The sequence below is a fragment of the Myotis lucifugus genome, unplaced genomic scaffold, assembly GCF_000147115.1.
Source record: "Myotis lucifugus unplaced genomic scaffold, Myoluc2.0 scaffold_17, whole genome shotgun sequence".
NCBI lineage: Eukaryota > Metazoa > Chordata > Mammalia > Chiroptera > Vespertilionidae > Myotis > Myotis lucifugus.
In genome coordinates this window covers 3721011-3865189 of record NW_005871065.1, presented here as the reverse complement: position 1 = coordinate 3865189, position 144179 = coordinate 3721011, and the positions used below count along the sequence as shown (strand labels likewise).

The 144179-nt window shown below is 34.8% G+C and overlaps 1 pseudogene; it reads right to left on the bottom strand.

Annotated features, from left to right (window-relative positions):
• Window positions 1–46142: 46142 nt before the first annotated feature.
• LOC102438582 lies at window positions 46143–47035 on the bottom strand (annotated as a pseudogene).
• Window positions 47036–144179: the final 97144 nt, after the last annotated feature.

Genomic DNA, 144179 nt, shown 5'->3' with positions numbered 1-144179 from the left:
AAAGATTCTGATAATCTTTTCCACCCTGTACCTCATACATAAGTTATATAGTTAAACTTCACTTGGTTAATGACCCTCCCCTGAATATACTTTGCCAAATATTCTCTGGAAGTTTTTGTGTAAATATAAATTCCTTAATATTCATGGAGTGATTCTCCAAATAAGAAAATAAAGGAAAAATAAACAAGTAACTGTTGGGTTAGAACAGTTTTAATGCAAAATGTTTCTAAAGTGGTTTCTACAAGGAGTGTGATTTTATGAATGAAACAACATAAGAACAGGGGTTTGATATATAAAACATAATCAATTTTTTAAAATAGTAGAAATGGATGCTTGCAATGACAAATAAATTTCACAAAAAGATAGTGAGTATATACATGTCTTCCTGGTTTCAGTAAGTTGTAACTATCTACAAAGTAAAATTTGGTTCCATTTAAAAAGATTGAATATTTTGCAATCAAAGCTATTCCTTGGATTTCACTAAACATTCTGGTTGTCTTTGGCGTCTTTCACTTTGTGAATGAAGAACTTTGTTCTCGCTGGTCTGGGAATAGTTTTTACTGGTGATGTTTTCCTTTGGCTGGGAAACAGATTAAGGGCCTCTCTTCCTGGCAGATCCTTCTTTCTATTGGATGTAACTGTTGAACTTACTTAAAAGAATACTTTTATTTATGCTGGCTGGTCAAATTCATCTCGTAGATGCCTATAAATTTGAAAATTAGAGGAAACAAAAAAACCAAACAAACACAAAACAGTTTCTAAATGTACACCTGCAAATGGGTTATCTTAAATATACCCTGGAGAAAATAAGAACAAAAAATAATAATGATATTTTAACAGTGAGACCGCACACAGGAGGGATTTATAACTACAAGAGCTCTGTTTTATCAAAGAAATATGTGTGTACGTTTATTTTTAGTCATCAGCTTTCCTGGTTTTTCACTTTGAATTGCTTTCATCCTCAGAAGAAACAAAGCCATGTGGTTTACCATAACTGTTTGCTGATTTTCCTTGAATGCACGCAATACCTTTTAACTAGAGCTGTTTGAAATAATTATGAGAAAAAGGGAAGCATAGTTTCTTCTAACTGTGAAGTGTTTTATATTTGCCTGTTGGGAAGAACAGGGTTTTGTGGGGTTTTTTTTGCTCCTGGAAAATAAGTTTTTAAACACTATAAATTTTTTTATTGTAGTGGATATTTCCTGTTGTTCTGCTGGCAGCCAGCACGTTGGAGACGGCGATATTTTGTAATGCTGACGAGCTGCAAAAGTTTGCCAAAGAAAAATGCAGTGGACCAAAATGGAACATCTTTGAGCAAGCATTTTCTGGGCTTTTCTTAGACTCTGTAACTGAAAAGACAGGTAAAGCTCTGTATAATACATGAAAGGGAAAATGCATCCCTTTCTTACATTACTTTTAAAGCAGAATGATACAAATCTTTGAAAACTGAATTCAAGTGTGATCGAGGAAGCTTGAAAGCTGTCTTTTCCAGCTTTATTTCCCATCTGCGCATTGGTTTGGAAGCAGCAGTGTTTACTTTGTCTCTGTATCAAAAATGATTGATCAAATATGCATACAATCAATCACCACTAATTGGAAGCAAATTCAAAAGCACAGTTTCAGGGTGTTCAATCCGCTTTCCACAGGAATGATAACAATATTATCTGAAGTGTGTAGTCTTTGACTTCTGTGAGGAAAGGCCAGAAAAAAAGCATTGTTGCTATTTTTCCTCCATAAATGACATAATGAAAAATTATTGGCAATACAGTAGTTTCCTTTGGTCTTTAAAAGAACATAATTCATGGCCAGATAATCTGACCTAGGGTCGTGGCTTCTATATTTTTCTTTATGTGACAGAAACTTGTGTTTATTTTAATTTTTTTTATTTTTTTTCTATTACAGGATTTCTGTTCAAAGTGACTTCATATTCTTGTTCAGAAAACTTTTCGATGATATGATTGTTGAGTAACATAAAATGGATATTTATTAATTAGCCACATCTGATATTATGATTTTTGTATAAGCTTATGATAATCAAATTAAATTTCTTTCCTTTACAATATTCAATTTCTCCTAAGGATTACTCACTTAACCTCAGACCTCAAAAGTATTTTTTTTTTTTGGCATCAATCATTCCCTCCCTTAAGTAGAAAAAAATTAGCAGTAAAATGTCACACTTCTAAAAAACAAATCTCATCCTTACATGAACCAAGTGATGTTTTACTTCCTGAATTTGTGCCCTTTCAATAGGAAATTGTGTTAGGGCAGGAACTCTGTCTTTTCTAATAGCTCAAATAAAGCCAAGTACCTGTCATCACTCCACAAATAAATAAATGATAATAATGGTGAAAAAATGAAATATTGAAACCAAACTTTTTCACTAGTTCACTCTTCATTTCTCTAATATGTGGTATAATTTTCATTAGACTATTTATAACGAAAATTGCAGTCTTCATATGGGAGGAATTGCTTTTCTGTTTTGCTTGTCCATTGCCCCCATTCATCATGCCTTCAGCCCAGTGCCAAAAGGAGCTTTCATAATTCTGGCTATAAACGGCTGACTGAGAATATTAAACCCTGCTCCACCCAATATATCACTAAAGAAAGGGCTATACTTGCCCTATCTTATTACATTTTTAGTTTGTGGGGAATTAAGGCAGTTATAAACATTAGTTGAAAATGTTGGCAAGCAAATAGGAGAATGAGAAAAGGCAAAGGAGATTGGAAGAATAAAAAAAGTAGATATACTCTAGATTTTGGCATAACTACCAGGTACATGGGAAAGCTAGTGAATTTTCTAGTTTAATAAACTGGTATTCACTTGAGAGCCTGAATTATTCACATTAGTTCTCTTTGTTGCATATAGACCCCAAGATAATTAACTCCATCTTTTGTTAAGTATTTGCAGCCTCTGGATTGATTGCCTTTTAGTGTTTGTGTTTTAAATAGATATCATATGATTCGGGTTGAATTCCCTTCTTCAAAAATTTAGGGGAATTAATTACAAGACTCCAATTCAATTGCAATCATAATAACTTTTGCCATTGAAAGCACTGTTGATCTACTGAGTTGCACAGTCTGTGTTAGGGAGCTGATGAATACGGTGTGAGGAAATTCTAGAGTTATCAGCTTACCTAATGACTTCGGGAAATACTGCATTTCTTGTGCTCCTCTACTCATAAATATCCATTCCCTAACCAATCTCCAGACCAAGATGGCTTTGAATATATCCACATAATTGCAAGTCGTAAAGTTAGTCTCCAAAGCCACTTTTCTGTAATATATGTTTTAAAATCTCCCTCTGCCTCCATGATTGTATACCTTCTCCGAAGAGGGAAGAAGGATTGTTATGTGTAACTGTACTTTCTGATGCACAGACCTGCATGCAATCCCAGTGCCCATGTTTGTGACCCTGTCTCTTTTCAATATCTGCTTGACTTAAGGTGGTTGTCTCTTAGAAAATCAGAAGACTAGGCTGACAACTTTCAAGCTTTAAATAACAGAGCATCTGTAACCCTAATAGCAAAACCAAGATATATATATATATTGTGCAGCTGTCACATTTCTATTCATGCAGAGGAAATTGATCTGAGAAAATCAGGCAGAAAGAAGAGATGAAAGATGGGGAGAAGAGAGTTTTAGAAGTTTTAGTTAGCCACAACACCTAACTAGACAGTAAGAAGTTATTTGAAATTGCCTTGATCTACCAATAATATTTCCCTCACACCTGAGCTACTTTACATTGGGGTTTAGTTATTTGTATTACAATCTTGACTAATGCAACTTCCTTGACTCTTAGTGACAAAGGTGTATCTTCCAGTCACCTTAAAATATTAATGCTTGCTTCTCAAAGTCTGTTAGATTCCCCTTTCAAAAGAAGAATGTACCTTGCTAGAATTTATCTACAGAGGTATTTCATATTTTATATATGTGGAAAAAATAGTAATCAATATTTTGCTTATGCGCAATCAATATTTCACCTCATGGCAATTCACCTTAGCTCTTGGTCAGCAGAAATGCTTTATTACTTAAAAGTGAGGCCTGCTAGTATGCTATCTGCTGCTCCATAACATCTAAAGAGATTTCTTAATATCCTGTAAATAAAATGATGGCAATAATATGTTTATATTTAATTATGAACAAACAATTAAAAGTGAATAAAATGGATCAATAACTGATTTTTCTAAATGGTTTAAAGGTGCTAAATGGAATGATATAGTAGGTTATGGGGAGACCAAATTCAAATAATAATAATATGTTCAGTGAGGAGGTGGTTCAGTGAGATTTGAAGAGTGAAAAGGAACTACCTATGTGAGGAGATATACTAATATGTTTTAATATGTTTATATTAAAAATACTGAGAAATAGCAAAGAAAATATCAAGCTTAGTGGAAAGCTCTGACTTTATATGCCAGTTCTATTCCTAGCACATTTATGCTTTGAGAAAGTCACTTAATCCCTCTGGTATTGAACTAACCCCTTTGTAAGAAAGGAACAGATATATGACTTATATGGGTAATATATATGATGTACATAATGTAAACTATGTATTATATATTATTCCACTTGTAAGAATTATTTGTAGAAAGAGTACCACTTTTATTAAAGAGCTACATGATAAGATTATTTCAGGTTCAAGTGCAAGAGTTTGTCTTTTGCATGAGTTATCTTGCATGAAGGCTTCAGTTTTGCATATAGAAATCACTTATCATATTGACTCTGTTGATTAAATTTCTAAGACTTGATTCAGAATTTTAAATATTGCACTCATTATTTAAACAAGGAAATTTAATTATCCAAGGAGATGAACACCACTAAATATTATTTTAAGTGTAAAATCTATTTAAGAAAGGATTTTTGGAAAATTAGTAAGCATTTAAAAAAGGTATAGACATGTATAATAGACTATACTATACTACAATGTACTATGGTATAATTCTAAACATAGAAAATTATTTAAACACAAGAGCACGATTGACAGTCCTAATATAAACATTGTTTAAAGTGTCTTTAGCACCTGAGTTTTCTCCTTTTATCTTCCCACCTTAGAGCATTTCCTACCACTATTGGGTGCTGCTTTTTCTCTTGTTAGGAAGGAAATCATTGAGCTAAATTTGCTTCACACCAACATGTTACTTACACTGTTTTTTTCTTTCCCAGGACTATTTCTTTTCTAAAAGGAAGACTTTGGGAATGGCATAATATTTTTCACAAAGGCTAAAATACAAGGTAGCATTTCAAGTGTTAGCCATAAACAAAGGGAGGAATATTTTCGCTGTAGGGCCCATCATCTGTTTCCCTCTAAATTGCACATTAGAGGCAAGCACACATCCCCCCTTTTCAAAGATACCTATCAACACAAAAATATGCAAATTTATCAAATAAAAATGGGCTGGGGTTCTTTCTCCTCTGCTTTCTTCTCCATGTTGGACAGCAATTCCCTGTTGTTCGCTCCTGTTTCTACACATCTTGCAAGAGAGGCGCTGACTCTCCCTGTATCGGATTGTCTTTTCAAGGATGTTTATATAGCAAACTGTTTAGGAAGACAGAGACAGTTTCTCATCTGGGGCAAAGGTCAGATGGGCTTACATCTTTAGAAGACATGGAGTCTTCCTCTAGAGCAAAGGGGCAGTGTACTTACTAGCCGTTAGAAATGACTCAGATTCCCTAAGCTCAGATTTCCTTCCCTGCGATGTCAATCACTGCATGTTATGTGTCATCTGGCTTTCTTTATAATGCCCTTGAGGAACCCGAGCTCAGGGAACCAGGACAAAAATGTTAATAATCTGGCTATTGCTATCGCTGTGAGTAATAACCATCCTCCTCTGACCAATCAGAATCAATGTATTTGACTAGCAACTGTGACCTGCTAAGTTATTAGCTTGGAAGAAGGCAAAATCTCAGATGCTTCAACATTGTTGATACCTAAATGCTTCTGTGTACTAATGAAGATTATTCTTTTTCCTTTCTTTTTCTCTAAAGATTCATTCTTTACATAACACATAATCTACATCAAGTTTCCAAATATGCTTCCTATTCGTATTGTATTAGTCTGTGAAGGCGACCATAACAAAATACCACAGACTGGGTGGCTTCAACAACAACAAAAATTTTTGGTTATGGAGTCTGGAAGTTCAAGAGCACAGCATTGGCAGGTATGGTTGTCCCTGCGGCCTCTCTCCTTCACTTACAGATGGCCACCTTCCCACATGGCTTTTTTTCTGTGCAGGTACATCCTTGGTATCTCTTCACGGATTAGGGCCCCACCCATATGACCTTCGTCAACCATAATTACCTCTTTAAATGCCTTATTTTCAAATACAGTCACTTTGGGTGTTAGGACTTAAACATGTGGATTTTTGGAAGACACAGTTCAGTTCATAACACCGTTTCCATGTGTTTTTAAGACATTCTCCACGAGTTGCTCTGATTTTTGCATGTCTTTCAAGCAAAGGCACTGATCACCTTTTTAAAAGAAATATATATATATATTGATTTCATAGAGGAAGGGAGAGGGAGAGAAAGATAGAAACATCAATGATGAGAGAGAATCATTGACCGGCTGCCTCCTGTACGCCCCACACCGGGGATCAAGCCAGAAACCCTAGCATGTTCCCTGACAGGGAATTGAACTGTGACCTCCTGGTTCTTAGGTAAATGCTCAACCACTGAGCCATGCTGGCCACGTGGCACTAACCACCTTAATGTTCCATATTATCTTTTAACAGATGTTTATATAGCCAACATCTTGGTTATAGCAGGTTTTTTATAGTCCCAAATCACAAACACTCTGTTGCCCCACTGGGGCAAAGATAGGGAACATGTCTATAACCATTATAATAAAATATTTGGGTTTCCTTACAACCCTCCCCTCTTATGTAACCCACCTCAATCTCTGATATTTTGCCATTCTCGTGACACCCTGTGTGAACAGGGGTTTTGGGAACCAGCACAAGAACATGATAACAATTTGAGTACTATTATTATTGTAAGTGATAATCTGTCTTTTGTCCCACACTCAGGAATCTCAGATCTTTTGCCAGCATCCTTAAAACTGTGGCAGGCTGATTTGTTAGCATGTAACAGGATAAAACCTCACACCCTTCACAGTTTGGATGACATCTTTTGTTTCCTTGATTTCTTAGAATATTTTATTTCCATTCAATGGAAGGGTGGAGGAAAAATCCTTCAATTCTCTGACTGACAAATTCATATGATCTCTACCTTACAAATAAAGCATCTAAACAAAACTTTGGATTTCCCAGGCAGATTCAGGCACTTTTTCATATAAAAGATAACTGACATTTAGTTTATCTCTTCACATAGGTCATTCCTTCTCACTCTTCAAATCTCAGCTCAAGAGCCACCTCCTCACTGAACATATTATTTGAATTTGGTTTCCCCATTACCTACTACATCATTCCATTTAGTACCTTTAAGCCATTTTATTCGCTTGTAATTGTTTGTTCATAATTAAAGTAAAAAAATAGGTTTAAGAAGGGAGAAGATCATGTGAATAAAAAATCATAGTAAAAATAATTGAAATAGGCCAAAGAAAAATTCAAATAGAATTGGATCATAAAAATGAAAATTTTCAGGTGGAAATTGTGAAAAGTAAAATGATAGAAATAAAAATTCATTATAGGGAGTCAAAATCAAGTTTGAATTGGCAAAAGAAAGAATCCATGAATTTGAGTATAGATCAATAGAGATTATGCAATATGAAATATAGGAAGAACAAAGTGAATGAAGAAATATAAACAGAGCCCTAATCAGTTTGGCTCAGTGGATAGAGCGTTGGCCTGCGGACTGAAAGGTCCCAAGTTCGATTCCGGTCAAGGGCATGTACCTTGGTTGCGGGCACATCCCCAGTAGGAGGTGTGCAGGAGGCAGCTGATCAATGTTTCTCTCCCATCACTGTTTCTAACTCTCTATCCCTCTCCCTTCCTCTCTGTAAAAAATCAATAAAATATAAAAAAAGAAAAAAGAAATATAAACAGAGCCCAAAAGACCTGTGTGTAAATCCTTAAGCATGTAAGCATACACATGAGGGTATCAAAAGAAGAGAGAAAAAAATAAACAGAAAATATACCTGATGTAATTATTGCCAAAATATTCTCAAATTTAATAATATATGCATCCAAGAAGACTATCAAACACCAAGTAGAATAAACACAAAAATATCCCCACCTAGACACATCATCGTAAAAGTATGAGTGACAAAGACACAGATTTCTAAAGATTAGTCTTCTCTTCCTTACTTCTAGTGAGTATGTGAATAACGAAGCTCATGTTTACCATATTTGCAAATGCTCTTAAGTGGTGAAAGCTGGTCATAGTGCTCGCAATAGATCTGCAACTTCTCAGACATAGGTCGATATGGTGATAATTGTGATTTTTCTCCTCAGGGATGACAGTTCACCTTTCTCTTCTCCAGTGCTTTATAGGCTTTGTTCTTTTCTCCATTTGCAGATTTCCTTTCTAGACACATCCTTACTCCTACTTTATCTGTCCCCACATAACACTTACATCGTTTATAAATAGTTTCGTTCTTCCTTTGAGGTCAAGAGCTATGTGGACTATATCTGACTCTGGCTTACCTAGACTATGGAAACTTCCTTCTTTTTATTATTATTTTATTATTTTTTCCCTAAATATACTTTTATTGATTTCAGAGAGAGGAAGGGAGAGGGAGAGAGAGATAGAAACATCAATGATGAGAGAGAAACATCATTGATTGGCTGCCTCCTGCATGCCCCCTACTGGGGATTGACCCTATCAGGGCAACTGGAGCATATGCCCTGACTGGGAATTGAATTGCGACCTCCTGGTTCATGGGTTGATGCTAAACCAACCACTGAGCAGCACTGGCTGGGCTTATTTTATTACCATTTAATCTTTACGGTTGAAAGTATTACATATGTCCCCCTCCCCCCCCATTGACCCCTTCATCAAAATGTATTGCAATACAGTTTCTAAATAACTAGAATATTATTGCCCAACATATTTAATTCTATATACTTGAGAAGAGACCTTTATATTGGAGAATGAAAAACAATATGTTTTACTGGGCAATATTTTTGCAACATATTTGACTCATGTTTGTATTGAGAAAAGTGTCTCATTAGAATTTTATCCTGAACATGTCTTGGGATTTTCATTAAAGGGAAGTCAATGAAGGTGGAAAAAATGATACATGGGAAATAGAGTAAAAATCAAATCTGTTCATTGGTGTAAATATTTTAAAATATTGCTGGAAATCTTTTAAAAATATTTTTATATGATAGAGACTCAGTATCTGACTCTTCTCTTGTAATGTATTATCCAATAAAATGCATTTCATTATTAATTAAAATGTTACTTAGTACAAATGCAAAGAGTGCTATCATCTTTTAGTCAATAAATGCACCTTATATTTGGGCATAATTTTCTTCCTATTCTCTCAAGCACCAGATGATTTAATAAATGTTACTTTATAAAATTTTAATCTTTCCATAGTCATGTGACATATTTTTTATGGCTGGCTGTACTCACATTTAAATTAGAAAATAAAAAGCATTTGGTTTTGCTTCTTTTTCTTCTCACAAGAGGTGAAAGCACATTTAAAATATGTCTTTTACTCTCAAAATGTTCTTGCTTTTAGCCGCCATATATCCCATGTGAATTGAACTATTTTTAAACTACTTCTCTTTGAAAACATGAATTTTATTCTCAGTCCATAATTGAGAGTAGTATTTAATCAAGATCACTGATGGACTGATAGCTTTCTGGAAAATGTATTAAGTTTCAGACAGGACAGAAGTGTACAAACAAAGCCTATTTATTAGTTTTATTTTTAAAAAATGTATCTTTATTGTTGAAAGTATTACAGATGTCCCCTTTCTTGCCCCCCACTGACCTCCTCCACCCCCCTCAGGCCTACAGCACTATTGTCTGTGTCCACAGATTACTCATATCTATATATATAAAAGTGTAATATGCAAATCGACCGGACAGCAGAATGACCGGTCGGCTATGATGCGCACTGACCACTGGGGGAAGATGCTCAATGCAGGAGCTCCCCGCCCCCACCCCGGGCCAACCTCTCAGGGTCCCTCCCCTGGGCCAGCAGGCTCTGATCGCCCGATGGGGAACTGGGAACCAGGGGTGGGTGGCAGTGGATGCGGGTGGTGCCGGGGCCCCGATCGCCCCGCCGGTTGCTCCACCACACACAGAGGGTGACTGGCGATGATGGCAGTGGGGGGGGGGGCAGCTGCCGGGGAAGATGGGCCCTGATGGCTGGCCAGACCTAGGGACCCTACCCATGCATGAATTTCGTGTGCCGGGCCTCTATTATGCATATAAGTTCATTGGTTAATCTTTCTCCTCTCATACCACTGAGATTTGTGTTTGTTCCATGCTTCTCTGTCTCTATTTTTTTCATCAGTTTATTTTGTTCATTAGATTCCACATATAAGTGAGATCATGGGACTTGTCTTTCTCTGAATGGCTTATTTTGCTTAGCATAATACTCTCCAGGAGCCTATTTAATCTATGAAGACAGGGTTAAGCATTTTGAACTATTATTTATCACTTTCCTAAACTTGAAGTTGTATGTGTGCCAAGGGTTTCAGTGAATACTATAGGTGAACTCAAATACATTTCATTACTGTATACAACAGTAAGCTTTCTGCTAATTATATATTTACTATGATCTTGCAGTATAGGGCAGAAGTTATTGGGTTGACTTCAGGGAAGAATGTTCTGTTTCATAAGTAGCTCTATTAGACATACCAGTATATTGGAGTTTTGGCTAAGAAAAACATTCTATTTTCCTATAGTTCTTAATGACTTAGGAATATATTTCTGTTTTCCTATCACCCTATTGTTCAAAAGGTGACTTAAATTTCTATGAAAATAATTACATCTACATAATCACTATAGCTTTTTTGAGAGCAGATATCATTAACAATATCAGTTAACTTACCTCATGTAGAGACTTCTGCCAACTTTTACCTGACATGTTAATGAATGATTGAATAATAGTTGGTTATTATATATAAAAAGAAAATATTTTATATTTTATTGATATGCTTATATTGGCAAAGACTGTTCTGCTAGACAAAATTATGGTAGAGTTGAGAATCAAGCTTATTTCATTAGACCAGTCAAAGTAAAAAAAAAAGTAATATTAATAAAAAGAATGGCTAAACTAATTGCTTTTGAAAAACATAACTCACCCCGCACCTCACTCCACTTTGGGCAACTTTCCTCACTGGAAAAATATTCAATCTTTCTGACATTGTTCTATATGTTAACAATTTCTATAATGCCCTCAGTCAGGGACTCAGGGATTTTCATCTTATTTTTTAAATGTAGGCAGCATTTTTAAAAATATTGGTAACCACTTGTATGAATTTGACATGCAGAGGCAGCTTCTTTGCTGTGAAAAGAAACATTTAGTGTGTTTCAATAATTAAACACTCTTCACTAAAACTGATCTCTATCCTCACCATCTGCCCTCATCACTTGAAATAATGAATAGCATCATTAACTCTTTATTGCAAAAATTGTGGGTAAGTACAAGAGGGATTCTTATTTTCATTTTATAAGTGAGGAGGTCAAGCCTCAATAAGCTGATATCAACCTGACATGAGAAGACTTGAGAATTGATTTCAGTTTTCCTCTTTATTTATGTAATATATATATATATATATATATATTACATTGTTTATATATATTATATTGTTTATTTATATATATAATCATATATTTATGTATATGATTCTATCAGCCCTTCCAAGAAATATCAATACTCAAAAATTTTCCATGATTACAAAAGATGCTATATATTCGCATATATATTTTCCTTTTAAAGTCAATATGCACTATTTGCTGATAATGTGAAAAGTACACTTTGCCCCATTACCTTCAATATAGCTGTTTTTCTTTCCTTGGAAGTGATGTTGCACTTTGGCTTCTGGAAAAGGGTATAATTGTATTATAATTGCTGTGTTAATTTTGCCTTTCATAAGTTATGCTGCTTCTGCTCCCATTACGGTCGGAACTAAAAGCAGTCCTATATGGTGTGCAAACTTGGTGTATAAAGAAATCATGGCAGATAGAGCTTCCTAGAAGAATGTTTGTCTCCTTGCTTAGCTAGTTGAATGTGAAAGGGTTTAATATATTTAAAAAGTAGTAGAAACTCATCAGTTATGGGAAATCACACCAGGACATATACTCCCTAAAGGTAAAAAATTATCTCTTTGACCCCTGGAGGAAAAAAAAACCTGGCATATTTAAGAACTTTTATGTCAGAGAACTTTGTAGAAGATTCAAGAAAGAATACATAATTTTCTATGTGAAAGAAAAATCATCATAGACAGAAAACACCATTTTAGACTAAAAATACACTGGAAAAGCTATCATTTAACACATTGGAAATTGATTTGAGTATGTGAACTACCTTGTAGAATAAGCAATTGTTTGCAGTAACATGTAAGTAGTATTACTTCACCTTCTCAGAAAACATTTGATATTTATACCATGTCAAGAATGCATTCATTATTCTTTTACCTCACTAAACAACACATTTTTCACAAAATAGTATTAGATAAAAGTTAGTGTCTGTTCTCTAAAAGTCATGGATTGAAGTGAATTACATAAGAGACATTTAGTAATTGCAAAGCAACCCTGTGACATGGGTACAAAGTTATTGTGGCCATTTTATAGGTAAAGAACCGAGGCAGAGTAATGTTGATTTGCCTAGTGTGGGGCTGGAATTCAAACCCAGGCATTTTGAGTTTCCACTATTACCTGTGATGCGCTACTACTTTACAGAGAAACAATACCAACATCATCTACCGTGTTTTGAAACTACAAGCTCAGCAAGAAATGGACTCCTACTCAAAAAGGCTAATTGAGGAGAATTTAATGAAGATAGTTACAGAGATATAGGCAGAGTTAAAGAACCTGAAAGTGACATTGAGACAACTGGGAATGAAACAAAAGCAGGAAGCAAAGGTAGGAAATTATAAGAGCTATGGCCTTTTCCTAGAGGGACTCAGCATCTTGCAAAAATGCAGTAATAAGGCAGGAAGGAGTTAGGATAGAAACACACTGACCTGTCTCTTCTAATCAGCCATTTCCTGCCAGTGCACCCCCTCTGAGCACAGCTGAAAGCCAGCGGTCAAGGGGGCGAGGATGACTTAGCCCACAGGTTCAGGCCATAGCCAGGCTGAGAAGGGCAGAGAAAGTATCTGGAGGTGGGGCCATGCAGTGGCAAACTGAGAATCAGCAACACAGGAAACAAAATCAGTACAAATTTGCCTCCCGTATAATCAGAGGGGCTCATAAATTAATCATTATTCACAAGTAATTATGTATTTTATCTTTTTTAAAAATATATTTTTATTGATTTCAGAGAGGAAGAGAGAGGGAGAGATAGAAACATCAATGATGAGAGAGAATCATTGATTGGCTGCTTCTTGCACGCCCCCAACTGGGGATTGAGCCCGCAACCCTGGGCATGTGCCCTTAACCGGAATCGAACCTGGGACCCTTTGGTCCACAGGCCGACGCTCCGTCCACTGAGCCAAACCAACTAGGGCTATTTGATCTTATTATATTGCAGGTTGTTTCAGCAACTTCCTTATTTTGATTTCTCATAGTGAATTAGTCATAAAAATCATTATAAAATTAATATATCCCTATTAATGTAAGTGGAATGTAAGTCATGAAAGATTAAAACTAGCTCATTAAACAGTTATTTGAATATAAACTGTTATAGTATTTTAGTAAGTAATCAATCACACTATGATAATCCTAATATTAATTTTAAAGGAGCAAAAGCTGTGTTAATTTAGAAAACATGTTTAGTTACCTTTAATTTACCATTTATATTTAAAAAAAATGATTTTAGCATTAAAATTTCTTTAATAAATTACTTATTAATTTAAAAACACAAATGAAAAGCCAATACTCTTACAATATATATTTGAATAATATGGCTACCAAATTTCATGAGTCAAGAACAATGTATTGTTCTTTGATTCACACTGGTGATTATGATGGCTTTAATGGTTAGGAACCATAACCTTGAAATCATCATAACTGGCAATGCTTGGTGCATGTAATGCTTCTGAAGAAATGATACATCAATCATTAACTCACTATAATGTCCAGAAAAATGACCTCTAGAGTGAAACAAATCATTGCTACCTTTAATGTAGTTTTAAAAATACAGTAGGGTTTCCTAAGGATTTCATTTTCAGCACTGAAAATATTACCCACAATTGCACATTGTGAAATTTAAAAAAATGGAAAAAATGTTTTTTCTTCTAATGGTGATATTAGAAGATATTTTCTTTTAATGGTGATATTTATTTTTTGTAAAACCATTATAAAATACTAGAGGCCTGGTGCATGAGATTCGTGCACTGGGGGCTGGGGGCGTTCCTCAGCCCAGCCTGTGCCTTCTTGCAGTCCGGGACCCCCCAGGGGATGTCCACCTGACAGCTTAGGCCCGATCACTCCGGCAGTCAGACATCCCTCTCGCAGTCCAAGACTCTCACAGTACAAGACCCCTCGCTCCTTTTGGCCCACCAGCAGCGGAGGCGGGAGAGGCTCCCACCACCATTGCTGCACTCTCTAGCCATGAGCCCGGTTCTGGCTGAGCAGCGCTTCCCCTGTGGGAGTGCACTGACCACCAGGGGACAGCTCCTGCATTGAGTGTCTGCCCCCTGGTGGCCAGCACGCGTCATAGTGACCAGTCGTTCTGCCATTCAGTTGATGCGTATATTAGCCTTTTATTATATAGGATGTAATTTATATCAGGGAAGACAGCTAACATTTTATTAATAATCACCATAACATTGTATGCTTTTTAGCCATTAATTTCTATATATTTTGATAACCAGTATACATGCATTATCTCATATATTCTTATAATAACTCTGAGTTAGTACTATTATTATCCACAGTTTTCAAATAATGGAGCTAAAAGCTCAGAGTGGTTTATTAACTTACCCAAGATCTAATATTCACGAGAATTAGAGCAGAGAATGATCTCAATAACTATATTATCTCTACCTTATCTTTACCTTTTGTTTTTAGTTTATACTAGCATATAAGCTCCCTAAAAGGGTAAGAAATTGAGTGTGTAGCTAGATCCTTAGTGCCTGTGACATAATAGACGTTGAAATGTTTGTTAAAGAAATGCATTTGAACTCAGGTCTACCTAATTCTGGACATTATACTCTCAATATCCACAACAGGCTGCCTAATAATAAAAATGGATTTAAAAAGACATAATTGGAATATTTCACATATTTTACTTATTTTTTACATAGTTGGTATACAATATTATATTGGTTTCAGCTATACATCATAGTGATTTGATATTTATATACCTTATAATGTGAATACCACACTAAGTCTAGTAATCATCTGTCGCTATGCAAAGTTATTATTGACAATACTAGAGACCCAATGCATAAAATTCATGCAAGAGTAGGCCTTCCTTCCCCCAGCTGCCAGTACCAGCTTCCCTCTGGCACCCAGGACCCGGGCATTTGTTAAAAAAATAGAAATCAGAATCAGACTTCAGATTTCAGGCTCCTCATTTGCCAATCCTGTGATCTTGGATAACTATTAAAACTTTCTAAACCTCAACATAAATGTGATAGAAGCATATGTATCAAGGTTGCCAGCCAACATTATACAATTGTTATTTGTAGAACAATCAAGCTAACGACAGCAAAATACACATTTTTTTTCTAAAGGTACACAAGATAGCCCATATTTGAGTAATAAAAAGTCTCAATAAATTTAAAAGATTCAGGTAAAACTTTTTCTTTGGTGATAATGTACTTAAATTAGAAATCAATAACAGGAAAATAGCTAGATTATTCCCAAGTGTTTTCAAAACAAAGGAACACTTGTCTCAACAAGCATGGGTAAAAGAGGAAACTAAAAGGGAAAATAGAAAGTATTTTGAGTACAATGGAATGAAAGAAAACATGACACACAACATTTGTATCACTCAACTAAAGAAGTACTGAAAAGAAAACTCATAGCACTAGACAGCCCAAGTTGACTAGGACACCTCCCTTTCTTGCTTTCACATTGAATTAATGAGGGAAACATAATAAAAATAAATACTGTACATTTATAAAATAAATACAAAAATCTGGTTCATTTGGGGAAGATTATCTCAGCAAGAAATGTATGAGTTTCAACACTGTGACATATATAGCTGCATTTTCTTAATATGCATGGTTTGTCCAAGGTATTATTGTAATGCTCATATCAAAATTAAGATTTATTACAAAAATAGAAATGCAAAGTTTGAGAAACCTGAGAGAATATTTCTTACCCCTCAGGAAAGCTTGTTAGTACATTCAGAACATTCAAGATAATTGGTATTTCTAGAAAAAGAGATTCTCCAATAAGTTTATACTTTGTGTCTCTGAGTCCAAAAATTATTGATTTTTTTCCAACCTAAATCTTTCCTTCTACAAATTAAGCCCAGTGGGTGCTCTTTTTCAATCTGCTTTAAAGTTATTGAGCTTACATAAAGGTTTAACATATTTAATAATAATATATCAATATTACCTTGGTTTTTAATATACTAAAAAATTAGGTTAAACTCAGAAATACAGGCATTTGCTTTTTATAATGACAGAAAATAGTCAAATAAAAATAAATAAAATAATTTTATATTAGTTACTCTGAACCTAAGGGGAATATTTATAACAAAGCAGAAAAAAACATATAAGAGATAAATAAATCCTCCAGAATTTACCTGTTGTTTAGTAAAGCTGAGGTTATCAAACCTATCACATCAGGAAAAATACCACCTTGATAGTCTTAGCGGTGCATTAGAAGAGGGATATTGGTAGGATATTTATAGTATTGAGAGGTCTGACATCAAATGGTTTACGGCATATCACTAAATATAAGAATCTCATCTGAATTAGCCAAAATTTGTGACCTAAGCATTTAGTATTGGTGAGAATCTTTAAGCAAATTTTTATTAGTAAGCACTTGTTTGAAAAGCAAGCTTTTTGCCCAGATTATTAATCTACTGCCATGAAAATGAATAGTCTGCTCAGAGGACTAAATATTTGCCCAACGAAATTGTTTTATAAAAGTCAATACTTAAGTTATTAATTTCCCGGCTTACCACTCTGGGCAAGAATGATCTACAGCAAATATTTAAATGTTAACAGCTGGCCTCAGTTGTCAGTCTTCAGAATTAAGACGGATAGCGGTGATCTCATTCTCAAGTGGTTGTCACAAATAATTAATCAGGTGAAGGGACCCAGATCCCCAATGGGAAGAACTTCCATTGGGAATCCAGCTTCTTTCATTTCTACTGAATACGGAAGCTTCTTACTTAAGTCGCTAGACATCTTTTCTATTGTCCTAAGACTATATAAGACATATGGATAAAACTAGCATATGCAACTTGTTTATATTGTAGCAGTTTAAATGAGGTACAATTGCTATATTTGAAGTGTAAGACCCCAATTGGTTTTTAGCAATGCACTTTAAATAGAAATCAACATTTTACAAGGAAGCATCATGGTTTCGAATGCTTGGGTTTGCTCAGTAACTACCTAGACAAAAGTAATACAATTTATACCCATTGGTCACCTTTTTAAGGTGGTTTGAGTAGCAGAAAAATCACCTACATTGTGTTGTAGCATCTTCTCTGCTATAATACAAATTATTGTAGAACTATTATTCTTCCTTTGAGTAGGCAGGGCAAGTTCCGGCCCTGTGCATAGCCTGTGGCCCACCCTTCTTGTGGAGGTAAGAAGCTAAAGTTCTTGCTTCCATTTGGGCTGGAGCTCTACCATCTCTTTCCTCCACATGGTCAGAGATGAACAGGCAGCACTAAAGCTTTTCTGTACACATTTTCTTTATTATGTGACACTGGGTTCGCTGTGCAAAGCCAAATTATTGATAGGTTAAAATAAAACCTGCTTGAGGTTCCATTCTTGGAAATCAAAAATTTGTTTTTAAAATCATACATGCTACCAACTCTCTGTTGGAAGTCTAGTGTGGTATTTAGCCCAGAAGTCTGCTGGAACTGTATTCTAACAGCCCAATTCTATTTCAGGTCAGTGACAAATAACACACTGACTTTGTCCTATAATTTTTTTTTTGCATAACTTCTAACCACATTCTGACAACATCCAGCTATTTGTGACTTTTTCTTTTAGGCTGTTAAATATTTTATAAGGGGATGTACATGGACATTTATATCACAGATGAACAAATGTGCAACTTAGATCCACATCCAGTGCATCTGTTCTCCATAGCTCCCTCTCACCTCTCCATCACTACTAATTATCTACCTCCTCTTCATTCCTCACTCCTGGTTTTCCCTAGCCTTGGATCAGTGGAGGGATTTAGCTCTTTTCCAAGCTTATATACCACACTAGAGGCCCAATGCATGAAATTCGTGCAAGGGGCTCGGCTTCATCTAGAAAGTCATCCGGAAGGTTGTCCAGGCAGTCATTCCACTGTTCAGCCATCCAGTCTAATTATCATGTTATGCTTTTCTTATTATAGATTTATGTTGCTCCTCAGAAACACCACCCTGACATCCACAGAGGTTAAGACTTATGATGGTTCATGGAGAAAGTTTATTGCCCATTTCTTGTCACTTAGGCACAATAAAAATCCCTTTGAATTCCATCCCCATCAGAGTATGGTCTGGACAATGAAAGGGAAGCCATAGTGAGCTTCCCCAATGGTTTAGCCTTTTATTCTTCTGGCTTTAAAAAACAGGCAGGTGAAGGCAAGCCAAGGAGGAGGGGATGGGGATGGAAGGAGACTTTGCAGCAATGGGCACATGATGCAGTGTGCAGATGTTGTTTTATTGAGTTGTGCACCTGAAACCTGTATGGTTTTGAGAATCAATGTCACTCCAATAAATTCAATTTAAAGGAAAACACACAAGAAGTGAACTCAAAATACAGGTAGGTGCTCAGAGGGACATTACTGTTTTTCTCAAGAAGGAAACTAAGCTGTTTTACTTATGGTGGAAAATAAGCAAATAAAGTCCCCCTTAAACAATTACAGATCTGTGTTTCTAATATTTGTGAAATATACATTTTTTTTATAATACCTTCTGTTTGTCAGGCTAGATCCTAATAATTAAATGACCCTTTATGAACAGATTGGCATATAAATATGGATGTAGATGCTGAAGACAGATTGTTTTCTGAAAAATTCATCAGAGCCTGTGAAGCTGAATGAAGAGAATTTTTTAAAAGTCCATGGTAGATATAGAAGGAGGCGGCCAAAAATCTGGAAAACAGTTTTGCTATAAACTCTTTCTATCACCTCTTTTCTAACATATACAGTAAAATATACATGACTTACAATCCTTTTGATCCACTGAAACATCTGGGCGCACTAAGTGTCTAGCTCTGTGCCAATCTTGGCTTGGGGAACACAGAGTTATCCCTGTGAATAAGTAGTGTAGGCCATTTGTAGGCTACATATGCTGCTGTTCTTATATATCTACTCTCTCAGCCTCAACTGAGCCCTGCACTTTTCTCTGTGAAAATCTTTTATCTAAGGCTATAAACATAGCCAAATATGATTTCTTAGTCTATTTCCTCTCTTGTATATTATTCATATTTATGATTCCACCAATCTCACTAGAAAAATGTGTGGTATATAATTAACATCAATTTAGCCCAAGTAATAAAATGCCAGCAATATAAAAGTTTCAAATTTTATAGGATAAGAAAATTTTGATCACTGCAAACTTCCTGTCATTACCAGATTATAGATCCCCTCAGAACTAATTAAAATTAATCTCTCCTATCATGTTCACATAGAGAATTTAATATCTAAAAATAACATCACGATCTGCCTTTGCACATTTTCTTTTGCTCCTCTGTTCCAGCCATGGTGGCTTCCTCAGGAGTGTCTTTCCAGAAGAGATTTCTTCATCGTCAGAGGCAGTCTGCGGTATTCTTCCTAGACCCATTCCTTAAGCAGTTCCTAACTGGGATGGCTCTATGTCCTGTGTCTTTATTTTAAAAATTTCAGAAGACAAATAACATACAAAATAATATAAAGAACTTACTTTTACCAAATTCGGAAAACATAACCAAGTTCTCAAACCAAACCTGTTTGCTGCATAATCATGTCATCCATTGTCTTCTATAACAGTATTTCACTATCAAAAGAGGTGCTTTCAAAGTTGAATGTATAAATTATATTCTGGGCACAAATTGCTGTTAAAGAGACTGTAGTCAAGATTCTTAGAGAGAAATGAAGAAAAGAGAATAAAAACATTTAAAAAACTAAGACATAATGAGAAATAATGAGAGAGAGAGAGAGAGAGAGAGAGAGAGAGAGAGAGAAAGAGAGACAAAAAGAAATGTTCCAGCTTGAGTTGACCATGTGTATATTTAAAGCTCATTAGAGAGAAATTCCCTCTCAAGAGGGTAATTATCTCCCTGAGATTGCCATACCTTAGGCAACAAAAAACCCACACACAATTTAACTCTTCTTAGGAGCTAATATAAAACGATCTCACCTTGTGGTATTTCTGCTAATTATAAACTTGCAACTAGTACATAAATAAGTTCAGGAGATCTAATGCACGGCAGTGATTAAAGTCAACAATGTTATATTTATATATTTCCAAATTGCTAAGAGACTAGATCTTCACTGCTCTCCCCACAAAAAAATAATTACATGAGGAGATAGAGGTGTTAGACTAAAGCTACAGTGGTAATCATTTTGCAATGCATGAATGTATCAAATTGATACATTATACACTTTAAACTTGCAGAATGACATATGATAATGATGTGAAAAATTCAGAAATAGCAGAAGTAAAACCACTGGATCACTAAAACAGTAATTAGTCAGAGTTTATTGTGCACATAAAAACAGTCTGCAAACTGGGACCTCTCAAACCGACAGCAGGAATGAGGCTCAGAGGTATATTGTTGTAAAATAGTTTATGCAGTGAGAAAGCAGAGGCTGTTTATTCTTTATAGTGATTGGAAAAAGTATCAGAGCTTCCCTAGTGATAGAGGATTGTTTAGAAGTGGTTACCTCATGTCAATTTGGGGAACTGTTTTGTTTATGACTTTCAGAGCAGCCCATGTTAAGTTTTGCTTGCTTTGCAGTACAAGCTAGATTAAGTTTTGCTTGTATGGCTTAATTGGTTTTGTCTGCTCAGGGAATTTTCAAGTCTGGTCACCATTTTGTATTTGATTTAAACAATTCTATCACAATTAAAAAAAAAAAGAGGTGCTTCTCCAAGCCTTGGACTTTTTCTGGAGGCCTACTTCTATATATATAATTGATTTTAGAGAGAGGAAAGGGAGAGGGGGAGAGAGAGAAAGATCGATGAGAGAGAAACATAGATCGATTGACTTCTGATTTTTCTTTCTTATCGTTTTTGTCCTTACCAAGAACATCACATCATTTAAAAATCAATTATTTTACAATTTACAATATGCTTCTTCCAAAGTCAAACCATTTCACCCACTGGCTATGATTTTCCTCTGCCTTTGAGCCAACGTGATGCCTAGGGTTTTAGAGTTACCAGCATACTGGGGATCGAGCCCAAAACCAGGGCATGTGCACTGACTGGGAATTGAACCCTGACCTCCAGGTTCATAGGTCCATGCTCAACCACTGAGCCAAACTGGCTGGGGAAGTCTTATTTTTTAACTGCCTGACCTGTTAAAATGATACTGAGTAGTTGATTCCATTTATTCAAGAAATAAACTGATAAATTATTTTAAAAAAACTGGCACTAAAGAAAGCTGAATGCAACCCCAAAGCAAAGTTAAAAACCATCAGTTGAATTTACTAATATTATGTATTTTAGCCAAGTTGCAGGGAAATTGCAGACAGAGATTTAATTGTCTAAGTATTGTGTCTAAGGAGGATTTAGTGTAAAAAATATGGGCCTTCTGAGTAAAGTAATATGTTTCTACTAGAAGCCTGGTGCACGAAATTCGTGCACTCGGGTGGGGGGGGGGGTCCCTCAGCCCAGCCTGCACCCTTTTACAGTATGGGAGCCCTCAGGGGATTTCCAACTGACAGCTTAGGCCTGCTCCTGCCACCACCACTGCAACTTGCCAGCCATGAGCCCTGCTTCTGGCTGAGCAGTGCTCCCCTTATGGGAGCGCACTGACCACCAGGGGGCAGCTCCTGTGTTGAGCATCTGCCCCCTGGTAGTCAGTGCGTGTCATAGCGACTGGTCATTCCACCATCGGGCCAAAACCGGCTCTCCAACATCCCCCAAGGGATCCTGGATTGTGAGAGGGTGCAGGCCAGGCCAAGGGACCCCACCGGTGCACGATCAGGCCTGGAGAGGGCCATGGGAGGTTGGCCAGCTGGAGAGGGACCACGGGAGGGCTCCAGGGCATGTCTGGCCTGTCTTGCTCAGTCCCGATCAGCCGGACCCCAGCAGCAAGCTAACCTACCAGTCAGAGTGTCTGCCCCCTGGTGGTCAGTGCACGTCATAGCGATTGGTTGACTGGTCGACTGTCTGCCCCCTGGTGGTCAGTGCATGTCATAGCAAGCGGTTGAGTGGCCTTAGCACATCATTAGCATATTATGCTTTGATTGATTGAACAGCCAACCAGATGACCAGATACTTAGCATATTAGGCTTTTTATTATATAGGATGTGAAATCTAAGGACAATAGGCCACCAAGTGGAAAGAAAACACTTAGGAGAATAACAAACAAGCATGTCCATGGGCTCTTGTTCTAGGATGAAATCTTGGCTCAGAATCTGGTTCTAGAGAAGAATATTCAAAATAAGCATAGTAACTCTTAGTTCTGGTGCTTTTTGGTATTTGCCTATATTATGCAGTTGTACATTCTGATGTTTGAGGTGGATGCTACCTCCTCTTTTGAGGACCATCTACTTCTGAAGTGTTTCTAAAAAATTCTCAGCTTAGCTTTCAGAGTGTGTGATGGTTCATTTTATATGTCAACTTAACTGGGCTAAGGGATGCCCAGATAGCTGGTAAAGCATTATTTATGGTTATTTCTGTGAGGATGTCTCTGGAAGTGATTAGCATTTGAGCTCAAACTCTTGAGGGCTTAACTAGAGCACAAAGGGGGAGTTTACTTTCTTTGCTTCGGCTGAGACATGTGTTCCTGCTCATGGACATCAGAGGCCTTCAGACTCAGACTGTATTATATCAGTGGCTCTCCTGGTTCTCCGGTTTGCAGATGGTAGATCATTGGGCTTTTTGGTCTCCTTAACCATGTTTGCCAATGCCTATGATTAAACTTTATATCTATATATCTATATCTATATCTATATCTATATCTATATCTATATCTATATCTATATCTATCCTATTGGTTCCATCTGTGAAGAACACTGACACACAGAGTGCAACAGCATTTTAATAATTAGAGTATTAACTGTATCTCTTAGAAAGATGTGGATCCAAGGATTAACCATTTGAGGATTTATTGATGTGCTGGCTATGTAATACTAACTTAAAATAGTTTTAATTAAATTTGGAAGGCTGTAGTTTCTTGATAACTCTTCTAGAACACCAGAATTTACCTCTCTAGATTTTACAACATAAAATTGTTGGTTAGGAGGATAGTGAGGAAACACTGTTTATAGTTTGTACTTTGCATGGTAAGATTAGTTTCATTTAATAAGTCTCTTGCAATATTTGTCATATTTATTTGCAACAGGGCAGTAGAGAAGAAAGTGATATAGGTAGATGTATGGTTCTGCCTGTAACTATCTCAATAAGGGGAAAGTTGTTGAACACCCACAGCAGTGAATTCCATCCTACAGCCAAAGTAACAAAAGCTCAAGTGTACTAGAGAACTTCTCTAACTTTAGTATTCTGTTTGTTTTGTTTTGTTTTTTCACCTTTTCCAAAGATTGGAGGTGATATGGTAGTGAAGTTTCAGAGTAAGTGGTAATGTTTTCAAAGCTACTTTATGAAAGTATCAGCAATCTGTGTGTCCTCATCTCTGGGGGGAGAAGGGGTGGAATTCTCAAGGTTGAAATATTTCTCTTCCTGTGACCTTCAGTGCTATAACTCTTTAGCAAGGAAAAGCTTTAGTCCCTTCTGTGAATAAGTAAATAATGAATAGCTCATTTTCAAAACCCATTTTGAAGATGGAAATAGAGTATTAAATCAATTTGGGGATGATGAAGGATCAAGAAACTTATCCATGTCCAATATTATAACTTTTACCAGGACTATACTGGTGACAAGTGAAATATTCACTAGAAACAACCCCAGCAGTATAGTTTCCCTACCAAATATTAAGTACGTGCAAATTTTTCCTTGTGTAACAAATAATTGCATACAACTTTATATTATTAAGGTCCCATTTTAGATCATCTCTTTGTATAATTTTCAATAAGATTTTCCCCAACATTTATCATTTAGGGTACTTTTCTCTGCCTCTTTGTCATTTACTTTGTATGGCTTATACTATTATAGTGAAATGCTCAGAAAACATTAAGAGTTTTTAACCTCTTTAACTTTTTAAATTGGAGTGCCTGTGGAGGTCAAGGACACTTAACTTTTGGAAGCATTCAAAAATCACGGACATGCCATTATACATAGTAGCTTATTTAATTTGTGCTAATTAGCAATCTCTGGTAAGTGCAATGAGTATTATCATCCAGGTTGATTTTGTTATTGCAAAGGATATTATCTAGTAAGGCAAGTTATCTATAAAGGTGGCTCCAGCATGTTCTCTGTTTCTGTTTTAACATGTAAATCATTAATAAACAATAATAAACTTGGGATTTCCACAGGGTCTTTAAAAGTCTGATTGTGTCAGGCAATTCTATAACAGAGGCTAGGCAGTAATGAGTTTCTCCTTTTTTTTTTTTTTAGTAATAAAAGGACAACAGCAGATTTTAAAGTTTCATAATGTTATATGAAACTGCATTTGGAAAAAAGTAATAGCATTATATAAGTGGTAAGCCAAGTATATTTCTGTATACTCATTTTGTAACAAGTTTGCACAGTGTTAAAGAGATCATAGAAGTTAAGGAGAACTAAAAACATAATTAAAATGCAGCTATCATTTCCCTAATATACAGGGGGTAGAACTGACCTTAGGTGAAGAGAAAGTCTGTAATTATGTATATGACATTTATTTAGTCAAAATATCAACGGCTGTCCCTATTTCTCATGTTTAAATAGGTACCAGGGTTCATATTAGTAAGTGGGAGTGGTTACTGAAAAGGTCATTTCAAATCACATTTAACTTCAAAGAAAGGGATTTGCTTACCAAGGACTTGGCTAAATCATATAGCAGGGTAATAGTTTCAGAAAATTTAGATAATCACTTATCCAGTTTTAATTTTTTTCTTAGTGACTGTGGCATTTTTGAATGGTGTATAGTCCGCCAGAAGTGAAGGATTAATCTCATTGGGATAAATAAAGTCTTACGCAATACTCTTTGCTTTGGCAAATAAACTTTTCTTTGGAAATTAAAAACAAAACAAAACAAAAAAACTGGGCCAAGTCAGCAAATAGAATTAGTTTTAGAGCTCACCTCGCCTTTAGAATATTGCAAAAAGTAATTGAATTCAATATATTGGAAACAACAAGCATTATAAGGGAGTTTGAGGTTTCTAAGACCTATTTAAGTACTTGTGATAATTAGGAGGGTGTCTAAGTAAAATTCTGAGGTAAACTGTTGTCCAAGTGTGGAGTTGATTTCCCTGGGAAAGGTACAGGGTTATTGACAACCATTATCTGTAAGGACACTAAGGAGAGCAGAACACAAATCAATGACTGTAAAAGATACAGCCATAGCAGAACTGAAGATAAAATAGTACTTATGTTTAGAACTATGGGAAGCAGGGAAATATTTTATTTGTGGCCTTGAAGTTATGCATACATCTCCATCCTTGTCCATTGGTTTTCTTGACTGGTAGGATTAGCTTGTTACAAGAACTGGGGAGTACCTTCTCCATTAGCTTTAGTTTTACTTCTAGTTTCAGAGCATAATGGATATCTCTGTAGGGTGGATTAATCAGAACCTTGATGAGAATTCCACAAATTCTACACATATAAGTAGAAATTAGTAACAATCTAGTACCTGCTGAAGATCTTCAATTTTGGGTAGATTTGGACATAAAAGATACTGGTGAGTCAATGTCCAAATCATCTATGATTAGATTATGAATAAGTGGGTCCACAGGAAACTACATAAGGCATTTTATTTGCATAGTGATTTATAACAAACAGCTTTCATTTAAAGAAAGTCCTCATTTATATACTGTGGTAATCAATTTCAATTTAGCAACATAACACTGAATGCAGAATGAGGAAGAGATATGAACATTCAGCTCCCATGATAAAGTGCAAGTTGATTCCAGCACACCCTGTCTGCCATGCTAGTGAGGTCACAAAAGGGGAAGGAACAATCCTTGTTTAAAAGTTGAGGGTGAGAATTATAAATAAAACATCAGGATTGCCAAGATTATAATTATCTGTAACATGGGCAGTTGGGTAAAATTATGTGATGATTCAAGGTTATTTTTTTGATATTTTGTGGCATTTCTCCTTGTGAGTTTAAGAGTAAAATGGAAAGATTGGGCACTTCATTCTCCTTTCATTAAAGACCTTCACTGTTTACCCACTTATTTTTTTCCTTTCATTTTCTTAGCTAATGCAATACAATTATTTTTCCAAGTTATTTCCTCTTAAAATACTTATCGGTGTCATTATTAAGAAGTTTCATCCATTGACAATTTTTACCTGCATTGGGAGCATGTACTGGTTATTTTTGAAAGCCATTAGTTGTTTCTGGGTCTTATTCTGTTTTTGTGTTAATACTTACTCAAAATCTTCAGCAAAGTATTATATGTCCAACAATGGGATCTTCCAATTGTACTCTTTGCTGGTATATCAAATCCACTCATGGTTAAGGTCATTCATACAAAGTGAGGAGTTGGGGTCATATCAGAGACAGGGACCATTACTGAATCTTGCCTAGAGGTGTGGAAGAGTTCTTTCTGAAGTCTACATGGATTTACCATGTCTTTGCTTGCAGAACTGAATTAGGGCCTAATCTAATTTAAAGGAAAGACAAAAAGATTTTGTCAAAACACCATAGCTTTTCTAAACCCTTGATATCCTTATGGGATTTTCTGTTTGAGACTTGTAGGCCATCCTCAGTGTCTTCCCTATCTGTCTTTTGCATCATAAAAAAAAATCCAAGGTTCCTAATAACATGTGAAACAATTGATATAATTTTACAGCCAAGGATGTATGTCCTTCGGATTATTTTAAATTATTTTGTTTATTTCTATCTCCTAAAACTAGACTTTGGAAAGAATAGTGGATCTCAATCTAGACTTAGAAGTAGATTTAAAATCAAGTGACTTTCTCTATTATGAATGGATTTAACTTAAACTTTTCAGGGTTTCAGGATTACCAGAATGACAGGAAAGAAGATCAGAGGAAAGGATAGAAGATCACTTGCACACATTAGTAGAGAAAAGAGGAAAAGCAGGATTAAAAAAGCAGTTAAGTTCAAGTTTTGTTTAGAGAGATTCAAGAGATAATATTTTACTTCTCTAAATTATCCATGGTCCTTTGCAAAGAAAATAAAGTGATTTTGGAGTCTGAGTTTCTTTTTCAGTCATTCTTGACATGTTTGATTGGTTAATGTTTATATTATTCCACTTTGCCCCTTTATTGCTAGAAAATTCTTTTGTGTGTGTGTGTATGTGTGTTTATGTGTGAGAATACACAGTAAAAATTTAATCAATAATTCTACTTGCCTCCAGAACAATATAATAATATCTGAGTGTTACCAATTTTAACTCAACTCAATTTTTATTATCATTACTGGCTGTTATTTTAACCTTTTTAAATCCCAGATATTAAAAATATGCAATCAATGATTTAATTCAGGTGTTTACCAAAATTTTGCATACTTCTTGCTTTTTTTTAAATCTCACACTTTCATTCTAGGTTTACTTTCCTCCTTTTTAAAAACTGCCTCTAAAAGTATTCAGCTGTCTGATAAGGTAGTCAATAGCCATATGTGGCTATTAAAATTTGTGAAAAAAAAATTTAAAAATTCAAAATTCAGTTACTCTGTCACATTAGCCACACTTCAAACACTCAATAGTCATGTGTGGCTGGCTCTTTATTGGACTGTGCAGGTACAGAACATTTTTTTATCACATAGAATCAGGCAACCATGGCCTATACTGTAGATTTATTAGTATTACTTTTGCCTGGTTTTGTTTATTTGGAAATGTACGCAATTTGATCTAATGATTGTTGATAAAGCATAAAGATCCCTCAATGTGGGTGACAAAGCTGAATTCATGAATTTTCTAGGCAAAGGACACCTTCATTAGGATGCAGTTTCCTTAAAAAATGCTCAAGCAGGTCTTCTTATATCCACTCAGGAAGAGCAGATTTGATGATTTCTAACATAGACAGGGAAAAATGCTCATTGGCTCCTACCCAAAATCATGGCTGCTTCAATAATTTCATTATTTCACCCCCCCCCCCCCCAGTTTATAGCTGGTTTATTCTGGTCTTCTAGTCCCTGGTATATTTTCCAAGAGCAAAGTTTCTTTAATCTTATGGTTTTAAGGACTAAGTGTTCTCAGTAATGTTTTGTATTATAAAATATCCTTTTTAATTTCAAAGAATAAGAAACTGTAGTATTATATCCTCGATGCTAATTAGCAGAGAGAGCATTACAGTTTGCCACACCACACTTGAATGGAAGTTCTTCCAGGGCACAGAAATTAGAGTTGACAGTTATTTCCTCTCAACTTTGAAGATATTCTATCTTGGCTTTCTGGCATAACCTCTACCATTTGGAAAGCCTGCTGACAGTTTAATTACAATTGCTTCATAAGTAATCTTCTTTTCTTCTCAGCTGTATTCATTTAGTTGTCTTGGGTGTTTTGCTGACTCATGTATCTAGGCCTGGGTATCTTTTTAGGTATTTTGTTTGGGATTCATTGCCCTGCTCAAATTGAATACATATCTCTTTCAATAATTCTACAAAATTCTTAATAACTCTATCTTCAGATGTTACTGCTAAAGCCTTTCCTCCAGAACTCTGGTGGGATGAATAGTAATTGTATTCTCTCTTCCAGATTCCTTTACCTCTATTTAATAACTCTGCATCTTGCTATTTTTATTCTCTAGGATTCACAGGACTAATGTATTCAGATCTCTCTTTTAAGTATTATTTCTCCTTAATTAATGTCTATAATGTTGCTTAAGCCATCCATTGAATTTCTAATTTCAATATTATACTCTCTATATTTTAGGAATTCATTTATTTATGTGTGTGTTTTTTTATTTTGAAGGTTTTAATAAATAGTATTTTATTTTCTTCTAACTTTTTTGAGTAATTCCTTCACTTCTTAAATGTATTAAACATGCTTACATTATATTCTACATTTGATAATCATAATATCTGAAAATCTTCCCATCATAATTTTCTTGGTGTTTTTTTCCTGTTGTTTTTTTACTAATTGTTTGCAAGAATGTTTTATAATTTGAGGATGTGAGTTTGTGTTTATATAGTTAGTACTTTATTTAGTTTAAGATAGAAACCCAATAAGAAATTTTTGTTTGGACCTTATATCCAATGACATTCTCAAATAGAACCACTTTACAGCAATTTATTAGGTTAGCTTTTCTAAACTATTCTGGTAGTAGGTGTATAAGTCCCAAACCCTGTGAAATTGTCTGCCTTCTGAGTGGATTTTTAAAATTTTAACACAGAATCCATTCTCAACCAAATATGTCAATGTTTTCTTGTCTATTTTGCCACTGTCATTTTTTAAATTCATTCCTTTTCTCACAATAAAAACATTGAGGACATTGATTACGTGCAGCATTCTAACTCTTCATTTTGTTTGGCCTCAGTTCCTTGAATCTTTTCTCTTTGAAATTAAAATGCAAGGCTCAATGATAATGTGATAGTCTAATGCCAATAAATCAGATGAATCTTCAGTTTTATTTGATCCTTTTTAATGCCATGTTATGGATTGACTCCTGTCTCTAATCTCACATGTTGAAGCCCTAACCCTTGCAGTGGTTCTCAACCTTCTGGCCCTTAAAATACAGTTCCTAATGTTGTGACCCTAACCATAAAATTATTTTCGTTGCTACTTCATAACTGTAATGTTGCTACTGTTATGAATCGTAATGTAAACATCTGATATGCAGGATGGTCTTAGGCGACCTCTGTGAAAGGGTCGTTCAACCGCCAAAGGGGTCGCAACCCACAGGTTGAGAACCGCTGCCTTAAAGTGACTATATTTAGAGATAGGGTTTTTAAGGAAAGAATTAGGGTTAAATGGGGTGATAAATGTGAGTCCTAATCCAATAGGACTGGTTTCCTTACTATAAGAAAAAGAAGAGACACTAAAGATATGTGTACAGAGTACAGAATGAGAAGATAGTCTTCTGCAAGTCAAGGAGAGAGACTGCAGTAGAAACCAAACCTGCCAACCTCTTGATCTTGAACTTCCAGCCTTTAGAACTGTAAAAAAATAAACCTCTGTTTGTAAGTCACCCAATCTGTGACTTTTGCTATGACAGCCCCAGAAAACTAATATACCATCTATAGTTTTTTGTGTGTTGTGTTTTTTTAGAGGAGGTAGTCACTGGGGATTTTTACTTATCTTGTATGAATTCAAGCATGTATTTGAAATATTAAGAAAAATTATCAAAAACTTGGAAATAGCCAAAAGAGTTTACTGAGTTTATGCAGTATCTTACTGGTGATATCTCATTTTCTAGGGCTATACAGATCATTTGACATTTTATTTACTATTGATTAGGATATTTTATAACTAAGTGCAGAGGTGAATTTGCGGAAAACATTACTATACAAATTGCTCTCATCTGAGACCAATGTAAATGACAGCTGTCCTATTCAAGATAATCTCAAAGGTTATCCTTTATTGTCCCAAAGAACATTTTCCATTTTGTATCTCATTTGGCAATTTTACTCCACCATTTACATAAAAAAAAGTTTCTACTGGAATAGAAAGTCTCTGCTCACAAATGCCCCTTGGACTAGCTTTTCATTTTACTGGTTCCATCATTAATGAGTTGTTTAATAAATCTTTGACATGCACTAATTTTACATGTGTGTAGAGTATCATGTTTTTAGCTTTTTGAATATTACACTTTCAACATTGTTGGGCCTTTCACTAAGATGCTCATGGGGACTAATCAGCCAGGAGCAATGAGCATGCCGCACAAGTGGAATAAGAATATATCATGTGCTGTTTAATCCCAGGCATGACTATTCCTGGCTCCCTGAGTGATTTCTGAGAGGGACTGATAGTTTCTGATTTTATGGTCTTGTTTGCTTGTGGTTCTTGGGTAAGTTTTATTCTGGTTTTGGTTTGTTTTTGACCTTTTCCCCATTAGTGGCAGAAAAGACTGGAAATTTGGTTTTGTGATCTGACCATTTGGCTATCTCTGTTAGTAGAAATGGGAATCTATTCTATGTTGACTGAGAAAAGAAATAGGGTTTTCTCTATTTTTTTCTAATTTTTTTATATTATGTTCATCTATTTTTTAGCTCAAAGCAATTAAGAAAACATGTCAAGACTATTAAAAAGAATGAAACTTTAATAAACTAATGGTTCTTCCTTTGTTCTGATTATTGTCTGAAAACTCATCTATGTCCTACAAAGTATCAATTGAATTTTCTGGAAAAATAGTGAAAGGAATATGAATAATTGATGCTTCAAATAACAGTTTCAGGTCCAGGCATGTGTGCTGACTTCTCTTAGAAATGTATCAGAGTATACTAAATCCTGACGTCTGCATTTCTTTTTGTCCAGACAGACAACCTCGTAAGCTGATTGCTGACCCAAGACTCAACAAAATAACAATTATTTACAGTTTATAAAACACTGCATAAACTAATTAAAAATCTATATTTGTACTTAATTGTTTTATAAAATTATTATATTGTTGTTATTATTTTAATAGTCTGTATTCTGATAAGTACATGAAGAAGTATTTTATCTTTTTTAAATGTTTAATATACAAATTAGTAGATTGTGCTTTTAGAAACTGAAATTTAGAAATCTAAATATGTATATGACTCTCACTGACCACTCAAAATTCAAAATTCAATATTTTTACTGAAGGCTAGGTAAAAACATTTAATTGGTTCAATGAGAATGTGTCTTCTACTTAAGAGGCTATTATTGGACAGTAAATTGTGTTACCACGGCCATGAGTGTCATATTTGAGAATACCACTTATGTAATCAGGTATGATAACCCCACAATTAAGGATCAAGTGCTGCACTTTATATGTGCTGCAAATGCCAACAAAGCCCTCAGAGGAAGTTGGCACGCTACCTGTTCTAGGAGCAAAGCCCCACAGTAAAAAGTAACTTCCTTGAAGGCCAGGAACCTTGGCAAATTTTTGTGACCTCAACAAGAGGTGATGGTATATTTCTTGGGCTTGGTGCCTAGCCTGAGCCTTGTATAGAAGAGCAAATAATATATCCTCTTGAAAATACAACCCTAGATTTCTTATAAAAACTCCAGGTAGGCATTAATTTTCTGGTCCCATATTAGCTTAATACCAAATGGTTCTTCATTTGCTGACCAATATAAGGAGATTTTTACATGTTAATTAATCCTTCCTGGCCTATGAACCAGGCAAGAATATAATGAGACCATCATTATATGGTAAATAATAATTCTTGAGAATTATTTATGATTATAAGGGTGAGCAGTATTAAGAAAAATAACTAAAACTTGGCATTTGACAAAATGGACAAGTGGGGTATTTTTTCATTATAGTGCTAGGCATTGTGTAGCAGGAGTTATCTATTTTTTTAAGGGTATGTACACGTGTTAGGCATTCTATTTATGATTGATTAAAATATTTTACAACTTTGTAAGGATAGAGGTTAACTTATAGAAAGTTAAAAATAATAAAGATAATTCTTGTCAAATAGCAAGAAAAATAATTTCTGTTCAGTAGACTAGATAACCCCAAGGCCTATAATTTATTGCTATGCAGTATTTTAATTTTTTTATGTAATACTAGCAATGTTTAAAAAAATTCTGTTGGAATATATAAATCATTCTTTCTCAAATGTTCTTTGAATCATTACCATTTTACTATTAGTTAATAAATCATTGATGCGTGTTCATTTTATGTATTTATGAGTTCTATTTTTAACTTTGGAAAATAATGTTTTCACAGAAAGGATTTTGTCCTATCCTATTCAGCATTTTTTGATAATTCTTAAATGTGTGGTTTTTCATGCTATCTAATCTTCCATATTTCCAAGAATAGATGTTTCCTTCTGTCTTTGGATTCTATTAACTTTTCTGTACAGTGTATTGATGGAGTTGAAAGAGACAAGCATTTGCAAACCTCTGATTAATTTTGGAGTTCCTTTAGAAGTACTTTTATTAGAGATTGGCAGGGGGAGAGGAAAGGGATTCTGAGGCCAGTAAGACACTGAAATAGTTTACTTGATTTTCTGAGGTTTTTGACTCAGGATGAAGGGCAAGCGATTTTCTGCGGACTTAGAGAAACAACAGATCTTTGATCAAGGTTAGAGAAAATTCTCTGAACTCCCTTACTCCAGATGTATTCATACAGATGCATGGGCTCCAGAAACTGTGATGATCATTTTATTCCTTCCCAAAATGTGTTCTTCTCTGTTACCATAGGGATGGAGGAAGCTGCTTTTGAGCAGAGCACTTCAAGTTCAGAATTCAGCTGCAATTGTGTTCCCCCCGGGCTCTGACTCAGTAGTTTGCAGCCCCAAATGCACTTCAAAATAAGATGCTTTAAAAAAAAGTATCTAGGCTTCACCTCAGACCCACTACATCAAAATTTTTGGGATATAGCTTCTGGGATTCTTCTTTAAAAAGAAGTTTCACAAGACTATTCTGATTCTTAAATTGTGGAAATTCATTGATTGATGCCAATATATCCTAAACTGTGACTATACAAATCACCTTTGGTGCTTTTTTAAAGATACAAATGTTTATGCCTCAAAGTCAACTTTTTCAAATGTGATAAAAAATATTTTTTGGAAATGCTGATATAACCTGTTCTTTGGGGGAAAAGAACAATTAATTTGTATACAGACTTTGTAATTATTTACAGAGCAGTTTCTTTCAAATGTATCCATTTCCCAAAACCACAAAAATGACAATAAGTATCTCCTGCCAAATGATAATGCACAATCAAAGATCAAAGATAGAGGTTCTTCTTACTATCCACTCTTTTGCATTCTTTTTCAAATTAGAAAAATGCCAATGACCTTATGGATTAAATTACTTTAAATGATTTGCTTATGCCCTTTCTAGTTCCTCTAAAAAAAAAGGTAGCTAGGGCACTGCATTTCTGTATTGATCCAACCTGATATTGAGAGAGCATTTTTTCAGTTGACCATCAAATAAGTGGATCATGATCTCAAATGAGTTGCTGATAACATTAGGAGTTAATTGTCACTGGAGAGGGATGGGGACCTGGGAGCGTCTGCCAGCATGCGTAGATTCTTGACTTCATGCAGGAAAGATTTAACAAAGTGAGTCCAGGTGAATTTGAGAGTACACTTATTTAAGTCGAGGACAATGAAACAAAAAAAGGCTTACCTTACCATAAAAGAGGCAAGATCACAGCAACAGGAGTAAGCCTAGGTGGAGCTTCTTTTTGGCTCACTGAAAAGTTAGGGAAAAGGAGGACCCTTGGGGACAGGTTCAGGGGATTAGCCTGGGATGAGCTGCCACCGCCTGCTGTTCCCCTGGTTGCAAGACTTGTCAAAAACCTTAGAGCTTAGGAGAAAGATAGCAAAGATGCATGCTTGAGGAATGAAGAGGGGGGAGGCAGGAACTTGCTTGAGAGAGAGCACACACTGTGTCTTTTATCTTAGGGTTTGTATCTATTTTCTAAAGGGAGGTTTTTAGGGGAGGTGTCAGGGAAGGACCTCAATAGAATATTCATCAGCTTTCCAGGCATTTCCTTGAATATGCTGATTCATCAAAACGAGCATATAGAGGGGTCAGGTCATTTTCTGAACAGTTTCATCTTCAAAGAATGTGACTGAACAGGGACTGGGACTGAGATGGATCTGTCCCAACACAGTCTGCAATGTATAAACCACTTGCTCCTAAATGTCCTTGGTTAGGGAAGATGAGACATTAGGATTTATTAGATGGCTGTAAATTGCTCACCCTTGTTTAGCTATCTGTCTTATTCCACTTTCCAAGAACTTTTCCTAGCTTCTTACAATTCTGCCTCATAATTATCTCATGATTAGTTCCCTTTACCTTCTCAGATAATATCCCAGTACTGCCCACATTTCCGCGTGTCACTAGAGTATTTGGTCTCTGTTGTAATCTTTTAGTTGAAGACAAATTAATACTGTTGGTCCAGAGGAGAGAGAGCTTCCATTAATTCCAAAGCATGAGACTACTGTGATAAGAAGATGGCAAATATGGGAAAAATATTTACCAAGAAAGTAAAAGCACTATATATTCCCCAAGCAGAGAGTATTAAGGATTTGGGTAGGGAAGAGGTACTTTTGTGAGAACCAAGGAGGAGTGAAAATATCATAAAAAGAAAGTGGAACTGTGTAGAAACTTCATTTATTTAATATGATCTTTTCTTCTGCTATGGAAAACAGTATGGAGGTTCCTCATAACATTAAAAATAGAACAACCACATGAACCAGCAACTCTACTACCATTATCTCAAAGACATATATGTTTATTGCAGTAGTTTCCATGATAGCTAAGGTATGTAAATAAACTAAGTATGTATCAACAAGTGAATGGATAAAGAAAGTGTGTGTGTGTAAAATGGAATATTATTCAGCCTTACAAAAAGGAAATCCTACCATTTGCAACAACTTGAATGAACTTGGAGGTCATTATGCTAAGTGAAATAAGCCAGATAGAGAAAGACAAATACTGCATGGTATTACTTATACATAAATAGAATCTTAAAAATCTTAAAAAAAAAAGTCAAACTCTTAGAAACAGAGACTAAAATAGTGGTTGTAGGAGCTGGAAGTAAGGGAAATGTGGAGAGGTTAGTAAAAGGGTATAAACGTTCAGTCATAAGATGAATAAGGTCTGAGGATCTAAAACACAGCACAGTGACTATGGTTGATATAACTGAAATAAGCAAAGAAAGGTAGTCTTAAGTGCTTACTCAAAAAAAAAAGATAAATATGTGAGGTGAGAGATTTATAGGATATTTAAGTCTAGTATGGGAATTTTTTTACAATGGATATATAGATATCAAATATCAAACAATCACATTTTATACTTTCTATATATTACAATTTTATTTCTCAAAAATACCTCAATAAATATTTTTATTTTTACAAATTTTTGAGATATAATTGCAGATAATAAACCACACTTTTGAAACACACTTCTTTTAAAATCTTTGCTTAATTTATCAAAAATGATGTCTCATTGATTTCATTCACATTTCTCTCATTACAAGTATGACTGATCTTTAAATAAATGTGAATGGGGAAAGAGAAACCAAGATGGCAGCATAGGTAAACCTGAAATGAAATACGTTTGCCCAGCCCAAAGTAGATATTTTTAAAATAGAGAAAATATTTATTAAAAACTGATCTGGTTCCAGGCACTGAAAGAGGTGTACCAATTGCAGTGTTGAATAATGTAGACTGATTTTCAAGTATAAGGCTATGCAGTGAGACCACAACAACAGTGTTACTAAAGCAAGTGCATTGGTGGGGTTCAATGTGTTAAGGCACACACAGGATGATAGCAAATCCAAAATTTGGGGGTCAGTAAGAATCCCAGGGAATGGATTATTATACATGTATATTGAAGAATAATACAAAAGAAGGGGATAATGAGACATATGCCTTAGAAATATAGAAAGTAAAGATCACCCAAAGCTTCAGAGACCATGACAAATATTGTAGATTTTATCCTAATTATAATGCCAGTCCACTAAAGTGTTTTAAAGAGGAGAATTACAGAATGAAATCCAGATTTTCAAAGATTTATTTCTCTGGTGATAATTTAGTGAACATCTTTGAGACATTAGGACTAAAAACAAATATTATTACAGTTGAAAGATTATAGCTTACCCTGTGAAATGAAAGTTGTACTTAAAAATAAAGTAGTTGAACTAGAAAGATAAGTATGACATGGACGGTACAGGAATTAGTGACTGGATGTGAAAGTCAAAAGAGAAACTGTGAAACAAAGTTAAATTTTTTGTCTATACAACTAGGTAGAAAGCATGACATTCATAGAAATTATACCCACATGGTTGGATACATGACCCTGAGGCTCACAAGGAATATCTGGGTAAAAAATATCAAGGGGATCCAACTGTAAACCAACTATAATGCATATGAATCCATCATATTCATTTAATTATACCATCTTGCACTTCCTTTAGAGCAATTTCTGTGTTCTTTGAAGCCCTTTATATCTGGTTTTATTTAACACTAGTGGCCCAGTGCATGAATCCATTCCCATTGAAAGGAAATTAATTAGAAGAAATATTTTAATATTGCTGTTTGCCCTTTCTCTATAATAGCAGTGTCAACTAAATTCGCGATCAACAATGACAAATGGAAACACACCCGTGCACCTGGCACCAGCGAGAGCTTTATATGTATTGTGCATGCACAAGTCAACTTAGCCTTTTATAGATATAGAATAAACTTGCTTAGTTATACCTACTTTCTGATTTAGCTAAACTTTTTCCAGCCAAGTGAAGCACCCCAAATTCTCTTTCTGGTAATTGTCAGCAACACAGCAGTAATATCAACATGAAGCAGATTATTATTGTAGATCATGCAAGGAGAACAAAGGGTAAAATATTTAACAGCAGCAGTGTTTGACTATAGTCTGCGCAGTGAGAAAACCTGAAGTCATTTTTAAGGTCCACCATTTCTTACTTCTTTTCAGTCGGGTCAAGTTTCTAAACTTTCTAAATCTCCATTTTCCGGCTAATAAAAAGAAAATAGGATTCTACTGAGTCTCCTATCTACCTACTCCAGGACTTCTGTGAGGATCAAATGAGACAAGGCACGGAAAAATGCTTCATAAACATTTGGTTAAAGTGTAAAATATTTGCACCTGGCTATAAAGCAAGTCCTGTTCCTGGACTCAAGAAACTCCAAGGAGGCTAGTCACTAGGGAGAGGAAGCCAGGCGTTGCTATGTGATGTCATTACCCGGTGCCTACAGCGACCATTTCTAGGCTGGGCTGGGCTGTGGGCCACATTTTGTGCCAGGCAGCATCAAGCTAGGATTTGGTGGGGTGTTGCTCCGGGGTGGTGGCGGGGCCTGTGTCCCACTTGGGGGAAGCCAAGTGTTGCTTTGTAGGTACCAGGTCCGTGGTGCTGTTTCTCTGTAAATGGCCAATGCACATCACAGCAGCTCCTGCATTGAGCATCTGCCCCGTGGTGGTCAATGCACATCATAGCAACTAGTCAGATGGGCGGAGGGACACATAGCATATTAGTTTTTTATATATATAGATAATTGATGTTGCCCTGAAAAACTATTCTTTGGTATTTTAATTTCAAAATAGTAGACAGACTGCCTTAATAAAATAATTGAATCATTGATTATATATGGCAGCAAAATGCTGCAAAAGCTATACTATTTAATAAAGTCTATTTGATAAAAAATTTAGAAGTTGGGACTTGTCAAATGGAATAGCAAATAAAAATTGCAGTTTAGACAATCTGATTTATACAGTTGTCTTCTAAGTACTTTTAAGTGCAAATACTTTCTAATGCTGATATTTTATTGATTTTACACACTTTGATAAGCAAATATCAAAGAAAATAAAATGTAATGATATGGGGAATTTCCTTACTGTGCTAAAAAGCAATTTGTATATTTTTCCTACTTAAAGATAGACCTAGTGAAATTGGAAATATCAATATACTTTGAGTTAGAGCTCCTGCAGTTATAAAGAAGAGACATTCATTCAAACTAACTCAACTATAGAGAATTTCTTCCATGATATAGCAGGCAATGTGAATATAAGTATTGCATTAATGCTTGTGTCATGAGAACTGAGGTCAGGTATCCTCTAGGAGGAAAAAGAAAAGCCGCCCTATATTCTTGTCTTAAGGGCCTTGTGTTCTCTTATCTCAGCCAATGTCCCACAGTTTTCTCTCTTGTTCTTCCAAATGGCTTCTTCACTTAACAAAAAAAACTCTTTTGTTTGAACTTTCATTTCTTTATTACCAGAGTCTGTATTCCAACTACATTAAAAATACATACTTTTCTAATTTAATTTATTTCTGGTTCATTTTCATGATCATAGGAACCTGCAGACACCTCCTGTGCAGGTCAGTTCTGTTTTACTGTTCTACTGATGACCTTGGTAATAGTGGATAAACACTCTAATGAGGAAGCCAGACAAATGTGATAGGACAGCATAGGTTTTTAATACATTAGAACGAATGGAAGTTTTCTACAAGACCTATTATAAGGAGTACATGTCACAGAAATGAATAATGAGATGTGTTAAATTGAGGTTTGGGCATTAATATAAAAATAGCTCTGTACTTATTCAAAGTGGATAAAGCATTATATAATGAGATAAAGATTACATAATTATAGCACAAAGCACAGTGTAATCAAAACACAGAATGTAGCAGACAACGTATCAGAGACCCAAAGTTTCTGAAGAAGTATTTGTAAGATTAAAGAGAACTTCAATTTTATATTTCACATATGGTATGTGAATCAGGGACATATTTTAATAAATCCTCAGATCAATTGGAAATAAAAATATGAATTAAATATTTAACTATAATTTTCTTGATTGAATAGAAAGTACAATGAAAATATTACTAAGGCCATTTAAAAAAATCATGGTGCTAACAACAAAAAATCCATATCCTGATAATAATCACAAACATACCACTGCTACTGCTTATATTTATGACAGGATAAGATCACATTCTTGAAATAATTCAAACACAGTCAAGGGCAAATGAAAAATAAAGCACATGGTCAAATTGTCTCAGTCAAGCTGACATTTGTAAAAGAAGGTTACTGGAGTATAGAATGTGGACATGGGCTCCTCGGGGAGCCAAGTAGTGCTTGCCCTGTGTCACATACATGCTTCAGTTGTCTGTCTTCCTCACCGTAAAAAAAATCTTGAGACCAAATGCCAAGGTTGAAAGTAAACTAATAAAAACATTTTGCAATAATGAAAGGTCACTTTTATCAATCCTTTGCTTTTGCAAAGGCATGTATCATTTATCTGTTTTGTTTTTGTATCTGCTAGATCTCTGAAATGCTGAGAAAATTACTCAAAAAAAAAAAATCCATACCCAAATCACTCTCCAATCAGAAACATTGGCACATAAAAATGGATAAGGTTAACTTCAGATGTTATTATTATGGAAAGATGTCTGTGTACCGAGATTAAATAGAAGCTCTACATTAATTCCTAGGAGGCGGTGATTCCAGAAAGGGAATGAACTTAAGTATTCAAAATTTAATGCAACCATATTGAATCAGAGATGCAATGTGTCGTTACTGTCACTAGAGGGAAATCTGAGAGGGACTTAGGAGAAAGACAGTTTATTGTTATGGCTGTAGGTTGAATAAAAGATCCTGTGTGAATAAATTTTCTAAACAGCGTGCTTACTTCAGGGAAAAATGAAACATAGGATGTCTGTGAAAAAGCCACATTGTCAAGCTATATTGAAATAATTGTTTCTCAGCAAGGAACAAGATCTGTCAGATGCCCATGTTTAGACTCAAATACTCTAGTGCCATATGTTTCAATAAAATGGCATGAGATTTTTATCAAGTAGGAGAAAAATATCGACTAAAATAAGTGTTTTAAGCAGATATCACATGATAAATAATGATGTTTTTCAAAACCCAATAAAAAACAACAACCAACAAAAACAAAAAACAACAATATAGCTTGAGTGTCCAAGTTCAGACCCAGAGTTAGGGCCCAATGTGGTTCAGGTTGCTAAAAAGTAATCGTTTTCTTCCCATTATTGTTAGAATGAATATGTCAAGAAATTGTTATAATTATGAACACTCTTAATTTCAATGACAAAGTGTTCAGTTTAACAGAAAAGAACATGCAGACTGATAAAGGAAAGTGTAGATTTTTCACCCTATTATGACATTCTCTTTTCTTTACTCAATGCTAACCACTAGTCATCTCATCCAGGTTAAATGTCACTGCCCAGCTCTCTCCCCTTATGTAATGTTAAAAGTATTTGCTACTCATTTTATTTAGAAGTTTTGCAACATTTATTCTTTTTTGCTATTGTTTCTTCCTTTCACATTACGGCACATCACCAAGGGTAAAGAAATAAGTCAGATATAGCTCTGATCATAAATATTTTAATTGGATAATATCTTATATATATTTACAAACAATTATAAAAATCAGAAGTGTATGCATTTCCCTAAGGTAATCCTATTCTAATTTTTTCTCTCTCAATGAAGTGTTACATAAGTTATTCACTTATGAGATTTAGAAATCTAGAAATTAACCCAAAACTCTTCCATCTCCTTCACTCCCATGAACAATATATCACTAGATGTAGTGAATTCTATCTCCCTATCACATATCAAATCCATTTTCTTCTCTTTAGGTCTAAATTACAAGCCTGGTGTAAACCACCTTTATATCTTACCTAGAATAATCTAGTAGCCTCCTACAAGACTACCTGCACTCATTCTTACTGAATTATAATCTCTTTTCCTTGATGCATTCAGAGAGACACTTTCAAATTGCAGATCTATTTGTCTTTCTTCCAAGCTTATAATTCTTTCAGGGAGCTTTTCATTCTTTTGAATTAAACCAAAACTCCTTATCAGGGACTATAAGGATCTATGAGCTGGAGTCCCATGAGCTCAACCTCTTTTGAACACACTCATCTATTTTTTCTTGGTCCTGGTGGTTGTATTGCCTTTTGGTCTCTCACACTTTAAACTCTCCTTCTTATGTGCTTTCCTTCTCTCTTTTTTGGGTAATTATCACCATCATTGGATTCCTCAATCCATCTTTTATGTCCTCCGGAAAGTATTTTTCTGAGCTCTTGACAAAGGCAAATCACTCTTCTATACTCTTATATGTTTTCATCCTTATTCCTCATTACATTTAAAAAGTTACTTTTAGGGTTTTTTTTATTTGTATTCCTTCTTGACTGTAACTGGGGATGTTTTGCCCATTCTATCCACACCATAACTGTTGGGTAAATGAATAAAATCGTGAGTGGACAAATAAATGAATTATCACGTAAAATAGAGTTTAAAGCATTAATTGGAGATTCCATAATCAGCAGAGAAAGATATATAGAAAAAAGCTAGAGAAAATTAAGTCAGAATGAACTAATTGATGAATGACCATGTGTATCAATTACAATGATAGCTTATGTTGAAATAGCAATTAATTGCAAAACCTTAGTGGTTAGAACATTTATATTTTCTCCTATTTGTACTATATATTGATTGTAAGTTGGCTAGGTTCTGTTTCACATGGTTTTCTCTTTAGGAAACAAGCTGACGGAGCAACCGCTGTGTGGGATATTTCTTGTTGCTGTGGTAAATAAAATGAGATGGCGTTGCAAATGAAGCACCAGTTTATAGTTTCCACTCATAAGCGACATGCAATCTTTCCTCCACACTTCACTGACCAAAGCAAGTCACACAGTCAATGGGAAGTGAAATTTTAACATGAACCAAGAAGTAGAAAGAATCAGGAAAATATTTGAGACACAGGAAATACTTCCATGAAAGACGAAATGTTTCTGAGAGAACATAATTTTAGAACTCAAGGATTAGGAAAGGACAAGTTCTGGTCCATTAGGTGGCTACATAAATAAAAATCTTGAAGTTAATAAAGATAAAATAGCAAGTAGGAAAATGCTTTAGTAACTGTACAATACAGATCTTACCCATTGTCATATTGTTATGTATATTAACAAGACAAAACATGGGTATTATAATTATTACTCTAATTATGTTCATTATTGGAGAAGTAAGCAGTATACCATTTGTTAACAAATATTTATTGAGAACCAATATATTTTCTAGTGAGAGTGACAGGCATTGTATGATAAGCAACATGAATAAATTAGTGAAATAGATAGTGATATTATAAAGAAAATAAAGCAGAACTGAAAGTGGAGAGAGTAAAGTAATGTCAGCAGTAGTACTAAATGATAAACCAGGCAGCCAATATTGGACAGGTGACCTGAGAGCAAAGGGTAAGGAGGTAAGGAAGTTAACCATGTGGATATTTGGTGAAAAGTATTCTAGGTAGACAGATCAGCCAGTGCAAATACCCTACAGTTAGAACATACCTTGAATGACAAAGGAAAGCTAGGAGCCAAATGTGATTAAAAAAGAGAGAAAGAGATGAGATGAGAGAGGAAGGGGTTGGAGCAGGTCACACTGGTAGGGCTCTGCAGTCCATATTGTAAGGACTTTACCTTTAACCTAGTGATAATTCCTTGAAAGGTTTTGAGCGCATAGTAAGATGCTCTGACTTTTAACAGGATCACTTTGGCTATTTTGTGGAGAAGCTGGAAAATCATGGGTTATTCCAATAATCCAGACAAGAGAGGATGGTGGCTCAAAATAAGGTGGTAATAGTGAGGGTGCTGATATATAATATAATCGTAGATATACTGAATGTGGAGCTGAGTAGATTTCTCGATGCCTTGGGTGTTGGTTGAGAGACAAAAATGGGAGTCAAAATGATTCCAGGATTTAGGCCTGAGAAATAAGAAAGAAGGAGGTGCTATCAATAAGTTGGAATACTAAGCATGCAAAAGAGGTTCAGAATAGAAGAGAACTTCAATCCAAAATATATTGAGTTTAAGTAGATTGAGCAAATTTTCTTGATATTTAGTTTAGTGTATTGTGTCTTTTAGGACTATAATCTTTGCCATGATAAAAATAATTAAATCACTAATCACCATGGAAATAGCTGGGGTAGATTTCTTCTCACCGGGCTCCATTGTCAACAACAATTTCTCACTCTAATAATGAGAAACACTCATTTCATTTTTCTCTAAAAACTACTGCTGTTATCTTTTTTTTATAACTTCAAATTGATCACCAACTACCATCTCCCTGTATAACAACAATGTTCTCTAATTTAGCATTGTCCAAACAGTACCCATTATCTTTCTTAAAATCTACTCCTTTTGCAGTTTTTCTCAGTGATAGCCCATTTTACTACTCATCCACTTAGAATAATGGGATGGATGTCTAAGCCCATCTTTTACATGCTTGATGTTCATCTCCCATATTTAACTCTTTTTTTTTTTTTGAAATACAGAATTTTATTTAGAAACTGCTTAAAAGTAGAAAAAAAAAAAAAAACCCTGTCAAGAAAGACCAGGTGGAAAATGAGTTCCCGATAAAATGGAATTTTAGGGCAACAAAAGTCTAAAGGCCACAAAAAGAGAAATAGCACCACTGTTATTTGAACAATGGCTAGTTACTTGCATTTTTGGCATTGTTAATCACTGAATCTGGGTTTCTCTCTAAATTTCACACAGAGCATGCACTACACAACAATTTATTATAAAATACCTGCTTTCTACACACATTTTAGGACAAACTACCACCATCAACAAATCAATACAATTACATCAGGGGCTGAACAAGCTCAGTAGTGGGTGACACACATTTTGCAGAATTCTGCCAAACAAACGAACTGAATAGAAGGTAGGCAAAGCAAATGAGGGGTGTTAAGGAATGAAATAGTTTAAATATTAATAATTAATTCAGACATGTACTGTATTTTCTGCAAAAGAAAATTAATATTTAGTAACACGCTAACGAATTTTATCTCCAAAGAGATTAGTGTACTGGCAAAGTATTCTGATAACAGTGGAGGGCTGTGGACAGCAGGTACTAAAAACACCCAGCCTTGCAGATCTCAAGGTAGTGATGGCCTTCACTGATCACTCCCTTTGTCAGAAGTCCAAAAAGAACTTGCAGCATGATCACCTGCCTGCTGAACTTTCACTCTAAGCAGTAGACATTAAGGAGCCAAAGAGGAGTCCCCAGTGGGCAAGGAATGCAAAAAAACATGTTAGATGTAAACTTAAAAGACAGCAAAATGGGACACAAACCCCCATTCAAATCCCAGAGATGTGGGCAAGTCCCCAAAGTAGTTGTTAGATTTTAAAACTGAACACACCTCACTTCCCAAAAACACAATACACAGAAATTTCAGGGGTAACTGGAAAAATCATCAGAGAAATGCTCAATGAATATCAAGCTATTCAACTCAAATATCTCAGGGCTGAAACATACCTCTATTCATTCAGCCAACAATGCCTCTTGCTTCTTAGCAGAGATGCAATTGATTAAGGACACCAAGTGGCTTTAGAGAGCAACTTTTAAAAAAATATATTTTATTGATTTTTTTTTACAGAGAGGAAGGGAGAGGGACAGAGAGTCAGGAACATCGATGAGAGAAAAACATAGATCAGCCGCCTCCTGCACACTCCCCACTGGGGATGTGCCCGCAACCAAGGTACATGCCCCTGACCGGAATCGAACCTGGGACCCTTGAGTCCGAAGGCTGACGCTCTATCCACTGAGCCAAACCGGTCAGGGCAAAGAGAGAGAGCAACTTTTTAAATTTTCCTTCTGGGCCAAGGTTAGGCCTATGAAGATTCAAGCAGCCCTGCAAGGCCTGTGAACAGCAAGTTCTAAAAGTTCCAAGGTCTGGCCCTTCCTTCCCAGACACAAGGGCAACACACAAACTCTCCTATCAGGTTACATTTTATATTTTGAAATATGTAAATGTAATTTAAATACTCTTAAGGCATTCATTTATTAAAACGCTCTCTGCCAAGATTTCACATTAGCTTAAAATTAAAATCAGTCTTTACATTTCACTACTGAGGTATCCACCTCAGCGTATCACATAAAAACACCTCCAGCGATCAGTGTTACCAGCATCCATATGGTCAGCCCCTTTGTTCCCTAAGTGAACCAACTAGATGTTAATACTGCTCTGCTACAAGGTAAAAGCTCCTAACTCAAACTTGTTGAAAAAAGAGTGAAACTCCTGCAAAGTGCACTTTAAGAAGAGGTACTTTTTGCTTATGAAAAGAAACCGGTGAGTCCTCTAAAAATAACAAAAGGGAGTATTTTATAGTCAAGCACATGATTTGGAGTGAAGAATTCGGATGTTGCTCTGCTGGTCCAAGCTGTTAATACTCTTCTTGTTCCTCCTGTGGGCCCCCTTCATCAGGTATCACAAAGCCTTCATGTGTGGCATAGAGAATGTCCACAATCCTCTGCAATACAGGGTTGTTTCCCCCCTCGTTCTCCTGGCAAATCAATTCAATGTCCCTTAGCTTTCCAAAGTCTCCTTCTCCAAGTCTTCGACAGTAAGTTTCAATATGTTGACCTGCTGCATCAGTTCAGCTGCTTCGTCGTCCCCATTGCCCCCACCAGGATTCTTTCGCAGCACACCTGAGCCAGACTTAGGGTTGCAGTAGTCCTGTGTGTCGCCATGGGCCTCTGGAGCTGCACTGCTAGAGCTGTGAGGTTTCTTTGGTTTGTTCATAGCTGGAGCAACAAGGGAGGGAGCCACTGCAGTTTCTTGACCTTGTCTGGCAGCTACAGGATCATAGTCTTTCCATCATAGTTTGCATCAAAAAACTTCTTGAACCACTGAACAAATTCAAAATTGTCCTGAAACTTTCCTTTTACTAATCTGTCCACAGGAATTATTTTGTCAACACTCATCCTCTTAAAACCTGCTTGTAGTATCTTGAAGTTCTGGATGTATTCATGTTCTAGCTTAGCTTGAAATTTCACTTTCTTCAAGGCAATGGAGCCAGGGAACAGCATGTCCATAAACTGACAATAGGCAGCCCCTGAGCACCACTGTTCGACCTTTGTCAGATTCAACTGCAGGGACTCATTGATCCAGGCCAGCGTGTCATGTCGACTTAGGTTCTCACTGGTGACTGACGCTGAATATACGTTCACTGCCATCTTCGGCTTGTGGAGGAACCACGTCCATTGCCGTCCATATTTAACTCTTATACAACATCTTTCAAATAGCTGTAGATTTCATGCCACTGCATCATCTCTACAACCTCCCTCCTCATTCAAATTTTTATCACCTTTTACTAAAGTTCCTGCTAAAACTTACTACAGGATCTGCTATGCTCTAGCCTCTTTCTACCTTGTAGTATTCACATTCCCTCCTGGTGGCAAAATTTTTAAGAAAGTGTCATCATCCACACTGCTGCTGTTTTAATCCAAAGCTACAACTTCGATTCAAAATTAAAACATATAGATGATTTTCTAATATTTTAAAACTTATTTACTGGAATCATGTTAAAACTATGAACCTGCTAAAATTTTTAGATGTGGAATACTCCCATCTGATAAAATCTTAAGGTTAAAAATTTCATGTTTATCATTTCATTGGGTCAAATGTGGATGTTCAAAGTCTGCATGGCAAATAGGGTATTTAAATGTCTTAAAAAATATGTTAGAAATATATTAGGTTGGGTATCATTGGAAATCAACTTTGGAACAAGGATTCATGTGGAAGTTACTTTTGGGGAAGTGATCTCAGAAACATTAGGAAGGGAGTTGGAGGAGTGAGACAGTGAAGTGAAGGCAGCTTGTACTATAGAGCAAGTCTCCTTTGCAAACCTCTGGGACAGTGTAAAACCATTCCTCTGAGTTTTCTTACCCTTGGGGATAGTAAACTAGAGTATTTGTTCATCAATTCTCAGTTCATCATGGGTTAAAGGTTACTCTGAGTGCCTTAACTTGATCATGGTACATGCAGCAACACTGGCAGCCAGAGACACAGGTGTTCCCAGTAAACAGCCATTGGTTTGGAGTGTTGAGTGCTGAGAGAATAGGACCAGGGCACTCATAGCATCTGCAATGGGGGATAAATTAAGATTTTCAAAACTAAGACAGAAGGAATACAGTGAATATTTCTGCATTAAAGTCAGGTAAAGTGATTTTTCTTAAGTAAAACATGGCTATTTTTCTCCACTTGGCTTTGCATGAAACACAAATTCCTTTTCAAACTGTAGACAAGGTAGTCTAAATATTCTTTTTTAATAATGTTTATTTTAGAATTTTGAAAGTAGTAGAAAATGAGATACAACTCTGAAAGCTTTTCAAACCAAAATATCTCTCCAATTCTGGAGGAAAAAAAAATGAATAGCAGATCTAAGCAAAGAACCCAGAGCTCCTGAAGTGTAGCTTTATACTTTTACCAAGAACATTATTTTAAATTTAAAATAAAATTTTATTAATCATAAAAATATTTGCCTTGAGTTGGCTTCAAAATTTCAAAGGTGGAAACTATTTTATCTGGAGAAGTTTGCCTCCCCTATTGGCTTCTCTTTGCTGTCACAGTTTAGACATTTTGATTTTTATTATAGCATTTTACATCTTTTATTAGATGCATAAACCACCTTTATTTGTGAATTTTGAAAGTTCTTAATGAATCTGTAGATTACTCTTTGAGGCATTCAGAAGTAGAATGTTTTTTTTCTCTTGCTTATGTTTGACTTACATTTTAAATTGAAAATCAATATTCTCATGATGGGTTACATCAGTGATATTTATAATGTTTACTTAAAAAAATCAAATGAACAAATGAAAACTCACAGACACAGATCACAGTATGGTGGTTATCAGAGAAAAGGGGGATTAGGGGTGTAGTAGAATAGAAGGTAGAGGGGGTTGAGTATATAGTGGCGAAGGGAGATTTGACTTTGGGTGGTGGACACACAATGCAATATACAGATAATGTATCATAGAATTGAACACTTGAAACCGATATAATTTTATGAACCATTGTCACCTCAAAGTTTAACAAAAATAAGTTTAATTTATTAAGAGACTGTTTAAAAATGTTGCTAAACTCATGATAATATAAAGACCCTTTATTTTTAAAAGCATGATAGAAATATGTATATATATAGTACAATATTAATTTTAAAAAGAATTTAGAAAATATAACTTAAATAATTTATATTTAGATATAGTTTATATACATACATATACTCCTATGTAATATAAGAGTGAAAGGAAATACACCAAAATATTAGCAGCATGAGTATTCAAAATGGTGCAGTCATAGGTATTTCATATTTTATTTCGTATGCTTTTGTCTCTTTCAAAATTCACCAATGAGCTTTCATTATTACTTAAATTATTATAAAAATATTATAAAAGTATACTTTAATAGCACATGCATTGCAGGCTTATACACTGCAAGTGAAAGTGAAAATAGGTGCCACTTTTTGGCAGAATATGTTGTAACGTTTTTCCACACACATAGACTCAACAATTCCACTAATAAAATTTCTCCCTTTACAAAAAAGATTCAATAAACAAAATAATCAGGAAGTGCCCAAAGAATAGACAGTATCTTTTACTCCCCAGGCTTGGAACACTAAGAAAACGAGGAGAAACGGAAACATATAGAGAAAAGCTTTTGTGCATTCCAGTACAAATAGAAAGTGGGCCCAGCTTTCTGGCAGTGACAATTACATAACAAGGTCTCAGACAGGCCCATCCAGGTAGAAGGAGCTACAACAAAATTCAGAGAATTTTGTATTTCAAGCATTGACATCAATCACATTAGGATATAAATATACATTGTTTCTATCAGTGACAGTACAGTGAAAGGTAAGTTGGAGGGGTAAGCTCCAAATACTTTTTGATGCCTTGGCATATGCAAAATTTAGAATTGTCTCAGTAACTTAGTAACTGTGGAGATTATTAAGTAAGAGGTTTAATATTCAATTTAAGCCTTTTTCTGCTTTTTTTCTTTTTTGTATCTGTGTGTTCTATTTATTGGTTTCTGTCAGTTCAGCAAAAAATTGAGTTAGTAAAATAAAAAGAAAAATTAGCATTATCTTTGCTACCGAGGAAACTAAGTTTATGATCTGATGTTGATATCCATTTAACATCTGCGATTTATAGTTTGAACAAATCTAAAAGGTAAGGAATAGTATTACCATTTACAACTGAGGAAAATGAAGACTAGGAAGTAATCTTACCCAGTCATAAAGCTAGTAACACGAACTAGTACTTCAAGTTCAATTTTTTGTTATTGAGGTGAAGGCTAAGCTAGAACACTCTGTTTCTTCCAGTAATCGAATATTATGTATGTATTTAACCATGGGTGCCAGTGGCTGGTATAATGGCTATAATCACATAGGTTTTGTTTGTTTGTTTATTTATTCAGTATTCATTACTCTGTTATACAAAAGATAAATAAACTTCTTTGGCTTTAGTAACCAGGGAGAAAACAATCATGTGACCTATTACAAAACTAAAATTTTAGCTATAAATCGATAGATTATAATTTAATTTTAACAATGTCATAAAAATATATTCATCAAAAAACAACATTAAGAAAATTAACAAAAAGCCAGAAAATGGCTAAAATTATTTTGTGTGCAAATATTTGTGAAAAATTATATTCAAAATGAATGTCTTCTAAAAGTCAATAATAAAATAACAAACTCAATTTTTTTAAAGGAAAAAAAAAACATGATGGAGTAAATAATTTAACATCAAGTTAAAAAAAGCTAGAACACTGAACAAAATATATGAAAGAGCTGCTTTCAGACATTGGAGGGAAAGTAGCACAAAATGAAAACAAAATGAAGCTACAATCACCCTGACTTCTGCCTGGAAGGGATGTCTGGACTCCAGGTGCAGGAGGCGGAACCTAAAAGCTAAGAATGGACTTTCTGACTGAGCACAATGAGGCTGGATTTTCCGGGGCTGAGATGGCTGTAAACTGGAAAAATATGAAGAAGATCCTAATTTTTGAAATAATATTCTATATAATTTTAGGCTACACATTTAGATAAAGAAACGATTTCACCATCAGGATGCTTCAAGTAAAAGTTTTGCCTGAATCAATTTAGTAAGTCTAACCTGACAATCTAGAATGTCAGAATAATATAATTCAGATCAACTTTCTCTTTGAAAACAACTAAAAATGCATAACAATACTTAAGAAAATCTTCTTAAAATATTTGAAAGCTAAAAATAAAGATAAGGCCCACTAGTTTAATTAAATAAAACTAAAAATACATAGATGTAAGTTTTGCCTTGGGAGCTCATTTTGTCCTGGGACATTGCCAGTTCTGAATAAGAGCCAGGGAGTATAGCATTACTTTTGGTAGGTTTGTAGGATACTAGAGAAAAAATTGGAGTCCAGGATACTCTTATAAGTGAAGGATACACATATTTACCCTCAGAGTAAGATATTCAAGAAGTAAACCAACCCTCATGTGAAATGCTGTCTAGCTTCAAGCTATCTTCAGTGGCCCCTTACAATATCTCCTACTCCAAAATTGGATTCAAGAGATTTTGAAGCAAACATCTTGAGAAAAATAACATTATCCTTAGTTTGAATATATTCCTATAAATAATTTTTAAATACAAAGTCCATCACATAATTAAAGATAATCAATCCCATAAGGAGATAAGACAACAGGAATTAAAAACATACAGAAACCACAAACTACAAAAACACATGCACAGAACCTCAGACAGTGGAATTATCAGAGACAGATGGTAAAAACCATGCTTAACATGCTCAAAGAGATAAAATCAAGCTTGAAAAATTTGGTTGAAAACTGGAAAGGATAAATGACTTAGCATATGAGAAAATAAATTTAAAAGTAATGATATTCTCAAACTGAAAATATGGCAATCACATTATTATTTTAAAAGATGTGTTTAACAGCATACCAAACACAGCTAAAGAGCGAATTAGTAAATTAATCAAGTCACAGTACAATTCTACCACAAGGATTCATTGTGTTATTATTTTATAGATAACCTTCTCTCTTTACTCCCCACCCCTTCCATGCCTAACAACTACTAATCTGTTCTCCATGTCTGTAATTTTGTCATTTCAAAAATGCTATATAAGTTGAGTCATACAATATGCAACCTTTTGAGATTTTTTTTACTCAGCATTATTCCCTTGATATCTATCCAAGTTGTTGCTTGCATCAAAATTTTATTTCTTGCCCAGCCGGCATGGCTAAGTAGTTGAGCATCGACCTATGAGCCAAGAGGTCATGGTTCAATTCCCAGTCAGGGCACATGCCCAGATCGAGGGCTTGACCCCCAATGGGGAGCATGCAGGAGGCAGCCAATCAATGATTCTCTCTTATATTGATGTTTCAATCTGAAATCAATAAAAATATATTTTAAAAATATTTTATTTCTTTTTATTGCCTAATAGGATTTCATTGTATGGATGTAGCCCAGTTAGTTTGAAATATACAAATTGAAGGACATTTGGGTGTTATGGCTTGAGGCTATAATGAATAAAGTGGCTCTGAGTATTTGGTTAAAGGTTTTTGTGTGAATGTAAGTTTCTATTTCTCTGGGTTAAATGCCCAAGAATTTGTTATATCCTATGGTAAGTGTATGTAAAAAATAGTCATACTTTTTTCTCCAGTGGCTTTGTACATTTAACATTCTTACCAGCAATGTGAGAATGATTCTGTTACTTCGTATCTTTGCCAGCATTAAGTGTTCAAACAAAACTTTAAGAAAACCCATAACAAAAACAAACCCAAGGGACTGCTCAAAAGAAAATGTCAATGTTAATAAAATACTGAGTTGAAAAGGCACTAGACATTCATAGAAAAATCATCACCAATATTTTACATTTAATCTTTAATTAATCATATTCTGCTGTCCACACCTTTCCCTTTTATCACTAAGCTCATTGAAGAGGACTTAATTGACAATATATCGGTCAGTGTTCTAAATTTTGATCACCTGAATAGGCGTGTAGTGGTATCTCATTGTTTTCAATTGCAATTCCCTAATGACCTATGAGTTGAACATCTTTCAGATCCTTACTTTCCATCTGAATGTCATCTTTGATGAGGTGACTGTTCAGGTCTTATTGCCTATTTTTTAAAGGGGTTGTTTGTTTACCAATTGTTGAGTTTTAAGAATTCTTTGTATATTTTGAGTAACACTTCTTATCATATGTCTTAAGCAAATATTTCATCCCACATGGCTTATTTTAATAGATATTCCTACTGAATTTTTCAAAGTTTTGAACTCCATCCTGTTGAAATTCTCAAATGGAGTTGGTGAACAAGAAAGTAAACTTTTATTTTTTCTAATCTCTCCATTCTTTTTCAGTGTTAAATTAGCTCCTTTCTATCTGCCTATTTCTAAACTTGGTAGTCACTTGTTCGATGAACATTTGTAGATATATGAATCCTAAATTTGTGTGAGGCATCATGATAGGAGCTAGAAATATCAAAATGAAAAATGCAGGATAGTGGCCTATAGCTTCCCAAGAAATACATCTTTTCTTTTAGAAAGATTTGGTGTGCTAGTTTATCTCATTTGTACTTTTGATTTTAATTATTGCATAAATTTTTATGACTTCTATCATCTGTATCTCCTCTCCCATGATTCTTACTACCTATTGGACTGCTTCATTGGATTTCCTAATTGATTGAATTATCCATATTATTTTTTTTCTTTTTTTAATGTTTGTATTGATTTTTAGAGAGAGGGGAAGGGAAAGGGAAAGGTCAATAGAAACATCAATGAGAGAGAACCATTGATTTGCTGCCTCCTGCATGAGGATCAAGCCTACAACCTAGGCATGTGCCCGGACTGGGAATCAAACCAGTGACCTCTTGGTGCATGGGTTGACACTCAACCACTGAGCAACACTGGCCAGGCCATATTATATTTCATGTTAGTAAACTTCAGTGTTACTTCATTCCTCTTACATACAACTTTCAGTTAACATAACACTGAGTAAGTGTACTTCTAACTATATTTGAGTAAGTCCCATTTCTCTATCTCACAGTTTGTTCTCTTTATCTACTATCTCTTGAGTTTTTAAGACTAGTTTCCTGTCTGAGCTCCTGCTCCTTTTGCTTGGACCACATTTTACATAAAATCTTGTATATATTAATTGTTTGTTGTTCAAAAATGATTTTAAACCTATGTTATGTGTATATATATGTATGTATATATGATATTGGATAGATACATATAATCTAATTTTAACTATCTATATCTATCTATTTTATTTCTTTATGCTTAAATTTTGGGAGGAAGAATTAATAGTTATGGGTTCTGAACCTGTTCAATTATAACTGCACAATAGATAGCAGATATTTAAAACATTTACAAGTCATCACATTTTGCTGAGATTATTTTATGAGTGAGATATGAGCAGCCTGCTTTCAACAGTATTTACCTTTCCTTATTAATGGGTTTTTATTTTATTATTCAGCAAGAATGTATTTCACTTCTTCTGACACCTGTAATATATTCATATATCAGCAGCGACTCCTGACTTTTGCTATGAAAGACATAAATCACTGAAGGAAGTATGCATAAACAGAAGGCTGCAGGCCAGCACATTGTCATTCTCCTCCTCAGTCTCAATTAAGAGAGAATGTTAGTCCCCCCCCCCATGTTTTGTGAATGTTGACAAATGATTCACACTGCAGAATTGCTTTCTCAATTATAAGAGTGTCCATATGTTTTTGAAAATTACTTTTATTTAAATCATTTATGCTAACATTAATTGCATATAAGTGATAGTCTACCTGGTATGAAAAATATTTTTCATATCTTTGCATCTTTCTTTCCTACACATCTTTCTCCTCTTTTATAATGTTTGGAGAATGTTGAGATAAGAAAAAGCAGGAGGCTTTTTCATATTAAGGAAGCATATCTGAATGCTAATAAAGATCACAAATGATAATAAAGATCACCTTGAAAAATTCCAGGTTTTTATTTAGAAAGTTCCAAAGGCAATCTGACTTTGTGAAAAGTTTGCATAGATAACTGAAAATAGAAAACTGTGGATATTAAATTAAAAAGTAAAAAATATGTAGTGTTGAAAAATGAGATGCTACTGAATTTTTCCTTAAGAGCTCTGGATATAAATTAAACACCTCTATTACATCTTTTACTACAAACCACAAAAGTCCTGATGGAAATGTCATATCATGTAAATTATTTTACCCATATAATCTTTTTTTTCCAAAATGTGCAAAGTGGTTTATCTGAAATATGATTATCTTTTATTTTGGCAATTTTTAACTCCACAGTAAGACTTGCAACTTTTTTATATTCTTAGTATATAATAGACGTTGACAATAAACTATTTCATTCCATACATAAAACAAGTCTATAGGTGGGCACTATTTGATTTAAATCTAAATAAATAACGTTGAACACCTCTATTACATATCCCTCCACTGTTGGAACTGGTGCAATAATATATATATATTTTTAATCAGGTATAGATGTCTAGATTTGATTGTTGAAAGTCTAATGTTCTTTAAGGAAATTAAATGACATGAGATCGTTAGGGAGATGTCATTGCCTCTAATCTTTTAGGAACTTGGAGAAGAAGCTTCTTAGAAGTCATAAATGCTAGCATGATCTATAATCTGATCCCATGCCAAAATGCAAGGCAAATATAGACCACAGTCCCATTTCTTGATTCTCCCAATTATTTCTGTCTCAGCATTGGTGCATATCTCAATCTGAATCCTGTAGGAAATTTCTGTATGCCAAAAGATGTAAGCACCTACATCTTAAGTTCTGGGAGCTGTTTCTCTCTGCTAGTTACCGACCAGTGGGAAGATTGCCTATATATGCCCTCCTGGAGAGTAGGAAAGTGGTGGCAACCTTACCTGATGGTATTTGTACAGTTACAGACCATGTTTGCTATAGAATGTCCCAGAGAAAACCCCCCACAAATTGGCAGAGTCCTAGCCCCCAAACCGCTGAAGTCCACTCTTATCTTTTTCTTGTTCTCTTGTTCTTTGTGTGGGATCCAAAGTGTGTTCTGCCTTAGACCTAATTATGTTGACTTGCCACAGATTCCTTTTTTTTATTTGATTTTAACAAGGGAATTTTTTGCCCTTAAGTTGTTTTCTTAGTTGCTTTTGTCTTGCAACAGCAGCCATTGAAATCTAAAATCACTTCATGTCTTGAAAAGACTGCTTTAAGACACTGCTCTTTCATGTGTTTCCAGCTTTTCTTTTTTCTGAAAATGTTGGCATTAACGCATGTTATTCAAAAAAATCAGTGGGGGGATTGGTGATTAGGCTCAAATGAGACCTCCATTCTGATTACATAAGAATTTCCATTCAGAGAGAAGGTTACTTTTTTGAGATATTAATGTATGTTTTGTGTTCACTGTTACTGAAGAGTAAAAGGTAATGAGCTCTTGTGTGTGTGTTGTTTTGTTTTTAGTTTTTATCCCTTCCTCATCCAAGAAATGAGGTTATCATTGTGCTCTGTCACTTTATCACTTTGGGGGCATTTTCAGAGAGACCCACTACAGCTAGTTTTAGCAGAAAATAAATATATGAATACATATTTATAACTTTTAATCTTCTAAAAGCCCAAACCAGAGTTAGAAGTTACACAACGATGAGCATTGTCTAGCACGGAGCACATTATCTTTTCAGCGATGACAATTGTACCATCTCACTGGGCACTGATACCACAATTAATACTGTCTATGAGCCACTCTTCCTAAAACCTCTGAATTTTTAGATTGAGCTTCTAAAAGCTTCTGGGCAGTTGAATTTGACATCACATTCACCAGAGGAGAATCAACTACCATCCTACTTCTTTGATTTCTTGCATCTCTTTTGAAGTTGGTATAAACAATTTGGATTGATGGAGTTCACATCAATTAAAAGAATGGGGAAAGGGGAACACCTGCAATTATGTCAACATTGAACATTTTTAATAAAAAAGCAGGGAAAGTACGTTTCTGACTTCAAACAAAGATCTACACACTATTTACACTTGCACAGGGTGTTTCAATATTGTAGACAACCAAAAACTATGAAAAATACACACTATGCTCCACCATTTCAACTGCTTCGCATCAACATACACCTTATTTCTTCTTCAAATATCCAAGCTTCAAAAAAACAACAATAGCAAGAGCAGTGCCTCTGCCTAACACCATGTAAAAATCTCTTCTGTAATTAAACCTATCCTAATTCTACCCCAAATGATGACCACAGTTTCATGCACTTTCTTTTTTTTAATAATTCATCTTTATTGTTGAAAGGCAGGGGAGGGGAGGTGGAAAGAGACCAATGAACTTGTATGCATATATGCATAAGCCATGGATGACAGTGGCATAGTGAGGGCCCAGTGGGACAGGAGTGGGCTGGAGGGGTTAATGGGGGGGAAAAAGGAGGGCCTTTTAATACTTTCAACAATAAAGATTTTAAAAAAATAAAGTATTACAGATGTCCCCTTTCTTTCCCCATTGACCCCTATATACCCCACACCCATCCCCAACCCCAGGCCTTCACCACACTATTGTCTGTCCATGGGTTATGCATTTTTGCATTGAAGTTTTTTGGTTTGTCTTTTCCCACCCACTCACCCACCCCTACCTTCGCTCTGAGATTTCACAGTCTGTTCTGTGCTTCTATGTCTCTGGATCTATTTTGTTCATCAGTTTATTTTATTCTTTAGATTCCACATATGAGTGAGATCATATGATACTTAATTCAAAGCCCGCAATCTCTGTATGATATTATTTCTTCCTAAAATGATCTAATTCTGCCTCAATATTCTCTAATCTATGGACTAAATTGCAAAATCAAATATATATAGTTAATACATACAAACATATGTATAGTGCCACATAGAAGAAAATGAGTGAATACTACGTTCCTCATTTCTGCAACTGATTTTGAGATTTTACACCTATTACTTGTTTTCTACACCATCTTCCTTGTTTCCCTTACTGTTGGTTTCATCTCAGTTGATTTCTTTCTTTTCTCCTTATTTTTTTTTACCTTGTGGATTGGCCCAGCCTTTCCTGGGGGATCCAAGCCTTTGAAGATTTTACCTATGTGATATTTCAGTCCCTTTGGTTTCTTACTTACTTTCTGCTCTATTTTGTAACATCCACTCTATTTACTCAAGAAGTTCCAGATCATACACCTACCAAAATTCTAGTTTCTCTTCTTTTTTATTTCCTATCTAGTTCTTCCAATGGCCCAATAAGAAAAAAAAAAGTGAAATAGGGCTAATACAATGATAACATTCTTGCGTCCCTTGCTAGAAACATTCTCATTTGAGTACTGAGATCTCAAACTCAGCAAAGCTCAGAACTGTGAGGACAGAAAGAACAATGTTTGCTGGTGGTTCACTATATAGAGCAGTGATGGCGAACCTTTTGAACTCGGTGTGTCAGCATTTTGAAAAACCCTAACTTAACTCTGGTGCAGTGTCACATATAGAAATTTTTTGATATTTGCAACCATAGTAAAACAAAGACTTATATTTTTGATATTTATTTTATATATTTAAATGCCATTTAACAAAGAAAAATCAACCAAAAAAATGAGTTCGCGTGTCACCTCTGACACGCGTGTCATAGGTTCGCCATCACTGATATAGAGGGTGGGGGCAAAAGCAGGTTTATAATTGTCATATGGAAAATGATACAATAATTAATAAATAATAATACAAGAATAAACTCTGTTTCATGTATACACAAGCACAAACCTACTTTTGCCCCAAGTTAGTGAAAGAAGCCACTCTCATTTCTACCACATTTGCTGAGAAGAGCTATTTTTAACTCCTAATTTCCCTGAGCTTGAATAATTAGCACCATAGTCACTGATGCAGAGCATCCTGTAGTAAACATAGGACAAAGCTGAAGAAGTAAAAACAATGCAATAGACCCCTCTTAGTCATCTAGAGGCTGTGCTATAAAATATCAATTATTTAACCCTTGAAAATGAGCTAAATTTTTGACTTAGTTGTTTAAATAATCTTGAATTAATTCAGTCTCAAGCAAAATTAAAACATTTTATGCTTTTATATTCATTGTAATTATTGTGCTATTTTATCATTTAATGTAAAAAATATGAAGTTGTTTTGTGGGTGTGCAATTATTTTACTTCTGGGATTGTTATTACGCAACTTCACTTTAAGTCTTCAAATGTGGATGGATTGGTGGCATGCTTTAGATAATGTTGGGAATGCATGAAACACAACTGTATTACAACTAGTAATAATTCAGAATTTGTACTTATTGTTAATCTCTTTACTTGTACCTGAACTTACAATGAACTCCCTGAGTTCTCCGTCTAGAGATATGTTTGCTTTTCACATATGCTGTAAAAACCTCAGTGTAATTTCTGGTTTTTGAAAAGCAACCTATTCTTCATCTCCTTTTTTTGACGTTTACTAAAGGTGCTTCTGACAGTTTCAAAATTTAAAACATTAGGAATGATATTGTTTAGTTTTCAATCCCTTTCTATACATGTACATATAATATCACACAGTTGCATTATTTTATAAAGATTTTTACACATTTAGCAGAATGTTGAAGCCTAACAGGGGTTGGATTCAAAGAGGAATAGTCTTCCCTCCGCGCCACATGTGCATGTACATCACTTTTAATCGCTTTGCATTTGCAATAGGGGCTGGCTCGGTAATCATTTGGAACCTACCGAGGGCAAAGAGCGTCTATGCGGCAGAACTTTGGGCTCAGCTGAAAAGAGAGATAGAAAGATGTAGCTCCTCTTTCAATGTCTATGGAAATGAAATATACACCCAGCAGCAAAGGGTCCTTATTTATCAAAGAACCTTAGACATACTGTGCTGTGCAAAGGTCAAAGCAACAAGGCTTAACACTGACTTAACACGAGAAAAGGTATAGTATCCTCATCTCTCTGGGGAACACATTGGCAACACACGCTAGATTGTGTAAACTAGAAGAAAAGCAGAGGCTGTTGCCATGGCATAGAGGCCATGCCCACAGAGACCTACCGCAGAGGATGAGGCTTAAAGTGTACAGGTTGTGTTTACATGAGGAAGCTGGAGCAGATGAACACATGGGACACTTGGAGCAGCCCAGCCAGGATAACATGGAAACATTCTGTGGATGCCCTGATACCTGTGTTACTATGAGAGGACTAACCTGGCAAAGCAATTCGGATATTGAAGGTGAAAGAGACACTATTTGTACTCACAGGCTGACATAGCTTCAAGCCATTCCAGGTACATTGGGATCTTTTTTTACACTAAGTGGTGAAATAAAATTAGATTTAAATTAGGGAGTACAAGGATTTGAAATGTTTTTTCTGATTACACAGCCTATATGTTTAACCAAATATAACGTATCAGTCATTATTACTATCAATGAGAAATATCTAAGTCAGTTTTCCTCTTTGCTGGGTTTCTGTTGTATTAGCACGTTCCAAACTTTGTATAGTGCACAGACATCACTCTTAAAATCAGAACAAATTTCTATGTTCAGAAACTTAACATGCATTCTTTTTGATCAAATACTCCATGAGCTTTTGACATACAGAACCAAGAAGAGCAAAGATTTGGGTCAAATCTGCAGTTCAGCTGGAAGCTTTTGTTAAGGGGCCTGATTTCAACAGAGGGAGCAGATGTTGGGTATTAAATTTTGCATCACATTTTTGATGTGTTAAGTTCGTACTTCAGTGATTACATGCATCATCTATAACATTTCCATAGGGAAATGCTCTACAATAATTTATTACTAATTAGAAAAATTCTCATTCAAAAAACAGTCATTCAGCAAGAAAGTCATCTTGTATATTTTTTTATGTTTGAGTTCTGTTTTGCCCTCCTCTGGGAAGGTTTTCTGAATGCTTCTCCCTCCCTTGTTATCTAGTGTTTTTACCAACTGTATGGTTTACTTCTCACTACATATTAGCATTTGCTTAATTTCTTTGCCTCTTCAGAAAATTATAACGTTTGGCATGGTCTAGTATGTTGGTGTACATAATACCTAGATCTGTGTTCATTATGTATGACAAATAACCCATAAGTATTTAACACATTAATGGAGTGAATTTTTTTTTTAGTTCTCTAATTTGATTACTACATACTAATGAGCTGTGCATCTAACTTCTGACAAAATTACTCTGCTTGAAAAATACCTTAGTCTTTATCTTTGAATTTTACACATTTGGAAACAGAAAATTGAGCTGGCTTTCAGTCCTCGGCATAGAAACTAGGCTCATAAAAAGTAACATTGAGGGCTGGGTAATATAGAGACTACCTGTTACTTATTGTATATACTATAAAGGTGTCCAGAAATATTACTGCAATACTATGTCTCAATAGGAGCTCCTGGAATGAATATCACTGTGGGGCCAATTGGGTTGCAGGTGTAATTGAGAGACTGTCAAATTCTTCCCTTCACTTTCATAAACATGGCTGGTGAGTTTGCTGACTTTGCCAGTCTGACATAAATCAAAATAATTAAAATGTTTTACAAATTATGCATAAGACTGATTTTTTTCCAATGAGACTGAGTTTTATTCAGTATTGTGAAAGTTTTAATTTAATTTACTATATTCAAAGCAACAGATAGAAAATCCAAATTTTCTAATTCCCATGTTAAACATTTCTCATATAATTATACTTTCATATTTTATACACAGTTTGTATCTGTCTGCATTTAGAAATAGCATTAACTTAAATTGCATCCACTATAGTGAATTCACTTTACCTTTTATAAAGAAGTCAATTATATAAATATATAATTGTCTAATATATCTATAATTTTCTCATCACCTGACTCCAATTTCCACTACAATATTTTCAGGGAACCAATTTCCTCTATTACTGTGATTTTTATTAAAATATATTATTACTGGAAACAAAATCTCTGCTAATGAACCTTAAATCTTCTGATCTTCTAATTAACTTTGTAACCTGTATACAAGGTATAACTCTTCTCATATTATTCCTTTATGAATGTTCAATACAATAATGGCACCGGAGATGATAATTCAGCAACAGCAAATATTTATGCAGAACTTATTATATATCAACCACTATGCTACGTTTCAGATGTCAGCTGTGAGCCTATGTGGAGCCAGTGTTTTTAAATCTTTGTACAACTCCTTGGATAGCACATAGATCTATGGGAAATATATCAAAGGTTTTTCAAATGTAGCATGTATAGAGAGCCCTGCTTTTCTGAGTTGATAAGAAATTATTTAATTTGTTCTTTGGGATATAATTCTTACATGCTTTTCCTGTTACGAGGTAGGAACTATGCACTCACCCCTTGAATCGCTCACTACTCTAAGCAATGGAGAAAGTAAAGGTAATGCTGGGTGATTTCTGAAGGCAGGGAAGAAAGCTTATCTGGTTGCCTTGGCGCACTTGCTTATGGAAGATGTCTGTAGAAAGTAATTGAAAGAAGTCCGAGTACTCTAAAGTCAATATGCTGTGAGTCCAAGCCACAGAAAGAGACCATGTACAAGTACTCTGTTCAACAACCCGAGCTGAAGTTCCAGCCAACCTCTAGCATCAACCACAAAGTACATGAGTGAAGACACCTGCAAAGTCATTTCCATGCATCAAGTCTACCAAGTAGAGTCCCCAACATCAGGCAGATGAGACAAGTCAAAGAATTAGTGAACATAATGTATTTTTCGTGCCACTGAGTTTTGGGGCGGTTTATTATGCAGCATTAGTAACTGGCAAAGATTTAGATTCAGAGGAGGATCATATGAAGCAGATGGACAAAATGACTATTCTTTTGATGACAGCCAATTTCCTTCAACTGTCTTCAAGAACAATATGTCCATGGTGGGCAGGGATGGAGTTTAAGGAGCTAAGCATGAACTAGGTAACATGAGCATCAAACCAAGTACACGAGTCTCCAGGTCTCCTCCTTTAGCTTCTCCACAGCCTGGGCCCAGTGCCCCTGCAGCTCAGTGGTGAAGAGTGCCCACTTATCCTGAAAGTCTGCCGCCACATCAAGACTGAAGGTGTTGAGAGATGAAGTTGCAATTTGCTTTCCTGGGTTCCCATTGTGTTCCTGGTCACTTTATTTCCATGCTCATGTCCCTTCAGAACTTTAATTCCTCTCAGCTTCAAGCTCAGCCCCAGAGATAGAGCCAGAATAGTCAAAGACTGTTAAACCAGGTACCATAAGTGTGTGATGTCTAATGCCTCTAAAAAGGTATTTATTTTATTTCATTCATAGTAGTCTACATCTCTCAGTAAACCCTAACTGATAAACCACGCATATAGATGTACAATAATTTCAAAAGTTTGAGAATGATTTTTATTCTTGCTCAATGATGCAAACATTCAAAGATTAAGAGGATATTTTATTTATTCTTCATAATTTAATGAGCACAAAGTATATTTCAAGACAATGTATGTAAATACATTTCCCAATATCAATGACTTTTGAGAAAAATAAATTATGTTTTGAGTATGAAAAAACATACATAAAAATGTAAAGGTATGATAGGCATATAAAATGTAATATAATACTCTAATAAATAAAACAAAGACATTCTATTACAAGGATGGATATACAGATGTATGTCACATCATACACAAAAGCAAATTTAAAATTAAGAAAAATCTTAATACATATGTTCCCGTTTCTCTTCTTATATGTACCCATCAATTGCTTTCACAAGTACTACCCTGAATTACATAAATAACACATATTAAGAAGTAAAAAGAAGAGAGGAAGATGAAAAATCAAGTGGAAGGAAAGACTGCAATTGGAAGTCAGGGAAAATCCCAGTGGGAGCATAAAGCAAACATATTTTCTTTACTAGCAGTCAACCATTACCTGTCAATTGTTCATTTTAGACTGATGTACTTTGCTTTTCTGAGTTGCTACTGAGTCAACTGTCTGTCCAATTACATTTGAAAAATATATCCTGCATATTCAGGATATATTGCCAGAATATATTGCTATCTGCCAGACAGGAGGGGGCAGCCTTGCATAGCTTTCAAAGTGATGGTGTGGTTTATACTTGGCCATTTAGAGGGGTGATTACATCAGAAAAGGAAAGCCTCACCACATTACCAAGAAGCCATTGTATTTGCCAAAAGAAATAGGGATATATCAATGGTATCTCCTTGTATTTTAAACTGTATGCATTTTATATTTAGCAATATTAAACAGCTTCTTATATGTGAATTGCACAACAAAATGGAATATGAAAAGAAATCAACAGAAACCAATAGAAAAACAAGAGAGTTTATGAAAAGGTAATGCATAAAAGAAAGGGAATAGCCGAAACCGGTTTGGCTCAGTGGATAGAGCGTCGGCCTGCGGACTCAAGGGTCTCGGGTTCGATTCAAGCCATTGTATTTGCCAAAAGAAATAGGGATATATCAATGGTATCTCCTTGTATTTTAAACTGTATGCATTTTATATTTAGCAATATTAAACAGCTTCTTATATGTGAATTGCACAACAAAATGGAATATGAAAAGAAATCAACAGAAACCAATAGAAAAACAAGAGAGTTTATGAAAAGGTAATGCATAAAAGAAAGGGAATATTCAATAAATAAACAAAAATATGCTTTATATCACATATTTGGGATGTGATGCATATTAACATTTTAAAAATGGGATATATTTTATGAATCCTTAAGCAAAAATATTGATAACATCCTGTGTTGTTGTTTTTGCAAATATATAAATATAAAAGTAATCTATGTTGATATTTCAAACATGCATATTCATATACTCAGACTAGTACTGGCAACTATATAGCCTAAAATAATCATTTGAAGAAATCAGTTCAAAAGCTGAATCATATATACACATTTGAAAGAATAATTATGCTGGCATAAAATTAAGCAATTAGTAGAGGACAAAAACTCAGTGAAACAGGTGTCATGAAGATAATCTAGCTCAAATCACTTTACTTTGAGGGTCTTGAGTCAAATCTTAGTAACCGAGACCTTCCATTTTAACTGCTGTATAGAATGTGGGAGATTGGAAATAAATACGCAGACTCACCCAAGATGAAGAGTTGAATTAGGGATCCATGCATAAAAGTAATATCTCAAGGAGCCCCACCTTCAGAGAAAGAGTAAATAAGAAATAAATTTGATGCACAGATGAATTAATAAGAAAATTATAGAAACTGGATCACAGTGGTGTTGTGGTAGGTGATCTTTGAGAACTGAAGTAAGTTGCCTATCACTTTTGTATGAATTTATCTTACCTATGTGGTCCAAAACAAACATAATTAATTTAGTCACAGGGTGCTGTACTGAAAATGCCAAGCCACTGACAGAAACATACTAGTAGACAAACCATCTGGAGAAATCCCTTCACACTAAAGCTCCAATGAATTCCCATAGAAAATATAGAGATCCCAAGAAAAGTGAGAATTTTACTTATTAAAAAGAGGATAAAAGTTTTAATTGTAAGAGACAGGAAAACAATAATAACAGATTCACATGCGCTAAGGCTTCCTATACTGTCATCTTTGACACTAAAATATATCTATGTTTAAAATATTTAAAGAAATGAACAGAGCCCTAAATATAATTAACAATAATGGATGGGAAGTTGACACTGGAAAGAAAACAGAAATTATAAGTAGGTACATTTAAAAAAAAGATTAGAAAAAGCTGGACAGAGAAATAATGAATTGGAAGATGGGATCCAAAGAAATATATAAAATGCATTACAGAGTGAAAAATAATACAAGTGATTAAGATAGGATTAGGGAGGATATATTATGAAGGCTTAACTTATGTCTTAATAGAGTTTCAAAATTTAATAGAGAGTGAAAAGATACAATAATCATATAATTAAAAATAGAAAATAAATATGCAATCAAAGTAAAACAATACCCTTTTACATTCAAAAGTAGTTATTAAGAGGACAAACCTCTTACAAAGTAAACTTTAAAAAAATAGAGAAGGCAACAAACAATATTAGAAATAAACAACCATTTATAAGAATAAATGCTACAAAATTATTCAGGTAATAGGAAAATATTAAGCTACTTCTTGTTAAAAAATTATATATTTTAGAAGAAATAGATAAATCTATATAACATACAATCATTACAAGTAAGTTGGGAAGTAAAAGAAAACCTAAAAAATTCTATGACTATTTTATAAATAACTCCTTTACAAATTTTTCCATAAAGAAACCACTTTACTCAAATAGATTAATAGACTATTACCACTAAACATTTAGAGTTATGTGATTCACTGTAATATACATCTTTTCCAGGAAAAGGCAAATAAAGGACCACTCTTAAGTTACTTTTATTTGGATATGCAACTTTGATACTTAATCCAGGCATGGATTATTTTAATAAAACAAGTCCCCAGTAAATAAAATAATAATGCATTATAATTAAGCTTAGATTACCTCAAAACTGCACTATTGAATTACTATTTTAGAACCACTTAATAGAATTTACAATAATTAAATATTAAAGAGGGAAATCATGTGATTATCTCAATAGATACAGAAAAAAATATTCAGTAAATTTTATAATATATTAAGGGTCAAAACAAAACAAAATAAGTATAATTAAAACTTCTCTGATAAAGTAACCTCGCACAATCTCATCAAAAGCATAATAGATAAAAGTAGTGAAATGTTGAAATTATTTGTAAGTGAAGAAGGCATAATAGTCAAATCAATGTTAACATACACACTTTCACATTTAACACGCCTAAAATCACAATGCACTGTACAATAGATGTCAGGTATAAGCAGCAATCATGTTGCGGTAGTTGTTAATGTCTTTACATGAGAGAATTTCAAATACTTTAGCATCATAACTTGTGTATTGAGTCAGTGGTTTAAAAGAAATTTCCAGGGACAAAAGGATAAAAAAGTGCCCATTTAACACTAGGAACAAATGGTTTCATGTGGAGTGATGAGAGTGGAGGTGAATAAGAAATATGTTACAAATTCCCTAAGTGGGAGTCAATTCAAGCTACTTTTTCATAATTATAAACAATGGCTTTTTGTTATTTCATGAATTATTTTAAAAAATTCTGCATGAGCAACATACTTGATGGCACAATGGATAGTAAAAGAAAAAAATTCATATCTGATGGCCAGTATGTGTTTCAGAAAATTTTAAACTCTGTTGAGAAGGTTTAGGAATATTTGGCCCACTTTTTTTATTTAAAAAAATAAATGAAATATGATTAAAATATATGCCTAAAGAAGTCAAAAAGAACCCTTGCACTGAGTAAGTATAAAGTAAAAATTCTAAGTAATTAAAAACCACTGCATTATGGTATATTTATTATCTTAAAATTTATATCATAATTGTTCAATAAAATATAGTCATTAAGAAACTCTGATACTGGCAAAGGGATATATAAATAATAAATGAGACAGAATAGAGAGGCCAGAAAAAGATGGATGTATATAAGGAAAAATTGTTCCTTCACAGATTGGGTACTCTGATCACTATAAAAAGGACAGGTCATTACATTAATGTTACCAGAAAAATAATTTATCTGTACAAAAAATATTAATAGATACTTAACTTAATCATATATAAAATTAATTCCAATAGCTTTAAGATTTGAATGTGAAAATCAGAAGTTTAAAAATTTTAGTGATAATTGTGTAAGAATACTCTTATAAGTTTAGAGTAGAAATTATTTATCAAATGAAACACAAAATATAAAACTGAAAATACAGATGAATTCCACTACAATAAGTTTGTTTGTTAAGATACAAACAAGGAAGAAAACCCTGAAAGAATATATTAAAAAATATTTATAAATGATGAGTGATTGGATAGCTACTGACAGAACTCCTACAAAAATTGCTAGAATAATCAAAGTAGAAAAATGAGCAAAAAAATGTTAAAAGGCATTTAACAGAACAGGGTCATGAAATATAAATAAGTATATGTGAAATAATACAACCTCATGTTTTAAGAAAATGCAAAGTAAAACCACAATAACATACCATCTGCTTTTTCTTTTACTGGTATGTTTTTCATTTTTTTGTATTACAAATAAAGTCTGATAATAACATGCATTAACAAGGATGTGGAGCTTAGAAAATTGTCATACAATGCTGTTGAAAATATATAGTGGCAGGGTATGAAAAAACCCATATATATATATATATATACTAGAAGCCCGTTGCACGAAGATTCGCGCAATAGGCCTTCCTTCCCCTGGCTGCTGGCACCAGTTTTCCTCCAGCACCCGGGACCAAGGCCTTTGGTCTGGCCACAGCGAGGCTTGGCTCTTCAGTCTTCAGTCTTCACTCCGTCCAGAGCCTTCAGTCTTTGCTCCACGCCTGCGTATGCAAATTAACCACCATCTTTGTTGGGTTAATTTGCATAGTCGCTCTGATTGGCTGGTGGGTGTAGTGGAGTGACACCAATTTGCATGTTTCTCTTTTATTAGGGTAGATATGCACTTAGAGAAATGTTTCAATAATTATCAATATACAATGATAATTATTGAAACATTTTTGGTAATAGTCACCTGCTAGAAATAATGTAAATGTTCAACGAGAGTAAGATAGATACATAATGGATGCTATCCTATATAATGAAAGGCTGATATGCAAATAGACTGAATGGCGGAACAACCAAACAACCGAACAACCAGTTGCTATGACGTGTGCTGACCACCAGGGGGCGCGCGTGGAACACGGCGGGTGTTGGCCTTGGTGGGATGGTGGAGTAGGTGAGCAGGGACGCCATATCAAAGTGGGGCTCCGGTCACTGTCATCAGGGTGAGCCTCTGGTGGTTACTGAAAATTCTTTGCTCCTGCATGCCACGGTCCCGCCCAGCGTTCAAACCTGCTGCTGGCAATGGCCCCACTTGCACCCGCTGCTGTCGCTGGCACCAGTCCCGATCGCTCAGCACCGTCAGCAGGTGTGAGTGGTGGCTGCCAGCCCCGATCGCCCCTAAGGGCTTCTCCACCTCCCCCTGCTCCTGAGGGGTAACGGGGCAGTAGCTGCGGCTCGCACCTGCTGATGGCGCTGGCCCCAATTGCTCTGCGCCATCAGTGGGTGCGAGCAAGGCTAGCTCTGTCAGCGTGTGGGAGCGGCAGCAGCGAGAGAGGGGCTCCTGGCAGACAGGGGGCTGGGGGCATGGCAGGAGGGGCCGGGAGGAGGTGTGGAGGATGGGCCTAGACCCATCCCTGTGCCACCGCAGCCTCGTGGCCCACAGTTTCTTTCAAGGCGCACGAATTCGTGCACTGGGCCCCTAGTGTTAATATAATGCACTACTACAAAATAGTAAAAAGGAACTGCAACATATATGTATCAATATGGGTAAGTCTCAAATAATAATTTTGATTGGAAAGAAAGAGAAAGTCACAAAAATATAGTGTCATCCATTTTATATAAATGTTTAAAATAAGAAAAAAAATTAACAACACATTATTTAGAAATACATGTTTTTGAGTTAAATCTATAAAGAACTATTTAACCTAAAATTCAGGATTGCATTTTGAGAGGGCCACATATTTGGGGATAAAGCAGTACATTTGCTTTATCAGGTGGGAGTTAAATAGGTGTTTGCTTTAGTATATATTTCATTATTCCAACATTTCTATTATATTCACTATTTGGAATATATGTGTATTAAAAATATATTTCTAAATATATACTCCTTTAGATCAAGCCATTCTCCTTTTTGGAATCCTCATCTGGTTATGTCAACCATGTGGGGAAGAACACGTATGTTTAATAATGCTACTGCTACATTGTTTATAATGATAAATTGTAAGGCACCATAATTGTTTACCAGTAAGTGAATATTTATATAAATATACACACACTATATGATGTCTGTGCTTATTTGAAGTATAAATTCAATATCTATGAAATAATGTGCATGATACATAATAGAAAATAAGCAATTTTAAAAAAGGTGTAAAACGTATCAGTTTTTCAAGTCAGAGTCTATAAGGAGTTGCTTAAAATATTTGTACATAGATATGACATACGTCATTATCTATTCACACTTATTCACTTCTTCCCTGCCTTTAATAGGATTCCATTCAAGTAAAACACTACTTTAAATCACTGACTTGGCCAGGTGACTTGCTATGACAAATTAAATATAAGTAGATGTGACATATTCCACATCAAAGTAGACATATTAAATTGTGCTTTCATGGTTTGGTTCTGCCTCTTTTCCTCACTTTTATTAGAGAGCACCATGCCCCAGATAAAGGCTAGTCCTTCTCGCTGAGAAGAAGGTGACCTCAGATAAGCAGGATCAACTCACCAGAGATTCAGCCAACTAGCAGCCTTCAAGTAATGAGAGCAAGAAATAAATGTCTTGTAAGTCTTGGCAGAATTAATTAATGTCACCTGCTACTGCAGCACATGATGACTAAAACAGTAAATGAAACGATAGATAAAGATATAGATAGAAAGATAGGCCTTAAATACACCTATTAAATTTTGAAGATATTTGGTTGATATTAAGATGAGTGTACTATGAGATTAAGTTAGAAGAGGAATATAAAGGGAAAAAATCCTTGAGCCTCTCTAACATCTCAGTAATATACCTCATAATAAAGTTCCACTTTTAGATATCATTTCTTTTTTTATTATTGTTTAAAGTATTGCATATGTCTCCTTTTTCCCCAATTGACCACCCCCCTCCAGGCCACTCCCACCCCCAAGGCAAGCCCCCACTGCCCCAGTGTCTGTGTCCATTGGTTATGCTAATATGCATGCATAAAAGTCCTTTGGTTGATCTCTTACCATATCCTGCCCCCAACACCTTCTCTCTGAAGTTGGACGGTCTGTTCAGTGCTACCTTGTCTCTGGATCTATTTTTGTTCATCAGTTTATGTTGATCATTATATCCCACATATGAGTGAGATCATGTGATATTTATCTTTCTCCAACTGGCTTACTTCACTTAGCATAATGCTCTCCAGTTCCATCCATGCTGTTGCAAATGGTAAAAGTTCCTTCCTTTTTACAGCAAGGTAGTATTCCATTGTACCACAGTTTTTTAACCCACTCATCTACTGATGGACACTTAGGCTGTTTCCAAATCTTAGCTATGGTAAATTGTGCCACTATGAACATAGGAGTGCATATATACTTTCTGATTGGTGTTTCTGATTTCTAGGAATATATTCCTAGAAATGGGATTACTGGGTCAAATGGGAGTTCCATTTTTAACTTTTTGAGGAAACTCCATACTGTTCTCCACAGTGGCTGCACCATTCCTTTTTCTCCACATCCTCACCAGCACTTGTCATTTGGTGAATTGTTGTTGATAGCCATTCTGACAGGTGTGAGATGTTGTTTTGATGATTAGTGACTTTGAGTGTGTTTTCTTATGTCTCTCAGCCTTCTGTATGTCCTCTTTCGAAAAGTGTCTGTTTAGGTCCTTTGCCCATTTTTTGATTGGATTGTTTATCTTCCTTTTGTTAAGTTGTATGAGTTCCCTGTAAATTTTGGAGATTAAACCCTTATCTGAAATAGCATTGGCAAATATGTTCTCCCATGCAGTGGGCTTTCTTGTTGATGGTTTCTTTTGCTGTGCAGAAGCTTTTTATTTTGATGTAGTGTCATTTGTTTATTTTCTCCTTAGCTTCCATTGCCATAGGAGCTGTAAGCTCTAGTCTGCACTATTAACTGGTTAAGAGTTAATCCACACCATTAACTGGCTAATAGTTTGGCTTAACTATTAACTAATAGTGTAGATTTTTGTAATCAAAGTAAACATGATAATTTCAAGAGAAACATCAAAAGTGCTTTATTCAAAGTAATGTCCATTGCTAGCTACACATTTCCTCCATCTTTCAGGTAATTGTGGATACCATCCCAATAGAACTTTTCTTGTTTTGAGGCAGACCATTCAGAGACCCAATTTTCCACTTCTTTGTACATTTTGAAGTGCTGCTCAGAAATTGCCTGTGTTATCGATTGGAACAAGTGGTGTTCTGAAGGAGCAAGGTCTGGTGAATACCCAGGGTGGGTTAATCCAATAATGCTTGTAATTGTTGATCTTCAAACTTTTTCAGTTGACCTGGACGTTCTTTGTCTTTCACATTGAAATCATCACTTTTAAAGCATTTAAACCAGCATTCACAAGTATCATGAGATGGAGCATGTTCACCATAAGCTCCCAAAGTATACTATAACTTTCAGCAGCACTTTTCTTCAAAATAAAGCAATGACTTAAAACTTCCCGCAAATGCTCTTTTTTTTGGCACGAAATTCAACGTTTTTAAGCATAAAAATATCTATGATATTAACACCTTCAGAAAATTTGACATATGAAGCTCTGAAGCTGGTTGTAATACAACAAAATAGCATACATCTCAAATTGCATATATATCAACATACTAGTATGTGTAACTCCATCTATTGAAAAAAATTCTCATTATTAACCGGTACACCTAGTAAAATCCTGGGTAAACTCTAGTCATTCACTTTATCTTATTCTGTTCACACTCTAATAAAAAAACAACAACCCTTGAAATTGGTAAAACACTTAATGTGTATATCATTCATAAGTGATGCACTAAGTACATTCTATTATTGTTGTAATTCGTGTATCATCTCATCCTATTAACTAATTTCTAGAAACATGGAAACCCATCATATGTAGTTTTGATTGACCTCAACAGCTTGCACTACTAGACTTTCAATATGCATTTATCATGCTGAAAAAGCAAAACACATGCTAATTTTATCATTTTAATTTCCCCCATTAAATAATCTAAATATTTTTTTGTGTCCTCCTTCCAAAGCTATTTAGAAGTTTTTGTGGTCTGCCGATGAGCTAATCAACATGTTTCTTTAATATATTTAACATAAATCAAACAGAAAGATAAACTAGCATATCTGAACAAAATGCAATATATTGTTTAGGAAACTACAAAAAAAAAAGAATGTCTTTTCACATTTGCATATTTGTGACTCCCCTGTAGCATAGGAAATAGAAGTGGTTGAGATTCAGCATAGTATAAAACAAAAACAGAAATTCTATATTCATAATTTATAACATATATGCCTATTTTAATTTCACTGGAATTTGTTTTATTTTCTCTGAAATGTATAGACGTTAGCTGAAACAGATGATTTGCTAGTCTACTGCCTAAGGTGCCCTGCATATGGAGAGCAGCAAGTATTGACTCCCCATCATTTGCCTCATAGGAGAAAGCCCCACCCTTCCCCTATGTCTAACTCTCAGATCCCAAACACAAGCTTTTGTTTTCCTCCAAATAGAGCAATAAATTTGCATGAAACAGCAATGAATATCTTCCCCAAGGAGACATATATACTAAACTCTAAAATGTCAGCCTGATGCTCACATGTTCAGAGTTATAAGCAGGACTATATGCATCTAAGTTTTATGATCTGGAGAATGTGCTTTGACCATAAATTGATTGAGGTTTTCTGTGTGTAACATAAAATATGTATAGTTTATTGATTAATAAAAAAGCCATTATGGTGATGCTTACATATGGCAATTATGTAAGCATCTGACTACAGAGGGACCTAAAGGTATAAAAAGAAAAACTGGGAGTACAATTTAATAAAATCAAGCATGTATTACTTTTAACTATATATGAACACTAAAGATTATAAAAGATATAATTTCTGGGTTTTTTTAGAAGCTCATAAACCTTATCTGTATCTAGCTTCAAGTTAATATTTGTCAATTTTAGCCCAGCCGGCATGGCTCAGTGGTTGAGCATCAACCCATGAACCAGAAGGTCATGGTTCAATTCCTGGTTGGGCACATGCCCGAGTTGTGGGCTTGATCCCCAGTAGGGGGTGTGCAGGAGGCAGCCAATCAATGATTCTCTAGTCATTGATGTTTCTATCTCTCTCTTCCTCTCCCTTTATCTCTGAAATCAATAAAAATATATTTTAAAAAATTAGCCTGCTATATTTGGTAAAATATTTAATGAACTTAACCCTAATGCTGTGGCAGGGCCAAATCAAATGATTTATTGGGCCTTGTATGGCCCATGGGCCAGACATTCCCAACTTCTGAAGATAATGCCTCCTTGTCCTTTAGGATGCAGCTCAAGACTTCAGTTTAGTGTAGTGGTCCCTCTTCTGTGCTTCCAGGGTGTCATATGTTGACCTCAGTCATGGGATCTACCTCATTGATCTGCAGTTACCATCTTACATATCAAGTATACCCTTCTTTTCCTCCCCAACCAACCCCCCATGAGTGCCTTAAACACTCACAAGTTATAACTGATGCTAGTCATCTCGTAACCAAGTAAATAAGAAAAAAGTAGGATGGAATGTCTCTTATACCAAACAAATCTGAGTTACACAGGACTAGATGTATTGTTCTATATTTCCGTGTGTGATTAGTTCCAACTATAGAACATACCATTTCGTTTGGTATTAGGTGTAATTTTTGTAGGGGAATGGCCTTGCTGTGCCACCCTATTGATGTTTCATGTTTCACATAGACCATCTAGCCAAGGCTTACTCAAAGCTGACATGAGCATTGGCTGAACACCCAGCAATCCTCCCAGAGTATGAGAACGTAGGAGGTGAGTGAAGAGCTGCTGCAAGGTTATTGCTCGCTCACTTCCCTCTCTTCCCAGTCAGCTGTCATGAGTTTCTTATCACCTCCAGAGTTCTGATGAGGTCTGAGACTTTGTGCCTCCCCCGCCTCCTGGCACAGCTGCAGGCTATTAAACCATTTAGCCACAGCACAGAATCCATTCCTCAAAGACATAGGTCTGACTGGGTATGTCTCATTGTCGTGTCATCTGGCCCATGACATGACAATGAAAAAATGACATGACATGACAAACTCAGATTTGTTTGGTATAAGAGATAGTCCATCCTACTTTTTCAGTGCCATCCTATGAGAGAAGGAATATAGCAGGGAGTTATCACCTTAGCTCATCTTGTTTTACATGTCTACATAAGTCACAAACTGGATCCAGCAAGGAATCATTGTCTCTTTCCTAGTCAACTGCCAGCCTGATATGACAACTTTCTTGTTACTTACTAACTAATTAGTCTTACGTCTACTATTTTTTATATTTATTAGAAGTAATAGATGACTCATATGCCCCAAACATTTTATAAAAACATTTTAAAATTTTTCTTCTTAGCTACATTATTTTTTCTTTCTTATAATTACAAAAACAAAACAAAACAAAACAAAACACAGGATCACTAGTCTCATAAATGTGGCCAAATACCTAACTATAAACAATTTTGCATCCCATGAGATTTAAAATCATGCAGGACTTAATATTGACAGAATTAAATGCTAGCTATAGAAAAAATGATGACATGGACTCTCCCATAACAGCTTGGTAAACCTATTTCCTTACCATCATTGTCTGTAAATGGCTCAAACTGATTTTAGAAGTTTATTTTTATTTGTAGGTCTTATAACCTGCAAAAAAGCCTATAACTGAAAAGATGCTCAAATCAAAACTGTACACCTTTATTTTTATTTTTTTTTATAATTAAAAAAGCATATAACTGAAAAGATGCTCAAACATGGTCTTTGTAATATTCCATAGACATAAAAAATAGTTGTTTGAAATATAAAATTATATGCTGGCACTATCACTAATATAGTACTTAAAATCCTACAATTAAATATGTCAGGCTATGAGATCATATTAGATCTGTCCTATTATGCCCTGAATTGCACAGATTGTAATTACAGATACTAAGAATTCTTTGAAATTCAAACTTCATATGCTTTTATTTGTAAAATTTGAGAAGCAAAAAGAAATGCTCCCAATATCAATTGTATTCAAAGCAAGCAAAGTGGAAAACTTTTATTGTTGGTCTCTTGACATTCATTATGCTGATAACTAGGAACATTCTCTGCACCACGCAGGCATGAAGAGAGGACACAAGCTATGCATTTCAGAAGGAGGAGCTGGTTATAGGAGTATTTGAAGTCTGAGGGAGTACACATAAAAGATAAGGTAACTCAAATATTAGAAGCTGCAGGAAATCTTTATCAACTTTTAAGACCAAACAAAGAAAACAGATGATGTTAACATAGCATGTAATTGCATTATTGCTTACTAGAGGCCCGGTGCACTAAATTTGTGCACAGGGGGTGGAGGAGGGGAGAGGGCCCTGAGCCCGGCTTGCACCCTCTCGCAATCTGGGACCCCTTGGGGGATGTCAGACTGCTGGTTTAGGCCTGATCCTGCAGCCAGTCGGACATCCCTCTCGCAATCTGGGACCGCTGGCTCCTAACCGTTGTGGCCTGCCTGCCTGCCTGATTGCCCCTAACTCAGTGGTTCTCCACCTTCTGGCCCTTTAAATACAGTTCCTCATGTTGTGACCCAACCATAAAATTATTTTCATTGCTACTTCATAACTGTAATGTTGCTACTGTTATGAATCGTCATGTAAATATCTGATATGCAAGATGGTCTTAGGCGACCCCTGTGAAAGGGTCGTTCGACCGCCAAAGGGGTTGCGACCCACAGGATGAGAACCGCTGCCCTAACTGCTTGCCTGCCTGCCTGATCGCCCCTAACCACTCTTCTTGCTCAATCATTTCAGCATTGGTTGCTCTGCTAAGGTGTTTCCTATGTCCCTCAGGCCTCATCAATTTTTCTTTTTAGCATTTTCTCACTTTCTGGCTCTAAAGGATGCTCCAGGGTCATCTTGTCTTGTTCCTTTCCCAATTCTACAATCAGCCATTTCTCCAAAAGCCCTGGAGCCTGTGGTGCATCAACTGCAGTGTTTAAACTCAGCTGGGCAAGTTTACTACAAGGTTTTTCTATTTTTTGCTCCCTGCTAGGCTTCCCTTTCTACTCTTCCACCAATGAAATCTCTCTTGCAACTCCCATAGCTGCCGTCCACTCTTATTTTTACTTGATGCTATAAGCATGGTGACGGGACCTGGGACTGGGAGGGGAGGGTGTTGTTTGATGTTCAGATTAAACCTGTTTTGTGCCAGTATCATGAGCCCAGTTCTCAGTCCTGTGATATTCACAAGTGACCCGCCCCTCTTCCAGTTATAGTGGTTGGTCAAACACACATTTCTGCACCTCCCCAAGGGTTTGTCCTGTGACTTCAGTGATCCGATGGATTTAAGAAAAGTCATTAATTTGCCTTTTGTCCAAATTTTTTCTTGTTAGAATGAATGGGAGAGATGCCTTTTCACTTCTGCTTCTCTGAGCTAAAACAATTCCAAATTTTTATTTTGAACAAAGTGACCTGAAAAGAGGAATTACAAAATAAAATTCGTGAAAGAAACCCTAAATGTGTGTAACATTTAATGGCTTCTCATGTTTTTGATTATGTGATTAGTGACAGGTGTTCTGGATGCCAACACCTAGAATTTCTCATGGTTAATTCTCTAGCATCCTTACTTATAGTATTTAGAAAACTTGAACAAATTATAAATTTCCGTTTGAAATGACATCTCATTGCAACTTTTATAGCAATATTTTTTAATACCTGATTCCAGTGTACATTCCAATATAATTATGCTATCATTAATTTACTAAGACAAATCTCAACGATTTGCCATTTAGCAACACCACAAACTTTGTTATCATCTCAGGGACACAGAAAGATCGAGCACATCTGAAAATTAACTCACCTAATGAATTCGGACCCAACTCATTGATTTCATCAAGTCCTAGGAGAAAAAAAGAACACATTCCATTGAAACCATGGAGCTCAAAAGTGATTTTTACCTTAACCATTCAGAATTTAGGAGAATATATGCAAACTGGTAACTTTGTAGTTATAGATAAAAAATGATAATTACGTAGTAACTATTATTTTGTGACTGAGCATTTTTATTCAGGGGTGAAGGGGCAGGAGATGAGCATGCTGAACTTGCATCCTTCTATGTTCAAGTACTTGCACACAGCACCGCCTGAAATCAAGTACCACTGCTCTCAACTCTGGTAGATTTATTTCTTTTATCACTGCTCCAAGCAGCAAACAGGCTGCACCAAGTCCTTAGAACTCTGTCTGTGCAGCAGCCTCTGACAGGCTGGCAGAATGTAAGCCAGGCCATGTAAGCAAGCATGATAGGGACCACTGCATTTGGACTGGAATTTTGAGAAAACTTGTCAGGATTTCTTTCTAATATTTTAGATATGTCCTTTTGCAAAAATAGAAAGCCACTGAACTGTAACCAGTCAAAAAAGTGTTAGCTCTGAATTATGACACCACTGTTCACCTCTGACAAGCAAAAATCTCTGACATTTGAAACAGGAAAGAATTTAGTCATTCTGAAGCCAATACAGAAGAAAAGTGGGACCATGAAGATAAGTGTACAAAATAATATAAACAAATATGACAACTTTCACACAGCATTCTCTTTAACTTTTTGTCATTTTTCTTTTTGAGATTGGAAAAAGGTCTTTTCCTCTATTTGTGTCTTACTGATACTTTTTTTCAAAATGGAAAATAGTTATTATCATGGAATCAATGAGGCAATAATTTTGCTTTCAAAAGAGTTACCTCAAAAAAAAAAATGGAACTGCCTTATGACCTAGTGATTCCACTTTTGGGAATTTATCTGAAGAAACCCAAACGAGTAATTCGAAAGAATATACCAGTATGTACCCATATGTTCACTACAGCGTGATTGACAGTAGCCAAAATTTGGAAGCAGTTCAAGTGTCCATCAGTAGATGAGTGGATAAAAAAGCTGTGGTACATTTACACAGTGGAATACTACTCTGCCGCAAAAAGGAAGAAAATTTTACCCGTTGCAATAGCATGAATGGACCTGGAGAATATTATGCTGAAATAATGCCAGTCAGAGAAAGACAAATAACACATTATTTCACTCATATGTGGAATTTAATGAACAAACTGAACTACCAAGCAAAATAGAGAGGGACTCATAGAAGAGAGAGCAGGCAGACAGTTCTGGGGTGTGTGTGTGTGTGTGTGTGTGTGTGTGTGTGTGTGTTGAGCAAAAAAGAAAAAAAAGAGAGTTCATGGACATGGACAACAGTATGGTGATTATAGGGGTGATGGGGGGATGGGTGTAGGTGGAAGAAGGCATAGGGGGATAAATGGTGATGGAAAAAATAAAATTAAATTAAAAAGATATAAAAAGACATGGAGCCTTAAGAGGATAAAACTTCCATATATTTGTCTTATTTTATGCTTGGGGTAATATGAAATGTTTTATTTTATGACATTTATATATAATAATTGGCATATTGAAAAATAACTCTGTGTACTACCCTTATGGAGCTACTCTAGTCTAAATGTCAACAAAATTTAACCCAGGGGGGCTATTTCATAGTAAACTGAAAGAAAATTAATTTTTCACATATATTAACTTTTTGATATTTGTGTTGAATTTTTTCATATTGAAGTGATAGAGTAAGTTCCACTGTCGTGTCACAATTTAAAGTAAAAATAAAACATGTTATTTAATCTTGAGCATATATTGATTCTCTAATATCAGGCTTTTTTCCAGCATCGTTTTGTAGGTCCTTCATTTTGACTATAAGAGGATTTAGATATTATGACATTGTTTCAATTTATATAGATATTATTTTAAGTAGCAATAAATTGCAAACTAATATTAATTGTAAATTTTGCTTTTTTTTCTTAAACAACTGGGTAGGCCTCTTATTTTTTGAAACTTATGATTTAGTTATATGTTCTATATTGCTTGGTTTCTTAAAATGTATGGTTTAATTAAGTGATAATTCATACAGCAACATAACTCATGTGTTGAGATAACTTTGTACTAATACATTTTAGGTAGCTTAACGATTATATGTAATAAAAAAACATAGTATGTTAATTAACCTTAATCTTTTAAAATAATATGCTTTGAGGATACAGAGGAAAAGTAATAAATCCATTTTGAAGGTCAAGGACAGTTTCAAGAAAATACAAAAACAGTGACATTTGAAATTAACTGACAATGAGAGAGAAAGTATTCTGGGTAGAGAGTAGAGCTTGAATGGAGAAAAGAATGCTGGGAAATGCTAGGCTTTTGGAGGAAGAATTGGAGAAAAAAAATATATGTCACTATTTTCCTCATCCTAATATTTTAGTTTTAGTAATGTTTCATTTTTCTCTGGACTCCCATTTTCCACTTATTTACAATGTTCAAATTCATCTCTATGCTATGGATCATATCAAAGTCTCTTCATCTGGCATTATGAAGAAATCAAATTTGAATTCTGCTAATCTCATAATATTTTCAGGGAAAGAATTGTTCTGTTATTGTACCATCCCACAATATTCAATGGTAATAAGGTAATTTTAGAGCTAAAGTTTCACTACACTAGCAGCTAAATTTTATAATAAAAAGAGAACATATAGACAAATTCAAGAAGTATATTGGCCCCTGAGCATGATCATAGAATGTAGAATTCTATTGTTTTGCATACCAAAGAATTGAAATGTAAACACTAAAAGGAAAGACCAGTAGTGCTAAAACTGGTGCCCTACTTACATGGGCATTTTCTTGAATAACCAGAGATACGCACTTAGGTAAGATTTCCAAGGTAACCAAAGTATTTAATTCTTTAAGTATTTAGGATTCCCCGTATTTAGGGTTCCCCTTCACCACTACCAGAGAAATATCTTCCTAAAAGTAATTAATTCTGGTGAGTTTTAAAGACTATTTTTATTCTGCCTGCAACATGCATAGTCAGAAAAAGAATGCCCCTCAGAAGATTTGGCATGGACCATGTCCAAGTGGAGGAAAATTTTGCTTGGGTATGTGCGGCATCCCATTACCCGGGAAATTCTTTACATGTTGCCCACTATGTGACTTGTAAGTCTCTGATTTTAATTATGTCCTCAATACTCAACACATTGTCAAACAATGTATGTTCCCTCATTGGGTTGATGTGTAATGCTGTGTTGATGCTGTTAATTTTAAAGGCATACATTTTTTTCCTGTCTGTCTGAAGATACTTGCTTGAATTTTCATTCTCCACGTCTTACTCTCTTAATAGTGTGGTGCTCACCCCTTATTTTTCACTGGTTTGAAGGGGGTAAGACAGTTGTTTGTCTTAGGATGAAGTGGCAACTTCCAAGTTTCTCACATGTCAGCCTACAAACTGTAATTAAAATGTTCACTTCATTATTTTGATGTTGTCTAGTTTGTCTATTTTTGTTTTTACTTTTGCTTGTGCTTTTGATATCCTAAGAAGCCAGTGCCTAATCTAAAACCAGATTTTTTTTTACTGTAAATATAGTTTTGCCTTTTCCTGAATTTGATCATGTAATTCCTATAAACTTGATCATACACTGTAGTATGCATGTGATATTAATCCATATCTTTGGGTGACTTCATAGTCACTGAATAATATTCCATTGTATGTATGTACTGCAATTTTGTACCCCTTCATTTGTTGAAGGATATCTTAATAGTTTCCAGCTTTTCATGACTGTGAATAAAGCTGAAATAAATATTAGTTATGCAGGTTTTTGCATGGCAATACTTTACAAATCAGTTGGGTAAATACCTAGAAATGCAATTGCTTGATTGAATGGTGAAATTATGTTTGGCTTTCTAAGGTGCTGCCAAACTACCTTCCAAAGAGGTTTTATCATTTAAATTCCTACCAGAAATGAAATAAATAGCCTTTTGCTCCAAACCAGGAATTGGTATTGTCAAGTCTTTGTTATTGTTATTGTTTTATGCCATGGGCCTGCAATGTGTTCCCTACTTAATATTTAAGAGTAGAGACAAACTTGGTTTGCATAAAGAACTCTGCTTATCTCCTAATCAGAGGTTTTCAAATTGTGCTTAGATACAAGTAGTCAAGGTGATGTGGGAGCTATCTTATAGTGGTAGGCTTCTAAGTGCACATGTGATAAAATTTTTAAACCATTTAGTATAGAAAAAGAATGCTATGGACTCTGTAGCTCAGAGCAAAAGAGATTCTGCTCTTCCTCCTTTTTGCATATTTCTAGCCTCACCCATCCTTTAAGTGGCTTATGATCACTGCCTTCCCTCATACATTTATTTTCTATGCAGGTTAGATTCATTCTTTCTAAGATCCTCATATAATACACAGTTAACCAGTGTTAACAAAAGCATCCTTTTATCCCTTTCAGCCTTTTATCAGACAGTCATATAGAAACAGCCTTGATATTAATCAATATACAATGGAAAATCATAATAATTAAGCTTAATATACTATTCTGGGAGTTAGTTAAAGCTGATTGTATTCATACTCAAATGTTAAGTCAATTATTACCCTGGAGTAGCAATTTATAGACTTCTGCTCAGTGGCCTAAAAAATATAGCAAAATCAGTCTATGTTTTTGTTTTATGCCCAAGGAATAACCTTTAGGAGTAGGATTATAATTTATTTATGGGTGGAATATTTAACCTAATTACATTTATACTCAATAGTGAATCTCAGAAAATCAGTACTTGGCATGCAGTTCTATAAATGTTGTATCTTGAGCCAAATTAAACATGTAAAATGCCAAATTCTCAATCTAAGGAAAAACGTTCCCATCTGCTATAATTATGTAGAATGAGAAAGATAGTGAATGTATTCCCATTGAGCGAACACAAAAGAGACATTTATTTGAAAACAAACTGTTGGGCTTTGTTGGTTCAGTTAGTGGTGTCTTCGCTCAAGCAGAATAATGTGCATGTTTACTCAGTGTTATATATTAGGAAGTTAATAACACATTTTACTAAAACCTTGCACGTGTGCTTTGACCAGAGGGAGGGTGAATCGGACATGATTCTCTCTATAATCAGTTAGAGATACCCAGACTGACAGTTTGCCTGGGTGACAGTTTACTTGGAACTTAAACATTTCTCCAATGAGCTATAAAAGTAGTTTTACTCAACTCAAAAATTATACTTAATGAATCTATACTTAAATTATAAAAAACACTGACATAGTTCCCCAACAGATTTTAAATTCTGAAATTATATGTACAGTGCACATTTTTGTAAAAGCTTCCTAAATGTCTTTGATAGACAATATGTATTCCCATTAAAATGGGAGGAATAGAATATGATCAGATTCAAATATTACTTATCCATAAACCAAAGAGTTATATTTGTTAGGTGAATGCAAATTATCTAGACTCAGTTAAAACAATGAATAAAATAAAAAGAAAGGTGATGCTTATCATCCCTGAAGTAGCCCTTATATTTATGCATTTTCTGTACCAAAATAAAGTATAGGTCCCAGCAAATCCACTTTCCTTCATTCTCAATGCCACTGGGCACTTCTCACAGCAATCTTAGCTGCCTTCAGTAAGTTGTTTTTCCTACAACATACAGTGCTCTCTTTCATACTATAAAATGCAATATTTATGTGTATGACTAATTCTGTTATTGGAAAAAGTAAGGTAACTTTTAGAGTTATTGATTTTACTTTGTCAAACATATGTTTTGCTTTTTTTTTCATGACTAAGACAGAAATACACATGAAAGAAACAAAAAATTCAATATTTCTCTTTTAACTATGTTACTTAAAAATTACAGAGGGCCCACAGAAAAGATGAGGTAGAATTCCATGGAAACCATATGTTTTAGGCTCCTTTCTCCAAGCATCTTTCCCTAACCTTCACCCTGCTTATCTCTATTAAATAACACACCTGTGTGCTTCAACTTTACATTGTATTACATTTACTTCATTTATTCTAATTATTTGGATGCATGTTGTTTCCACCAATTTGTTACCTTATTAAAACTTGAGATTGCCCTGACTGGTTTGGCTCAGTGGATAGAGCGTCGGCCTGCGGACTGAGGGGTCCCGGGTTCGATTCTGGTCAAGGGCATGTACCTTGGTTGTGGGCACATCCCCAGTAGGGGGTGTGCAGGAGGCAGCTGATTGATGTTTCTCTCTCATCGATGTTTCTAATTCTCTATCCTTCTCCCTTCCTCTCTGTAAAAAATCAATAAAATATATTTTAAAAACACACACACCAAAAAACCACAAAAAACCCTTGAGATTGTGTTAGTTATCTTAAAATGTGCTATCCTGAACATAAAAGAGAATATATTGCTCATTGTATGTGGGGTAAACTTTTAAATTAAGGAACAAAGGGCTAAATTGTTCTAGTTTCTTTTTAGATGGACTCATATTGTTTGTCTGCATGAAGTTTGAGTAGCAGAAGTTCTTCCCTGTACCTGAGTGTAGAAAGCTTAAGAAAGACTAGAGATGATTATAGGAAAAATGTGTGGAAAACGAAATACAGTTCTTAGCTTTTTCTGACTAACATTTCATTTAGCAAAATGTTCTCAGGGTTCATCCATGTTGTTGCAAATGGAGCGATTTCTTCTTTTCTTATGGCCGAGTAGTATTCCATTGTGTACATGTACCACATCTTCTATATCCTCTATCATTGGACACTTTGGTTATTTCCATATCTTGGCCACCATGAGTAATGTTGGAATCTACATAGGGGTGCATATATCTTTGCAAATACATTATTTCGAGTTTTGGGGTACATACGCAGGATAGGTATTGCTGGGTCATATGGTAACTCTATTCTTAATTTTTTGAGGAATCACAGACTGCTTTCCATAGTGGTTGTACCAGTCTACCTTCCCACCAGTAGTGAATGAGGGTTCCCTTGTTCCCACAACCTCTCCAACACTTGTTATTGCTTGTCTTGTTGGTAATGGCTACTCTAACGGGTCTGAGGTGGTATCTCATTGTAGTTTTGATTTATATTTTCCTAATTGCCAGTGAGGTTGAACATCTTTTCATATATCTACTGGCTGTTCATATGTGTTCTTGGGAAAGGTGTATTTTCAGGTCTTCTAACCACTTTTTTATAACCTCCTTAGGTAGGCACTGTAAGGTTGAGAGCACGCCCTCACCATTGTCTTTTTTCTTCCCTCTCCTGCAGCAGCAGCAGAAGCTTACTTTTTAAAAAATCTCTGTTAAATTTCTCCCTGAAGAAAACCCACCCAAGTTCCTACTTGCTCTGTGCAGGGTCTATAGTTCTGGAGCAGAGATAGTGCATTTAATTCAGGGGAAATGTTAGCATCTGGTGCACTGGGTTCAAGACTGTGAAAAACCTCCAAGGAAAGGGACCTGGTAGCTAAGTAAGAATGGAAACTGCTGGTGGGACCCTGGTGGAATTTAAATGTTAGTGATAGTTTAGTAAAAGTAGACAATGTCTATTTTCACTTTGGTGGTTTGTAAGGACAGTCCTGAGCCACACTGCCCATTTTCCAAGTTGTACTTTTGTCTTAACTGTCATAGACTTGATAAACAACTAACAAATGAGACCTGTCCACAAGAAGTTATTTTTATACAGGTAAGTGGCCATTTTATAAGACATTAGGCTTAATAGAAACATGTGAACATCAAAAACACTAGTTTGTGACTTGCTGCATCTTGACTTTGAACTGTGTATATTCATTAAGATGTATATGTGAATGTTAAGATGTTTTTTAGTAAGTATGAAATTCTGAGAAAGATTTAAAGTATTATGTAAAAAAGAGAGATTTTCATATTTACAACTTTTAGAAATATCAGGAAAGGCATTAACTCTTTGCTACATTTACTGTTTTGCAGTCCAATCTGCAGGCGGGTAGAGTAAATGTGTCCCTGAGCATTAGTGTGGAAGGTTCTGGATTTCAGAGAGCAGACAGTGCTAGAACAGCGGAGTGAAAATTCCATTCATTATTTGTAACCAACGAGGGGCAATTTGAGGAGCTATCTTTAGATTCAAGTAGCTTTTCCGTTGCCTCAAGAGATATTCATCCTCTCACCATATGGTAAGTTAGCCTTGGGTAGTTCACTTAGTTATATTTGGACCCCTGCCCACCTGTACAGGTGGTAAAACTGTAACTTGGTTGTTTTTAATGGCTCACTCACCTTGCCTTTTTCTAAATTTTGGATTAGAAAAATTGTACAAATTCTAAAATGACATTCTGTAGTAACAAGTAGAAGAAAAAGAGTGATTTCCAAGCAAAAGTATGAAAGTGAACAAATGTGTGTACTTTTTAGGTGAAATCTTAAAAAAAAACAAAACCCTAAACCTATAGCAAAAACATCTCATATAAAAATATTCAGTTGGATATTTGTCCCTATAAAATTTCATATACTCTTCTTTGGTTAAGAATATGACACTGCCTTCTCTTTTTTTTCTCTTCCTTTATACAAACTTACTTTATGATACATAGAGAAAATGCAGAAATAATCAGCATCTCAAAGAATCTTACCACTGCATAGTGTTTAGCTGTATTTCACAAGAGCTTTCTTATTTTGAATTTCATTCTTACTAATGGCAATAAAATACTACTTTTAAAAAATAATGTATCTAATCACTTTCACTCTTTGGATAGTGTCATGTTTTTATTTCCAGCAAATGTCAATGCTGTAGTTCTCAAAAACTTGGTGATATTTTTCTTAAAGTTTAACTCACTGCTTCTGATCTATTCATCTGAAAATTCTCAGTCCCTTAACATGACAGTTATCATTAGGAGAGTTTCCAAGCATCCTTGTAACACAACATTTTAGTGAATTTTGTTGTTGTTGTTACTTGCTTTGAAGAAAATTGTAGAAAGTATTTCTTCCAGGGTTATGCCTTTATGGGACCCATAAGACATTTATGGTGAAAGTTCTTAAAATCTTCCTTGAAAGAGAAAGCAAACATTGGCTTAGTAGAAGCTGTCAGGAGTAGTTAAATTGATTGAATAAAATTTTAAAGGGATTAAAGATTAATTAAGCACATTTGGAGGAGAAAATAAATGAAAGATATACATACTTATATGGATGGGTGCAAAACAATTTGACTTGGGAAAGTATTAGAATCGCTTAACCCTCTTTTCCCTCCCATAATGAAAGCATCACTTAACCGTAAACACTATATTATGCTATTGAGAACTCTGTTGGGAATTTCCCAATTGGAAAGAAATGTTCAATGAAGTAGTTCTAATTAAAACATGTGCAGATATTTAAAAATTGGGATTTTTTGAAGAATCTTCTCTTTAGTTGGTCATTTAATTATAATTCAGTTAGTGGTTATTTCTCTTTTCAAATTTAATTCATTTGACAAATAATCATTGAGCATTTTCTATATTCAAGCACTGATTTGGGGGTATATTCATATAGATTATGCAATTATTATTTTAAGAAACTCATAGCCAGTGTTGAAGATTACTGAATAATACCTACAACACATTAATTATCTAGTCCTCATTGCTTTTTTTGAAGATATATTTTTATTGATTTCAGAGAGGAAGGGAGAGGGAGAGAGAGACAGAAATATCAATGATGAGAGAGAATCATTGATTGGCTACCTACTGCATACCCTACTGCATACTGGGGATTGAGCCCAATCTGGGAGAACAGGAATAGAACCTTGACTTTCTGGTTCATAGGTTGACGCTCAACCACTGTGCCCCGCCAGCTGGGCCTCATTGCTTTTTAAAAATCTCTCTTTGTAACTTTGCATGAGAGGCAGTGGCAGCAGCAACCATATAGAGTTTCCTAACCCCTTTGGTTCTGGTTTGTATTGTTGAGCCAGTTCCAGGTTTATCCTACCTTACACTTGATGAGGAACAGCTTCCCCACCCACTGTATCCTGTTGGACCTTCTTGGCTGATCTTAAGGCATGCTTTAGCCTCACTTTGGTAAAGAAAGACTGGCAAAGACTAAAGATGTGGAGGAAATTCTAAAGGAAAACAAAGTCCACTGGATCTCAATGTCCAAACATACACATTTGGCAGGGATGGCCCTGGGAGGAATGAAGAAATCCTGGGAAAAGTTAGCTTAAGTGGAATCCTTGAGCAGGAGTAAAGATTTTCCAACCAGAAGAGGAGTTTGGGCCAGAGCAAGGAGATCTAAGCAAAGAATGTACTTGAAATGCTGAGAATATGACTAAAAGTTGGAGTGTCCAGTGTCAGAGATCGTAGGAAAATGAACAGCATAATAAAAATGGTTTAATTTGTTTTGGGACTGATTTATATAAATATCCAAGGAAACATGTCTGAAAAAAAGTAGAAACAAAATATAGACCTAATCAAGTGAAACAGAGATTTGTCAATGATCAAATTCAATATACAAAACAAATATATCAGTTTGTGATTCTTATTATAAAAAGTCAAAAAGTAGTAAGTTCACATAAATACATTTCCTAAGCAGAAAAGAAAAAACAGTTCTATATGGAGTAAAATAGTGATATGTCACTTTTGTTAGCATATATTAAAATATTCAGGCCTGTGTCAGGAAGCCTTCATTTCTGACAGTTCTATGGGAGGTAGAATATTTGAAAATTTACCTTCTTATCTTTTGGTAGTAAATTTTTCAGAGCATACTATTTGTTCACCTAAGCAGAGAAAAAAAGAGTTCTACTATAAAGACATAGTACTCTATACATGCTTGGCTAGAAAATAAAATAAAAGAGAAATAGAAGAGAAAAACATTCAACATTGACAAGGAAAAATACATCAGGGCAATAAAGAAGAATGAAAAAACAATTTGATGATGAAAGAAAATCAGAGGGTCAGACATAAAATGAAAATTTTAAAAGAGACTATCCCCTCCATTTAATTTGCAATTAACAAGCTGTTTACTTGAAACTACACAGAGGTAAATAATGAAGAAATGTAGAAAATTGCACTTTTTAAAATTTCCACTGCAAAGCAAATAAGTATTACAAAAAAATCTTGCCTCACGGATCTTTTGTGTTTCATGGGTTTTCTTATGACAGCCTGAAAATGTATTCAGTGTCTATACATTTTTTTAAAAAAATGTTTTATCACACCACTAATGACAAAGTGCACTGTTCAAGTATAAGGGACGAAGGCAGCTAAAATATCCACATCTCTTTCAAAGACCTCATTGAAATGCATCTAAGCTATTTCTCTGAGTAATAGAGCATGAGATGTAATCTTCGGTGAAAAATCCCAAATAGAGAATTAGATGAGAGGAAATATATATTTTATAACATATATTTTATAACAAAATTTTACCAAAGTGTGTTTTACATTAGCTGGCGATAGTAGAGATTAGAAAGAGTGACAGAGGCTGGGGAGATGTCTGGTTTGTTTGTTTATTTGTTTGTTCCTTTTAACTATCGGAGGTGCCCAGGGCACTGCATTGAATAGAGCTAACACTAGGAAGGAAAACAAATCACTCCAGAGATGCCAATGTACAGCACACTTTTTGTCTGAATTTTTTTGCTGCCTGAACTCTTCTGCTTCCTGCGGGGAGGCTTTCTCTTTATAGTGGTTTCCACCCAAGTTCATTGTTCTTAGACTTTCTCTGTACTTAGGTAAATTTGTATCAATTCATAATTTTTAAGAAACAATAACAGTGTCTGTTTTTATTATTTTTGAGGAGTTTGTGCATTTAATAGTATGTGGTTAAGGTTCGTTTTTGTTTTAAGCAAAGAGTTGTATGCCTGGCAAGTGTCCAGGAAGTCAGGGCATCTAATTTTGATCTAGTGAGGATCTTCTATTCCAGCGGCACTGCACTAATTTCTCTATAAATGGGTTTGAACAAATAGTTTCCAACTCAGATGGGGCAAATTTTGCCTGCTGGATTTAAGAATGACAGTCATACAGGTGTATAATTGAAAAGGGTAAAAGAGAATTTAATGTGCAGTTTGGCAAATTAACATAAATACTTATTTGGAATTAAGCATATCAAATGTAAGATTCAAAATCATTCAAATTTAATGGTCAATACAATACTACCAGTTTGTGTGTGGGATGTTTTACAATATATATTGCATTTTATCAATCAAAATATGTTTGTTTGTTTGTTGGCTCCAATAAGCACATGCAGTTGGGTATTCTATTTATAATATCATAGCCAATATTCAGAAATAGTAAATGCTTTTTCAAGGACACGATGTGGATAAGTGGTGATGGCCAGATGGCATCCTGTTTATTCACCTCTGAATTGCTTTCTTCTTCCATTGATACATGATTACATCATCTAGAGAGTAAGTGATTGGTGATAACAGTCCACCTTAACTTCATTTTTCCTAGCGAATGGGTTTTGACATTAAACTAGTGAACAGAAATTCTCAGAGAACTTCCTAACTTCTATCAACTTTATTCCTTTAATAAGGCCAGCTTTGGTCAAATTTATGAAGTAGAAAATGTTATTATTGTTATTATTATTATTATCCCCTTTGCTTTAGCAATTAGTCCACTTTTCTCATTTATGTCCCCATCATTCAAGGTATATATTTCCTCACATCTAATTCTCTATTTGGTATTTTTCACTGAATATTACATCTCATACTCCATTTTTGTTATATCTAGATCCCTCCCCCGAACCCCAATTAAAATTCTGGAGCTCAAAATATATCTGTTAACAGAGTCAACATTCTTGGGAGCCTGCTTTCTATTTTCCAAAATAATAACTAGTGTTAAGACTGATTTTTATCCCTAGCTCAACCCCCATGTTGAATTTATTTGAACAAGAAATAATATAGAGGCAAAAGCCTCCAAAGAAAAAAAAATATTAGGAATTGTGAGATTTAAAGTTTCACAACTAAGTACTTCAATAGTACTATCTTTGAGCAGGTAGCAGCTTATGCTGGTACTAGTAAGTTTATTCCTTTTAAAGAGGAGACCATAATGATTTTATGAAAAACTATCATTAATTATAAGGGAAATGCAAAGAAATGAAAATCAAATCCACAATGATATATCAGCTCATACTTGCTAGAATGGCTATTATAAAAAAGATAAGAAACAAGTGTTGACAAAGATGCAGAGAAAAGGGAGCACTTGTGCACTGTTGCTGGGAATATAAATTCATTCAGCCACTGTGAAAAACAGCATAGAGGTTCCTCAAAAAAATAAAAATTAAACTATCATGTGATCCAGCAATTTCACTTCTGCATTTATCTAAAGAATATGGAAACACTAACCTGAGAAGATATATTAATGCACATATTCAATGAAGAAGCATTATTTAAAACAGCCAAGATATAGAAACAACCTAAGTGTCCATCAATGGATGAATGAATAAAGAAAATGTGATATATATAATACAGCATTAGTTAGCCATAGAAAAAGAATAAAATCTTGCCATTTGTTACAAAATGGATGGGCCTTTAGGGCATTACACTAAATGAAATAAGTCAGACAAAGACAAATACATGTATGATCTCACTTAAATGTGTAATATATTTTAAAAAATAAAAACTAAAACCAAAAATCACATACAAGTTCATAGATACAGAGAACAGACTGGTGGTTTCTAGAGGTAGGGGGGAGGAGTGGGACAAAATGGGTGAAAGGGCTCCAAAGTACACACTTTCTGTTATAAAATAAAAAGTCATCCTATATAATAAAAGCCTAATATGCTAAGTGTCCAGTCATCTGGTCATCCATTCAACCAATAAAAGCATAATATGCTAATGATATGCTAAGGCTGCTCAACCGCTCACTATGATGTGCACTGACCACCAGGGGGTAGACGCTCCGACTGGTTAGCTTGCTGCTGGAGTCCGGCCAATCTGGACTGAGCAAGATGGGCCAGACATGCCCTGGAGCCCACCTATGTCCTTCCCTAGCCCCGATTGCGCATTTGTGGGGTCCCTTAGCCTGGCCTGCTCCCTCTCACAATCTGGGACCCCTTGGGGGATGTCGGAGAGCCGGTTGCAGCCCAATTCTGCAGGTCAGGCCGAGGGACCCCACTGGTGCACGAATTCGTGAACCGGTCCTCTAGTGGGAATATAAGTATGGCATGGTGGCTATGGTTAATAATAATATATAGCATTTTGGAAAGATGCTAGGAGAGTAAATCTTAAAAGTTCTTATCAAAAGAATAATAATTTTAACTATGTATTGTGACAGATGTTAACTAGACTTCTTGTGGTGGTCATTTCACAATATAAGCAAATATTGAATCCTGTTGTACACTTGAAACTAATACTAGTATAATGTTAAATGTCAATAATACTTCAAAAAAGACAATGGTATGCCCTGACCGGTTTGGCTCAGCGGATAGAGCGTCAGCCTGTGGACTCAAGGGTCCCAGGTTCGATTCTGGTCAAGGGCATGTACCTTGCAGTGGGCACATCCCCGGTGGGGAGTGTGCAGGAGGCAGCTGATCAATGTGTCTCTCTCATCAATGTTTCTAACTCTCTATCCTTCTCCCTTCCTCTCTGTAAAAAATCAATAAAATATGTTTTTTAAAAAAGACAATGGTAATACTGAGAAGTTATCACAAATTAAAAAATGTAAGAAGACAAAATGAGTAAATGGCAGCATGGCATTCTGGGATGGATTCTGAAATATTTAAAAAGGGACATCAGCCCAGCTGGTATGGCTCAGTGGTTGAGTGTTGACCTATGAACCAGGAGGACACGGTTCGATTCCTGGTCAGGGCACATGCCAGGTTGCGGGCTCCATCTCCAGTTGGGGGTTTGCAGGAGGCAGCCAATCAATGATTCTTTCTCATCATTAATGTTTCTCTTTCCCAATCCCTTCCACTCTCAAATCAATAAAAAAAAATTTTTTTAAAAAGGGACATTAGTGGAAAAGGTGAAATTCAATTAAAGCATATACTTTGTTAATAGTATTGTGCCAGTGTTACTTTCTTAGCATTGACAAATGCACGTTGGTTATGTAAAATGGCAACATTCATTAGGAGAAGCGAGGGGAAAGGTACACAGGAACCCTGTACCACTTTCACAACTTTTTAATTATTTCAAACTAAAGTTTTTTTTAAATAATCATTTTCAATATTTGAGTTGCCTTTAAACTTGTGAAAGATTAAAGTTACTAGGAAATAAAACACATATGAGGAAAACTGGCATGTAACATATTCAGTAATTCCTAACTGCCCTCTCCCCACCTCACACACAGCTATAGCACGTCTGACACTTCAGAATCCAATTAGTATTTTTGTTTGTAGAAAATATTGATCACCCTCATGAAAGAGGAAAAAAGAAGAATGAAAATTGTTGAGACATTTTTTCCCCTTAAACAACCATCATCAAAATTAATTAAAACTTTGAATTAGTTTTAAAAGACGTTCAAGTAAATGTGAATAATTGATGCTTGTTTTAAAATAATCATTATTTTTATTAAATAATTAATGCATGTTCATTGAAAAATGTTTAGATGAAAAACATCATAGAAAATCCCTTTGAAGAAAGCTATGGACAATTTTTATTATTTATTTTTTCTCAGTAATTTTTCTTTGCTACCAAGAATGTTGGTACTTATACATGTGTGTATTAAATATTGTATTTATTCCCATTATTTTTTAAAAACAAGACCATATGACTGGAATTCCATTTCTAATACAGAATATCTTATAGTACTTTTAACACAGTTCGGTTGGAGTATATATATCTCCACTGAGAAGTTTCTTATCACATGTTTTATTTGGTTGGCAATCTTTTTAAGTTATTCTATTTGCATTTGTTGTTTAAAAGTATCCCCAAAAGGTCCATATATGAATTTATTTGCATTATCCTGCTTGCTATTCATTGACCTTTCTGAATAAAATCTGGAACTTTGGTTCTAATTATATCTTTGAATAGCATACTTCATTCAGTCTATCTCTTCCAGTGTATGTCCTATCAGATGAATTTCAAACCTTCTCATTTATCCTGATTATCTTTCATAGCTTCTGCCTCCCAGGGGATGCCAGTGCTGCTGGCACACACTTTCAGTAAGAAACTCAATATTATCTCCTGTCTTTTACTTTTATAACTATCAGTGGCATTTTTTAAAGGCAAGTGACACACATTGTTTTCACCAAAACTGTACCACCTCCTATAAACCCAATGAATAGTATTGTCATGTGAGTGAGCCATTCACTCATGTGACTCACGAAATTAACAAGTTATATTGAGAATATATTCCAAAAAATTTAACATATTTTCCTATTTTCTTCACTCCCATTAGTACGACATTGTTCCATCCTTTATATTTTCCTAATTTTTTCATTGAAATAGCCTCTTAAATTTCCCTATACTTTTACTCTAACCACTTCTAATTCAGATTTATCAACAGTGTGAACTTGCAAATTTACAAATATGATTTTACTAATGCTTAAAACTATCTCATGTTTTCCATTATTTAGATGATCAACAACAATAAAATATGTCTTGCTTGCTACACTATTTTGGTTTAAGCTGCTCAAATTATCTCCTAAATAACCACTGTCAAAAAATAATAAAATGAACAAAATGTCATTAAAGTTCTTTCCCCATACGAAATATATACAAAAAACTAACTTCAGGTGATGGGAACAGGATATGTTTATTGAGAACCATTGCAGAAACAGAGTGTTGAAAAAGCACATGCCATTGAAAATTAAGAATTTATTTTTGGTTTGCATATATGAATTTGTTTGTAGAATAAGTTACAGAATATTCTTATTTCTGCTATTTGCATGGCTTATTACAGGATTGCTACATTTAAAAATATAGCTAATTATAAAATTAGCTTAATGAATCATAGCTAAATAATCTAAACAGCTGTGGATGATTTTAACATCTTATCTATAATGCAATTAATAAATTGATACTTTACTGTCAGAGAAAATCTCTCTGACTATAATCTCAGAGCTGAGATCTACTATGTCCATCTTCATTAAGCCAATTCAGCTCAGAAAATTTCTTATCCTGAACTAATTTCTTATTGCCGTGAAAGGAATGTCATATGTTGATAAAATCTAAAAGGGTGCATAGAGTAAAACTCATTATATGTCTGCTCATCCCTCAAACTAGTTCACATTTGAGTTATTTCTTACATGGTTGTATTTATTACTTCTATTGGCTAATTGTACTAAAGGATTTATTCTGCTTCTTTTTCTTTGATATCTTGAATTTTACTGAAGAATACCCCTCAGCGATCTCTACTTTGGTACTTGCTGTAATTATCACACTGAAATAGAATGTGAAGGGAGCCAAGAGACAAAGAGACATTGTACATAGAAGAAATATAGTGAATAAAGATTAAGGGCATAATAAACACATAGAAAATAATGTATTGTTCATAATGGGAAATAAAGGAGAAGAATAAATTATTGCATATAGTCCCAGGCAATAGAGAGGTACAGGTAGGTGAAGAAGAAAGAATATGTGTTTGTTTTGCTATTTTAGAGGAGATTTTGATTTGGGTAGAGAGTTGAGCAAAGTATTTAACATTCATCCCTGAAACAGGACTCTAAGAAGCCATGAACATTTCAGTCTTTATTAACAAACTTATTTTTTAAGAATTATTAGAGATTTGTTTTTCAGGAGGTCCCTCTCAGTCCCCAGCAGGTAACTTTTTCTTTTTAGTACTGTCAACTTTTAGATTAATCCACCCTAATTTCTCATGGGAAATGATGTTATATGCACTTTCTCGTCCAACCTGAATCCATCCTTCTCGCTGATGCCAAGATTATTGTCTCAAACAGAAGTCTATCATACTGCTTCTGCGTCCTCAAACTTCGGGTGCAATCTCTGTTACATAGAGGATGATGTCTCAGCTTCTGGACCTGTATTTAAGTTTCCCCAATCTCTGGCCTAACCTATACTTTCATATTTATATCCTGCCACCTCTCCACTTGTCCTAATAGAGATTAACTTCTCACCATTCTCTGATGATGCTTTGCAGGCTCATCCCTCTTTCTCAGTGCACTTATTTTCTCTGTTTAAAATACCTATTCACTTCCTTTCTCCTTCATAATTTGGAATCCAGTTCAAATGTCATCTCCCCTCCAGTACATTTTTTCAAATGTCATGTCCCCTCCAGTACATTTTATATCCCATGTTTCCTCACCATTTTTATGTATCTCTCAGACTGTCTCTCCTCTTCCTCTCTCTCTTTTTACATGTTGAATTAAAGATACAGATTTCAGTGAAATGTAAAACATTATTAAGTTATATAAAATGTAACATTACTTTAAAAATATGATGGAAGGTTCCCTGTGTTTTATTTTTTACCACAGCGAATAGAAAAATATGCTTTATGTATGCTCTTTAGTTTTAAATAATTGTAAATTGATTTTAATTTTGTTTAATCTTGATTTACATAATTAGTGCAACTTCTTATATTCCAATATGAACCATCACATAGTATTTATGAGGTACAGAAAATTTATAGCATTGACATCTTTTCAACATTAAAGTAAGTTATGGAATATTCCATTTTCCCCTTAATATACATGAGTTTCTTGAGATTATATCTATTTCTTAATAATACTTGTATTAAGGTGTTAAACTATAGTAACTATTAAAGTTCTTGGTGCATAGTAATAGTCAGTAAACATATATTGAATTTAGTTGAATTAATCTTTCCTAAAGAACCAGTAACAATTTGCAGACAAATAAAAATATAGCAGAAAGTAATCACCCCTCCACAATGCATTATTTTGGAAGATTGCCGCCTTTATATATATGGAGTTTTAGCTTATTAGAGCATATTTCTGGTTTCATAATCAAAGTCAAAGGCCAATAGAAAATTGGATTCACTAATTAGCAAATTGTACCTTTTAAAAAAACATTAAAGAAAGCATTATGAAATAGCTCATTCTGACATTCCAGGATATTCTTAGGACTTAAATATTAATTCTTTTTATCATCCCTGTAGCAAAGTAATAACAGCAGATTTGCAGCATTAGAAACAAATATTCTACTCAATCATTTCTTTTCCAGCTCCTCCAAGCTCTTTTTCATAATTAAGTGCAATTTTGCATTGTATTTTCCATGCATTCCCATATCTTTTTTTTTTATGGAGAAAGGGAAATGAGACTGCTGTTTATTGGTTAACTATAAGAGGTTTTATACTTGGAGCTCAATGAGTTCTTACAAGACATTTGGCTGTAAGGATTCTAATCCCTATTTCATAGATGAGAAAATTGAGGATTGAAAAATTAATTTCAGTTTAATAGTCACAACATCGAGTTTTTGCTCACTTTAGTTTTTCCCTTTGCTTCTCCTCCCTTTCGGTCATTCAGAACTTGTGAATCAAACACAGAGAATCATTTTATATTTATTTTTAAATGTGTGTCTATATGAGCTTGGTGGTGTGCTCTTTTTCTCTCTTCTCTCTATGGTAAAAACTTACTTATCCTTTAAAATTGATCTCAAATGTCACTTTTTTATGAAATCCTCCTTAGTTTGACATGGCAAAAGTAATTTATTCCCTCCTTCTTCAACTTTGCCCCCCCCCCATTATACTCTTATATTTAGTGAACACTTTAAATTATTTAATACACCTTTGCATTTGTGACTTATCTTCTATATTAGAATGTAAGTTCCTTGAAAACAATATCTTTATATTAGATTTCTTTGATTTGCTTCAATTTTCTAACAAATATTTCAGGACTAAGGAGTTGAAAGAAGAGTCTAAAATAAAGATACCATGTTCAAGGTCTTAAATGCCTTTTGATAAGTCAGCAATATTTCAATGATTCTTAAGTGGAATACCCACTGAAAACCATCTGAGCATTTTTTTAAAGAATGGAGATACTTCCTCCCCCATCACCATCTACTGAATGTGGTCATACTGTGCGGAACTATTTTAATAGGTTGTATCATATGCTGTTGGCCTGGTTAAAGATGCCTTCATTCAAACAAAAGCCAACACCAGTTCCAGTCTTCTGTAATCATAATATTTTTACAAATCCATACACATAAATGTAAGAATACCTCATAAAGGGCCTTTTGTATAAGGTTGACCCCATAAAGCATTACAGAAACTATGTGCCAGGCAATTACCAGGCACATTTTATTTATATTATTTGAGTTACCAACATAATACTATATTTCTTCATTCTTTTAAATATCAGTAAACATAAATGACCATGTGCTGTTTCTTCCAGCAGGTTTTCTGCCCTTATTTTCCTTTCCCTCTAGAAGTCTTTTTAAGCTTTGAGGGCTCAAGTGCTGACTTTACCTAATCTTTGAAATGTTTGTTGTTGATAATGGCATCAGGATTTATGTGCTTTTTGAATTGTGAATAGGATTCACAAATCACCTTTAGGTTCTTTTAGTAATAGGCAAACCTTTATTGCATTTTTGGTCTTGACATCAACAATTGGCTGGTGCCAATATTCTATTGCCTCCTTGTAAATTAGATTCCTTATTTTGTGCTGCCACGTGGAACCACTTTAGCAAAAGGGAGAGGCTGTGTGAGATGCTCTGTAAGACTGCCATTAATGGAGTAGTTGAAGGATGGTTTGAATATGGACAAAGCCACTTAAAATTTTTTTCCAAAGCACTAAAAAGCAAAAGAAATTTTGACAATTTTAATGTTGTTTTAAAGGTGACATTATGAAATATTACCTTTCCGGAATCTAGTATTTCAAAGGGCTGGTATGATTCAAAATTGTAATCAGGTGTTTACAGTCAGTTTCCTTAGGATTCTTGCCTAATAAAATCAAATTCATTGGAACATGCTAAAAAATACAGTTTTGTTTTATTTTTTTAAAGGACTCTACTATTTTCTCTATTTTCAGAGTAATGTTTGTACTATCACACACACACACACACACACACACAATGGAGGGTGGTGGTTGTAATGGTTAATCTTCCTAGTTAGAAAGAAAAAACACACACATATAATTGAATGACTATTATAGAATTTAATACACAGAAATGAGAATGGATCATTGTCATCTCATTCACTCAGCACTGTATTTAAAAGTATCATTTAAAAATAAGTGACGTAACAGATAGCTAGCTTTATGAACAGCCAGAATTAAAATCTTCATTTTTACAGGAAGTGTATCCCAGTTAATGCCTGGGTCAGGGCCTCCTCTGTCTAAATATCTGGTTGGATCCCACCTTCATTACTTTAAAGCCAGCACTAGAGGAAGCTCAATTTGATGAGAAGGTGAGAGGTGAGAGCACAGGGTCATTTGGGCGCAATACACAATGAGAGAGAAGACAAAATGCCAGCGGAAGAAAAGCAAAGCATCAGAACCAGTTAGGCAGAAAGCATCAGGGAAGTCGAACAGAAGGAACAGGGCCCTGACCTGCAGACTCTTGACATAAAGGGAGTTTTGGGGGAACTAGTTAGAGCAAGTCAGGCGCTACCCTGATCATTAACAAGAGCAACAACACAGGTGAGGACAGTAATTATGACTGCCATTAAGAGAAGATCAAGGGACTCGACATGTCATTTACATTTAATCCTTATGCTGCTCTTGTGAGATAGGCTGGACTAACAGATAAAGGAACGGGGGCTCTCAGAGGTTAACTATCCGGTAAACACACAGCTTGTATTCAGTGAAGCTGGTGTTCCACTGCACTTTACTATGTCCCTGAAGTGAGAGTCAGAAAATAATGCCCAGAGTATCGTTAACTGTATTAGATTACAAATTGGGGATTGACTCAAAATCTGAAGCAGAGATATTAAATTCCCCATCCTTTCTCTTTTTCTTTCTTCCTTTCATATAATAAATGCTTATTCTGTGATTATAGAATTCTTCCCACATTCAAAACACATGTAACTTGAGTTAGCAAAACCAACTGAATGTTTTCTGGGTCTGAAAACACTATTATTTCCAAGATAGTATTTATTCCAAAATGGCTGCTTATTACCATATAGAAAGTGGTAAGGACACAAATTGTTTTTTAAAAAATCAGGTCACCTGAGAGGGTTTCATATAGTGCCTGACATCATTCAAACACACTGGCATTCATTGAGATATAATTTGTCATGTCTGTTTTCACATTATTGTGGTGTGTTTTTGTTTGTTTTTTTAAACCTACAGATGCTCTTCAACCTTTGATGAGGGTCACCCTGACAAACTAAACATAAACTAAAAATATTGTAGGCAAGAAATGCACTAATACAACTAATCATCATAGCTTAGCCTAGACCCGTGGTCGGCAAACCGCGGCTCGCGAGCCACATGCGGTTCTTTGGCCCCTTGAGTGTGGCTCTTCCACAAAATACCACGTCCGGGCGCGCATGTACAGTGCGATTGAAACTTTGTGGCCCATGTGCAGAGTCGGTATTTTGTGGAAGAGCCGGTATTTTGTGGAAGAGCTACACTCAAGGGGCCAAAGAGCCGCATGTGGCTCTCGAGCCACGGTTTGCCGAGCCGAAGTTTGCCGACCACTGGCTATCTTAAGCATGCTTAAAACATTTATGATTAGCCTACAGTTAGGCAAAATCATCTAACACAAAGCCAGTTTTTATAATAAAATGTGAATACCTCATGTAATTTATTATGCATATTGATTTTCATCATCATACAGTCCAAAAATCATTAAGTCAAACCATCATAAGTCTGGAACAGTCTGTAGTTCATTGTTTGTTCATATCCTAGCCAGACTTCACTACTCTAGAACCAAAGGAAATTCTAGTATGCAAATCTATGTTACTCTGTAAGGCTTTTCACTACTCTTTATTGTTTTTGTTGTTGTTACTCCTCACCCAAGGATATTTCCCCACCCCCATCCCCATTGATTTTTTTCTTTTTTAGAGAAAATGGAAGGGAGGGGGAGAGAAACAGAGAAAAACATCCATGTGAGAGAGATAAATTGATCGGTTGCCTCCCACATGCACCCCAGCAGAGGGCAGGGATTGAGCCTGCAACCAAGATTGGTGTCCTTGACCAGAATCGAACTCATGACCCTTCAGTCAGCCAGGCAAGGTTCTAACCACTGAGAATCTGGCTAGAGTATTACTACTCTTAATGTAAGTGAAATCACTGCTCTTTTACCTGTTGTGGTTCAACAGAATTTTATCAAATAAATCTTAAAACCTCTGTTTAGGCATACTAAGTAGTCATTTTTGTGCTATTTTTTAAACCCACATTCTGGTTCTTCAGGGAATAAGGACACACATTCTTATGTTCTTAGATCCAAATTTATATGAATCCATCTGAAAGTTCTTCCTTTTTGTTAGTTTGTTAGTTTTTGTTTTCACCTTTTCTGCTCCAGGCTCAGCCTTTCCATCTCTCCGCCTTTTCACAATGGGCTAATTTTTTAGTCTCAGTAAGAGACTGCCATCACTCACAGGGATTGTTTCATACACCGAGTATCTATAAAGCCAACCTATTTGAGATTCATAATGTTCTTTCCTTTCTACTTCATCACCACTTTCCTGAGGCAACAAGGACAGCAAGCTTTGTTCGGTAAATAGTGGAAGTACCAATTGTACAAAGAAATATAAGTTTGAAGGAGATATAGATTCATATTTTAAAATTCCCCTGACAGGGAATAGAGAAAAAAAAAACTGGATATGAGCACAGAATTTGTCTTTTATATCTATCACTAAAATATGCAAACTTGCATAATGTTAATTTCTAAATTTTTATATCTCTGAAATAGACATACTCATCACTTTGCTCTGACCAGATAATATATTTATTATTCTCCATTTTTCCCCACTCGGGTGCTTAGCCCAACAAAACATTTATTAAAACTGTCATCATTTTATGTATTTGTCTACCACTATTTTTATTCCTCCCACTCTAATTTAAATTTAATGAAGGTAGAAAGTTTATCTTTCTCATTTCACTGACCTCAGTGTTTAAACAGTGCCTAGGAAAGTGACCGTAAGTGATTTTTCAATGTAAGAATAGTACTTTTTTTCCTCAGATATGATCTTAAAAGTTAGAGAAATTTATGTCTTTTATGGGTATTTCATCCAGATGCTTGTTTTTGTTAGTTTCCTTTGGCTACTGTATGCCTACTCTTTATCGTTCTTCAGGGTGCTCTGTCCAATGGACTTCACCAGCGTGGACTACATTAACAGATTGCATGTTGGTCTGGCCTCTGAATTAGTACAGTCAATGGGCGACTTCACAAGAGATCTGATGTTGTATGAAGAGTGAAGTCAGAGTTTTAATTCTGTGAGCCCCTTGTCAGTCATGTTGTTGGGATTTTGTTGCATCCCCCAATCAATAGCCACTGTTGCATCAGGTGGCTCATTCCATAGAGATACCTTTTCCAGATTCCGGTAATATGAGCTTCTTTGATTTCTTACGTCTAGGATAGAAACCGTTCCTTTCTGTAGTGAACCCTGGGAGTCTATGCTATCCCTTGCAGTTTCTATCTTCATCTTTGAAAACAAACCCTTTACTAACGTCCCCTCAAATTATCCAATTTGAATGCATCACATATTCCCTGGCAGATCTTAAATATATTACTGAATTTCAGATTTTTTCATCTAATAAATACTGAGCCTCAGTACTTCTAATTCAAGGGGTAGAGGTGTTAACCAACCTAAGGACACATAGGTACAAACCGGGACATAAGTGGAGTTTCAATACTAGCTTGTGAAAAATAAAATTATGAAAGCCACATACTCATCATTAATTAATTCCAAAAATTATAAGGCAGAAGTAAGACCAGGAGAAAAACTCATTAAATGATTTGCCATATTGAATTTACAAATTATTCTGGATAAACAAGAAATATCTAAGGGATTAATCTGAGTCTTTCATTGGAGCATTATTTCAATGGCCAATTTATTCTATTATTATATTTATTTATCAATTATTTATTTCATATCAGTATTGGTATCTGGAAGAAATTTAATTTTTCATAATTTTTAAATAATCTTTTTATAATTTTTTACCTTTGACTTTTTCTTGTTGCTCTAACAATATTCTAATTTAATTTCCACATATCATCTAAAAAATTATTGGTAGGCTCAAATGTGTACATATTTAAAAGAAACAGAAAAATATATTCTACACATTATAAAATAGATTTCTGGGTCTGTGAACTAAACAAATTTTAAAAAGTTTATGAGCAATATTCAATCATATATGTGCAAATTATTTCTTAGTATCAAAAACACAATGCTGGGAAAATTTTAAAGAATATTCTATATGTAACTATCTTTTAAAATATTTAATAAAAGTAAAGATGTTTACACTGGCATTGATTGGCTATAGGCAGGGTACCGTGACATGGTAAAGCCTTCATAAGTCAATTTAATGCCTTGAATACACTATTAATATTTCAATTAATTGTTTTATTTCTACAGGCATCTTCATTTCTTTTCAGGACTGGTAACACATCAATTATAAATCTTAATCTTCATTGAATAGCGCAATAGATATGAGTGCATATTCATATGTCAATCTCACAGCTGAAGTTCTACCATATAGGCAAGAATGAAAAACTATATCATCCCCAGTAAATGTTTATAAGCATTTATAATATACGTTTGCAGTCTTGATCAAGTGTGTACTATTAGAAAAAAGAAAAATGTAGAACAGATATACCTGTTTTCTAAAATTTCTAATATAAAAATAAGACTAACTTTATGTTCCATTTCAATCCATCTGAAACTAATACAGAATATTAAATGTAAACTGCAATTGAAAAAAGCAATGCTATTTTTACAAACAAGTTTTGAAACAAGTTTATTTCTATTAAGTTTTGAAAATAGAATCATTGAAAGTATTTCCTTATTTTAAACAGTTAGAAAATAAAAACTAATTCCAAGCATCGGATTTGTTTATGCATCATACTTCTTGGGGAATGTGATAAACTATTAGTCAGCTTAGAGATGCTTGATGCCAAAGAGAGAGAAAAATAAGACAAAACAATACAAAACCTTCCCCTGAGAACTCAGTATCAAAAGTCCATCCAATGGAAGCAAACTATTTAGTTTAGAATATTTCTGAGCTCTGAAAAACATCTGGGAGGGAGGGCGTGATCATAGGTTGTTAGTGCTCACAGATAACATTCAAAAAGTTAAAATCAATGTTTTCTTGGCAAAACAGCTTAAATTCAGTACTCGGAAAATTTTCACAGCTACCATTCTAATGAACAAAGAAAAATCAACTAGGAAGAGCTATTGAGAGCAACACACAGCACAGTGAGATTCACTAATATATCACAATGTGCTGTAGGGCCTGTTCAGGAGAGCAGAGCTCTGAGTGAATAAATCCTGAGAATAACAGTAAACCTTAACTAAGCCTTCCTCTCAGGGACTTGAATACCTTGCTCAGGCTGTTCAAACTCTGATTGGATTAAGGTGATCTAAGATCACTACTGCACTCACCTAGGTGACAGATATATGCAAATGTGAATTATTTCTGGGGAAAAAACAGACAAACAGAACTCCCTCTGGATGTTTTGCCTGCTTCTTTGTTGTGTATGCATCTGTGTGAACCAGGAGTTAAAAGAAGCTGTGTACTCTTCAACTTCTTGATCCCCGATGGGATGAAGAATCTGTACCTGTTGTATGGTTAATCCTGCCCTGTGTCCATCTGTAAAGCTACGTGAATGCAGTATTAGGTCAAAACCTAGTTGTGTCTGATGAGCATGATGGCACGCTGAAGCCCCAAACTAGAGCTGTGCTGCTGCTGTTTTTATAGCGGAGTAAAAAGAGGTGAAGTTAGAATTAGTGATAAATGTGAAAAAAAATGTAGAACATAGCACAGAGAAGAGAGAGAAAAAAAACATTTTTAAAGTCATGAGCTATCAGAAATACAAAGAAAGGGTCTAATATTTATCTAAATAAAGTTCCAACAGAGAGAAAAGTTTGAAAAAGAGGCTTATTTCTTCAGCTGAATGCTGTCACTTATGTATATATTTATAGCTATTCAGTCCCCAAAGGTAATAATTAAAAATTAAGATTTTAATTAATTTTATCTTGTAAGTCACACACCAAAGATAGAGTTTCTTGTTTAAACTTTGTGATTGTTTCTATCATATTTATGATAGTACTAGGAGCCCAGTGCGCAAAATCACACGGCCGGCCCACCCACCTGCCGCCCTGCCTTGACACCCGAACCTCTCCACACAGAGCTCCAGTGCACCTGGCCCAGCCCCCTACCTCTCTGGCCTTCTCTGGCTGCTTCAAGCCCCTCCCTCAGTCCCTCGAGTCACCTCGGGATGGTCCTGCCTTCCCCAGACGCCTCCCCACTTCCACCCCATCTCCGGAGCAAGGCAACAGCTCCACCCTGTCATGGCACTGGAGGAGAGCGTGGAAGCCTCCAGCCTGCTGCACTGTGCTCCTTCCCCAGGCAGGTGAGCGGTGGGGTGCACTGAGTGCGAGCGGTGGCTGGCGAAGGACTGGTGAGGGGGGCACTAGAGACTCTCACCCCCGCCCTCCCAGGCACGGGCCTCCTCCGGTCACCTCCCCGCTTACACCCTGTCTCCGGGAGCAACACCCCGGCACGCATGCGCAGGCAGCCTCCTTCTTAGCGGTCGTGACTGTGACACCATTAGGACCAATTAGCATATTAACTCTTTATATATATAGATTATATATATAGATATAGCTCTACAGAAAAAAGCATACTCCTTAACATTTTAAATACAATTTAGGAGATTTATATTCTGAACACCTTTTGGAACAATATATACAAAAAAGAACTATTGAGTTTAGTGATGAAGAAAGGTGAAGGTTGGAGATAGGATATCATGGTAGTCTCTTGATGAATTTGACCTTGAAGAGTGACTTGTGCTTGCCATGTATATAAACTGGAAAATGCCCTTATGTTATCAGATATATGTGATAAGTTTGTATCTATGTATAAATCATATCAAATACATTGACAGTTGACATAAAAGATTATTGGATCTACATACTTCTAAAACACATAATTTCCAAAACCAGAAATATATTTAAAATGAATGTAGTTTAATTTTCCTTGAATAGTTTGCCAAAATTGCAATATTTCTAATATATTAAATTTTAAATATATTTATTTTATATAACTTCTTAGTGGCTACAATCTAAAATGTACTTCTTTCCAGTATTCTTGCTTTAGTACTTTAAAATAATGACCCTGGAGCTAATAATCAAGTCTGTATTAAAGCACAAAAAGAAGATACTTAGGATTTCCACTTCACATGAGAACTCATTAAGAATCTTCACAACAAGTTATCTAATTAGCATTCTCTAAAAATCAGTTGAAAGGTAACAGCTTGTTTATCAATCTCTTCAGCAATGATATATTCTTTTTTGTTTAGCTATGCCAAATGCCCTGGGCATTAGAGTAGACATAACAAAAGTTAGAATTGCTATCTGTAACATAAAAGCTAAATTAGTTAGTTTAAAAACTTGTTTTTTTTTTTACTCATCAGTATAATTAAGGACCTGTCAACCTATTTTGTTCTTCATGTCCTCAGTGATGAGCATCAGAGTTACATATTTTTCCTGCAGTTTTTACTTAGTGATGTCCATTGTATATAGGAGAGTTGAAAAGCGAAGGGCAATTACTGATATATGTACCGAGGTTCATTAAAATAAAAAATATATTTTCTTTCACAAACTCAAATTATGAGCATGATTTGGTTGCATTAATTACAGAATAGAGAACTATTAATTAGATTTTTAGCAGAGTTTGACAGATTTCCACTTTGTTCACATGATTAACTCTATACAAATAGATATTTGCTAGAATACTGTATTAAAATAATTTGCTTGCACATCTGTCTAGCCTACTAAAATGTTCAACCCTGGATTGATTCATTTGCAGCTTTTTCTCCTACACTAGAGTATCACTCTTCACATAGTACCCGTAAAAGGTGTCAGGAAGGAAAACTATAATTCATCAACTTGGCAATTATATGGGCAGGTGGTGGTTGGTTTTGGAAGAAAACAGACACTCTGAATAAACAGAATGTTTTTTTTTCTTTTTAAGCCAGAGTTTACATAGTGAAATCATTCATTCACCTCCTAATGAGACAACTCTCCCAGGAAGTATTTTCATGACACATTAAAAATATTCAGTTTGTTTCAGTAATTGTTATTGTTCATACGCAGTGAAATTCACACTGTCTCCTTGCCCCCAATCCTCACTTTTGAGCACAGGTTTATCTCCTTCTGGAAGCAGCTTCACTCACTCTGTAAAGTTGAATGTAGGAAGAATTGCAATTCAACCCACTGTTCACTGAGGGGAAGCTTAAACAAAGAACTGCCTTATAAGGTCAACAAAATGTATCAAATGGAGAAGTATGTTTGCTTGGGATAAAGCGGTGCAGATATTCTATATGTCTTCTTGATAATTACCTACCAGTTTACATTTAAATTTCTGATTTGGATTATTTGTTAGAATCCTCTTATTTGGTCTGCTATGCTAAATCTATACCATATAGTCTCTTAGATTTCAATGTAGTATGCAATATAATAAATACAACAATACAAATAAATCTTATTAGTTTCCCTAATGGTATTCTAACAATAACAACAAATCCATATTGCTAATTTCTTTGAATTAATTTGATTATTTGAAAGTGCTTTACTTTTATAAATTATCTATAAATGAAGGGGGATTTTGTTCACTTTTTTTCTGTACAGTGGGGCCTTGACTTACGAGTTTAATTCGTTCCGTGACGGAGCTCATAACTCAAATTACTCGTATGTCAAATCAAAAGTGAACGAGTGAGACACGTGATGCTGGGCTGATGTTGTGGCATTCACTGTGACATTCGCTGCGCCAACTAGCGGTGGGGTATCTGAAGCTGGTTCGTAACCCGAATTTTAGCTCGCAACTCAAAGCAAAAAATCGGCCGAGAGACGGCTCGTATCTCGAAAAACTCGTTAGTCGGGACACTCGTAAGTCAAAGCCCCACTGTATCCTAATATGAACAATGAGATTCTATGAATTGTTATAATAAAGCAATATGAATGATTTTACTACTTCATTCAATTGAGTATTGGACCATTCGGATTGTCCAATTTGCTATAGCATTCAGAAAGACCAAAAATTTTGCCACTGCTCAAAACTATCATTAACTCCTACTTTATAATTTCTTTTTAATCTAGTTTATAGCCAAACTGATGTGGTGGTGGTTTGTCTTTTGCATGTATAAAAGAAAAAACTTTGTTACCCCTCTCACAGAATATTTCTGGAACCAAATGTTTCTTTGTTTGTTATTATTTTTTCTACACCATCTAATGCTCCAACTCTCCTAATGACAGCAACCAGGTGTCCTACAATTCAATTCTGACACTAACTACCTGGAGTTAGAACAGACTCCAGGGCGCATTCTCACAAGACTGCTTCCCACTTCAGACACCAACTGCAAGGAGTGGGTCCCCTGCCTACCCTCATTCAAATCCCTTGGACTTGGCTGCAAAGTTTGATAATTTGTGGCTCAGAATCAGGAAAACATTTCAATTATTATTACTTATTTATCATTAAAAAGTGGGCAAATAGTCTGACTAAATATTTTTTTCAAAGAAGACATAGCAATAAGCACATGAAAGGATACTCAACATCATTAGTATTTTTTGAAATGCAAGTTAAACCTCTTTGAACCAACTAGAATGGCCATAATAATAATTTTAAGAAATAACAATAGCAAAAGTTGATGAGGATGTAGAGAAATTGGTACCTCATTCATTACTCTTGGGATGTAAATTGGTTCTTCTGCTGTAAAAATATTTGTTGTGGAACTCAGAAAGCTAAACATTGATTTCTCAAATGAAGCAATAATTACCCTATAGAAGTGAAAACATGTCCACTAAAAAACATGCACATGAATATTTAAAGCAGCTTTGTTCATAATAATCAGATAATGAAAGTAACCCAAATTTCCATCAACTGTTGAACCCATACAATGGAATATTAAATAAATCTGGTGTACCCATACAATGGAATATTACTCAGTCACAAAAAAGAATAAAATACTGATAGATTGAACATGGATGGGAACTGAAAACAGTAAGTTAAGTAAAAGAAGCCAGACATGTTAATTCATATTGTATGATTCTATTTATGTAAAACTAGAGGCCCGGTGCACAAAATTTGTGCATGGGTAGGGTCCCTAGGCCTGGCCAGCGATCAGGGCCGATTGGGACCTTCCGGCTGCTGGCCGGAGCCTCCTTTCATTCCGCACCACCCCTGGTGGTCAGCGCATGTCATAGCAAGTGATCAATCTCCCGGTCAAATTCCCACAGGGACAATTTGCCTATTAGGCTTTTATATATATAGATGTCCAAATAGAAACTAGATCAGTGGCTGCCAGGGGGTTGGAGTAGCGAGTAATAGGAATTGGCTGCCAGTGGATATAGGATTTGTTCTAAAGTGATAATAAATGTTCTGCAATTTGATAGTGGTAATGATTGTATACCTTGTGAATATGTTAAACATCACCAAGACATTTTAAAATAATTTTCATGTGATGTGTCTCAAAACAAAAAGATGATGGAAGATAAGAGTGTCATGTTGAAAAATTTGAAAATTGACATTTGTTCATAAGAAAGAAATGTCACCAACATTTTTTGTAGTGATAACTAAGAGACAGGTCACACAGGGTGCTATAAAGTATATTGAGGAGCTTTTTTTTTAAAAAAAAATGATTTAAAATATACCCAAATGATTCAAGCAGAGGAGAGAGATGAGTGAATTTACGCTTGTGCAAATTATGCTGGCTTCCTTTAGGAGAAAAAATAAAAGGGAGAAAATATGTAAATAGACCATCCAGGAGACCATCTTAGTGATATAGGTGAGGTGATTGATACAGGTGACTAGACTGGAGGCATATGAAACAGAGAGAAGCCGATTTGTTTGGGGCATGTTTTGGAGGTAGCAGTGACAAGCAATTGGATGTGGAAGTGAAGGAGACAGAGGAATCAAGAACGAATCGTAAATCTCTGGCATGAGAGGCATAGTGGATTTTGGTAGTTTTACGTAGGTTACAGAAAACTGAGAGTTTTAAAGATTTTCTAAATTTCAATAAATAAAGACCAATGTGACTTTCTGAGTATGTTGTGAAAATGTTCTGGTCCTTTTTTTTTTTTAACATCTCTTTATTTTTTTTCAGCTTTCTTGGACTATAAATGACACATAATATTATATAAGTTTAAGGTGTACAACCTGATGATTTGATACGCAAATATATTACAAAATGATAACTAGTCCTATTTTTTTTGATGTTCACAAAGGCCAAATCAGAAATCTATATTGTAAATTTATTATTTACCTGGGCAGCTCACAAATACTATGATGTATTCTTTACCTGGGCAGCTCTCAAGATGTGTATAGCAACTGTGAAATCTCTAAAGACACCTTAATGATAGCAGGCCTTTCTATCAACATTGCTATACAGATTGGGCCATTAAAGCTAGTGACAGTGATATAGGAGGTTTGATGGTTTCATTCATTTAACCATTACTTCCTGAAGTCTACTATATGCCAAATATTTTGCTAGGTATCAGGAATTTAGGATTGAATGAGAAATAGGCATTGCTTTAATAGGATCATTATTTAACAGGAGAGACAAATGCAAACAAATACAGCCCAGTGAGATAAGTGTTAAAATGAAGGATTGTATGAGGTGCCTGGAAGTACAGAGGAGGGGCAATCACACTCAGCTTGCTTTTTGAAGGAAAGAAAATCATAAATTTAGCTTAATGATGTTCATAAGGCCTTTTTGCAACTAGGGAGGGATTAATGAATGAAGGCAGAAGCATGACTCATAAGATAATTACAGAATGTTATGAGACTTAAATTAAGATAGATAGTAAAAAAGGCATTGCCTATAAGTCTATAGGTGTAAATATAGTTTACACATGAATAGTATTGTTTTTCTAATGTTGAAAAATGATTTGAAGACAAAGGTAGAGATAAATTACATAAACAGTGATTACTTTGAATGTAGGCTGGATTATCTGTGGCTTTCAGGCCACAGAATAAAAGTTATTGTTTCCTGTTATTATATTTTGATTTCAATAAATTTAAACACAATTTAATACATGTAAATCTTCAGGAAAAAAATGGTTTTCTTATTGCTTATCATTTTTATAATCCAGAAATGGCTATCAATGTATTTTTGGTTGTTCTATTTCCCTAGTTCTTAAAGAGTTCTTTTAAATTAGTAGGAAATGAAACAAAACAAAATGTTACCCTTAATTTAAAAGCAAGAGATGATAATTCTAAAATAAATTATGTGAGTTTATTGTTTTAAGTGATTATATTATATAAAGGATCTCAAGAAAATGATGTGATAAAGAGACAATAAGAGCAGAAAAATACTTAGAAGTACAAATATTTCAAAATATATTTCAAAAAATAGTTAGACAATAATTAATGATATCAGACTAAAGATGAGTTCAGGAAACATTTTCTCATATATATATTTGTTTTCCAATTATATTCTCCATGTTCTAAGAGTATTTAATCAGTTAATTTTAAAAAAGAAAGTGAGTAAAACACTATAATGTACATTTTATATTAACTTTAGAATACACATAAAAACAATATTATAAGGTTAGAATGATATGAAAATATATCACTTTTTAAGTTATGCATAATTTTATTCTTCTTAAAGTAGAAAGTTATCCTATTCTCTTTATTCTACAATTGCTAAAATAAAATTACTTTCTTGAGTTACATTTAAATATATTTGAGCTATCAAGTAGACATTCTAAGACATCAATAACTTTTTGATGGGTTTAAAAATTTGATAAAATTAAATCATTGTGTTTTAATATTTTCAAGAGAGCAAAATTTGATAATTTTAATGACTGAATATTTGAGAATTTAGTTAGAATAGTGAACAGGAATGTAGGCTCCAGTAAATCTTATTTTATAATAAAAGTACATTTTCCACTACATGCTCTTTAGAATGTGCTCATGTAATAGGATTGTAATGGGTAAAAACTAATATGTGTTGACAGTCCAGATTAGCTCCTTACACTTGAGTTAGAAGTGAGTTCTTTTTATAACTTCTATTTTCAATATGTGTCTAGAATGCATGGTAAAATTGAACAATAAATATAACTGTCACAGGTGTCTTGCCAAATAAAACAAGAAACGTTAGGTCTCATGCCAAACAATTTAAATTCATTTTCAGAGAAAATAAAATAATTTGAGTAAAAGTAGACAGATGCTGAATGGGTAAGCTGCATGTCTATATTCTAGTTTCCTGGGCCTAATATAGATTTCTTAAAAATGACACTTTTTTTGTCATTCATTCATCAAATAATTATGGCATTTCCACTATGTGCAAGGCCCTGTTATGGGTAGTCACATAAATGAACAAAATTGACAAGGATCCCTGCTTTCATAAAATTTACATTCTAGTGAAGAAAAATTGACCGAGAAAAGCAGCATAATTACCAAGAAGGAACGTGATAACTGACATGGGAAAAATATAAATCAGAAATAGGGCTGATATCAGGCAGCTGGATGGCAACACTCTTTTGGGAAAGAAATAACATATAGGGTGTTAAATAATTCCTAAAACAGCAACCAATATATGGTGCTATTTTTTCCTATGGTCAGAACATAAGACTTCAGAAACCAAGTTTCCAACCAAGGTTAGAAACAGAAATGTAATATGTGCAAGGAAATAAAAGGAGACAAAAGTGAGTGATGTTTTATATGAGATGAAGAATAGAAGGAGACATGGGTAGATGTCAAACTGTGTTGGCCATACAGTGTTCGGGTATTATTCTATGTAAAATCAGAAGTTGTAGAAATATTTTGACTAAGTAAATGAAATAGTATTTGACTATTAACCAGGTCTTTTAAAATGGCTGGTGAAATGGAGGCAAGCAAATTATCAGATACAGAGTCGAAAATGATGGTTATAAGGATGCTCAAGGAACTTAGTGAGAACTTCAACAGCATGGAAAAGCACATAAAAACCAAAAAAGGAACCAATCAGAAATGAAGGATATACTAACTGAAATGAAGAATAATTTACAGGGAATCAATAGTAGAGTAGATGGATCAAGTCAGTGATTTGGAATATAAGAAAGCAAAAAACAAAACAATACAAAACAAACAAACAAAAAACACCCAATTAGAGCAGCAAAAAGAAAAAAAAATCCAAAATTATAAAGATAGTGTAAGGAGCCTCTGGGACAACTTCAAGCGTACTAACATTCCCATCATGAGTGTGCCAGAAGGAAAAGAGAGAGAGGAAGAAATTGAAAAACTGTTTGAAAAAAATTATGACAGAAAAGTTCCCTAACTGGTGAAGGAAATAGACATACAAATACAGTAAATTCAGGAGTCCAAAACAAGATGAACCCAAAGAGGCCCAGGTCAAGACACATTATAATTAAAATGCTAAAGGTTAAAGACAAAGTGAATCTTAAAAGCAGCTAGAGAGAAACAGTTAGTTTCCCTAATGCTATCAGCTGATTTTTCAAGCTGCTGCCTCTTCTCAAGGCAACAAAGTTTCAATTATAGAAGGTAAATAGACCCCAGATACCTGCTTCCAGACGCCATGGCCACAGAGCTGGAGCAAATAAAAAATAAACAAAATAAGGCTGGGAGCTTCAGTCGCCAGGGGACTTGGTCAGTCTGAAAACAGCCACCAGCCCTTCACCCAGGTTGGCCAGGCACCCCAGTGGGGACCCCCACCCTGAAGGGGGTGTGACCAGCTGCAAACAGCCATCAGCCCCTCACCCAGGCTGGCTAGGCACCCCAGAGGGACTCCCATCCTGATCCGGGACACCCTTCAGGGCAAACCAGTCGGCCCCCATCCGTGCACCAGGCCTCTATTCTATATAATAAAAGGGTAATATGCCAATTGACCCTAACAGTAGAACGACTGGGAATGACTGGTCACTATGACACACACTGACCACCATGGGGCAGATGCTCAATGTAGGAGCTGTCCCCTGGTGGTCAATGCGCTCCCACAGGGGGAGCTCTGCCCAGCCACAAGCCGGGCTGACGGCTACCAGTACAGCGGCGGTGGTGGGAGCCTCTCCCGCCTCCTCAGCAGCGCTAAGGATGTCCAACTGAAGCTTAGGCCTGCTCCCCACTGGCAAGTGGACATCCCCCGAGGGCTGCCGGGCTGCCAGAGGAATGTCTGACTGCCAGCTTGGGCCTGATCCCCCAGGGAGCAGGCCTAAGCCAGCAGGTGGACATCCTCCGAGGGGTCCCAGACTGCAAGAGGGCATAGGTTGGGCTGAGGGAACCCCCCCGAGTGCACAAATTTTTGTGCACCAGGCCTCTAGTATTCTAATAACTATGTATGCTGTCAGATGAGTATAAGATTTAGCAGGATGATCACTTAGTAGGTTATATAATGACTAATCGCTGGGATGTACATTTGAAACTAATATGATGTTGTATGTCAACTGTAATTAGAAAAATTTTAAAATGATATAAATAAATAAATAAATAAATAAATAAATAAAATGGCTGGTGTAGAATTAGGCTAGCATACAACCAGTGAGAGGATTAAGGTGCTATTGCAGTAGTGATGGAGATTGAGGTTAGTGTCCCCAGCTATGCTGTCATAGGGACAATTGGAGGGTAGAGAGGAGACCAAAAAAACAAACAAACAATGATGAATGGGTTGTCACAGAAGGGAAGTTGAAATAAAGCTTAGGTCCAAGTTTTCAAGTTTGAAGGGCCAGACAGAATGTTGAGTAACAGGTCAGAATGAATACATTGTGATTTGGTATGGAAAACCAAGATAAATATTTAGTTTTAGATTAACTTGGGACTTTAAAATGGTATGCAATTACTTACATATATAGGAGATTAGAGATTTTATAAAGATGTAATTTTGGCTGTAACATAGATAAAAGCATTTTTACTCTTTATAATATGGAATGAACAGAGAGCCAAAAATGAGGCTGAAAAATTCCTTCATCCTGAATTTATGTAGAGGATTTGAGTCTACAAAATAAACCAAAAAAACTTTCTTGAGATGAAGATGTAGATCAAGTGGAAAAGAAAGAGGAGGAGGAAAGGAAAGAAGGAGAAGAATAAGAAATGTGAAATAATAATGTAATGAAAATTAAAAGAAGAATTCTGAAAAGAAGGAAGTGGCCTTATGTTTAATCCCTTAAGAGTTTCAGTAAGGCTCATTGGAAACTCCACATATCACTTGGACAGTGTGGCTGAGTGTTTGAGCATCGACCTATGAACCAGGAGGTCACAGTTTGACCCCCCAGTCAGGGCATAAGCTCGGATTTAGAGCTAATCCCCAGTTGGGGACATGCAGGAAGCAGCTGATCTATGATTCTCTCTCATCATTGATGTTTCTATCTCTCTCCCTCTTCCTTCTTCTCTGAAATCAAATCAAAATTATTTTTTTAAAAGAAACTACACATATCATTGATGTTTCGATGACACAGGTCATTACTAATTTTAACAAAGGCATTTTCAGAGGACTAGTTGGGAACCAGAGCCAGACTAAAATAGATTGAATTATAAATGGGAAGTGAAGAAGGGACAGTATTTCTTTAGATACTTTTTAAAAATTTTGGTAATTTATAGAGAAATGAAGTGACAATTATGGGAAAATATGGGGTAAACAAACAATAACATTTGGGCTCTTGTTACAATCCATTGCTACCTGAGAAATTTTACTCATAGTACATTTGAAAGAGAAGAATGTATAGTTTCTAAGTATAAGGGCTTTAGCATTAGAAAGCTGAGCCAGATTTCACATATTTTACTAGGTAACTGTGTGATCTTGAACAAGGCACTTACCACCCTAAAACTCAGAAGGACTTTGTCAATCATATATATAGTTTATTGTGAGGATTAAATGAAAAAAATGCATGTGGAACATTTAACACAGTTCCTGATACACAGCAAATGCTCACTAAAGTTTGATTCTCCTTTTCATCCTTTTTTTTTACTCATATTATCATTTTGTCCCTTCAATTTAAGATGGCCGACTAACTCTTCAACCAACATAGAACCCAGTATAAATTTAGAAGAATTTGTGATAAAATTAACTTTTTGTGATAATTTCAGAAAACATAAAATTATTTTCTCTGTAATTATTTTGCCTACAGAATGTTTCCCACATTCATTTTTTTTTCTTTATTTTTTTTTTTATATTTTTTTATTTTTCGCTTAAAGTATTACAAAGGGTATTACATAAGTGTCCTTTTTTTCCCCCCCGCCCTTGACAAACCCCTACCCTCCCTTACCCCCCAGTGTCTTATGTCCATTAGTTATGCTTATATGCATGCATACAAGTCCTTCGGTTGATGTTACATATGTGTCCTTATCCCTCCATTGCCCCCCCCCCCATGCCCTTACCCCTCTGTGTTCATTGGTTAGGCTTATATGCATGCATACAAGTCCTCTGGTTAATCTCTCCCCCTTACCCCTGCCCTCCCCTACCTTCCCTCTGAGGTTTGAGGGTCTCACATTCTTAATCCTGACATGCAGGAATTGGGACAATTGCTTTTAGCATAGGATGGTTCAGTCTTGACATAAAGGTAAAGTAATTCTACAGATTACCACTAGAGGACAGAAGAGAGTCAGGCAACATCAGAAATATTCAGGGACAAGTTGTCCTTGATTCTAGGACAGGTTTCCCTATTGTGAGAAACTCAGACATCAGAGACAGATAATTGTTTTGATTAAGCCCATTATATTTAACTTAAATAATGGAGCAGAAATATTTTCCAAAGTTATTTTACATTTCAAAGGTAGTAAGGGGATAATTTTTATTTTATCATTCTCTATTTATACTTCTATTATAATTCTCACTTAATTATGCATCATATTATTTTTATTTGTTTCCATGCTTATCATCAGGCACCACTAGATGTAAAATTTCTGAAGGCTGATGCCACGTCTCATGTAAGCACTTTTTTTGCTTAGCAGACTCTCCAGGGATGCAGTTTCAACATCCATTATCATCATGGTAGAGGGAAGCAACAAGATACTCTCGGATTAATTATTAGGGAAGCAGAGATACAGATAAGGGGCATGCACATTCCTTCATACATTTGATAGGTGCAAGTGTGCTGAAAGTCAAGATCAATGCCAGAAATATCCGTGAAAAATTGGGCGCTTAAAGTGTATTCTCTTGGTAAAGAAGAATTGCTAAGGAAATATTTATCCAGTGGATAATGTATGTTAGTGTTACATGCTTTGACACGCATTATTTCATTTATTTCCCTCAACAATTCTGTCAGATAGAGTCTTTCATTTTACACACAAGGGGATTGAGAAAAAGGAAAGTTTATCAACTCACCTAATACCAGAATGCCAGTATATACTGGAACTCTTAAGAAAAAAATTACTAAAGAAAAGCAAACAAAAATGGATTTTATTCCAAGATACTATTGACAGCAATAGGGGAGAAAGCACAGACAAAGCTGCATACCCAATTCTATGAAACAAAAGGCGAGAAGAGTTTTAAGACCTCAAGTGGGGGGGATCACAGGTCATCTGTGCTAGTTAAGTGGCTTCACTCAAAGGAAAAACAAGCATTCTCTTTTCTTCAGGACAGGAGATTGTTTTACAATTGAGGCAAGGTGCCCATTGAAGTTAAGTTCTACTTTCTAACAGAAATTGGGAGATAGTGGCTTTGATCATTACATTTCAAAGAGATGTGCCCAGGTCCTTGAGAAGGACAGTCCCATGTTGTAAACCTGGCCAGAGACTTTAAAAATATTACATCTCAAAGGATGGAGAAACAATTTACAAGTTTCCCAAAGTAAATACCGTAAGAAAAGAGAGGTCAGGAACCAGCATTTAGGAAAAATCTTGCCTAACATCTAGTCAAGCCGAGAGAAACAATAAAGTCATCTTGGTCAAGCCAGGTTTTTTATTTTTTTTTTAAAGATGATGTTGACGTGGCCACCATCTTCTTCTTCTTTTTTAAAAAAATACATTTTATTGATTTTTTACAGAGAGGAAGGGAGAGGGACAGAGAGTCAGAAACATCAATGAGAGAGAAACATCGACCAGCTGCCTCCTGCACACACCCCACTGGGGATGTGCCTGCAACCAAGGTACATGCCCTTGACCGGAATCGAACCTGGGACCTTTCAGTCCGCAGGCCGACCCTCTATCCACTGAGCCAAACCAGTTAAGGCGGTCAAGCCAGGTTTAAACTCTAGTCATTCTGATTCAATAGCTCATACTACTTTTATTAAAGGAATTGTATGACTACAAGCTAACATAAAATCAACATGAACATTGCTGAGCAACAATGCATGTTTACTGAATAAATGTTCTGTCCCACTTTTAAGGGGTTCTATGAATCAGTAAGCTACACAGGTTATAATACAAACCCAATACAAAGTTTAGAATCAAGCCAAATTCGAGCTCTTAGGATAGTTATATAAGCTAAATACATTTATTTTATCAGAATGTATTGAACCTAATAGAAAGACTTTTTGCCCAAAACCACAAAGATAATCACTTATATCTAGAAAAGATGAGATAGGCTAAGACTATCAGGTTGGTTTCAACTACCATTCAAAGGTCAATCAACCTATGACAACTGTCCAGACAGAAAGACCTTTATACTTAAAATATTGACTTGGGGACATCTCTCAGCATGAGACTAATCTGGTTCAGTTTGTCTTTACCAAATAGGGGAGAATCCTTACTTTTGTTTATAATTTTCTCACAGGGAATGAAAATTGAATCATTTCTGCCTGCTTGCCAAATCTTGAAATTTGAGAAATCTGCACCCTCAATCTGACATAAGGAATCTTTCTTTACTTTTCTGATAATTCAAAGCTTCTTATCTTCTATTTTATCTTTGAGACACAAGTTTCTTACAACCCAGTGGCAAAGGATGTGTGTGTGATTATGATCTATCACTAACAAAAATAAAATACATCTAAAAGTAAAAATAATATTTTTTCTTGGTGTGTAAAATCTTCCATTTCTATTAAATAGTTTAATAAGACTCCTACTGTTTTCTCCCTAAATAAATTTACTTCTAAAATCTAAGAAGTGAGAAAACAGAAAACTTAAACACTTTGTATGCACTGATTACTTATAGGCAAATTCAAAACATTTTAAAAATAATGAATATTAAATGCTTGGCCAAAAGTCAAAGAGATTTCATTCTCTTTTGGAGCCCTAATTAAATAATTGATCATATTTGTAAGAAGATGGGTAAGAGATTTAAGACTTTAAGAGTAAGACTTTCTTTAAAAATAAAGATTTTCTCACTCATTAGAAAGAATATATGCATCCCTATGTTCATAGCAGTGCAATTTACAATAGCTAAGACTTGGCAGCCTAAGTGCCCATCAGCAGATGAGTGGGTTAAGAAAACTATGGCACATTTACACAATGGAATACTATGCAACAATAAACAAGAGGGAACTCTTACCATATGCAACAGCATGGAAAGACCTGGAGAGTATTATGCTGAGTGAAATAAGCCAGTCAGAGAAAGCTAAGTATCACATGATCTCACTCATATGTGGAATCTAATGAACCAAAAAAAGTGCTGATCAAAAATAGACCCAGAGTCATAAAAGCATGAACAGACTGTTGACACTCAGAGGGAAGGCAGGGAAGGATGGGTGGGAAGACATCAACCGATGAACTTGTATTCATATATGCATAACCCGTGGACATAGACAATGGGGTGGTGAGGTCCTGGGAGTGCCCAGGTTGCAGGCTCAATCCCCAGGGGTGGCTTGCAGGAGGAAGTAAATCGATGTTGATGTTTCTCTCTCATTGATGTTTCTCTCTCATTGATGTTTCTCTCTCATTGATGTTTCTCTCTCATTGATGTTTCTCTCTCATTGATGTTTCTCATTGATGTTTCTATCTCTCTCTCCCTCTCGTTTCCTCTCTCTCTAAAATCAATAAAAAGATATATTTTTTAAAAAAAAACTCTAGCAATATAACCTGAATAAAAATACTAGAACTCACTTGACTTTTTTAGTATATTGTATTCAGAAATAAGAACTTTTTTGTGCTATATATGTGAGTTAATTTTTAATGTAATTATATTTTCTTTCCCTTTGCTTATAAAATAAGAATGAATATCCCTCAGGCAAGGCAGCTCAGTAACTTGATAGAAAAGAAAGGTGAAGCAAGATGAATTTAAAATTTAGAGTAGTTTGAAAGTATATTGACAACTTAGAAGGGGAAAAAAGGAGATCAATAGCCTGGCTAGTATGGCTCAATCGACCTACAGACCAGGAGGTCATGATTCGATTCCCAGTCAGAGCATATGCCTACGTTGTGGGCTCAATCCCCAGTGTTCAGGAGGCAGGTGATCAATGATTCTCTCTCATCATTGATGTTTCTATCTCTTTCCCTCTCCCCCTTCCTCTCTGAAAGAAAAAAATATATATTAAAGAAGAGAATATCTATAAAAAATAATGTGAAAATTTGAGTTGACCATCACCACCTACCAACTTAATCATCTTTCCTGATTTGTATAAAGTCTTATGTCCATACAGGAACTACTAAGCAGTAGTTATCAACAGGATGTGCATTGGAATTACCTAGGGATCTTTAAAACAACAAAAAGCAAAACAAACAAAAAACTAATGCTTGGGTACCATCACTAGAAATTCTAATTTAGTTCAGTGGTGTGTCATTTCAAATATTATAAAGTTTATAATCTCTCTATGTGATTCTCACTTATGATACACTGAAGGACCCCTTAACACACATGTGGTTTTATATACATTATTTTTACAAAATTTTCATAATAATACCATTTAATAGAGGAGTGAAATATATCAGGAAAATATTTTAAAAACTAGAATTCAATGTCAAAGCTGTCAAAGGATAAAACCTATTTTTTTTTATCTCTATCTATGCCTCTTTTCCTCATTCTTAAGAACTCAAACTAATCAATCAACTCTGCAATCCCAAAACTCTTAGACTTTCCATATTACAAATTACATTCTATCTTAGGTTTTAGCTATTCGTATCCTTGTGTGATTTCTTAGTATACAAGATTATATGTAAGATCAGGCAAGGGTTTTCATGGTTTCATTTTGTTTTGTTCCTTCATACCTTTAGCAGGTTGTGCACGTATATCACATGTCGTAGGTTATGAATAAATATTTGTTGAAGTAATCTTTGGTAAATTCTCTGAAGTTCTTGTCATTGATGTTAACCCCGTACATTGTTATATGTGCTGTGTTGGTCACATTATAGTTCATCATGAACACTATTTCCTAATATTTTATACAACTGCTCCACTATGGCTGGCATATATATGCAGCAAACAGATATAGTTTATATGCAGATGTGGTTTACAGTGGGGATGGATGAATCCAAGGCATTTATTAGTTCATCACCAGCTCTCATTGTAATCAGTTTTGAAGACACTAATAAGAATGGCAAAGACCAAGTCAGTTATAATTGAAAGATATTTTAAAAATTGTATTATTTTTTTTTCAGGTGATCATCATAGCCAGGTTCCTCTCTTTATTGTCATCTGACATCTGTATATATACTATTTGGTCCCAATCCTATCCATTCTATACAAAAGGCCAGGGGGCTTCCCATCTCCATTCAAAGGTTACTCTATTGTTCCGCCAAGCTACAAGGAAGTAACTGAAGGAGGTCACTCCAAGCAAAGATCAAAGCGACCAACCACCCCTCTGACACTCAGTTAAAGGGTTTACTGATAAAAATCCTCACCTGGGGAAACAACCTTTCTTCTAGCCAGGTTCCTCCTAAAAATTGTATTATTATAAGACACTGGGAGGAGCGGGGGAGGGCATCATGTGCCTGGGGGTACAGGAAGCCGGGACGAGGTCATTTGGGAAAAAAGGAGACATATGTACAACTATTTGTAATACTTTAAACAATAAAAAACATTATATTATTTTAAACATTATCATCCAGCTGGGCCGGCATAGCTCAGTGGTTTAATGTGGACCTATAAACCAGGAGGTCATATTTCGATTCCCTGTCAGGGCACATGTCTGCATTGTGGGCTTGATCCCCTCTGTGTGGTGTGCAGGAGGCAGCCGATCCATGATTGTCTCTCATCATTGATGTTTCTCTCTCTCTCCCTCTCCCTTCCTCTCTGAAATATAAAGATATATTTAATAAAAATAAAAAAACACATTATCATCCAGTTAATGTCTATAAAATTCCATAAATAATATTTAGTGAAATGACAAATAAATATTAAATTGTGAAAATTTTATCTGCTTTTGATAAACATGCATTTCTCGTTACTAAATGACAAGTAACTGGAATCATAGCACTTTAAAAAGTTCTACTCTGGCAAGGCAAATTTACATGTAGAGTATACAAAAGTGAATATTCATATGTATTGAGATAAAAAAGGAAATGCTCAGTAAACCAATGCTCATAATATGCTCACGAACAAACGAGAACAATTTATCAAGGAATCATTCCTTATGGCTTGAATTATTTAGATATTAATGTTGAATTTATTTCATTTCATGGTCTAATGAGACAACTTTTGTACTTTTTTGCTGTTGTCTGCTTTTTTCAGCCTCAGTACATTTTCTTTTTAATACACTATGAATTGATAAACACTCTGTTTTCTGATCATGCTAAATATATGGAGTCATCAAATGAATACCTTTTATTCATGACTAGAGTTCCGGTGCATGAATTTGTGCATGGGTGGGGTCCCTAAGCCTGGCTGGTGATTGGGGCCGATAGGGGCCATCTCATCCAGTTGGGGCCGATCGGGGCCAGCCGTTCAGCCGGGAGAGGGACCGCAGGAGGTTAGCCTGCCGGCTGCGGAGGTTGGCTGTGGAAGCACACTGACTACAAGTGGGCATCTCCTGTGTTGAGCATCTGCCCCCTGCTGGTCAGTGCACATCATAGCGACCGGTCAACCAGTCGTTTGGATGACCGGGGTTGTAATGGTCACTTAGGCTTATATTTATATACTAGAGGCCCGGTGCACAAAAATTTGTGCACTCAGGGTAGGTGGTCCCTCAGCCCGGCCTGTGCCCTTTTGCAGTCTGGGACCCCTCAGGGGATGACCACCTGCTGGCTTAGGCTTGCTCCCCGGGTAATTGGGCCTAAGATGGCAATCAGACATCCCTCTGGCAGCCCGGCAGATGTCAACTTGCCAGTGGGGAGCAGATCTAAGCTGCAGTCGGACATCCTAGCGCAGCTGAGGAGGCAGGAGAGGCTCCCACCACCACTGCCATACTGGCAGCCATCAGCCTGGCTTGTGGCTGAGCAGAGCTCCCCCATATGGGAGTGCACTGACCACCAGAGGGCAGCTCCTGCATTGAGCATCTGCCCCCTGGTGGTCAGTGTGTGTCATAGTGACCAGTCATTCCCAGTCTTTCTGCTGTTAGGGTCAGTTTGCATATTACCCTTTTACTATGTAGTATAGAAGCCTGGTGCACGGATGGGGGCTGGCTGGTTTGCCCTGAAGGGTGTCCCGGATCAGGGTGGGGGTCAGGCTTGGGTGCCTGGCCAGTCTGGGTGAGGGGCTGATGGCTGTTTGCAGCTGGCCATACCCCCTTCAGGGTGGGGGTCCCCACTGGGGTGCCTGGCCAGGCTGGATGAGGGGCTGATGGCTGTTTCCAGGCTGGCCACACCCCCTTTAGGGTGGGAGTCCCCACTGGGGTGCCTGGCCAATCTGGGTGAGGGGCTGAGGGCCGTTTTCAGGCTGGCCGGCTACGGAAGCTCCCAGCCTCTCCTTTTTTTCTTTTTTTTTTATTCTGGGATTTATTTACCTTCTATAATTGAAACTTTGTTGCCGTCACTGGAGCTGAGAGCCGGGCTCTTGCTAGCTCCAGCTCTGTGGCCACGGCCTGCTGAAAGCAGGTATCTGGGGTTTGTTTGGCTTCTATAATTGAAACTTTGTTGCTTTCAGAGCTCAGAGCTGGGCCTTGGCAAGTGAGGAACCTTGGCTTCCTCCATCACTGGAGCAAGCAAGCCTCCTGCTTGCTTCAGCTGCGTGGCTGCCGGCTGCCATCTTTGTTGGCGGTTAAATTGCATATCGCCCTGATTAGCCAATGGGAAGCATAGCGAAGGTATGGTCAATTACCCTTTTTGTCTTTTATTTTATATATATGTGTGTGTGTGTGTGTATATATATATATATATATATATATGGCTTTCACAAAGCAAATCCTCTCTGTGTATCTTGAACTTCTACTTTTCACACATTTACTGTATTGTTTTAGTCTTTGGTTTAATAGTAGTCTTAAAACATACAGATAATTCTTATTCTTGTCTTTCTATACCTATTGTGATATTTTATTCCCTTCACTTATTAGAGGGTAAAGTAAAAATGTTTAAGTTGATTTTAAATATACTGAAGGGTTATTATGATATATATAATATACTTCTGATGTAAATAAATTAAATTATACTTTATTTTCTTTGATACAATGTCTTTGTTTTTTAACAAAATTTATATGCAAAATATCCATTTTCTTCACACAGATTATACTACAAACAGTCCTCCCTATGCAGTTGTGTATATGAATTTCATTTATTACAATTTAGTTAATTAATATTAATCACTAACAACAGTTTAAATTCTGTTCTTTATCTAAGACTTTCTTCTTCATCCTAGTTTGCTAAATCATCATCATAATGAATAGATATTGAGTTCTAGTAAATGTATTTTTGACAACTTTGGGAAGATTATGTGCTTTTTTATCTTTAATGATGTACATTTTATTTATTGATATTTAAATGTTAAATCAGGTTTGCTTTCTTGGAATAAATTTAGTTTCATGATGACATTTTTGTTTGTACATCACTGCATTTGGATCATTAACACTTGAGAGTTGCCATTTGTTTTCATGAGTACAATTAGATTTTACTATATTTTTCTTGAACTATTATTTTTGTTATAGAGAATATATTATTCTCATAAAAGAAGCATGGAATTGTTTCTTTTTCCATTATTTTGTATAATGCATGGGAAATTATATTATTCCATATAATTGCCATTTTTATGTAAATGTAATTTTGCTCAAATATCCATTATCATCTTTTTGTTTGAATCTGGGATCCATAGTGATGACACTTGTTTTATTCCCAGAACTATTCATGGGCAATTTCTTTCTTTTGTATTTCTCAAGCATGCTAGGAAATCATGCATTTTATTAGGCTTTTGAAGTAATAATTTTTAATTTTCTTCCTTAATTTCTGTATTTTAATGAGCACTTTATTAATTTCTATCTTTATACTTTTATTTTCCTTCTATTACTTACATAGGATTAATTTGTAATATTTCCCTATCTTTTTGAAGTTGATACTTAAATAATCAGTTTCAGCTGTTCTTTTAATGACATCATTTAAGTTTAAAAAAATTGTTTCCAAGTACAGCATTACTTGCATCTTGGAAGCTTTAAAATGTAAAATGTAATTTCTGCTTTGACCCATTAATAATTTCCAAGTTCTCAGCATTTCCTAGTATTTTATTTTATTACCAGCCAGCAGGCAGAGGGAAGGAATGGCAATGGGGTGGAGAGGCGGCAGCAACCAGCAGCGGCAGAGGGGCGATGGGGCATCCCCTGATTGGCTGCTGGTCACCTCCCGCAGATGGAGGTTGGCGGCAGAAGCGACAGCAGGGTGATGGGAGCAGCGCCATCCCCTGATCACCTGCCCAGTCGCCTCCCACTGAGGGAGGCCAGACTGCAGCTTAGGCCTGCTCCCCTTCAGTAGGACATCCCCTGAGGGCTACCGGACTGTGAGAGGGCACAGGCCGGGCTGAGGGACCTATCCCGAGTGCACAAATTTTCGTGTACCAGGCCTCTAGTAGTCTATATAATCATATGTGTCTCTTGACCATATCATGTAGAGTGTTTAAAATTTTGAATCTGTAAATGTGTGTTAGTACTACTCATATAGATAAAAATATTTAAATTCTTCTTTTTTATTTAATTTTATTTCTCTCTTTCTTTTTTACATTCTAATTGTGTTTTGTTATTATTTGCTTCATCTTAAATATTTTCTCCTGACCTTACTTCCAGTTACTAGTCCTGTTTTTCATTGTATCCAATTTAATAGTAATTCCATATTCTGAGATTTAAATTTTATTCATTGCACTTTCAAATTATATTATTTTTATATAGTCTTATTGATTCTAATTCCCTAGTACACTTTATATTTTACCATTAGTTTTCTTGCAAATATCAATCAGCTATTTTACAGATAACTGCTACATGTGGGCCATTTGGGGTTTATTAACATTTCCTATTGTTTATCTTTTCTTTATTTCTTGATATTTGCGGTGGGTTTTGGTTGAATTATGGGCACTTTATATAAACAATATTCTAGAAATTTTGAATGTTGTTATGTTCCTTAAAAGAAAACTCACTTTACTCACCTGTAGTCAGAGTCAGGGCAGATTAATGGGTAACTCAACTCACTTGAGATGAAGTGAATGTTTCTGCAATGCTCCATCTTCCTCCAATGCACCCTTATTTTTTTATTGCCCTATAATGTCCCATCTGGGATTCCATGGTACTTATCAGAGAACCCCCATGTTTCCATGCCCCAAAATGTAATATTTATTTTCTCGTGAACAAGGGGCTTTGAAGAACATCACTGTGTCTTGCTACATCTTGCTTTGCTCCTTATCATTATGCTTCATTCACATAAATAAATTTATTTTCTAGGAGAAAACCAACAATAGGATGGGCCTAACTGCTAGTCACCAAAAAAATGGTATTCCCAAATTTCTGACTTCTGTGGAAATCCAAAACTCCAATACTTTATTTTATTTTTATCTATCATATATCACCCTTTATCTGGGGTTCTCCACTAGGGACCTATGCCTCTTTCTATTAAGAACTGGCAAGTCCTATGAATACAACATTCCTGAAGGACATAAGCTTTCCTTTGCCTTAAAATATACTTTTAATTTATCTAGCTTTCCTAGTTATCCATGGGAAAACTCCTGCCAGAATGAAAGTTCTAAACACATGTTTTCAATGTTATTTGGGTCAAACAAATTGAAAGTCGAAGTGTGCTTTTGGAAATAGTGAGAGAGGAATTTTAAGTGACTACTAAGTACCATTTTAATGGTACCACAGTGCACTATGAAAGAAACGGCCAATAACATGTGCAAAAATGTTATTGAAATGTTTGGGTTAAAAGGAATGTCTGGTGAACATGAGGAACATAAGAGGCCAGAGTTTTGGTCAAATTGCAAATTTTGGTGTTAAAATAACTTAGGACAGACCAGGTGTGATATCGTCAGTAAGTTAAGATGTCAGAAATCAGGAGAGTAAGAGAATGTTGCTGCCAGATGTTATTAACCTCAACTTTCAATGGTTTTACAAGAAGGTGGACAAATAATGATCTGTATGTGGCTCGGGGATCGGACAAAAAGGGCAGTGATCTAATCTTGAGCCTGTAATATGTGGTTTGTGAGAGAATAAATAACTTCCACTTGTGAAGAATATAAGGAAACTAACATCTTCGGGAGTTTTTCCTTTTTTCTTCATGTGTTGTAATCAAATATATTGGATACAGAAATTCAATATAAAATAACATTTAAGAGTAGTGTTATGAAGTCCAAAATCTCATTATTAATATGCGAAATTTGTCAACGTTGTTTGTTTCATGTCTAAATTTCCTCATGAATAAATGGAGACAATATTAGTACTAAACTTCTTAGTTGTAGAGCTAATTATCAATATAGTGTTAGGAACCTTTCTGTGATTGTATTAAAATGTCATATTAGATTTGATATGTAATAAGTGTTATATACTTGTTAGCTATTACTGAATGCATTTGGGACATTTAATAAATGATCATGAAACACATGGTGCCTGGAAAGAAGTGTCTCTTTACCAGAAAGACACATTACTTCCTGCAATGAATATGAGAAGTGATGCATTCCAAAGAATATTAACTAGGAGACTATTTTTTCTCTTATCAATTAAAAGTTTGGAAACAAGCTGAAACAAGCATTAATTGGATATGAGTGTTCAACTCTAACTAGTGGGAAGAAATATCACATATGATACAGAATTAGAACAAAAGTGGTGGCATTAATGGGAAATTAATTAAGATTATGGGAAGACAGTGAGGGATAGGGTTTCAACATATGAATTTGGGGGAAACACTCCTTTAGTCCATAACTGAATGGGAATACAAAATTTAAGAAGAAAGTTCTGTGAAGCATTCATTGCAGGGTTTGACTAATTACCTATCAAGAATAACAACGCACAGAGGTAATAATAGCAATAACTTAACCAAGTAATGATCATCAATTCTCATAAAAAATGAAATGGCAAACAAATGAATTTTATACAAACTGAATCATTAAAATTCCCCTGGATGTGTGAATACTACATTTACATATCTGGAGTCCTGTAGAAGAATATGTACATTTAAATAATAAAAGAGTATGTCTGGAAGTTACTTCGCATTAAAAGCTTATATATTACTCAATGAAAATAATTGTATTTTCCCCCTCAAATGACTTTGCCAAAGAATTAAGTGACCTTGGTTGACTCTGCATTATATCCTGTGCCTCAGAGACAATGGGAGCCTGAGAGAGCAGATGGTGTAATCATATCAGCTGTTAACCAGGCATATCCCCGTCTCACCTGGACTGTTCCCCCTCCGCCACAATTCAGTGCTCTCTGGTGTCCAGCCTTGCTGTCACACATCTCGCTTTGAGTGGTTTCCCCACTTCTTATAACAACAGTCTACTTGCAAAATGGTTTCGTGGTTAGAAGTTTATTTCTGCAAATAATATTCAGTAGTTTTCTAACAAAGCAGGTACTTTGGGGCAAATATTGTAACATTAGCAAATTCAAATAGTTTATGTGTAATTGCATGTGTGTAAAATTTCCAAGGATTAACATTAGGTATTCACTTCATCAGAACATAGCTACAAACATAATGTGACATTTTAATACAATCACAGAAAAGACCAAAACTATTTAAATTTAGCCATTTTTATTTTCTTGTCCTTACCTACAAGCATTTGTCAGAAGGAATATAAAGTATTGTAGAAATTGTGAGAATAAATTTAAAATGATGTGATATACAAGCTAGAAAGAAAAGAGCTAACTAGCTGCCGCCACTGAACACAAGAATGCAATAAATATAGTGTCTAAGTTTTTGGAAAGGGATAATATTCTCTATAAGGAGAATATAAGTAAAAATTGGTTACTAGTTTTGACTTATCAATAAAGTAGTCCATGAGGTAAAAATAAAGATGGATCTCTAACCAAAGTTCAATAGATTTCTTTAAAAATATTCATTCAGTACACTATAAATGCTGGAGATAGAGACAGACACTAGAGATACAATAATAAGAGAAACCACAGACCCAGAATGAAGCGCAAGAAAAGATCATAATTAGAGAAAAAAGTAATTATAATTCTTATATATCCTTAAAAAGAGAAGCATTGGAAGTTATATAATTTTAGGAATAGATACTTGACCTATGGTCAAAGACAGATTATCTTTGTGAGAAACATATAAAATGAAAATTAAAAGAATAGAAAGAATAATCAGTAAAAAATGTAATTGTGAGTGCTTTTCGGGTAGATAGGACAGTATCTGTGAGACGTTCCCCATTCCTGTTGAAAGAGTTAACTAGATTGCTTAAATAGGAAGGTTTAGGAAATGAGGAGGGTCCATGGAGAGGAACACATAGATGGAAACATGAAGATGCCAGGATGTTTATCTTACTTGTATAGAGGATAGAGAAATGCCATAGGCAAATAGAAATATTTCTAACCTGAGCAATTAAAACAGTTATAAACCAAGGACAGGGGTATCTCTAGCCTGGGCATCTGGGAGATCAAAGGTAACTCCAACCAGCAAGATAAGGGGGAGAGAATGAGGAGGGCACCACGTGGGCTGTGAGCTTTGAAACTAATTCTATGGAGCAGAATGACCAATGAGGAAAACATGGGGGTCCCAAATTAAGGAAAGGGACCAATAAGAAAGGGTCAGGTTCAAACAAAGAACTGCAGTATATAAACCGGAGACCAAGGGACATGCAACACATTTTTTAAAGATTGATTTTCCCATTAGAGAGAGGGAGAGAGACAGCAGGCTTTTCCCATTTGAAGGGCCCCTCCCCAGGGGAACCCCTTTGGGGATACCCCTGCCCAGATAGAGTTTGTATCTGCTTCCAGTACACTTCTATATTTTTTATTAAACAAGTCTTTGTCCATGAGTTTATTCTTCAAACTTCATGAGGACAAGAACCCACGGGAAGGAAAGTCTGCACCCAGAACCCCCACATTTCACTATTCTATACACATGAAATACTATATGGAAACAACCACAAACATGAAATGTGTTGTTTCTTTTAATGGATGCTTTGTTTAGGTGCTGCCATAAATACCTTCTGTGTTTGAAAGTGTAATTTCACTTGTGGAATATGAAGCACACTAGCAACATATATTATGTATTCAAAGAAATGCAAGCATGATTAAGTATAAGTTAGAATAGACATTAAAATTTGGATACTGATTTAAACTTATAGTGTACACTAATCTATTATTATTCATTAAAGTCTGATAGAAATGTAAAAACATGCCTAATTAGACAGTTTCAAGAAAATGTAGAATGGGGATATATTTTCTAAGGAATATAGTTATACGTAGATAAGATTTTACTATTAAAATCCATTTCTTACACTTAGCTACCATTATATGTCACTATGAACTACCATGTAATTAATACTCTGATTTACACAAAGATCTGGATATTACTAACAGGAAATTTTTGCTAACTAGTTCTGTTTTATAAATGAAGACTAAAGTACATGCTGTTCTAATCCCTGCTGTTTTATGATTTTTATAACTGTACTTGTGCAAAATAATTTAAAAGAATGATTTAATTGTATGATAATTAGCATCATAAAAGTTTTCTTGATAAAACTTTATTGCATTCCAGTCAGTATTTAATATTTTAAAGTATAACCCTAATAACAAGCAGGGTTAAAAATGTTTTGGTATGTGAAAGCAACCCAAATATTATTTGATTTTCCATTTAAACAAATGGTCTTAATATTTTCCTTAAAATAACTCCCTTAATATTATAGTTAAATGGCAGTACCTTCTACTATATCTATTTCTTAATAACTAACTATAATAACTGACTGAAAACACTAATAAGATACTGATGTTTTGTTTATTACTTCTATTTTTATTGATACTGGTATTTGTAATAGCAATGCTATTATACATTAGGCATATTAAGAATAACTGTATAGGTAGGTATAGTAAGTATTAAGTAATTCAATTAGCTTATTTATCCAAGGATATACCATGACAAAACTTACTTCAAGGAAGCATGTATCTTGAATTAAGAATGCCTTTATGTTGTTCACAGTTTAGCAATTTGCTCTGCATGAATATGCAGCATAATATTTTCACACATTGGAGAATGAATAGAAAGCTTTCATATAAAGAATTATACTATACTAGAGGCCCAATGCACGAATTATACTATACTAGAGGCCCAATGCACGAAATTCATGCAAGGGTAGGCCTTTTCAGCCCCCGCTGCCCCCCCCCCCACTGGTCATTCCAGAAAATCGTTCCGCCAGTCTAATTGGCATATTAGCTCTTCGCCAGTCTAATTGGCATATTAGCTCTTTATTATATAGGAAGGCCTTAATATAACATCTGGCATTAATACTATGCTTATGCCACTAAAAAGGTTATGTGTTAAAAACACAATAACACAGTATTCCTCATACTGACTTTTGATCTTGTCTTTCATCATTGCATATAAAATGAATAAGAGAAAGAAAAATAACCCAGTAGAAAAATTATTAATGTCAAAGGGGTCAGGCTATTTACTGAAAAACACATTATTTATATGTTTTAACGTATGTCTAATGTCTGCCTTAATAAAATGATTTGAGTTTACATATTTAAGCCACATATAATACTAATTTTAACCTATCATATTTAAAAATATACTTTGCTAATTATCTAGCTTAAAGAGATAATTTGCAGTCACCCATTTATATTACTGATGGGAATTAATGTTTGTTTAATCAATTAAGAAGATGAATTTTACATTGTCTATCAAAATTAGTAGTGCTTATTCTTATGAGAAATGTAATTTCTGGAGATTTACCTTTTAGATAAATATAGGCAAGACTATTTATATTGGCTAGTAAATTATGGTACATTTATAAATAAATGACTAATTATGTACCAATCTCAGAACATAATGAGTAATGCATTTTAATGCAGAATAAATAAATAATCTTGATTAACTCATTATACTTTTAATTCAAGATACTTTCTTATATTTTAAAGATATGCATTTTTATTTTAAAATAAGATGACCTTGATATATAATTATGAACATAGAAGATTTTTTTCAATATGTTTTTATTGACTTTTAGAGAGAAAGGTAGAAAAAGGGGGAGAGAGACAGTGATGTGAGAAACATCAATTGGCTGCCTCATCCACGCCCCTTCTGGGGATTGAGCCTGCAACCTGGGCATGTGCCCTGACCAAAAATTGAACTGGTGACCTTTTGGTGCATAGGATGACACATCCAATTGAGCCACATGGGCCAGGGTTAGAAGGATTTTTTTTAAAGATACCACTGTATAAAAAAATAAAAGGATGCTGTACATGATGCAGACTACTCTGTATGTTTTCATGTAAAACAGAGTTTGTATACATAGCTGTATATTTGTAAAATATTTTGGAATATGCACAAAATATTTTTCATTCTTTTGAAATGTTTTAAATTTCATTAAAGTATATAAAGAAGATTGTATGAAAATCAGGAAGAACTCAATGAATTGCTGTAAAATAAACACCTCTGCACTCACCCACATCACAAAACAGATGTTATCAAACCAAACAACCTTGGTGCCTATTTTCATAATTACCCTCAGCTTTCTCCCAGGATAAAATCACTTTTGAAGTTAATATAAGAAAACAATACTGTGGAAAATGATACATTACCTAGGTAAATTATGATTTAAAAAAACAGATTTCTTATCAAAAACTTTATCAGCCAAAGGACAAAGGAGTAGCATGTTAGATGTGCCTGCTTTGAATATAATATATTGAAACAAATGTAATAAGTATCATTATGTATTGGCTACTATGGGCACTTTTCTTTTCAGGTTCATATAATATGGTAGATTCATGCTTGGAAAAAAATTTACTTTTTTTTTTTTTAATTGAAATTGTCTCAATGTAATAGAAACTTCATCAAATGTTTGCTATAATCCAATAAGTAACTTTAATTGAAAGTCTGGGTTCAAAGAACTAGTTCATGATAGAAAACCATAAATTAGACAAAAATTTTTTATTTATTACATTATAACTCAGATCTAAAATTAAAGCAATTCAAAAATCTATTCACATTTTCTTTGTTATCTAGAATTGAATTTACTGGGTAGAATTCAGATAAATTGGGTCATATTATTTTATATTTGAAAGGAATAAAAGGCATACTTTAATCTGTCTGAAATAATATTTAAAAGTTTTAATTCTCATTTTCTAATTATTTAAGACTATGGACATTTTGTGGAAATAATATATTTTTCAAGCACTTAAGATGACATGAAATCAAGAAAATATTTTTTAAAAGTAAGCATTGAAATGAAATATATGTTAGTATAACAATGCCTTAAATTTATTAGGGTCATGTAATACTTGCTTTGGCTTTGTTTTGTTTTATCCTTTAATGTTAATAGTTCGCATCCATCCTAGATAATATCTTCAGTCTTTATTATACACCATCCACAATGGGGTAAATATTACTCCTCCATTTGTTAATTTGTCATTTAATAATTGTTGGGTTTCTAATATGTTTTGCACTATGTTAGTGACTTAAGATAAACAAATAAATAAATAGTCCTTGTGCTCAGAGAATAAGAAAAACAGTTGTTAGTTCTTCAGAGAAACAGAACTAATATAACATACTAGTATATAAAGAGATTTAACTTAATTTATTGGCTCATATATTAGGATATGTATATAACATATATACTATAAATTACATATATATGCTGTACATTATATATTCCAATGTGTGTACACATATGTGTGTGTGTGTATATATGTATGTATATGGTCAACATAACTTATTGGCTCATGTATTATGGGGGCTGAGAAATCCCACTATCTGCAGTCTGCAAGCTGGAGACCCAGGAAAGCTAGTGGTGCAGTTCAGAGGTCTGGGAACTAGAGTCATTGATGGAGATATCAGCCTCAGACAAAAGGCAAGAGAATCAGGAGTAAGGAGTACAGAAGATAAATGTTCCGGCCAACGTCAGCAAAGAGCAAATTCAACCTTTCTCTGTCTGCATTTTTGTTCTTTTCAGAACCTCAAAGTGATGAATGATGAACAACCACTTTGGAGAGGGCCATCTGCTTTACTCAGCCCACCAATTCAAATGCTAATCTCTTCTTGAACATTCTCACAGACACACCCAGAATAATAATTAGCCATCTAGGTATACTGTGACAGATACATGAAGTTGACACATAAAATCATAAAAAAATCAAGCATCACTAAACTAATATAATTTGTTAATTTCAGTGACAGATTTCCACAAAATATCATCAAAGTAAAATCCTGCACTTGGCCAATTTTGATGTTATGTTTTCTTTTTAATTTAGTTCAAAATACTGTTTAATTACTTTTGAGACTTCTTTCATCCATGCATTATTTAAAAGTGTGGTGTTTAAGCTTCAAATATTTGGGAATATTTCAGATTCCTTTTTGAATTTTGATTTTAATTTCACAGTGGTCTGAGAATAAACTTTGTAAGATATTTTTGTTGGAGAGAGAGAGAGAGAGAGAGAGAGAGAGAGAGAGAGAGAGAGACTGACTGATTGGGTTGCCTCTTACATATGCCCAGACTTGGGCCGGGGATCAAACTTGCAACCCAGGTACATGTCCTTAACTGGAAATCAAACCTGCAATCAAGGTATGTGCCCTGACCAGGAATTGAACCTGCAACCTTTCAGTGTATTGGATGATACTACAACCAACTTAGCAACACCAGCCAGGTCTCAATTTAGATTTTGATGAGTCAATGTGTTAATTTATAAAATAATAAAATAACACTTCATATTATATTAGCTTTTCACAAAGATTAAATTCATATCCTATATAATAAAGAGCTAATATGTGAATTAGACCAAACAGCAGAACCACCTTCCAGACGAAGCCGGGTCTGTGAGGGCCAGCTGAGGCAGCAGGGCTGCAAGGGCCAAGCCCCTTGCACGAATTTTGTGCATCGGGCCTCTTGTGTAAATATAAACATAAATGCATATAAATAAATGAAATGAATATACATAAAATAAAATGCATTTATATTGCTCAAAGCTATTAGTGTAGTGAGATTCAGTAAATATCATCACTAACATCATCATCATTACCATCATCATCATCATCATCATTATTTTTATTGGAACAGCTATCTGCTTATTGCTCTGTATGTAAAGTGGAGTAAAAGGAATTCAGTGGGAGTTAGGCAATGTTTCCGTAATTGAACTCTAGGTAAACTTTTAACTGTAGTAAGAACATTTAACATTAGATCTAGCCTTTAAAATTGTTTATGTGCACAATAAAGTATTATTAGCTATTGTATGATGTTGTGCAACAATTGACACTTTATACCCATTGAATAGAAACTCAATCTATAATTTAATTCTACAGCCACTGGATTTTGCTTGGGTCAGTGTCAACCTCTACACTCGTGTGTGTGTGTGTGTGTGTGTGTGTGTGTGTGTGCATGTATTTCCTTCTTCATTCATTCTGTGGTCCTTGATGTCAGCTCATAGGCTCTGTTTTGGAAAATGACTGTTTCTAAATCAACCTTCTTTCTGTTGACATCTAAAAGCAGAAACTCTTCTCAAAATCTTGATCCCAGGATGTCCAGCCTCCATATACATTTCTGAATTTAATCCTCAGATTTCTGTCTGACAGCTGACATGTGTTTTGTGTTCCTTCCCCCTAAGGAGTTTCATAAACTTTACCTCCAGTCCAATTGTCAAATTATATCTCAAAAGTATCTATACCTAATTTCTATATTTCACTTTCTTTACTTGACAAGACCTGATGTGTAATGTGAAATGCTAAGATATAGGTTCAATGGACAATGTCAACTAATAAGACTTTTATTATGTCATAAAAGAAAATCCATTACTTTTCACTATAATGAAGGTTATCTACCACCTGTAAGTAAACACTTCCAGATGAAAGCCTGAATCCATCCATTAACAAATGTCAACATTAATTTATTAATTAATCAAGCTGCCAGAGCCTATATTTCTCAGAATGCAGCTTTTTAAACATTTATCTTTATTGTTGAAAGTATTACAGATGTCCACCTTTTTTCCCCCATTGATCTTCTCCACCCTACTCCTGCCTCCTCCCCAGGCCTTCACTGCACTATTGTCTGTGTCCATGGGTTATGCATATATGCATATAAGCTTGTATGTATTGGCCACAGGAGAGCTAATTCATTTTAAGTCCAATTTCTTCACTGTATCAATGTACACTGAAATTGGTCCATGTACCCTTATTTTGGAATATTTGCTTAAAAGTTATGGATCATGGCTATAAATATGATTATTATAGAATTTTTATATATTATAGATACAGAATATTCATTTGTACTTAAACAACATAACAGTTATCATTACCCCTTCATTTTAATAATATTCTGAATTTTCAAAAAGAGCCTTTCGATTGTATGTGTTAGAAATTTTAAAAAGTAATGTCAAGGAAACGTTAGATTTTTATAAAAGACAGTTATTTTGTAAAAACATTCTGACAGAACATAAGTATGCAATCAGTACATTCTATGCTTTAAAATGGCAGGTAGCAATTTCATTTTCAAACTTTGGATATTACTATAATACATAGTGATAAGAATAATGTTTCAAAGCCTTCTTCATATAACTGAGAAGCTTAAAATACCCTATTATATGAATTGTCACTTAATGAAAAATCTTACAATGTTTTAAGAAATGGGGAAGAAAAGCCTTGTAACATACATATTATTAATTTAAATCACTATCAATCACATGGCAATATGGTAAAACAGGGGCATTTGAATTTAGAACTGAACAAGAAGAGTTATTTATAAAAGTTTAATACACAGAAGAAAAATAACTCTTGAGAATAAACTTCTGTTTAAAATTCTATTGTCCTCTCAATGCTCTGAGTCAGGTTTCTCAAACTTTAATCATTCCTTCTAGGAAAATGCACTTCCTAGGTATCATTTCCTGCACTTTGGCCACGTCTTAACTACACTACTATCTAAAATATTATTTCCTTAATGGGCACACATTTTTATTTAAATGTAGTGATATGATAAACTTTGTATTATCACTTTTAAAGATAAACCAGCATCCCACATTATAATAAAGATAAAATAGTGATAAAAATTAATACACAGACAGTAGGGGGGTGAAGGCATGTGCTGGGGGGGTGGGAATGGCTGGGGAGAGGTCAATGGGGTGGGGGAGAAGACATATATAATACTTAAAACAATAAAGAATTTTTAAAAAATACTACCAAAAATACAAATATTGAGATGTAAATAACATTAAATCTAGTCAATTTTCATAAATTTATAATTGATGAAAGACAGTGAAAATAATGGAGTATTTTTATCGTAGTCAGTAATATGAAGATATTTGGTTTGATATTGGTTATGTTAAATGAAAAGAGTCAGTGCCAAGACTGTGACTTCATGTCTGAGATTTGATGCTATAAAAAAATCAGTATTCCAATATATTTGGGAACATATTTTTAAAATACAAAACATATTACATGGGTCTGTGAATTTAATTTTCTCATCCAGGATATTTAAATGACTTTTATTTATGAAATCTCTGGAATAGATTATTTTGAAAGTGTTAGGTTATTTGGTAATATCTTCAAACTAATGGAATTATAAAAATAATTATTATTTATTAATCACTGTCATGTGGCTTGGGAAATATTTATAAACCCCCTTTTTTATTTCAAACTTTCTAAAGAAGCATGCTGATCTCAATTTAAAAAGAAAAACACAATTATATTTGTGTTGGATGCAAACAATATGCTAATCTACAAGACCAGCCCGAATCATGCTTATGATCTAAGTAACTAAAGTGCTGTTCTAGAGATTGTTAAAGTTCATCTCACAATTCAATTAAAAGAATGAATCATGTTAATTGAAAACCAAAGACTTTCTTGATTAAAAAAATGTTAATTAGACAATGCCTTCAGAGGACGGATAATTGTTCAAAATTCAGTGATCTCTCTGAACTATGTGAGAATTTTAAGAAATCTATTACATATTTCTTTTAAATTTTCTTGCACACAGTAATAAGGTATTGTAACAAGATAGCAAGAAGCTAGGGAAATGCCTGGGCAAGTGGAATAGAGAAACTGAGACAAGACAATTAAACAAGGGCAAACAGCTTGGGCATCTTGTAGCCAGCTTGCATCAAGACCTTATCTTCCCCACCCAAGGACACTTGAGAATAATACCTTTCCTCTCTAACCAGAAAATACATAGCTTAAATCACAGAAGGAAGGGAGGGGAAAAGAAAGAAGGGAGAGTTTTATCTCACCCACTGAACAAAGAAGCCAGCAGTCTTAGGATTTGCCAAGAAGATCAGGTGTATATACAAACATCCTAAGAAAAGCCACAAGAAAGTAAAAGGGGGACCTTGCACTGCTGTCCAGTGTGACTCTTGAAATTTTTCCTATGAGAGAGACAAGAACGGAGGAGGGGTCAGCTCTTAAACATAGCAGAATTGCAACATACCCCTCCAGATGCTTATAACCATTTAAAAAAGGAGTTTTAAACTAAAAAATCTATGAATCTATTATATAATGGTTTAATATATTAAAGTTATCCCCCGTGTTACCAATACATATGGTTAAAGATAACTTTTGTCATTTTTGTTTGCATGTTACTATGCTTACTTCTACTGGGATGATAAAAAATAAATATTTTTTTTTGTATGTAGACCATATAAACAATTCAGAAGAAGTTAACTTTAAGTAGCTGGACAGAGTTCATGAAAAAAGTAAAGTTTTTATGGGGCTTATATAAAATAGTATAGGTATAGGAAATCTGCCTGCCTTAAGTGCTGGAAGCAATTCTGCTAGATTCTGGGAACTGTAAGAGGAGATGCACAGAGACAGTGCAGAGTGGAATGATAGATAGAAATGGGCACCTTGAGGGTAAAAACTTGATCTTCTACATTTGTATCTATTAAGTGTATACCACAGGCTCTTGCATTATGATACAAAGTAGATTATGTTCTACACATGTGAGTGATACAACTTGGAAACCATTTTTTAAGGTTCTCTGGTGTATAGCTTTACCAATGAGAAATCAGGTACCAGGTGAATTTTATTTCTTTGCTAGAATTTTTGGAATTATCTCTTTATCCTTGGAAGTTCTGATGTATAATTACAATCTACTTATAACTTATAATTCTTCTGTTATAGCAAACTGATTAATTATATTAGTATTTTATATATATATATATATATGGATGCACACATATAAGAGATATTGATAAGTATCTTTTTATAAATATCAACTTCATGAAAAATTTATCAAATCATTTATAAACATATTTTATAAAAATAATACCCCTTAATTATAAGCATTATAATATAATCTAAGGATTAGTGCATATTTTTCACAGTATTGAAAATAATTATTAATGTGTAATATTATTAAATATATATACATATATTTATATACTAGGTAAATGAAATATATGCTAGGTGAATATATTTTTATTGACTTGAAACATAATGTAGCAGAGGGGAATAGACTTATTTCCTTATAAACTGAAACTAGTTTATATAATTTAATTTGCTGTAAATCAATGTTATCGATTAGTGTTTTCAATTGTGAAGGCAAGAATCTACCTGCAGATATTTGATATATTTCATATTGAGGATACGACTATCATGTATTATCTCCTAGCATATTTGTACTACCTTTTACTTATTTTTATTTTATTTTTTTAGTTCTCTGCTCATATTCTTTTTTCAGAAGTAAAGATTCACGTATTATATCATACTCTTTTTTTGCATTCATCATATATACAAGGTTTAACTCAAGATATTTTTGCCTGATCACTTTTTCAATTTTTTTTCTTGATCTATAAGATCAGTATGCAAGGCTATGCCATTTTTCTATTTTACATTAATAATCAAAGAGTAGTTTTTCATGCAGAAGGTGTGTCAGGGCAATTTGACAAAAACTGCTTTGACGGATCATGACCTTGGAGGTCTCTAGCAAGCCAATCTTGAATTTAAAGAGGCTGTCAAATTGAATTTCAATGAACAGTATATTAATGTCTATGATTAAGACTGGAGATGGCCAATGTAACAGTTTTTATATTAAAAAATGAGATTATAATTAGATAACAAGGTCCATACACAACCAATTAGAATCAAATTGTCTAATGAAAGGCACATGGTGTGCAGATGAGTATAATTTGTTTCTTTGTTCACATATGTGTTTTTATGTGAGTGTTGGAAAAGCCATAGATATGGTTCAGTTTTCACCCAGTTCAGTTTTCCAAAATGATTGGAATACTTAATGAATATGTTATTCAAATCACAAACCTTGCCAATGTAGAAGGTGAAGCTGTGTGACAGGAAAAGTTAAAGCTGAGAGTATTAGGTTAATTTATTAGGATCAGATCTAAGCAATCTTAACTTCTTGGAGAAGAAGTTGTAGTAAGATCAGTGTATGGTGAAGACACTGTGTTATAACTTATCCCCAGTTAACATGAACAATATTATTATGATTTATCAGTTTAAAGTAACTACTAGAAAATCTCTTGGATTCCTTTAAAAATTATTCATTTTATCTGCAGAAAGATGGAAGAACCCTTTAGGCAAACATGACAAGACTTCCAAATATCAGAGCTTCAAAAAAAAGTCTGCCTATAGCGCATTTAAAATTACTTTGATGACAGACTGGTAAAATAAATTTAATATTTATGATAAAGGCCATATTCCTACTGAAATATACCTACACACATACTTAAATGTATATATATAGTTTACAGTCACAAAACCAATAACTGTTTCTATGTAGCTAATATCATAAATATTAATATTTGGAGAGCTAACTATCATTGCCCAAATTTGCATTTCACAAAACTATTTTTATTAAGGGTGAATAATTTATGGAAGCTATGTTTAAGAAAGTATTTCTCATTGTATACGGAGTCATAACATTCATACATAATCAAACTGTTATTCAGGTAATTCAAACTGTTGTTCAGGTCCATAAAATCATGAAATAGAGGTTACATTAGCCCAGTTCCTATTCAATGTTAATACATAAAACATTGAAGTTATATTAGTAAATGTAACAATCACAATAAGAACTAGGTTATCCTTCAACTGGTCATGAGAGCAGAGAAATACCATTCTGCAAGGACAGTAAAATAATTTGGTGTTATATGACAGTCTTAAAAAGGAAGTATTATTCATGCATCTTAAAATGTCACCACTCCTTTTTACTCTAAATCTCTATTATAAATGCCATTTTTGGTTAAATCTCTAAGTGATGTATTTATTTAAGTATGTTCTCATTTAATTTCTCACTATACAGGAATATACACTCAATAGACAGCCTTAGAGTGGAGTTTATTCATATACACATCATCTAGAGTATTTATTAGGTTTATAGAGTGTGGCAGGGTCTTTGCAATGCAGTGAGAACAGAGCCCCATATAGTTGAATCAGTATCCGTGGCTTCTTGGAGCTTTTAACATACTGGAGAAAACAAGTGCTACGTAACTGTTATTTCAGTGTGATGCATTGCACAAAAGGAAAAAAAAGGAAGTGTTTGATGAAAATAGAGAGATGGAGTGTGCAGGTAGAGGTTATTTCTCTAAGGAATAGCCATTGTCACTGAGATATGAAGGAATGGCTACACATGGGGTGATGAAAGAGGAAACTGACTCTAGGCACAAGGAATGTCATTGACTCTATCAGAAAGAGTTTGGGAAGTTGGATGCTACTAAGCCAAGGATGCTACTTTGGTTGGAATGTTCTACAAGAGAATAAAGAAAGTCAAAGGAGGATGGGAAAATAGTTAATGCAGGGCATCATCAGCCACTGGAAAATATTTGAACTTTATTCCAAGGGCAATGGGAAGCAAGTAAGAGTTCTCAAAGTAGGGAGATATAATTATATTTTACATATTAATTCATGAAAATTGAATTTGGTAATTTCTAAATACTTTCAAGTGCCATGATGCTAAGATTGAAATCAAGAAATAATTAGGCATTTTGGATTAAAATGGAAAAGTTACAAGATAAATGGTAGAATCATAATGCATACATCTTTACAGCATTCCACAATATAAAGATTCAAAACTGAAATATTTTGAAAGCCATGTTCAAAGAAAGCATAGAACAGTGTTGGTAAAGATACATTGATATTGGGGATGAGCTGGTTACATTTTTGGGTATGGGTGGTAAGGGCAGTTAATTATTGTAGTGTTCCCCCCCACCCTGTTTTCACACTTTGAACATTCTTTTTTACTTCTTCATCCTCAGCTGCTGACCTCACTTCGCACTTCACAAAGATTAAAGAGTCAAAATATGGTAATTTCCTCAAGTTTCTAACACAACAGTAACAAACAAATAATATTTGTGTCTACCTTTAATTAATCCTTCTATTCTTTAACACAGAAAAAGCATTTCCTCCTTTTAAAGGTCAATTCTCTCACTTGTATTCTGGATCTGTTCCCAGGATTTTTATTTCTTGTTTTTCTTGAATATTAAATGTACTCACTCTACTAGATCATTGCCATCAATATTCAAACATGCCCTGAGCAATCCACTCTTTAAACAAACAAAGCTGAGCATTCAAAACCAATTCCTTTGCATCTTAACGTATTCTCCATGTATCACTCTTCCTTATTTCACACATATAAACATTCCCTTCAACCTCCTCCAGTTTTGCAACCATCTCCAACATCTCACCAATAACCCTGATGATTTTCATATTGTTAATGTCAATGATCATATTTTATAATGCTATAATTCTATCTTATTAGCTTTCAAAACCAACTTTCCCTTTTACTTGCACTGATTTCTGTACTTCTTTTTCTCACATTTCTTTGGAAGAGCCTCAGTGTTTGTGGCCCAGCATCATACTGTATCCTAGTGTGTCTAAATATATAAGGTATCTGGATATATAATGTATACTGTGGAGTATTTTTATTAATTCACAGTTGCTAGAATTTCCCTTATATTTATTTTGTTAAAATTTTCATTTTGTTTTATGCAAAACTGATTTCCTAAAGTATAAGTTTTGTAGGAATATTTGATCTTTTCAATACTTATATTTTCTACTTAGAAAGATGTCTCTTTTTATACCAGTACACACTGTGATTTGTAGCTTCTCCAAACTTTTTCACCATCTTTTAAGAAGCTTTATTTGCTTACATGCATTCATATTTCCAATAAATACTTTATAACAATGTATTACTTGATGTTTTAGATTAATTTTACTTAATAAGAGAGGACCACATTTGTTAAATTGACATGTTTACCCAATTTAGGTCTGGATGGCATGTAATCCTATTATAAATTTGTCCCTAAATTTATACAGGTTGATTACTATCTCCCAAGAATCATAAACTATTTTACTTATAAGCATAAATGCCATTGAACAAAGGTTTACTTAAATTAAGTTAATGTTAGTATATTTTAAATAATGTAATGTGTAAAATTAATACTGTTAATAATAGTATTTAATGATTGTAGGCTTTAAGATATTTTTACTATTGTGAATTCCATTTTTATTGAACTCTTCAAGTACATCAAAAGTACATATTTCTTTACCAAAAGAGCTTCTAGTTGAAAACAGAGTTGTAAAGGGGAGCATAATAAAAGCAAGAAAATGAAATGTTGGATCAAAATATATGCAAAAGACTGGTTATCCTGTTTAATTTACTTACCAGCAGTATACATTTGGGCAGCTCTCCTAAATTTCTAAACCTTAAAACTTTTATCTTTAAAATATGAAATCATGGAGTTTGGAGCAGTGGAAAATTTCATAAATAGTTGCTCTAAGCAATCCACTGTTAGATATGTGCTGTCAGATAGAAGAGGTTTCTTTCTGTGGTGCATGCGTTTCTTAGGTATTCATTAATTGTAAGAAACGTGAAAATAGGACATTGCTATACATGTGTTGCATAGTATAAAACTCTTTATCGACAAGACACTAATTCACTTACTGATCTATTATTTACCATTGACCCAGTTGCTTAAATTGCAAAATTTCACAGGCTGGTTAAGATACAATATGTAAATTGCCAAAGATATTTGGCAGAAAATAAATGTTCCATATCTATACATAGCATTTTTTTTCTAAGAAAAATGCACAATGCTACCAGATGATTAATAGCATACAACAATGGCATAAATCTTTTAAGGATTTTCTTTGTCAATTCTCCCTGAAGACCACCAGGAACACACCTACAACAGAATAAAGCTAGTTTGTCGTCTCACTCCAACAAGTGAGATAGCTGACAATGTGGATATTCAGTGTTTCAGTGAAAGAGCATAGGCGAGAATCGTTAGAGGATTTTGACTTGCATTATATGATTTTGGAGAGGGTTCAAGAAAGTATAGTGTTGCTCTGCATAGAGCATGGCAGAGTCTCTTAACAATTTTTTCCTAAAAGGAAGAAGGAATGAAGTGGGGCTAAGTTTTACATGCTAAAGAAGCAACAGTTATATTAGCAGGGATGATGTAGAGTGGAAATTAGATCATTTGTGTGATTTGGACAGTTTCAGTTTTCCTTTGTGCTCAGTCATTGTTATAGAATGGTCTTGTATCTGTCTCACTCCATCATGATCACGGAATGACCTTGGATGCTTTTGGTATTCTGTGGAATTGTTTATGGATAAAGGAGTGCCCTGTC